Source organism: Aethalodelphis obliquidens, unplaced genomic scaffold (assembly GCF_003676395.1).
Source record: "Aethalodelphis obliquidens isolate GAN/ISIS:26980383/991018 unplaced genomic scaffold, ASM367639v1 scaffold10, whole genome shotgun sequence".
NCBI classification, from domain to species: Eukaryota; Metazoa; Chordata; class Mammalia; order Artiodactyla; family Delphinidae; genus Aethalodelphis; species Aethalodelphis obliquidens.
The window spans coordinates 19586195-19730373 of record NW_020837954.1 but is presented as its reverse complement, the minus strand read 5'-3'; the positions used below and the strand labels follow the sequence as shown (position 1 = coordinate 19730373).

Below are 144179 nucleotides of genomic sequence, written 5' to 3'. Positions count from 1 at the left end.
TCTCAGAATCTGGTAATCTGGTCATTTTGTGAATTTGGAGTCTGTAGTTCCCTGTGTGTGTATATATGTACGCATGTGTTAAATATAACATACATGGCTAAGAAAGTAAAGTAGATTTTACTTTCTTTGAGTTTAGATATTTGTTTCGTTAGCTTCTCTATAAGCTCAAATTTAAACTTTCTAAGTCAGAATTGTTTTTGAAATAAGTGATACGATTTATATTAAGTTCCACTTTGGGACTATAACTCTAGTTTATTTTGACCAAAAAAATTTGATATGTTGGAAATAACCCGTGCTAAAAATTCTTTTATTCTCATTTTATCATTTTATGTGTTTGTGATTTAAAGCTTTTACAATGGTAGAAGATTCTACTGAAATATTTATATACGTGGCTCTGGATTAAGGTGTGTGTGTGTGTGTGCGCGCACGCGCATGCGTGTGTATCGGCATGTGAGTGCATCTGTGTCTATTATGGAAATAGATGTGTGTGTGTGCCTTTGTCACGGAAACATCTATACTTTTGTATATTTTTAAAACATTTATAGCTATTATCTTGGTGTTGCAATATATAATATACAATTCTTATATAAGGAGATGGGCATATCTCTCTTTATGAGGAAAAATTTGGCAGAAAAAAATTTAGAGGTTTATTCTTTCTAGATGCTTTAATGGATGTCCAGTCCACTACTTAGATACTAAGTTATAACTAGAAAATGCTTTTTTTTCCCACAATAATTATTGGACATATAGTTAACTTGCCCTACCTTTAAGACAAGCATTTTTAAACAGGGAGCATTGACTCCTAGGAGTGCATGAATGGACTTCACAATGTGTGTGAGCCCACCAAAATTATACAGTCCTAACGTTATGTTTATGTGCATTTTTCCCTATTGTGAAAATTCTATCATTTAAAATTCCATTCTCCAAAGGCTCTGTGACACTCAAAAGGGTTAATAATCATAGTTATAAGATGTATTAATTATGCATCATAAAACATAATTGAATAGAATATCTATAAATTGGGAATCTAGGGATTTCAGGATATTCAGTAACATGGTGTTGTGTTTTCATATGTGATTTGACCTATCAGAGCACAGTTCAATTTTTATTGTGTTGCACAGATTGGGTAGTTGAAACAGACTATATTAGGCACATAAAGGTTTTTTTTTGTTTTGTTTTTTTAAAGAGTGAAGATGTTGCAGAAAAAATAATCATAGCGATTTTTTGATTGTTCAACTCAAGGTTAATTTAGATAATTGCCTATGGTCTAATCTTGAGTTTATTTGTCATTTATTTATTTGTTTGCTTGTTTATTTATTTATTTCAGTAAGTGAGGGAGCCAGGATGAAAAGAAATTATGTAAAAGAAATTAATAGTTTTATCATTTGTTTGGCTAACTAGCTTATAGTTAATCTTATACATTTGAACCTGTAATATGCAGGGTACTTTGTATAGTGAGGAATTGAGGGTATATGGAGATGTGTAAGAGGTGGCTCAAATTTTCCAAAAGCTCACCATCTAGAATGAAAATTAAGTTTATAAGACCAGCCACAATCTAAGGCAATGTACCTTCTGGCATGAGTAATTCAAAAGCAAGACTATATCACGTCTATCCACACTATCACAATTAGGAATAGTTTCTACTTACAGCAGAAATTTGACATGGGACTGTATTTGAAAATGTAGGTTTTATTATTATTCGTGTATGGTGAGGTTAACAGATCAGGAGACGACTGACATTGAAAGGATAGTTTGTTACAGTTCCCAAGAGGAGGGGGCACACCGCACAACTTGGGGTCCCATTGGGAAGTACTAGGGTTGGTCAGGAGGCAGAGGGAGGTGAGGGAAAAACACAGGCCAGAACCTTTATTGTGGTTTTCTAGAGAAGGAACTGGAGAGGCAGGGTAAGCAAGTTTAGGACTGGTGAGTTGAAATAATTTCTGTGGGCTCTGGGGTGTAGGGGCTGCCCCTTCTTCCCTGATACCTGGCCTTGGTGTGATTACAGAAAGAAGATAGTGGCCCAGAGTGTAAGACCCCAAGAAAGAGGTTGGGCTAGATGGCTTCTAAATTGATTAGTTTGCATAAGAATGGCATGCTCCTGGGTCAGTTGTTTGCTCTTTCTGGGAATTAGCTAGCAGTGGGAGGGGCAGTCTTTCCAAGATTAGCAAGGCCCCAGATGTCAAAACATCAGAAAATACAGAATATAATATGCTAACACATATATATGGAATTTAAGAAAAAAAAATGTCATGAAAAACCTAGGGGTGAAACAGGAATAAAGACACAGACTTACTAGGGAATGGACTTGAGGCTATGGGGAGGGGGAAGGGTAAACGGTGACAAAGCGATAAAGAGGCATGGACATATATACACTACCAAACGTAAGGTAGATAGCTAGTGGGAAGCAGCCGCATAGCACAGGGAGATCAGCTCGGTGCTTTGTGACCGCCTGGAGGGGTGGGATAGGGAGGGTGGGAGGGAGGGAGACGCAAGCGGGAAGAGATATGGGAACATATGTATATATATAACTGATTCATTTTGTTGTGAAGCTGAAACTAACATACCATTGTAAAGCAATTATACTCCAATAAAGATGTTTAAAAAAAAAAAAAAAAAAAAGGAATGACTGATATAGGCTGTTAACAGATATAAGGCTCTTGAGGCTATTCACTTCCCCATACTATTTTAAAACAACAACAAAGTAGTGGACCTATTTACTAAATGCCAAATAGTGAGAAATTCAGTCCTTTCAGTGGTCCAGAAATTGGTTAGTTTGTAATAAGATTAGTTCCTAAAATATTTCCAGTATGAATTGATACTATATTCATAATATTAATAAAATTATCTGAGGGAAACTTCCGTTAATCCTGGTATTTCCTATTCCTCCCCCAAGCCCCCAATATTATTTCAGGAAAGTTACCAAAAGGATGAAAATATTGTTGAACTCTTAATATGTAGCAATCCTGTCCAACTGAAATATAATGCTAGCCACACATGTCATTTAAAAAATTTTAGTAAAACTGAAAATAGAGTTACCGTATGATCTAGTAATCCTACCCCTGGGCATTATCCAGAAAAGATGAAAACTCTAATTTGAAAAGATACATACACCCCAATGTTCATAGCAGCACTATTTACAATAGTCCAAGACATGGACGCAACTTATGTGTCCATCGACAGATGAATGGATAAAGGAGATGTGGTATATATACACAGTGGAATATTACTCAGCCATAAAAAAGAATGAGATAATGCCATTTGGAACAACATGGATGGACCTAGAGATTATCATACTAAGTGAAGTAAGTCAGACAAAGACAAATATTACATGATATTACATATGTGGAATCTAAAAAAAATAATACAAATGAACTTATTTACGAAGCAGAAACAGACTCACAGACATAGAAAACAAACACGATTACCGAAGGGAAAGGGGGGAAGGGTAAATTAGGAGTATGGGACTAACAGATACACACTGCCATATATAAAGTAGCTGAACAACAAGGATTTACCATATAGCACAGGGAACTATGTTCAATATCTTGTAGTAATCTATAATGGAGAAAAAAATAGAAAAAAAAGTATATATAAAACCAAATCACTTTGCTGTACACCTGAAATTAACACAGTATTGTAAAGCAACTATACTTCAATTAAAAAAAGATTATTTTGCAAAAAAAAAATTTAGTAGCCACATAAATATAAAAAGGTAAAATTAATTTAAATATATTATTTATATGCATGTTTAATATATAAAGTAATATATTTTATTTAATCCCATATATCCAAAATATCATTTCAGAATGTAACCAATATAAAAATTATTTATGAGATTTTTTTCTTCTTTTTAATGCTGTATGTTTGAAATCTGGTGTGTATTCTATATTTATAGCATATTTAATTTGGATGTTAAATTTTCATTGAAATACTTGATCTGTATTTAAGTTTCATAAAATTTACAGTTGATTGAGTAGATTTACATATCCAAAATTGTTCCAGATGCACTTAGAAGTTTTCTAATAATTGAACTGGGTATCAGTTTTAAACATTTAAATTAAGTAATAGTAAATAGAATTTAAAATTCAGTTCTTCAGCGGTACTATCTGCATTTGGTCAGTGGTTACTGCATTGGACAGTTGAGGTCTAGAGTAATGATTATCAAACTGTGCATTAGAATCACCCATGAATTATGTAAAAAACACAGTTTGCTGGACTCCACCTGAAACCTACTGAATCAGAATCTACAGGGCATTATATGATCAACAGAATAGTTTGAGGGTCACTGGAAACACCACCCATCCATGTGTCTAGAAACAGAGGAAGGAAGAAAGTTCTTTATGAGAAAGAAGTCTATAAATTCTTACCTAGGGCTTCCCTGGTGGCGCAGTGGTTGAGAGTCCGCCTGCTGATTCAGGGGACATGGGTTCGTGCCCCGGTCTGGGAGGATCCCACATGCCACAGAGCGGCTGGGCCCGTGAGCCATGGCCGCTGAGCCTGCGTGTCCGGAGCCTGTGCTCCGCAACGGGAGAGGCCACAACAGTGAGAGGCCCACGTACTGCAAAAAAAAAAAAAAAACAAAAAAAAACTTAACTAATTGGGTGACCCTTATTCTACAACCTTACCTCCTACCAATCCCTTCCTAATGTGCTCTTTTCCAGCCACACTGGCCTCTTTGTAACTTTTCCTCTCATGACTTTGAATTCAGTTTCTCTAGAATTATCTTCTCTTCCACAAAAAGCTTGGCTCACACAGATATCCTCTTCTCAGAGAGGCATTTCCTGAGCACATGAAACAACGTATTTCCCACCATACTTTGTCTCCTCACCTTTTTACTTGTCAGTTTCAATAACTAACATTTCATATGTTTCTCTATTTATTAGTTATCTCCCCCTTACTAGAATGTAAATCCAATGGGAAATGGGTCTTTGTTTACTGCTTTATCACCATCATCTAGAAAAGTACTTGGCACTCAGTAAATCGTGTTAAAGAGATAAATATAAAATCTCATTCAGTCTGGAAGACTGGAACCTAACCACTAAATTTGTACAGCTCAGATAAGGTCAATGCAAAGTCAGCTCCAGTGTCTACAATAACCAAGTGCCCCTGACTGATTTAGAGCAGTGAATTTCTGACCAAACTGACTTTTAGACCATATCTTGGGGTGCGTGTTGGACATATATGGACAGTAACAGGCACTAGAGAAATAGGATACCATGGACACTGAATAGACTTTCACATTATGTAGTTGAGAGGATCAGAATGCTCAATGATATTTGATATCTATTCTCAAAGTAAGAAAATAGTTAATAGCAATTGTGGGACTTCCAGCAAACAAGATGGCATAGACCCATTTTCCTCTGCTCTTCTCTGATAAGCATAACTATAACTCTGGTAATGGTGCAAGAGACAATGCAAGGATAACTCTGAAAGGTGTTCAGAAGAGGTGAGCTGGTTTAGGACACCAGGATGTGAGGCACAACACAGCGGCAGGGTGTCTTGAGTCCCCCTGCCCAACAGAGAATGGTGTTCAGGTCCAGCATTTTCAGATGCAAATGGCAACAGAAGGCAGCCTAGGTATGCTGCCCTCCCCCCCCATCCCCAGGTGGAATGGGAGTACCTCTGACAATATCAGGGGAGCAGGACATTGCCCACAAGGGGATCAACTGTGAGCCCCACCAGAGATAAGCATCCCGGGGAGATACTTCTTCCTCATGGGCCTGAGACTCTTCTTTTTGCAGAGAGTTACTGAGGGGGCAGGCAGATTGGGCGGGGGAGTTCAGCTATAGCAGGCAGCCTGGTTCGGGGAAGCCTCTCTGTCTCCCTGGGGACTCTTCTTCCCCACTCAGAGAGTCAGGGCAACCAGGAGCCACTGATAGGGGGGATCCTACCACAGTCTTCTCCCACTGAGAGAAATCCGTGGCATTCCTGAGGAAACACATTCAATTTCCTCAGGTGGGGCCAGGTGGGATCAGTGGGAACCCTAGGGGCACTAGATAGACCAAACTAGCCAGAGTAACACTTCTAAGCCTTTGAAAGTTAGACTGCCATTGGAAGCGGAGCCCACAGATGTAAGTTAAGACCCATGGGCTACACCGAAACAGAGTGACTGCTTGCTAAATAAAAGATTCAAATAGGACCCAGAGGCTCCTAACATAGCAGACAATATGTCCAGGATACAATATAAAGTCACAACTTGAATGAGAGAAAACAATCAATCCACTGATGTCAACACCAAGGTGAATCAGATATTGGAATTATCTGACAAGGGTTTTAAAGCAGCCGTTGTGAAAATGCTTTGACAATCAATTACAAATTCTCTCAAGACAAATGAAAAATTAGAAAATCTCAGCCAACACTTAAATTTATAAAAAAGAACAAAAGGGAAATTATAGAACCGAATGACACCATAATTGAAATTATAAAAACCCACTGGATGGACTCAATAATTAATTAAGCATAGATAATTGTTAGAGGATTATACATTCATTTTAAAAATAGTTACTGAGAATTTACAAAGTGTAAACAAGTCAGACATGTGACCTGTATAGACTGTCAGTGAAATAGAGGAGTTGGGTGTTAAATAAATCACGCAGAAATAATTATAATTGTGACAAGTGCTATGAAGGAAATGCCACAGATAAGAAGTACAGACAAATCATTCTCAAGGGTATGGAATTTGAAGGAAAGATGAGGAGAGCAGAAGACAATTCATGAGGAGAAAGACTCATTGAAGGGAGTTCGCTGAGTTTCCTGCAGTGCAGGGTTCCTTATGATTTGGTCAGCTCATGTTTGCCTCAGGAGTCTCTGTTGCCAGCTTTCTTGATAAAGCATAGACGATCTGAAATCCTTATGCTTCCTCTGAAAATTAGGATTGTGATGAGGTGAGTGAAGGACGACTTGTAGGTTTCGGGTGTGGATGATGGGGTAAATATGGCAACATTATTAGGACTGGTTGTAGAGGAAGTGGAACAGGTTTAGAACTGGACAAAAATGAGGTCACTTTTGCATACACTGAGCTGGAGATGCCTGGTTATCTGCTGCATCCTATTGGCAGATGGATTTGTGGTTTGGAGCTCAGCAGAGATCAGAGTTAGTGATACGGATTTGCCAGTCTTTAGCATGGATGGAGGTTAATGCAAGGAAGGAATGAGGTCATGGGAAGAGAATATGTAGGACGAGAAAAGAGGGTCTAAGACATAAATGTAGGGATTGGGAGAAGAAGAGAGCATGCAAAGATGAATACAGAGAAAATAGAGAAGAGTAATAGAAGCCAGATAATGTTAACGAAGGAAGGAAATGTTAATGTCAAATGCTGCATAAATGTCAAGGAGGTAGGAGGACAAAAACAATTTGCAACAAGAACACTCAGTGCCCTTGGCAGGAGCAGCTTCAATAATTTTTAAATGGAGAAAATGGAAACAGCACATATAGACTCTGTTTCTGGAAATTTGGCAGAGGGAGAGAAAGAAAGACAAAGGGAGGAGGTCAAGGTAAAGATTTCTTTTTTGATTTTGGTATGAGAACAGCAATTTGAATGTTTGTAGCCTCAGTAGAAGGGGCAAACCAAAGGGAAAAAGTTGGGACCCAAATAAGAAAGGGAGTGGCAGATGAGGCAAGGTCCTTGAAGTGGTGCTGGGAGCTGGATGATGGAGCAAAGGACATTATCCTTCATGGGACAGGGGGAGGGAGGGATTCCTTTTCCAATGAGGGAAGGATCATTTATAAAAGGGCAGAAATTGAAGTGTTATTACTTAATCCACTTTAATTTCCTTGTCATGTGGAAACAATGTGCCCTGCTAAAAATAAAAGGAGAAGTCATGGGTGGTGAAAGTTTGGAAAAAATATTAGAAATATTAAGAGGAACAAGGACAAGAAAATTGGAGGTTTTCTGGGAAACATTGACTTACCAGTTGAGGTTAGAGGCACGTGTGTGATAGAGTCATTTGACTGTTTCTTCAGCAGGTAATTTTTGATCGTGACTATCAGCTGATCAATTTTGGAATGAGAGTTTAAGGAAGTGCTGGCCTTTTACCAAAGTCTTCACAAATGAAGTCGAATATTTTGTAGCGTTGTTACTGTCAATGTTTATGTCGTGGCACACTTTGTCAGTTTACTAAATATATCACTAATTAGTTGATTAAAAACATGTTTTTCTTTTATTTATTATTCTGTAGGCACTTATCCGTTGCCTACGACGTGCACAGTACTGTATCAGTCCCAGCGGGAAAGCCTAGAAAAGTCACAATTCCTGCCTGCCATAAATTATCCATTTATTTGAAAGGAAATGATAAATAGCGCAACAATCAGGGAAGATAAGTAAAAATGAAAAGACAACTATTATTTTTGTTAAGGTCTACTACATATCAGACATTGGACTTGAGTGTTTTATAGATGTTATCTCAGAGGCAATATCAGGTAATGATTAAGATTGTGGCCTCTGGAACCAGATTCTAAGTGCCTGATACATGATGGTGATTATTATCATCTAATTGATTTAACAGTAAATGCAGGGAGTAGACATTATTATTCCCATTGTATAAACAAGGAAAACGAAATTAAAGGGGTTAGATAATCTTGCACAAGATCACACAACTGAGGTAGATTAAGATTCCAATTTCTGATTGTGTAGCCTGCATTTGTTTCTGTGGACTCTGCAGCCGCTCACCTAATGTATAATGTTGTACAAATTGCATTTTCCCTAGAAATTATGCTTGCAAAGTGGGGGGTATGCTCAGCATGTGGTGACATTAATCACAGAAAATGGACTGATGAAAATGAGTCTTATGGAGGGCATTAATTAGAGAAACAGAGTTAGAAAGACTTTCTGGAAAGAGGAAATAATATAAGTGAAGCAATAGACATGGGAATGAATTTTTTTTTCTTTTTTTAAAGGCTGGGAAATGATAGGGAGGTAATTCTACTGGAGTTGGCCTCCATGCATTGTGAGATGAGAGGGTGAGTAACTATATGACTCATTTTCTAGAAATGATTTGATTTGTAGCTTTTGTTACTTACCTGTCCTTTTGACATTATCGCATTTTAAGAAAAATTGGAAATAATCATTTCTATTCTTTTCAATTTAGGCCAATCCAGTGGGGGCCTATGCAGTTATGTGGCCTTTCTTTTCCTGCGAATCACTAACACTGAACAGAATACTTGTGCACAGCAAAATTTGTACATTAATACTTTTTTATGGATTGCCACATAAATACCAGCTATATTTCATCTGAATGGTTTTTGTTTCTAGGGTTTCCTAACTGGTTTCTTCATTTCCATCTTGGCCCCTCTGTAGTAAAGGCTTTTCCCACAGTCATGGTGATCCTTGGAAAATCTAAGTCCAATTATGTTACTGCTCAAAATTTCTAATGACTTTTCTATTTTCTCACAATAAAATCCAATGTTCTTACTCTCACCTATACAGTCCTGTAGATCTTGTCTCGCGCTGGCAACCTCTCTGATGTATCTGCTGTGTTTCTTTCTCTATCCACATTGCCTTGTCCATCATTTCCTTCAACTCTCTGCTCAAATGCCATCTAATCATTGGGGTCTTTCCTGACCACTTTCTCCAAAATTGTCCTGTTCTTTTCACCTCTCCCCACATCTGCCCCAGCAACCTTTATTCTTCTTTACCTTAATTTTTTTCATATCACTCGTCACCACCTGACATAGTACATATTTATATGTTTATTGTCTGTCTCTTCCCACCTGATATAAGCCCCATGAGAATGGGAACTTTGTTTTGTTCATTGTTCTTGGTATAATAGCAAGAGCATTGGCATGTAGTAAGTTCTAAACAAATACTTATTGAAGAAATGGAAATGAGTGAATAAAACTATTTTTACTAATGCTAATATATTTAACATTTTAAATTTGTTTTTTCTTTTTTTTTTTTTTTGCGGTACGCGGGCCTCTCACTGTTGTGGCCTCTCCCGTTGCAGAGCACAGGCTCCGGACTAGCAGGCTCAGCGGCCATGGCTCACGGGCCCAGCCGCTCCGCGGCACGTGGGATCCTCCCGGACTGGGGCACGAACCCGTTTCCCCTGCATCGGCAGGCGGACTGTCAACCACTGCGCCACCAGGGAAGCCCAACATTTTAATTTTATATTGGGGAGAATAGTACCTCTAATATGGGAGCTATGCTGTGCTAAAGTATTTCACAAAATAATTGACCAAAACTTGTCATGCAGTGCCAGAACCCATGCTTATTTTCCTTATCCAAATAAGAGCTATTTTCATTATCCAAATACTATTCAGCACAGTGAAAGCATTTCCTAAAACAGACATGAATACCTTTTTTAAAAATTGAAAGTCATTAATGTACAGTGGATGGGGTTAACAATCCAGGGATTTGACTTGTTGTGAACAAATCAACAACAACAACAAAATTTGCATTTTTCTTTTGGTGAAGTGGTGACATTTTTGTGGAAAATCTGGGAGGGGTTATGAATGACAAATCTAACATGAAAATGAATTGTACTTCAAGCCTCTGCTTGAGAGAGTGTAAGAAAGGCTAGAGTGGTTTATCTATTTTTGAGATACAGTAGGAGACAGAGAGAGTTATTAATTCCTCCTCAACCATCAACACACTTCATGAGCTTGGATAGGTTCCCACACAAGCAATCAAACTCTGCCATTCCCCTTTGGGAATGAGCCAGACTGTCTTTCCTTTTTCAGTAAGGAGTCAGGAATTGCTCTTTTGTCATCATAGTGATCTCTCAGGATAGAACAGGATGACTATAGAACCACCTGAGGCCAAATCAACATCCAAGTTTGTGTCTATCTGGGTGTCCTCAATCTAATCAGTTCAACCTGTTTGTCCATCTGCTAAGGTCGAATGAAAACTGGCAAACAAGAGAGTATTGTACTATTCAACCTCAAGTTTGTATCATTTGATGTCTTCATGTTCTACTTCTTTAATTTACAGATGCCTAGTAGCCTGGTCAAGGCTGAGAAAAATACAATAGTGTGCTAACTGTAAATTATCAAAGACAACCAGACCAGCTAGCCCTCTAGAGGTTGGTGTTGAAGAGATTGGCAAAGTGGCAAATCAGTAAACAGTACAGGCTTGTGGGTTATCATTGGCTTTTATGTGTGCCCCCAGATTTCTTGTTCTGACATGACAGTCTTTAATAACGATTTTATTACTAGTGAAGCTTTCAAATGACGATCAAGTAGATTATAGTAGAAATTATATGTGCATATGTTTGGTTGTCTACTAGACAAAAACATTGTTAGAAGTTCTTTCCTGACACCCAGGTTCTCATAAAAACATGCAAACAGTGTGCTGCCTTAAGAGACTACAATTACAGTAGTGATATACCTTTTTATATTTATGTTCTGAGAGATATCTCCCTGATGGTGGAATATATAACAAATTCTAGCAAACATCCAGTTTGAGAATGGGAGAGGAATTTCTGGCCCAGCACTGTTGGTCAACACATAGAATTCACTATGTTAAATGGTGTCAGACATATTGCCTCCAATGCTTGCCAACTTTTTTTCACTCAATAATGCCAGCATTTCCACTTCATCATGCAAACAAACAACCCAAGCCTGAAATACTCTTCTGCAGATGCTAATGACAGCAATCTCAGAGGGAGCGTAGTTCTTGTTTTGGTACTGTTGTACCTCAGACCATCATGTAGCATTCTGCCAATAACAGGTTTCAAATTAAAAGTATTCAGCTGTCTCAATGACTACAATAGAATTGTTGGTGGCTGGCCTCTCCGTGTCACCCCTAGGGTATCCAAAGTCACCAGAACACTGTATACTTGGAGAGGAACCCTGCCTGTTTCCATCTATTTCCTCATCCCATGTCATCCTCTTTTTTCTGTGGAGCTCGAAAGGCTTTCTTCCCAATAAGGTGAAACTATTATCTTGGTTAGTCATTCACTCACAGGTATTTACATTTTCTGGGGCTCCCTTTGTCCGTGGCACAGTTCCTGCATCTTTGGCATCATTGGCCATTATAACTCAGCCAGGAGACTTGCTACTGCTATCAGAGGAAATGTCTGCCGCCCCTTGAGTGACTCAGTTAAACTTGTTCTCTGCCTTTAGAAGCTTTTACTCTGGGACAAGCAACATGGGCATGTCACATGGGTGTGGGTGTGTAGTGGTAGGTATATCATTGTTTTAATTTGCAGTTATCTGATGATTAATGATGATAGCATCTTTTCATGTGCTTATTTTCTATCTGTATATCTTCTTTGGTGAGATACCTATTCAGATCTTTTGCTCATTTAAAAAAATTGGGATGTTCGGTTTTTTTATGCTTGAGTTTTAACTGCTTTTTGTATATTTTGGAGAGCAGTGCTTTATCAGAATATGCATTTTGAGAAATTTTCTCTAAATTTGTGGCTTGTCTTTTGATACTATTAACAATGTATTTTGGAAAGCAGAGGTTATTAATTTTAATAGAGTATAACATCAATTTTTCTTTAAAGTTCATGGATGATGCTTTTGAAGTTGTATCCATAATCTCATTACTAAACTCAGGCTTCTCTAGAGTTTCTTCTTTTTCCTTCTAGACATTTTGTAGTATTGAATTTTTTTTAACATCTTTATTGGAGTATAATTGCTTTACAATGGTGTGTTAGTTTCTGCTTTATAACAAAGTGAATCAGCTATACATATACATATGTCCCCATATCTCCTTCCTCTTGCGTCTCCCTCCCACTCTCCCTATCCCACCCCTCTAGATGGTCACAAAGCACTGAGGTAATCTCCCTGTGCTAGTGGCTGCTTCTCACTAGCTATCTATTTTACATTTGGTAGTGTATATATGTCCATGCCACTCTCTCACTTTGTCCCAGGTTAACCTTCCCCCTCCCTGTGTCCTCAAGTCCATTCTCTACCTCTGCATCTTTATTCCTGTCCTACCCCTAGGTTCTTCAGAACCATTTTTTTTTTTAGATTCCATATATATGTGTTAGCATACGGTATTTATTTTTTCTCTTTCCGACTTACTTCATTCTGTATGACATTCTCTAGGTACATCCACCTCACTACAAGTAACTCAATTTCATTTCTTTTTATGGCTGACTAATACTCCATTGTATATATGTGCCACATCTTCTTTATCCATTCATCTGTCGATGGACACTTCGGTTGCTTCCATGTCCTGGTTATTGTAAATAGAGCTGCAATGAAAATTTTGGTACATGACTATTTTTGAATTATGGTTTTCTCAGGGTATATGCCCAGTAGTGGGATTGCTGGGTTGTATGGTAGTTCTATTTTTAGTTTTTTAAGGAACCTCCATACTGTTCTCCATAGTGGCTGTATCAATTTACATTCCCACCAACAGTGCAAGAGGGTTCCCTTTTCTCCACACCCTCTCCAGCATTTATTGTTTGTAGATTTTGTGATGATGGCCATTCTGACTGGTGTGAGGTGATACCTCATTGTAGTTTTGATTTGAAATTCTCTGATGATTAGTGATGTTGAGCATCCTTTCATTGTTTGTTGGCAATCTATATATCTTCTTTGGAGAAATGTCTATTTAGGTCTTCTGCCCATTTTTGGATTGGGTTGTTTGTTTTTTTGATATTGAGCTTCATGAGCTGCTTGTAAATTTTGGAGATTAATCCTTTGTCAGTTGCTTCATTTGCAAATATTTTCGCCCATTCTAAGGGTTGTCTTTTCATCTTGTTTATGATTTCCTTTGCTGTGCAAAAGCTTTTAAGTTTCATTAGGTCCCATTTGTTTATTTTTGTTTTTATTTCCATTTCTCTAGTAGGTGGGTCAAAAAGGATCTTGCTGTGATTTATGGCATAGAGTGTTCTGCCTGTATTTTCCTCTAAGAGTTTTATAGATGTCTGGCCTTACATTTAGGTCTTTAATACATTTTGAGGTTATTTTTGTTATGGTGTTGGGGAGTGTTCTAATTTCATTCTTTTACATGTAGCTGTCCAGTTTTCCCAGCACCACCTATTGAAGAGGCTGTCTTTTCTCCATTGTATATTCTTGCCTCCTTTGTCCAAAATAAGGTGACCATACGTGCGTGGGTTTAACTCTGGGCTTTGTATCCTGTTCCACTGATGTATATTTCTGTTTTTGTGCCAGTACCATACTGTCTTGATTACTGTAGCTTTGTAGTATAGTCTGAAGTCTGGGAGCCTGATTCTTCCAGCTCCGTTTTCCTTTCTCAGGATTGCTTTGGCTATTCAGGGTATTTTGTGTTTCTATACAAATTGTGAAATTTTTTGTTCTAGTTCTGTGAAAAATGCCATTGGTAGCTTGATAGAGACTGCATTGAAGCTGTGGATTGTTGTGGGTAGTATAGTCATTTTCACAGTGTTGATTCTTCCAATCCAAGAACATGGTATATCTCTCTATCTGTTTGTATCATCTTTAATTTCTCTCATCAGTGTCTTATACTTTTCTGCTTATAGGTCTTTTGTCTCCTTAGGTAGGTTTATTCCTAGGTATTTTATTCTTTTTGTTGCAATGGTAAATGGGTATGTTTCCTTAATTTTTCTTTCAGATATTTCATCATTAGTGTATACGAATGCAGGAGATTTCTGTTCATTAATTTTGTATCCTGTTACTTTACCAAATTCATTGATTGGCTCTAGTAGTTTTCTGGTAGCATCTTTAGGATTCTCTATGTATAGTGTCATTTCATCTACAAACAGTGACAGCTTTACTTCTTCTTTTCCAATTTGGATTCCTTTTATTTCTTCTTCTTCTCTGATTGCTGTGGCTAAAATTTCCAAAACTATGTTGACTAATAGGTGTGAGAGTGGACAACCTTGTCTTGTTTCTGGTTTTAGAGAAGATGGTTTCAGTTTTTCACCACTGAGAACGATGTTGACTGTGGGTTTGTCATATATGGCCTTTATTATGTTGAGATAAGTTCCCTCTATGCCTACTTTCTGGAGGGTTTTTATCATAAGTGGGTGTTGAATCTTTTCAAAAGCTTTTCCTGCATCTATTGAAATGATCATATGGTTTTTCTCCTTCATTTTGTTAATATGGTGTATCACATTGATTGATTTGTGTGTATTGAAGAATCCTTTCATTCCTGTGATAAATCCCACTTGATCTGGGTGTATGATCCTTTTAATGTGCTGTTGGATTCTTTTTGCTAGTATTTTGTTGAGGATTTTTGCATCTATGTTTATCAGTGATATTGGCCTGTAGTTTTCTTTCTTTGTGACATCTTTGTCTGGTTTTTGTATCAGGGTGATGGTGGCCTCATGGAATGAGTTTGGGAGTGTTCCTCCCTCTGCTGTATTTTGGAAGAATTTGAGAAGGATAGGTGTTAGCTCTTCTCTAAATGTTTGCTAGAATTTGCCTTTGAACCCATCTGGTCCTGGGATTTTGTTTGTTGGAAGAGTTGTGTTTTTTTTTTTTGCGGTACATGGGCCTCTCACTGTTGTGGCCTCTCTTGTTGCGGAGCACAGGCTCCGGACGTGCAGGCTCAGTGGCCATGGCTCACGGGCCTAGCTGCTCTGCGGCATGTGGGATCCTCCTGGACCGGGGCATGAACCTGTGTCCCCTGCATCAGCAGGCAGACTCTCAACCACTGTGCCCCCAGGGAAGCCCTGTTGGAAGATTTTTAGTCACAGTTTCCATTTCAGTGCTTGTGATTGGTCTGTTTATATTTTCTATTTCTTCCTGCTTTCATCTTGGAAAGTTGTGCTTTTATAAGAATTTGTCCATTTCTTCCAGGTTGTCCATTTTATTGGCATATAGTTGCTTGTAGTAATCTCTCATGATCCTTTGTATTTCTGCAGTGTCAGTTGTTACTTCTCCTTTTTCATTTCTAATTCTATTGATTTGAGTCTTCTCCTTTTTTTTCTTGATGAGTCTGGCTAATGCTTTGTCAATTTTGTTTATCTTCTCAAATAACCAGCTTTTAGTTTTATTGATTATTCTATTGTTTCCTTCATTTCTTTGTCATTTATTTCTGATCTGATCTCTATGATTTCTTTCCTTCTGCTAACTTTGGGGATGTTTTGTTCTTCTTTCTCTAACTGCTTTAGGTGTAAAGTTAGGTTGTTTATTTGAGATGTTTCTTGTGTCTTGATGTAGGATTGTATTGCTATAATCTTCCCTCTTAGAACTGCTTTTGCTGCATCCCATAGGTTTTGTGTCATTGTGTTTTCATTGTCATTTGTTTCTAGGTATTTTTTGATTTCCTCCTTGATTTCTTCATTGATCTCTTGGTTAGTAAGTATTGTATTGTTTAGCTTCCATGTGTTTGTATTTTTTTACAGGTTTCTTTCCTGTTATTGATATCTAGTCTCATACCATTGTGGTCAGAAAAGATACTTGATACAATTTCAATTTTCTTAAATTTACCAAGGCTTGATTGGTGACCCAGGATATGATCTATCCTGGAGAATGTTCCATGAGCACTTGAGAAGAAAGTGGATTCTATTGTTTTTGGATGGAATGTCCTATAAATATCTATTAAGTCCATCTTGTTTAATGTGTCATTTAAAGCTTGTGTTTCTTTATTTATTTTCATTTTGGATGATATGTCCTTTTGTGAAAATGGGGTGTTAAAGTCCCCTGCTATGATTGTGTTACTGTTGATTTCCCCTTTATGGCTGTTGGCATTTGTCTTATGTATTGAGGTGCTCCTATGTTGGGTGCATAAATATTTACAATTGTTATATCTTCTTCTTGGATTGATTCTTTGATCATTATTTAGTGTCCTTCTTTGTCCCTTGTAACAGTCTTTATTTTAAAGTCAATTTTGTCTGATATGAGAATTACTACTCCAGCTTTCTTTTGATTTCCATTTGCATGGAATATCTTTTTCCATCCCCTCACTTTCAGTCTGTATGTTTCCCTAGGTCTGACCTGGTTCTCTTGTAGACAGCATATATATGGGTCTTGTTTTTGTATCCATTCAGCCAGTCTATGTCTTTTGGTGGGAACATTAAATCCATTTACGTTTAAGGTAATTATTGATATGTATGTTCCTATTACCATTATCTTAATTGTTTTGGGTTTGTTGTTGTAGGTGTTTTCCTTCTCTTATATTTGTAGTATTGAATTTAATATTTAAATCTATGACCCATTTGGAGTTAATTTTTGTGAAAATGATAACTTGTATATCTATGTTTAGACATTTATTGCATATGGATATCCAATTTTTCCAGCACCGTTTGTTGAAAAGACCATCCTTTCTATATTGTATTGTCTTTGGTCCTTTGTTAAAGATCAGTTGACTATATTTGCATGTGTCTGTTTCTGGCTTTCTATTTTGTTTCACTGATCTATTTGTGTTTTCTTTTGCCAATGTCATGCTGTCTTGATATAGTGAGTCTTGAAGTTAGGTACTATATGTCTTCCAGTTTTAGTCTTCTTAGTATTGTGCTAACTACTTCACCTTTCCATATAAAAACCTTAAGATTAGATTGCTGATAGTCACAAAATAACTTGCTGGGAATTTGTGTGAGGATAGTGTTGAATCTATAGATCAAGTTGGGAATAAATGACATCTGAACACTGTTGAGTCTTCCTGTATGAACGTCAAATATCTCTTCATTTATTTAGCTCTTCTTTGATTTCTTTTATCAGAGTTTTGTAGTTTTCCTAAGGTAGAACTTATAATATTTTGTTAGATTTTTACATGATTTTCCTGATGCTAATATAAATGGTATTATGTTTTTAATTTAAAATTTCAATTGTTTATTGCAGCTATGTAGGAATCAATTGGCTTTTTTTAAACTTTGTATCCTGAAACCTTGCTATTGTCACTTATATGTTCCAGGAGATTTTGGTATAGATAGTCATACCATCTGTGAGCTAAATCCATTTTTTTTCCTTCCGTTTCAGTATGTATACCCTTTCTTATTGCACTAGATAAGACTTTCAGTTGCTGTCTCTTGTTTCCTATTTTAGGGAGAAAACATTCAGTTTCTTTCCATTAAGTATAATGTTAGCTGTACATTTTTGTGAATGTTCTTATCAAGTTGAGGAAGGTCCCCTCTATTCCTAATTTGCTGAGAATTTTTTATCATGAATGGATTTTATTAAATATGTTTTCTTCTTTAGCCTGTTAATGTGGTGGATTATATTAGTTGATTTTCAAATGTTGAACCAGGCGTGAATACCTGTAATAAATCCTTTTTGGTCATGGTGCATAGGTCTTTTTATACATTATTGGACTCAGTTTATTAATATTTTATTGAGGATTTTTGTCAATAGGCAAATATCTTTGATTCCCTTTCCTATGTGAATGATATCTTGGCTGAATATTTGATTTTTGAGTGGTAGTCTTTGCCCCTTTGGAGAGTAGGGGTAAGAGATGGCAGGTTGTCAGGCCCCTTTGAAACCACTCAGTTCCCAGTTCTCCTTAGCTACAAAGTCTAGAGTTCTTCTAAACTTTGAGGTAGGAAGGGTGGGAAAGAAACAGTCCATTTTTACAGGGGTAAATTTCCCCAGCCAAGCTTTCACCATTAGTGCAGAGCTTTGATATTTTTCTTAAGAGCCTCTACTTTTGGTCCTCAGGCTGTCATCAAAAACAATGCACAAGAGAGTTGAGTAAGGACTTCTCTCTCTCTCATTCTCTCTCCCTCTCTTAGGAGAGCCTAAAGCCTGAATCCTTATTCATACCCTCTAGTCTCCCTCTGCCTGCTAAATCTAACAGCTGCAAAACACAAAACTAAGGAAAATTATTTGGCAATTAGCTTCCAGTGAAAGGGAAAGAGAGCAAGACTCATGGTTAGAGCAATAACTTCCCAGAATCCCTGTGTCACATTGAAATCTATGTAGCTCGTCTTTTTCCACTTCCCAACATATAATACATTTCATTTCATGCCTTTTAAATGAAATGGTAAAATGCATCAGACGAGCCATCATTTTTGGTGTCAGCTATACACAAACTTTACACTTACAAAAGTATTTTACATATGGTAGGGGATTCAATTTAAGCCTGAACTTTACTGACATGGACGCTACAGACAGAACTGAAGCAATTTCACGCAGCTTAGTTAGCAGCAGAGACCTTGGCAGAAGTGCGTGGAAGTGAGCTGTCATTGAAGTGGACAAGTGGAAAAGGAGGAAAATGACAGAGTCATTGTGATGACAGACAGGACGAGTTCAGTATTACAGGTGAGACCACTCTCAATATCTCCAAAATAATTCAAGGATTTTTACACGGAACTGGAGATCTTATGGGGATGGTGATTCAATAGCAAAGCCAGGGAAATCCAGTCATTACTCTTAACATGACCCCTTTTAAACACCCAAGTGTGGCTTAGGCAACTCAGGTCACACAGTAGAAGAATGTAGAGAGGAATTCACTTAACAATTGTATTTAACCAGAAAGTAGGTCTACTGTATCTTTTGACATAGGTCTTTTGTCTTTGTTCTAGTATCTTTTCTGTGTGTGATTTAAAGAGGAAAATTAATTAACACATTTTAATAAACATCTCATTATTTTCTTGAAGAATATGACTTTATAAATTTTGCAGGATCACTTGATCAAGGGAAAAGAATCTTTAGATGGTCAACAACTGCCCGTGTTCATTTATAAGGAGGCACAAGCTTTTTCTCTGTTACTGCTACTGTCTTCCTGACATATCCAGCAGACCTTGACAAGTACAGCACATAAGGCTTATCTCTGTAGTGATAGGAGTAGTGCTCTGCTCCTGACTAAGAAACCTTTATAAGCAAGGCTTCAGTTCCACAAAAAAGAGCTGAGACAATCTTACAGCTTGTTCAAAACGTAACTCAGTGTCCTTGCTTCATTTCACTTGGTTTCTGGAAGCAGCCCTGAACCACTTGTTGCTCCAAGTCATCTCTTCAATTCATCCATCAGTATGGGGTACCATTCTTTTATGGAACACCAGATTGCTTAGGGACCAAGATAGAAGAATTTGAAATCTGGGTCTTTCGTGCTTGGAAAGGAGTTTTTGTGCTTTTCCTACCCATAAACTCTCAACTTATATTCATTTAGAGTGTTTTAGTTTCTTATATACAAAAAATGGATTTTCCACAGTTGATGAGGAAAGTGAAGAGGAGTGTGAATTTTTGCTGAGCTTAGAGCTAACCTGCTTGAGTGACTAGGAGCATCTTAGAAACACACACTGTCAGTTTAAGAATGTGATGTAATCTTCAGGGGAATAGAGTATTATTTGGTCCAGGAAAGATGGGATTTGTTTCATTTGATTTGGTAGATGGTATTATATCTGACAGACAGTAGAGTTGGGAAAAATATAGTTTCTTCTCTTCTCTTTTGACTTGCATAAAGAAAGGATTAAAATAACAATAAAATAATAAATTTTAAATAATATCCTTTTCTTCAGTTATGTAGAAATAGAACTGAGAATGTGAGCTTCATTTGACATTTGACAACTGAGTTGGAAAATCATTATAACTTTACTAAGATTGATGCAAAGCAGTGTTTCTCAATGTGTTCCGATCAGCATCACCTGGGAAATTGTTAGAAATGCAAATTCTCAGGCTTCACCCCAGATCTACTCAATCAGAAACTCTGGGGTAGATGCCCAACATTCTGTATTTTAATAAGTTCTCCAGATGGTTATGGTGCATCGCTTACTCCCTCAGCCCCCTTGAAGTCTTTGTTCAAATGTCATTTCTCAGTGAGGCTTCCACGTCCACTTTATTATATATTGGAACAGCCCAGCCCCTGCCCTTGGCATTCCTTATTTTTCTTACCTTGTTCTGCCCTTGTTTAAATCCATGCATCTGATCACCTTCTAATATAATATCTAATTTATCTATTATGTTTATTGTTTGTGATCTGTCTTCCCTCATCAGAAGGCAAGCCCCTCGAAAGCAGGGGTTTTGTCTGTTTCATTCACTGTTTTGTCCCAAACACTTAGAATAGTGCATGGCATGTAAATAGGTGCTCGATAAACATTTATTGAATGGGTTATTTTGTGAAGTCAGAATTCATAACAAATCCATGTCTCTCCCAAAGCTCTGAAATATTTCACACCAGGAGAGCTGGGATTCCATAGTGACAAGCTCCCCAAGCATTTCCTCCTGCGCTCTTCTCCTCCCATCTCCCCATATGCCCCCTGACACATCCCCACAGCGTCCTACACCTGAGTCATGCTCAGTTGGGTATGCATGTGTCCCCACGCACACACACACACACACATACACACACACACTCCTCCACCATATGCTATAGCACCAGCACCCCAACCTCTAAATGGTCACTAGAGACCATAACCCTTTCAGGAAAAAAGGTAGATGGTTCACCCCATTCCACAACCCCCTTTAAATTAGTTCTAGTCTCCATTTCTGGTTCTTAATGCCTTTGCTGCTGATTTATTGCTAGGAGCCTGGAAGAAGGTGTTATCGTTCTATTTCACACATGATATGCTAATGAAATGTGTATTTTAAGGATCAGTTTTAGAGATAATGCTGTATCTAATTAATTACTGTTTTAGAGGTAGACCCTAAGTGCTAAAATACTCTGCTTTTCTGGAAGGGTAGATTGGAGTCAAATCTTTTGTGTTGAAAGGGGAAATGCATTCATTTTGTTAATGGAGAACATACATAGTGAATCAAGGTGTAATATTGTAACAGTGGAGATGAGGTTAAACATAGGAGATGTTTTATGCCAGTGTCACATTCTCAGTGAAACCTAATCCGACCACTGTAGGTGAGGTAGCAAGTGCTTTCTTCCCTGTTCTGTCCATTCTTCCTCCCCCTTATCATCTCTGCTTTTTTTCTCTTCCAGAACAAGTAATATAACATTACTTCTATTATATTATACTTTTCTCATTTATTATTTTTGATATTTATTGTCTCTTCTCCCTCCCCACCAAAGAATGTAAGCTTCTCAAGGGATGGTATATTTTTTACTCTCTTGATCAATGCATTGATATTAGTGATAATGAGATAAGGATAACTAAAACTGTGCCTGACTCATAGTAGGTACCCAATAAATACTTGTGAATGAATAGAATATACAGTGTTCATATTCTTGCCACTATAAGAGTGAAGAGTTGTGGGAATATAACCAAATGGAGAAGATAATTCACTTAAGGTTGATGTAGAGAAGCACTTATGCTGTTTGCCCAAGTTATGGGGTTTCCTTATCATACTAATGATTTTTTTTTGGCTGCACCTCGCGGCAAGCTCAATCTTAGTTCCCCGACCAGGGATCGAACCCGTGCCCCCTGCAGTGGAAGCGCAGATTCTTAACCACTGGACCACCAGGGAAGTCCCACTAATGATGTTATAATGAACCACATTACAGGCAAGTAATGTAATTGTAATTAAGAGTGTAGAAACAAGTGTTCCAGCGGGCTCATACACTGGAGGATAGTTAAAGGGGGAGGTTTGGGAGGATCTTTTTTTTTTTTTTTTTTTGTGGTACGCGGGCCTCTCACTGTTGTGGCCTCTCCCATTGCGGAGCACAGGCTCCGGACGCGCAGGCTCAGCGGCCGTGGCTCACGGACCCAGCCGCTCCACGGCATGTAGGATCTTCCCGGACTGGGGCACGAACCCGTGTCCCCTGCATTGACAGGCGGACTCTCAACCACTACACCACCAGGGAAGCCCCATTTTCTTCTTCTTAAATTCCCATCACCTCTACGTGTACCTGAAAGTTACACTCCTGTCCCATCAGTAACCCTGATAAGGAACATCTTTTTTTCCCAAGTTATCATTTCTTTTGCTAAAGAGAGTGCTAATTGTTGAAAGGACACGTTTAACTTCAGTCATCACATTTGCAGCCTGAGACTAGCTTATGTTCAGGAGAAGTTGCTTCAGTAACTAAAGATAACACTGTTAAAGATAGACAGTGTTTAACACTTAAAATTCACCGTGGTAGATTCTGAAAAAATTAAATGAACAGCGAGCCACCATTTTTTTGAAACTGTTTTATGTTTTATCCCTGGGCTTTTCCTGATCATAGCCCAGAAACAAGAAACATAACCATTTTCCCTAAGCTGTGGCTGTTCATCTCAGCTGTCATTGTCCCCCACTCTGGTAAACAAGAATGCACGTGAAAGGAGCCATGTTGGCTTCTGTTCTTTGTGAGACTCTAGACACAACTTAGCATCTGGCAGATGGAAAAAAAAATAGTGGGTGTGTGCTTTACTAATTATAGATTTCTAAAACAATAGCTATATCAGGAAAACACGTGTTAAAAAAAAGAACAGCAAAGCATAGCTATCCACAAGTTCCTTCAGAGAATCATTCTCACGTTTTAGCTGTTATACTTGAGTGCTTGCTAAAAAAAATCATTTTTAGCAGAAGAAAAGAAAACTGCATCCATAAACATGTCTGTGTGTGTGCCCATGTGAATGAGTGAGGTGAGAGGGGAAGAGGGAGGAGACAGGGAGAAGGAGGCAGGCAGAGAAGTAGAGGAGAGAGACTTTGATGGATGTCCTTTCCAGGAAGTTTGGTTTAAACTTGTTTTCTGGAAAGCAGAAGCCCACCTAGGGGCAGCAAAGGTTTAGGACTCAGATCTTGAGTGACAATTTCAAAGTCAGAAGGGGACACTCCAGTTTTCTTTGCTGAAAGAGTAGAAGTGGGAAGCTTGCGCATGGGTTCAACTGTTCGCTTTGGATATCTATTTGCTTTGGATATCTATGTCTCCTAGAACTTAGGAAATGGCTGGATGAGGAATATATACGGAGATGAAAGAGATGTCCAGAATTTTATAGCACTTTTGTAAAATATAAGGGGTTTTCTGTTTCCATATAACATTGAACTTGATCCATATTAATAAGTTGTCTGAATCTTCAAGGAAGATACTTGAGGATATAAACAGGAAAATCCATTTCACAGTTGCATATTTTTCTGGTCGAAGCTAACTCAGTGTTAAGTAAAGCAAATTAACAGTGTAAAATATAGCTATTTTCCAGAAATTTATATTTTAAAATGTGATGTCATTAATGTTATTTATTCTTTTAATTCTTCTGTGGTATAATTTTAGGGCTTGATACGTTTCATTAAAATATAACAGCGACCATCAGTGGACAGTAGACATTGTATCTAGTTAATGGCTCTGGCAAATTTAACCTTTGGGGGTAAGGGAAAGGAGGTCATTAACAAAATTTGTAACAATTACTGTTATAGACAAAGGCCTCTGAGCACAGGGTGTGGGAGTGGTCTGCTCTAGGGGGCAAACAACAGTGATGTGACTTATCTGTAGAATTTAAAAACAATTATCAAATTAAGTGAAAGTCAGTCTCCTGTTTATTATCACCAAAACACTTGGACAACTCTAAATGTCAGTTAATTTAACAGGCCAATTTTCCTAAATAATAGAATCAGTCAAGTGGTGCATGAGGACTGCACTCATAATCAATATACCCAATTGCTTTCCTAAAACACTTTGAATGTTAAACTGCATCAACCTCCCCTTTGCCCCACCATACTTTTTTTCTACTAAGCCAGGTAGAAGAAAATCTGATCAGTTCATAAATTAATTTCTTTCAGATAACTCTGTTCTAGAATTTTTTCTATCCTCTGTAAAGCCTTGTAGCAGCACTTGTGAACGGAAATCAAGGTTCAGATTTTCACTCTCAGAAAGAAAAGTCACTCATACATCTTTGATTTTATTAGATCCTTGTCAGATGTGGTCTTGAATCAAAAGCAGGCATTATAAAGAAAATACAATATGCTGCAATTCTTCTCCAGAATTAGGTTGGGTAGTTAGAGATTGTACTGGTCAACCACCAATGAGAAAAAGGAAGTATGTGTATCTTGCACATAAGGGTAAGTATGACCTTATCAAATGTTAAGGACATTTGGGGATATTTAGCATCCTTAGAATTATGATGGTCAGAGATTTTTCCAGTAGACATTTTTCACAGCCCTGACTGTAAGAATAGTGATAGATATCTAGGAGATATCTAAGTGGAGAGTTTTGAGGACACGCAAGTGTGTGTGTATGTGTGTGAACGCACGCATGTGTATAGAGATACACAATTGATTAAGCATGAAATAATGAGAATATATGAGAAGCAAGTTCCATGGAGTATAATAAACTCTGAGTTAGCTTCAGGTCTGTGCTAATAACCTGGGAGCCCAGGCCCAAGGAATAGGATGTGAAAGAAGGGCCCCAGTATTCAGAACAGGGAATGTAGGGTGAAATCCATCCAGAACGCCAGGACCTGGTGGAGTTCCACCTTGACAAAAGGAAGACAGGATTCCTGCTAGTGTGGAAGGGGGCCAGGACTCAGACCACTGTCACACTGGTCTCTTCCAGCATAAAAAAAACAGTTCAGAGATCAAATACATATGGACATTTTTTTACCGTTTTGTTAACTAAATATCTTTTCGATTTCCCATAAATTTCTTTTCCATGCTTTTGAAACATTGGGTCTTATTGCCTTTCCCCTCAGAATAGAAATGTAATTCCTAATTTCTAATGATCATAAAGGCCACAGGTGGGAACTCCAACTTTCTACCAATAAACACAGATTTGGCTCAGTCTGCACTCATTTTTAGAAATTTGTTTCTTCCTGTTAGAATAAAATATATCTAGGAATCTCCTAAAATAATCTTCCCAGTTTTGCTCTAGATCTCATCTCCTCCCTCCTCAGGGAGATTAATGTACTGATCATTTCCTCTTTCCTGTGTCTTCAATTTCTCCCTACCTCCTTCTTTCCAAAAGAATTTAAACAGCCTGAAGTCTCTTACATCATAGAAACACAACATAGCTAACTCTGCTTTCCTTACCGCCAAATACTCTTAGCCTGCTGTAATACAGCTTTTGTGTCCACTAAGTTACTAAAATTGTTTTCACCAAGATCACCAAATACATCTTCATTGTTATTTCTAGTGGATACTTTTCAACTCTTTCTAAACCGAACCACTGTCGTTCACTCTCTCCTTTAAATACTCCTTGTTCCGTCTTCTAGATTATACATTGTCCTGGTTTTTCACAGATTTTTCTCATAGCCACTAAACATCTGCTTTGCAGGGTCTTCTATCAGGAATTCCAGCCCCTCCTCCTTTCTTTGCCTTCTTACCTGCACTCCTCCCTTTATCCTCAACACACCTACTCTTCTGAAAATCAGTTTTGTTCTTACATACTCCAAGAAGTTTTTCCTGAATTTTGAAATATGCATTCTGTCCAAGTTTATATGTTTTCATAGCACATTTTCCTGAAGTAGTGCTCACCACTGTAGTGTTGTAATCACCTATATACACACTTGTGTTCCTCATGTTCTTGCTTATCAAATTATGGCTCACAAACCCTCAGCATCAGCATCGCCTGAGAACTCCTTAGAAATGCAGAATCTTAGGTCCCACCGCAGACCTACTAAATCAGAATCCGCGGTTTAATGACATCCCAGGGTGATTCGTATCCACATTAAAATTGGGAATCTTGGTGTGGTCATATTAGGCACTTGATAAATATTTGTTCAATGAAATGGAAAAATCCCTGTCTACCCAAGAAATCTGTACAGAAGAAAGCAAATGGGGGGACTTCCCTGGCCATCCAGTGGTTAAGACTTCGCCTTCCAATGTAGGGAGTGCAGGTTTGATCCCTGGTCGCGCAGCTAAGATCCCGCATGCCTCGGGGCCATAAAACCAAAACATAAAACAGAAACAATATTGTAACAAATTCAATAAAGACTTTAAAAATGCTCCACATCAAAAAAAAAATCTTTAAAAAAAAAGAGAAAGTAAATGGGATGGATTGCCTTAAGGCTAGAATGATGTATTTAAGATGCAGCTTAAAGGTACCGCTGAATTGAGAAGGCTCTTTTGCTCAGGTGTAGAAGACAATTGCACACAGCTGCTCTGTTTCTATTTAATGAAAAGATGCGGGGGTGGGGGTGTGTGAGTGAGTGTGTGCCGGAGAGAGAGACAGAAAGAGACAAAAAGAAACAGAAAGAAGAGAGAAAGTAAATACAGTTTAGCTAGAGAGCTTTGGAAATCTCCATGGGTTAAACTTCCATTGATCGCAGAGCCCCATGGTGCAGCTCATAAGTGATTGGGTAACTCCTGTCTCAAGTGAAGCTCATGGAAGAAGCAGAATTCAGAAGCTCCTCCTAAGGCAACACCAGGTCTGCTGATTTTTTTTATTCCATTTAAAAATCATAAGAACAGAGGTTTTGTATTTGGTAAACGTTTGCTGCTACCTACTCTTTTAACTTGCAACATGTTCCACAGCCTAATGATAATTCAAAGGGGTCAAACTAGGCCCCGAGGGGAAAATTCAGCCTGTAACCCATTATTGAATAGCCAAAAAGCTAAGAATGGTTTTCACATTTTAAAAGGTTTTTAAGAAAACAAAGAATGTGTAACAGAGACCATAAGTGGCTCTCAAATCCTAAAATATTTACTCTCTCAGTCTTTACAGAAAATATGTACTTGTCCTAACTCAAAAATTTACACCAACGTCCATAACAGCGTCAGAAGAACCATTTTAGGGCAAAATCGTGCAATGTGGAAACTGTTCAGTAACAGGAAAAGATTTTAAGTCACCACATGCCATTGCTCTGGTGTGAACGTGTACACACACACACACACACTCTCTCTCTCTCTCTCTCTCTCTCTCTCTCTCTCTCTAATTTATTATCTACCAGAAACTCCTGAATGTGCTTTTTGGCATGATCATTATCACAGAAAATAAGGAAAATAGAACTTTCCTTAACAATTCCTTGCTTCTGTTTAATGGGTAGTAAAATCTATTTGGTTTGAAAAATAGATTTCACTTAAAGTTTTAGAAAGAAATCATTGTTATGCCAGAATAAAATAACTTTTCAATAAATAAGAGCAGTCATTTCACAATCTTGCCATTTTTTTGGTGTAGGTTAGTTTAAAACAATGGGTTCTGGCTTCACTTCATCTGGAACAAAGTGGTAGCTGTGCTTAGGAAAATACTTTATTCCTACCAAGAGAGTAGATTCCTATTACGATCTGATAATCTGATGTAAACATAGTGGCAGTTTGAGCAAAAGATCCCAAGATTTGACTTTGAGTACATTCAAATTATAGGGTGGAAAGGCCTCTTTATAGCCCTGTTTGGGGTATGTAAAGAACTTTGTTTTAAAAGTTCTCAATAGTTTGATCGTGGGGTACGTGCGCATATGTGTGTAATTTTTGACACATGACCTATTTGATTAATGAAGTGAAAAATACTTTTCTCAAAAGGTTAGTTATTTTATGCTATTTTTATCTTTCTGTTTAGTCTGGAAACTGTGGCCTTATATACATGTAAAATTATCTCTCATCGCATTTGGTAGGTAATTTTTTGGAAGCACCTATCGGTATTCATAATTTCTTTGGCCTTCACAAACTAGATAATTCAACATTAAGTAACAGTGATGTTCAGGGGACTTTCTGGAATAAATCCCTTGTATATGATCATATGCAAATTATGGAGGGAGGGAATACTCATGAACAATTGAAATTATCCCCTAATTTAAATTTCCCAGATATTTTGTCTTTATTTCAACTTCAATGCTGTGTGCTTATGCATGAAAAAATAACTTTATAAAGTACATGTATCTGTGAATTATTTGAAAAGAGTTTTAATTGCTGGGGTTTCTATGATTAGACTGCAATTGAGTTTATCCCCTTTCTGGTTTATACAACAACATATAATGTGACACAGAGGTGCTTTTTAAAATTTAAGGAATCATTAATGATGTTAAAAGTTTGATCTTGCCTGTAGGATAGAATAGTCTTGTAAAAAAAAAAATTTTTTTTTAATTAGCCTGTGTAACATTCCAGGCTAATTTATTCTATATTAGGTAGCATCCCCAAAGTTAAGATTACTAAGTACTTTTACCGTATCCATTTTAGAGAGGAGCATTGACTTCACATCAGGTATTAATGGTTTTTACATAACATACAAAATGGTCAACTACATTTCTTATTTTTTGTATGTTATCAACACTTAAGTTGTAATGACTTAAATTATACAGTATCTGTTGTATGACTAAAATATGCACAATACTGTGCAAAACCTGAAAGGTAAAGAAAATGAGCGGGTCATGTCTTCAAGGTAAATTTCATGAGGCCAGGATAATGTCATATTCGTCTTTATTGAGTCAAATCATAATACACAGTCTATACATAGAGAATACTCATTTGATATTGTACATGTTGAATATGAGTGAATTTGTAATGAGTATAATGGGGAGTGGATCTAAGAAAAATGCACAGTTAACCATGATACAATAGAAGCATGAGACTGTAAGTACCTTAGAAAGGTTCAAAATGACGTGAGGGTTTCAAGGAGACAGTAATCATATCAGGTTACAATTGGAGAGAAGAAATCTAGGACGGCTGCATGTCAAAGGAATTTTTGAGATGGCACTGGAGTATAGAATAGTGAGAAATGGGTTAAGGAGCTGTCCAGACAGAGAGAACTCACATGAAAAAGGCACAGATGTGGGAACACACGGCAAGTGTTAGGGGACTGGTAACTGCTTTGGATGGGTTGTAATGTGAGGTACAGATAGGGAGGGCATGGGGAGATTGGGATTTAACATGCTGCTCTAGAATAAGAGAAAAAGGAGTAATTTATATCATCTATCCTTCTGTAGGATTGCCAAAAGTCTCTGCAACCAAGTATTTAAACAAATCTCCTCAAACAAGTTGACAGTGAAAATTATGTAGCAGCTTTAGGTAAATTGTTCCAGTTTTTAAAAGGCAAGGTTATCAGGTGCTTTAAGTTAAGCCCAAATTTGCTTCAGAGGTAGAAGACATAACTTTGATAATCCTTTTAGCAAACACATTGTAAAATTCTCTCTTGTATAAGTTTTACCTTTTGTGAATGGAATAAGCTTAGGTATTCTTACATGCTCTTAAAGTTAAAATTATTTTACTAATTGTTTGCTTTCTTCTTAAACCATCAAAATACTGGGCAATAAATTTGGTTCTAAGAAATCATGTATTTAGTATACATTTAAATCTTGGTTCGTCATATTTATTTATTCTTTGTTTTTCATATATCATTTGAAAAATTATTTCCTGACCGTACTTTTATAGGGAGTATTGGAGAATATTTCTTGAACACTTGCATTTCCAATATATGGCAATGCTGTCTTATGGCCATTTGAAATTGTAACACAATCATAATGAAAGGAAGCAGATGTTCATTGCCGAGGAGGAACTCTATGTGATGCTACTTCCAAAATATACATCTTCCATATCAAAAAGATATTTTTCATTTCTGCCTTTCTCTATGTGCATTGGAATTTCCTATGTATATTATTCACTGCAGGAAATATAATGTGAGAGGGAATATCATAATAAGATTTAAGTGTCATACCAACGGAATAGTTTTGGGAAATTAACTCAGGAGATTTGAACAGCTGCTGATTTCCTCTTTTTATTATTTCTAGGAAGTGAAATTTATAAACTAGATTTTCCCAAGATGGTTTACAGGTAGCTATTATACTAGGAAAAAATAATAAGGTGCAGGAATCCAGGGAGAAGAAAATACTTGTGTCTAAAAAATATGTTTAAAAATTACTTCGAGTGAAATATTGCCTTCACATCTTAATGAACTTTATTAAGAGATATTTTGATATAATGTAACTTTATTAAGAGACATTATTTTTCTAAAACTCACTTGAATAGGAATAGTTTCCTAGAAAGTCCATGGCATTTATCTGGAGTCAGTGTCTGGTCTTTTTGATTCTCATTTAATGAGGCAAGGTTGAGGATCTTCTCAGGACCGTCTCCTGGAGGCTTGCATGTGGATTTCTGTGCATCACAATACTTGGGCAAAAAGCTACAATAATGTAGTAATCCTAAAAACATTGATTGTAAGTCAAGATTAAAAATTTTCTCATATTTGATTCTCCAATCAAAGGTCAGTTGGTCTGACCTTAGCCTAGCAGAGATAATAATTAAATAATGATAATACCTTAGATTTAGACTAATATTTACAGGTAACATAATTTACATTAATAGTGTAAGAACAAAAAGTAACAAGTCACAGAAAATAAAAATAATTCCTTGATATTACAGATAACAATATTATAGGTAACAATTCTTTTATTTGAATTTGTGAATTAAGAAGAGAGTGATTAAGTCCCTTAATCTCAGTGAGACTCAGTTTTTTCACCTATAAAACAGACTCTAGTAACCATTCTCTCTTGCTCGAGTTTACACAGCTAATGAGTATGAGAGCTAGGACTCTAACCCAGGACTCTTGAATCCCAAATGATAACAGTTTCTCTTTAGTAAAATGTCAGTTATCCTAGGAAATGACCTTATATGATCTATTCAAAGACTGTTGACTCCAAACCTTCACTTTTCTTTTATTTTCTCATATATTTGAGCTAATTGCATGACAGAAAACATTTGAAAACTAAAACATTCAGTTAGGAATTCAGATGTTTTTGTCTCTGTGATATTCACCACATGGTAGATGTAGAAACGCAGAATCAAGAAAGTTCTGAACTAACAATTTCGAGAATATATGATCCAATATCCTCCTTCTACTGAAGACAACACTGGATTGATGGCTCTCTTTACAAAACACAGCAGGGCTCTCCATGAACCCAATAAAAAATAGAAATGATATTATAGTAATGATATTTTTGGAGGAAATGGTTTTGCTCTTTTGGATTTTTCATTTAAATAGTCCTTTTTATATTTGGAGACCATTTGTGCAAACCAGAAGGCATGTAATTCCAGGGAGTTAACAATCTTGAAGGAAATTACCATTTGAATTCTTTGGCTTATTTTTATTACCAGATCGGTTTAAGAAATTTAATAGACATGACAATGCTGATGTTATGGCCCAACAGGAAACAAGAATATGCTATAGAAGCCAGACAGTAAAAAAATAATTGACCTTATTCTTTGTAATGTATGAGTTCTCCACGATCTGCTGGGACTAAAGCACCATTGCCTTAGCTCATGGGCTATGCCACAGCCTGAGTCACTGCTCACAAAGAACTAAGAAATGTTGTGAAATGAGATCAACAGAGCCTGGACTCCAGGCCACTAAAAGAATGTGGGGGGTTTCATTTTGTCATATTAAAGTTTTTCCCTTTAATTTACTATATTTCATTGAATCTAAGATGCTACAATGATGCATATTACAGTTTAATGGTGTTAGCTGAAACCTAGATTGCATTCTCTCAACTTAAATCTGTATTATTCTGAGCTGAGTGAATTCTCTCCGTAATAATAAAATAAAAATAATCTAGGACAGCAAAATTATTTTTCCAGTTTCTGTCAGTTTATCAATCCTCAAAATATAATTGAGCACCTATTGCTGCTTGGGAAAATGACAACCTGGAGCCTGCCCTCAGAGAGCTTACAGTTATATGTGCATTTGTAATACAAAGTGATAAGAGCAATAAATAGTCAAATAGAGAAGAAATTACATCACCTGTAAGAGCATAGGTAGGGCATGTGGGCCAATAGCAGGGCTTAGGGGATCAGTAAAGGGATAGTTTCAATAATCAATTTTTTATGACATTTAAACTTGTATGACTAGCAACACTTCTGTTTCTCTCTTCTTTGAATACATTTGTTAAAGTTTATAACATTCTCAATATACAATAATTATTAATAATTGCTAATGATAACGATGCAACATATACTCTTGCTATTATATAATGAATGGTTTCCTGCCTCTTTAGTTGGCATCAGCAGTCAAGAATCCTCTCTTTAAGAATAATATTTACTAGTATTTCAGGTTGAATAATATGAAATTGTTGTTTCTATAGGTTAAAAACAGCTGAATATTGGCAATTTTATGTGACTCAACCTATTCATCTTGCTAAATGGAAGAAATTTCCAACGTGACTCTTTCATGCTATCATTTTTTGCCTCCTTTTTTGTTGTTGTTGCCTAGATCTTACGAGAAGTTGAAAATCAATAATTTTCAGTTTTAATGAATCTATCCCTCTTACCAAATATCAGAATTTATATACAAATTTTTTTTTACATGTGATTGGGAACCAGAGGAAAGAGATTTTGAACTGAAGTAGTAGAATTCTTTTCTTAACTTAATCACCTCAAAGACAATTCCTAAATTCCCAAGATGACATAAGATACTACCAGATTCCATAAATGAACAGTAATCTTGCCCAAGTTAAGTAATTGTTCTTGGACAAGAAAAACAGTTGACTTGTTTGACATACAGTCAAAAGGAAGGTTCATACCCTCTTCTGAAAGTGGCCAGCTCCCATCTTAACACTAAGCTCTTTAATGCCATCTTCTTTTATTGAGTTCCACTTGGTACTGAGACATGCATCAGTAAGAAGCACCTCTACATACTCAGCTAGAATGTTCAGAAACTTTCTTTAAGAGATGGGATAATGGAAGTACTATACATATGGATCATTAGCGATTTGACTCTTAGAATCACTTCTACTCCAGTTTCTACTGTAAATTGCACAATCAATAATCAAGCAGTCTTCTGCTGGAAAGAAATGAAACAAATGATTATTTAAAAATTAAAAAAAAGTTTGAATCTTTGAGAGTTGTTTTGCCTTTTGAGAGTGGTTTAGAAAACCACTAGGTCTTCTGAAGCTAAAGTAGAACGATGAGTATTTTCTAAAAAGTGAAGAAAATAGAAATTTACAAAATATATATATTTTATTTCTATCAATTTAGCAAAAATTAAAAATGTCATTATAGTCTATGAATTTCCGTGTGTGATAAGATTTCTTTCATTTCTCCCTGGTGGGAATGTAAATTGCTACCATATTTTACAAAGGGCCATAAGATAATTAGGTATAACATCATGTAAAAAGTCAAGGTATAAAATTATATAGAAAGCCTCAATTATGAAAAAATAGGAAAATAAAAAATTTCAAGAAGGAAATACATCAAAATATAAATAGTGATTATTCTTGGGAAGTAGCATAATGGGTTATTGACTGGAAAAATAAAAAACCTCACAATGTGAGAGCTGTGAATTTCAGTTTTATTTGGGGACTTACCGAGGACTAGACTATAGTCCAGGATACAGCCTCTCAGATAGCTTCTGAGGAACTGCTCCAAAGAGGCAGGTGAGGAGCCAGTATGTATTTGAATTTCTTTTCTTTTTTGGTCTGGGAAATACATGTAGTCAAACACACATCTTGGTAAAAGGATACTGTTAGTCATGAGGATCAGATATCTCAGTTAATGATTTCAGTGTTTATCTAAGTATGGGAAGATGCAAGAATCTGGGGCCATTGAAATTCTTCCTTAGATAGGCATTTTAACTATGTAGGGGCTCATATATCCAAAACACAGAATGCTTTATCCTGAACTCCTTTCAGGGTGTACTTGTACATCAGCTATTTCAGTGGCTAATGACTTGATTCTTGTAGAACTGAACGGTGGGCAACCTTCTTTTGTTTACAGGGTGTAGATGAGGAAAAATAATTTTCCCTCTATCCCTCTACGTTCTTGTCTGAGACCTCCTGTAATAAAATGATAGATTAACATGGGAAAAACAAACAGAAGTTTAATAACATGTATACCTCCTGTATATAAAGGAGACACCCAGGAAAACTGAGTAACTCCCTGAAGTGGCCCAAACTACCACCTTAAATACCATCTTCAGGCAAAAGTAAAAGAAAGATGTTGGGGGTAGGGAGAGGCCAGTTATGGGAAATTACCAGAAAAAGCAAAGTGAAAAAGAGTATGATTATTATAACAGATTTAAGTGTCTTCTCCACTAATAAGAGTTTCTAGATATTATTCATCCTCCTCCTCCTGGTACAGAGAGGGAGACACCCTTACAAATGGGGATTTCCCTTATAACTATAAATTTCTCTGTAAAAGGGTAAGCTCCTACTACATTTTCAGAGCTTCTCCTATTCTGCTATTTCTTAAAAATAACAAGCTAAAGATAATCCTTATGCCAAAGAGGCATATTTTGGGGTAGTAAATTCTGCTCCCCATTCATGGATAAGCTTATACTGTTTCATATTTTCTTTGAATATATATTTAAAATAGGTTTTTTTACATTTTCCAAGTGCTAAGCATGCATAAGTTTTATATTTAAAAAAATGTCCAAACGTTTTATTTTTTAAAAATGAAGTAATGGTGATTCCAATAAATGATACTTTTAGCAATAATGACATGAAGGACAGAGACTACAACATAATACTAAATATTCCCTAGAGCTACATATTGGCTCAGGTATGCTAAATTTTAAATAATTTTAAATAAATTCATATTTATGGCTAAATTAAAAAAGTTCAATTTAATTTTTAGAATTCTCAAACAGAACAGGTGTAAAGTTCAGGGAATTGCACTATCCAGTTATTATCTCACTGTGGAAAATCTCCCTTTTCCTTTCCTCTCTCTTCCTGCTCTTTCCTTACCTTACATATTTGATGAGCACTGACTATGTGGGTGGCACTGTGTTAGGTGCAGAGGATATAAAAAGATTAAACAGCTCCTGTCTTTAAGGAGTTTTCAATTAAGGGTATAAACATTCTTGAAAATTTAACTTCATTTGAAGAAAGTAAACTCAAAGAGATTTAAAAGGAGAAAAGTCTTTGTGACAGCACACATTCAAGTTTAATTATTAAGAATCCCAGAAGCAAGATATACAACTGTATTCTTTGTCTAATGTGCTTAAGAGTGACTTTACAATCTATTAGCTCAACTACGAGAGCTGTCAAGTTGCTGGAATGAAACAGGTAGCCTTGTTTCTTCCTGAATTATAGAGACAGCAAGTGGGAGTGGAAGACCACAGGGGACAGATCTTTGAAACTGTCTCTGATGTCACATTAACAACCACTTTCCTTTTCCTTCTGAAGTGAAAATAAAGCTAAAGGGGTAAAAAAGGGGGAAATAATAGAAACATTTTTATAGTTGCTCTATATAGCACAAGTCAATAATTTCAGGAAGATATTTGAAGAATTTCTTTGTCTTGTGGTTATTTATCTTTTCCAAGTCAAAAGAGTTTAGCAACATGACAACATAATGAACAGTTCGAAAACACTCATAGGTGACCATTTTGCAATCAAAACATACTTTATAAATCCCTATTATTATTCCCCCTTGCTCTTTTTTTTTTTTTTAATTTTCTGTCTTATTCCGTTTAAAGGATTTCCTTACTCAACAACACGTCCTTTCAGTAGCTCATGTCTATAAAATCAACTGCCAATGCTAATTGCAGAGGCATTGTACATAGACATTGAGGGGAGACCTCAGGGATAACATCTCTATCTTAAGTTTTGTAGAACCTAAGACTGCTTTTATCTTTTAATTCTCTCTGCAGCAGCTGCATTTATCTTTCAGGAACAGATTTGAAATGTGAGGAAAATGCTAACAAATTTGCCAGTATGTAACCTTTCCTTTCCAATATCATTAAGGATTAGGATGAGTGACTCATTTCTTTATATTATCCATATGCAATTGTGGTCATTACTGACCCCTTAATTATAGCTATTAGATGCCATAAAATTTCAAAACACTTTGCAACCTTCCTATTATTTGCAAACCAAGTCTTTTATTTCAGGGGTGCCAATATTACTGCTCCAATGTTCAAGCATATTTCCTTAATAGTTAAATTTTGTATCCTTCTACTCATGGAGGAAGATAATATTAATGAGGAATATCTCAAATGATCTCCCCACTGCCATGATCCCCACAAAATATTCATTTTAATGAATAATAAATGTAAAGAAATGGACATTTTAAAAATAAATGCCTAGAAGTCAAAGTCTGCTTTAGTTACAGACAAAATCATTGATATGCCTGATTGAAAATTACCGTTTTTTAATTCATTTGGATAAGGGTTATGTTGTCAAACTCAAATTCATGTGCCCAATGCACAGTGAGGCCAAACAAACTGAAACATTGGAGTGTGGAGCAGACAAAGGTTTATTGCAAGGGTCAAGCAAGTAGTATGGGTGGCTCATGCTCAAAAGACCCTGATAAATTTCAGGGAAGGGTTTTTAAAGGCTAGGTGAGGGAGAGAGTCACAGGGTGTGTGATCATCTGGTGCACAATGCTCTGGTTGGTTGATGGCGAGGTAACAGGGTGGTGTCACAAGAGTTAACATCAATGCTTAGGCTCCAGCCAGTCTGAAGGCTATGTGTTCATGGTCATCATGCAGTTAATTGCTACCATTGGGTGGGAGTTTTAGTATCTGCAAAACAACTCAGGAATGTGTATCAGACACTGTTATATATGTCCTTCAGGGAGGAACTAAAGATTCTGTGACTCTGCTATATGGCTGATCTATTGTTTAAATTGTTACCAGTTCTCCTGGCTCAACTGCTATTTTTTGTTACTACATTTCTTCTGTCATTAATTCTTGAGCCAGCTTTTTTGACTCAGGTGAGGCCTGGGAGACTAAAGTTTTTCTACAGTCATGAGGCAGGCAGAGGACATGGGGAGGTAGGGTCTGTCATGGGAAGACCCCATAGGGTCCTACTCAGTTACAGTAATAATAATAATAATAATGGCAGCTAACATTCAATTTGTACTTACTATGTGACAGCCATTGTGCTGCCTTACTTGGAATATTTCATTCATTCACACAATAATTGTAATATCTACATTTTATAGATGAGGTTAAACACAGGTGGAAACTGACATAACTAGGATTCGAACCATTGTCTTCTAGAACCTGCTGCTCCCTCCTCCATACTCACATTAATCACTATAATATAATTTGTTCTTTGTTTACCTTTCTATCCAGGTGCCTCTGAAGAAGAATGTAAACTAATTGGGGATGCTTAGAGCTATATTTTGCATGATAATGATTTTCTTTCTATCCTTCAAATTGCCACTTTATTTTCTATCCATAAGGTCTATGCATTTTTATGTAATTGTTTTTTTTTTCTGAGAACATGGTTGCTTATCTCTGTATTCCCTGTTCATAGCACAGTTAGCTCCTGGCAAACAGAAGACACTTAGTAAATATTTACTGAATGAGTAGATCTGCATATAATTTTTATTTAAAAAATTGATCAATCTATGCATGTAATTTTGCTAAAACTTATTATCCAATAACGGTTTCAGAACACCAATAAGGAACATCATTCTAAGTCAGTAAGTCCACTTTTGATGCACTAAGTAACTTTGACTAATTTTTTAAGAAATAGCACTACTAGGTCAAAGGGTTTAAACATTTTCAAGTTTTGGTAGATATTGGCAAAATTCCAAAAAGCTACACCAATTTACATTCTCATCAAAGAAGTAGAGGTAGAAAAAAAGCATGATTAGATAAAACATGACTTGATTTACTGCTACAATAGATTACTACAATATTCTGAGCAAGCCACCTGAACTATGTGTAAGAGTTTCTTGATAAGATCCTGGATGGAGATTTCATTGCCTCTTGTAATTACAATTCAAGAGTAGTCACAAGATGTATAAAAAGCATTCAAAATTCAAAAATAAGAAAAGAAACCACCCAATTCAAAAGTAGACAAAATATTTGAATAGACTTTTTACCACAGAAGATATGAGGATGGTAAACAAGCACATGAAAAGATGCTCAACATAATATGTCATTAGGAAAACAAAAATTAAAATTACAGTACCAGTACACATGTTAAAATTAAAAGTACAGTACCAGTACACATGTTACAATAGTTAAAACAAGACAAAACAAAACAACAAAAAGCTGACATTAGCCATTCCTGGTGAGGATGTGAAACAGTTGGAATGATTGTTCATTGTTGATGCAAAATGGTACAACTACTTTGGAAAACAATTGAGCAGTTTATTATAAAGTTAAATGTATTTGTGCCATATGATTCAGCAGTCTCACTACTAGGTATTTACCCAAGAGACACAAAAGTTTATGTGTACATCAAAACGTATAGTGCATGTTTATAGCAGCTTTATTTATAAGTGCCCAAAACAGAGACAATCAGTATCCTTCACCATGTGAGTGGATGAACCAACTATGGTATATCCATACAATGAATCATTAATCAAATGGAATAAACTATTGATACAAACCAATAACATAGATAAATGTCAAATGAATCATGCTAAGTGAAAGAAGTCAGACACAAAAGGCTATTGTATAATTCATTCTCTTTCTTCTCTCTCTCCCTGTATAAAGATATGAGATAAAGTTATTTTTAAGGCAGGATAAGAAAATTTTTGAATATAAAATTCTCTCTGCCCATTTGGGCCACTATCTCTCTTTAGTGTGCATTGTGCATCTCCATTATACATTAACTAGACCTCCTTAGAAGACACAGGAATGCCTGCTCAACTGAAAAGAGCAGTTCTGGTGCCAGCAAGGTAACTCCTTAAGAGATAACATTCCTTTCTAAATCCTGTAAGGGGTCACGATGACCCACTACTCACCTTGTATGTGCAGATCTGGACTATGTAAACTGTCAATCTGTTACTTTGATGTGTGACCCTTTGTTTTGAAAACCGTATAACTGTGCTTTGACCTCTAACCAGTGGAACAATCCTCAGGGCTTTCTGAAAGACTGCCAGGTTATAACCCTCAGGTTGGCTCGAATAAAATTCCCTACTTCTTTCTTAGACTGACTATTAATTAATTTTTCATCGGCAGTATAAACATTCTGGAAAAGGCAAAACTATAAGCACAGAAAAGAAATCAGTAGGTAGCAGGTTCTAGGGATTGGGAGTGTGTGAGATGTTGACCACAAAGGGGCAACATGGGAAAATTTTCTTTGATAGAATTGTTCTGTTTCTCGATTGTGGTGGTTGTTCTAAGACTTTATGCATTCATTAAAACTCATAGACTTCTACACCAAAAAAGAGCAAATTTATTGTATGTAAATTAAAAGACATAAAAATTCAAATGAATAAAAAATAGAGGAATTACAGAAGCTCACTTTGACACCTGCAAGGCATTGAGAAGGCATTGTGTAGCCTGGTGTGTGCGGGTGTCTGTGAGTGTGTGTATTTTTGTTGTTGTTGTTGTTATTATTATTATCACTACCATTGCCTTGTAGTACCCAGATTTAGTTAGGTAACAAGAGATGATTAGGCTTGTTTTCTTCTCTATCGTTTCCAATTTGGACCCAGAGAGAAAATTATTGCTAGATTTGCATTTTGTTGCTGTGAGAGTTTGTCTTGATTTACCCCTCTCATTTTATAAAGAGATGCTCATTTAGATTGATCAAGGGGGCTGATATAAAATCATCCAACTTACTTTGGAATCAGAATCTGAAACAGATCTAGCTTATTTGTTTATATTCCTATTTAATCAATTTCCCCGTTTTAGCAAGGTTATATACTAATATAACTCCTCATGTATTAATGTTGCTCGTAGCTTCAGTCTTTGGAAATCTTGGGTATTTTGTATTGCTGTCATATACTTTTGGAAGTTAAAATTGTCCTTCGGTTAAGTAAAGACAAGATTACCTAACTGAAGCATTAATAAAATTGCAACTAGAAATTCATTTAAGTTCCTCTGAAGAAAATACACTTTTAAATTAAGGTCATATAATTACCATTTTACTCGCCTTAAATTAAACTAGATCAATCCATGTACAAAAAACATTAGAAGTAAAACCATGAATCACTCTTTACTTTAGATGTTTCTTACTTAGATTTTGATTTTTGATTTAACTTTATATTTTGAAGTGTTATAATATTACACATTTAGATTGTGGAGTTTTGTCAAAGTTGGCTGAAAGGTATACCAAAATCAGATTTTTTAGAAGGTGAATGTCTGCGCATCATATAAAAGGATTAGAATCCTGTTTTTGTGTTCAAATTGAGAAAACATTCTTGAGATATAGACTCAGATCAGGTGTTATCACAGCTGGACAATCTACTTCCCTGGGCATTTATTAAAAGTAAAATACTGTGGAGAGGGCAAACCTCCATAAAGGAGTAGAAAAATGGGAAGAAGCTTAGTCAGTGTCATTAATGTTTATGATAATACTAAGGTGACAGTGAAGGAAGAGAGGTGAGAATAGCATCACCCAAAGTGATATTTTTTCCCCTTAGAAAATGTTTTCCCTGTAGAAACTTTTTAGTAATTATTATTCCATTACAATTTTGCTTTTTGCCTTTATTTCCAATTAAAAGGATAAAATGTAATCATATAGCTTTTTAAAAAAATGAACAATCTGAACAAGTTTTAAGCTATGGCATTGAGTCAGTTACTAAATCTAAAGTATTATTGAAAAATAAAGGGATTTATCCCTCAAATTATACTTATTGCAATTATAGTTATTCCAACAGCAGAGGTTATTTTACTTAATATTAGTGAGTTTTAACTTTATTAGACAAAGTAGCTTTAGCTATGCTGAGGGGAAAAAAAAAATCAAACTCTTACCTCAGTGGCTTTAAATAACAAAGGTGTACTTCCTGCTAAGGCTATAGCAAGTTGCAGTTTGAGCTGCTGTCCTGCACAGCTCCTTTCCAGGTAGGGGCTAAGAGGCCCAAACCCTTCCATCTTGCAACTTTGTTATCTTGGAGTCTATTCCAACAGCATGGAAGGAGAACACAGAGCACAGAAAAGGCGCACCTGATCTTTACTTCCTCAGGCTACAAGTGATGCAACCCAGCTGCTCACATTCTGTCAGAATTGTCCATATTATGGTCTCTAGATGCAGGGAGGCTGGGAAGTGAAGCTTAGCTGTGCTTGTGAGAATATGAAATAATTGGATGAATAAATAGCATTTTCTCTGCCACATATTAAAAAAAAATGTTCATGGCATTTTCTAGTTTCTATTAACATAAACAGATCCATTTACTTTGAAAAATGAAGTAAATAAAGTGGCTTGATTTTTTTGGATGCCCAACCACCATTTTGTAAGAATAGTTTCAGAGCTAAAATTTGGTCAAAGAATTTCAGACACCTTTGTTTTAGATCCAGTACCTTTTTACCACGGATAATTTAGGAGCTGAGTCATGCACTTGATTCGGAAGGAAGAAATGAGTTCTGATTAACAGTATCTCTGAGGTAGTTAATTATTAACATATATATCATATATATCTATATATCTATATTATATCTGAAAAGAAAATAAATCCTGAAAAACAATGTGCTTCTATGAAAGAGATGTGAATGTTGGATTTCTATGAAGCCATAGGATATCTTTATTTGTATTAAATCTATTTATTATTTTGTTTATTTATCCTCTAATTCATTCATGGACTCAGTAGAAAGTTATTGAGTCTCTAAACATAGGCCAGACACCCTGCAGAGCATAAGGATAAAGATGAAAATAAACATGTTTCCTCCCTTTAAAGAGGTTCTGATCTAGTTGGGGAGAGTTATTTCTCACTACTTAAAAACAAAAACAAAACATAAACTATAGAGTCAAGCAAGCACTTTTGAAATAGAAAGAATTTGTTCTGCAAGGGAGGAAAATTTGCCACCCTAAAATATATCTCTTTAGCATATTAATAGTTTTTAGCTGGTTACATTCTGAGAAGTGGCACTCTGAAAGGCTCTGAACACCAAGTAGGAGTTGCCCCTTTGTAAGAAACATTTACATTTGTAAGGGAAATTCCCATTTGTAAGGGTGTCTCCCTCTTTGTCCTGGAAGAAGAAGATGACCAAGTCTGTTAAAAGTCTTATCAATGGAGAAGGCAAGACTTAAATCTGCATCACAGTCACCCAGTTGCCAATACTGGTAACCTCCCAAAGCTGACTCTCCCCACCCTAGCATCATCTTTAGGTGAGGAAAGTATTTAAGGTAAGGACTTTGGCCATTTTTGTGATTTACTCAGTTTTCCTGGATTTCTTAGGTATATATGTTATTAAACTTTGTTTGGTTTTCTCCTGTTAATCTGTCCTATGTCAAGTTAATTCTTAGACCAGCCAGAAGAACCTAGAAGAGTAGAGGAAAACTTTTTCCTCCCTGACAGTTCAAAGTGCCACTGGGGACAGAGATGAGGGTGCTACTAACTCTGCTTGGGAAAGAAATCAGATTATATTCTTACTGAGGGATGGGCCTATGTTTAAGATTGTTGTATATTTTCTATAAAAGTTTTGGAAAGCTGTCACTGAATTTGTTTAGAACTGAGTAGGATGATGTGTCCTCACAGTATATTTGAATGAATAGTTCACCAACTTCAAAGACCATTTTGGGAATAAACAGATTTTTCTTTCTGGCTTTGGATATATGCTCCTAAATTGTAATTAGGCATACATGACTAGGTAAATATAGATTTATATAATCTAATTGGGGTATTATTTATTTTCAAAAAATATTTTATTTAAAAAATCTTTGAGATAAAACATGGATATATTTCCATTAAGAATAGAGCAATATGGCAGCACTTATGTAAAATCTCATATTTTTCAAAGTCAGTATTCCTTCAGAGAATATGAATCATGAACATGAACATGAACTTGCTGTTCTTTTGAATTTAATAGCATCACATAACTTTTCTACAAAAAGTTTGACATTAAAAATCATGTTAGTAATGGTACTTATGATGCCGAAAACTCAGCCTCTGTGCACTGGTGCTGAATTGAATATTGAAGACAGAGTTTTGGGTGAAGTAGAAAAGAATAGCTTTATTGTTTTGCCAGGCAAAGGGGGACACAGCAGGCTCCTGCCTCAAAAATTGTGTGTTCCAATGAGGGAGGAGTTTTATGGCAATGGTTCAAGGGTGGGGTTGCTGATAAGATTAGGGTGTGTGTAGGACCTGCACTCCTTTAATCTGGCCTCAGGTGGTCTTCTCTGGAATGAAGAATGCTGACATCATCCATTTGTTGGGGGTTTTAGTTCTGCAAAGAGCTCAGAGATATTGTTATGTGTATCCCTTGAGGTGGAACCAGGATGATGTCCCAAGCCTGCACTATTGTTTTTTTGGCTACTCCTCCCTTGTCTCTGCATCCCCTCCCTTCCTTGTAGCAACTGTTCAAATCTGCCCTTTGGGACTTAGGGAAGGTCATAGAGGCTGGAGTCTTTTCCCTAAAGATAAGGAACAGGGGACACAGAAAGGCTTCCATGCCCAGGAGCCCCAAAGGGTCCTACTCGGTTTCACTTACAAAGGATAAAAAGTTACGTTAAATTATATTGTCATTAGTTGAAAAACACTATTTCTGCATTTTTGCCCTTGCAGTTGTCTTCTCGTATACTCTCTTTCTGCCCCCCTAAATTGTATATGTGTTATTTCTCAGAATTAAAAGTTTTCTTAATATCATTATATTTTATAGATATTATCAAAATTCTTGCAGTCAGGATAGGCATATTTAGGTCAGGTTATGGGGCAAATGGCATAAGACATATTGAGAAAACAGTGGTTCTGGGAAATGACAGACCTAAAGGGTATGACATGTTGTTGGCTTAAACAATAGAGTGACGAATACCTATTAATATGTGTTCTGAGGGCATATGAAAAGTGAGGTGACAGAATATGTTATAGTTTGAATTGGACAGGGCAGGTAAGATACAGAGGTCCAGGAGTAATAGAAGTTAGCATTATAGCATTAAGCTGAATGAGAATAAAAGACATTACATGGTGAGAATAGTTAGATTTTGTTCATTTACTTGTGTGTGTGTGTGTGTGTGTGTGTGTGTGTGTGTGTGTGTGTGTATACGTGCACGTATGTGAATGTGTTGAGTGGGTGTGAATTTATTTCCTGACTTTATCAAAAAAGGATTCAAATCAATTATAAAACACACATGCTAAGACCTCTGCTTCTGGTCAAGATGGATTAACAGGGACAGAGTAGGATGCCTGAAACAAACGCAAGACAGGATAAAATGATGTAACCAAAAGCTGGTTCTTTGAGAAGACTAATAATATTGATAAACATCTAACTAGATTAACCAAGAAAAAAGAGAGAAAACACAAATTAGGAATAAAGAGAGATGACATCACTACAGATTCAGTAGATATATTTAGGGAATATTATAAATAACTCTATGCCAATATATTTGACTACTGAGAGAAAATAGATTCCTTGAATAACATAAACTATTAAAGGCTCACTCAAGAAAAACTAGATAATCTTAAAAGCCTTATATCTATTAAAGAATTGAATTTGCATTTCTTAACACAAAGAAAACACCAGGAAATTTTACCAGACATTGGGAGAAATAATATTAATTCTACATAAACTCCCCTAGAAAACTGAAGAGGACTGAATACTACCCAATTCATTTGATGACACCAACATTTAAAAAAAACAAAAAAACAAAAAAGAATAAAACAACTACACAATATCCTTTAAGAATATAGATGAAAAATGAATCCTTAATAAAATGTTAGCAAACCAAATCCAATAATACATAAGTTGAATATATCATAAACAAGTGGATTTTATCTGAGAGGGAAAGGTTGTTTGCACATTTGATAACTAACCAACATTCAGAAAAAAAATACACGATCATCCCAATAGACACACAGAAATGCAATTGACAAAATCCAAACTCCATTGCTGATAAAACTGCCAGCAAACTGGGAATTGAAAGAAACTTACTTAAACTTGATAAAGACATCTACAAAACTCCTGTTGCTATAGTCATTTTCACAATATTGATTCTTTTAATCCAAGAACATGGTATATCTCTCCATCTGTTTGTGTCATTTTTTATTTCTTTCATCAGTGTCTTATGGTTTTCTGAGTGCAGGTCTTTTACCTCCTTATTCCTAGGTATTTTATTCTTTTTTTGCAATGGTAAATGGCATTGTTACCTTACTTTCTCTTTCTGATCTTCCCTTGTTAGTGTATAGGAATGCAAGAGACTTCTGTGCATTAATTTTGTATCCTGCAACTTTACCAAATTCATAGATTAGCTCTAGTAGTTTTCTGTGGCATCTTTAGGATTTTCTATGTATAGTGTCATGTCATCTGCTAACAGTGACAGTTTTACTTCTTCTTTTCCAATTTGGATTCCTTTTATTTCTTTTTCTTCTCTGATTGCTGTGGTTAGGACTTCCAAGACTATGTTGAATAAGAGGTACAAGAGTGGACATCCTTTCTTGTTCCTGATCTTACTGGAAATGCTTTCAGTTTTACACCATTGAGAATGATGTTTGCTGTGGGTTTGTCATATATGGCCTTTATTATGTTGAAGTAGGTTCTCTCTGTGCCCACTTTCTGGAGAATTTTTATCATAAATGGGTGTTGAATTTTGTCAAAAGCTTTTTCTGCATCTATTGTGATGATCATATGGTTTTTATCCTTCAATTTGTTAATATGATGTATCACATTGATTGATTTGCATATAGTGAAGAATCCTTGCATCCCTGGGATGTCCCACTTGATCGTGGTGTATGATCATTTTAATGTGTTGTTGGATTCTGTTTGCTAGTATTTTATTGAGGATTTTTGCATCTATGTTTATCAGTGATATTGGCCTGTAATATTCTTTTTCTGTGATATCTTTGTCTGGTTTTGATATCAGCGTGATGGTGGCCTTGTAGAATGAACTTGGGAGTGTTCCTTCTGCAATTTTTTGGAAGAGTTTGAGGAGGATGGGTGTTAGTATTTCTCTAACTGTTTGATAGAATTTGCCTGTGAAGCCATCCAATCCTGGACTTTTGCTTGTTGGAAGATTTTTAATTGCAGTTTCAACTTTATTACTTGTGATTGGTCTGTTCATATTTTCTGTTTCTTCCTGGTTCAGTCTGGGAGGCTTGTACCTTTCTAAGAATTTCTCCATTTCTTCTAGGTTGTCCATTTTATTGGCATATAGTTGCCTGTAGTAGTCTCTTATGGTCCTCTGTATTTCTGCGGTGTCAGTTGTAATTTCTCCTTTTTCATTTCTAATTTTATTGATTTGAATCCTCTCCTTTTTTTTCTTGGTGAGTCTGGCTAAAAGGTTTATTAATTTTATTTATCTTCTCAAAGAACCAGCTTTTAGTTTTATTGATTATTGCTATTGTTTTTTTCATTTCTATTTCATTTATTTCTGCTCTGATTTTTATGATTTCTTTCCTTCTAGTAACTTTGGGTTTTGTTTGTTCTTCTTTCTCTAGTTGCTTTAGGTGTAAAGTTAGGTTGTTTATTTGAGATTTTTCTTGTTTCTTGAGGTAGGATTGAATTGGTATAAACTTCCCTCATAGGACTGCTTTTGCTGCATCCCATAGGTTTTGGGTCATTGTGTTTTTGTTATCATATATTTGTTTGTATTTTTTGTTTTCCTCTTTGATTTCTTCAGTGATCTCTTGCTTATTTAGTAGCATATTGTTTAGCCTCCCTGTGTATGTGTTTTTTATACAGTTTCTTTTCCTGTTATTTATTTCTAATCTCATAGTGTTGTGGTCAGAAGAGATGCTTGATACTATTTCAGTTTTTTAAAATTTACCAAGGTTTGATTGGTGACCCAAGATGTGATCTATCCTGGAGAATGTTCCATGTGCACTTGAGAAGAAAGTGTATTCTGCTGTTTTCGGGTGGAATGTCCTATAAATATCAATTAAGTCTGTCTGGTCTAGTGTCATTTAAAACTTGTGTTTCCTTATTTATTTTCTGTCTGGATGACCTGTCCATTGGTGTAAGTGGGGTGTTAACGTTCCCCACTCTTATTGTGTTACTGTCGATTTCTCCTTTTATGGCTGTTAGCATTTGCGTTATGGATTGAGGTGCTCCTATTTTGGGTGCATAAATATTTACAATTGTTATGTTTTCTTATTGGATTGATCCCTTGATCCTTATGTAATGTCCTTCCTTGTCTCTTGTAACAGTCTTGCCATCCCTATCAAATACCAATGGCATTTTTCACAGAATTAGGACAAAAAAAATTTACAATTTATATGGAAACACAAAAGACCCTGAATAGCCAAAGAAATCTTGAGAAAGAAAAACAGAGCTGGAGGAATCAGGCTCCCAGACTTCAGACTATACTACAAAGCTACAGTAATCAAGACAATATGGTCCTGGCACAAAACCAGAAATATAGATTAATGGAACAGGATAGAAAGACAATAGATTATCCCACATACCTATGGTTACCTAATCTATGACAAAGGAGGCAAAAATATACAGGGAGAAAAGACAGCCTCTTCAGTAAGTGTTGCTGGGAAAAATGGACAGTTACATGTAAAACAATGAAATTAGAACACTTCCTGTCACCATATACTAAAATAAACTCAAAATGGAATAAAGACCTAAATGTAAGCCTAGACACTATAAAAATCTTAGAGGAAAACGTAGGCAGAACAATCTTTGACATAAATCACAGTAAGATCTTTTTTTGACCCACTTCCTAGAGTAATGAAAATAAAAACAAAAATAAATGGTACCTAATTAAACTTAAAAGCTTTTTCATAGCAAAGAAAAACATAAACAAGATGAAAAGACAACCCCCAGAATGGGAGAAAATATTTGCAAATGAAGGAACTGACAAGAGATTAATCTCTAAAAATATACAAACAGCTCATGCAGATCAATATCCAAAAAACAAACAGCCCAATCAAAAAATGGGCAGAAGACCTAAATAGACATTTCTCCAAAGAAGATATACAGATTGCCAACAAACACATGAAAGGATGTTCAACATCACTAATCATTAGAGCAAGGCAACTCAAAACTACAATGAGGTATCACCTCACACCAGTCAGAATAGCCATCATCAAAAAATCTACAAACAATAAATGCTGAAGAGGGTGTGGAGAAAAGGGAACCTCTGGCACTGTTGGTGGGAATGTAAATTGATACAGCCACTTTGTTGAAAAGTATGGAGATTCCTTAAAAAATTGAAAATAGAATTACCTTATGACCCAGCAATCCCTGTACTGGGCATATACCCTGAGAAGACCATAATTCAAAAGACACATGCACCCCAATGTTCATTGCAGCACTATTTACAATAGCCAGAACATGGAAGCAACCTAAATGTCCACCAACAGAGGAATGGATAAAGAAGATGTGGTTCATATATACAATGGAATATTACTCAGCCATTAAAAGGAATGAAATTGGGTCATTTGTAGAGATGTGGTTGGACCTAGAGTCTGTCATACAGAATGAATTAAGTCAGAAAGAGAAAAACAAATATTGTATATTAATGCATATATGTGGAATCTAGAAAAATTGGTACAGATGAACCTATTTGCAGGGCAGGAATAGATACACTGATGCAGAGGACAGACAAGTGGACACGGCGGGGGGTGTGTGTGTGAAGGGGGATGTGGGATGAACTGAGAGATTAGCATTGACATATATACACTATATGTTTAAAACAGATAGCTAGTGGGTACCTGCTGTATAGGGCAGGGAGCTCAGCTCAGTGCTCTGTGGTGACCTAGATGGGTGGGATAGGGTGTTGGTTGGGAGTTCCAAGATGGAGGGGATATATGTATACATATAGCTGATTCATCTTTTTGTACAGCAGAAACTAACAGAACATTGTAAAGCAACTATACCCCAATTAAAATAAAAAATCCCACTGCTAACATAATACATCATGATGAAAGAAGGAATGCTTTTCCCCTATGATCAGGAGAGAATGCATTCCCCTATGACAAAAATCAAGGATGTCTTTCACTATGTCTATTCAGCTTTATATTAAAGCTAGTAAATAAGTTTATCAGGCATGTAGAAACAAGATCAATACATAAGAATAATTGTATTTTGAAATTACTAGCAATAAATATTCACACATTGAAATGAAAAACTATGCCACTTATAGGATCAAAGTTATTAAATACTTAGAGGTAAATCTAATAATATGTAAGATATATACATTAAAATTATAAAATGTTACAGAAAGAAATTAAAGAAAGCCTAAATAAATGGAGAGATATACCACACTCATGGTCTGAAAGATCAATACTGTGATCAGCAAATTTACAATCAAAATCCTAGCAGGATATTTGTTTTGGTAAAAATTACTAAGTTGACTTTAAAATTCATATAGAAATGCTACGGAATGGTTATCACAAAATTGGGTTTGCCTCTTTGTGGGGGTCGAGCCAAAAGATGCAGCCAAATGAAAGATCAAGAGAAGGAAGGAATTATTACTTGCAGCAAGTAAGGAGAGCACCAGGGATCTTTCCCAAAGCAACATCTCTCTGAACAGCAAAGTTGGGGAAGTTTTAAGCTAAGGGTACATGTATATTCACGAAGGGACTCATATTCAGTGTCTAAGCTTTAGTTGATTGAAGTCAGGAGGGTCAGAAAAGGTCAACATCCTCCTCCCTTAATTTCCAGTTGATCTGGTGGTTGAGCACTTCATGCTAATCTTTAACATTGAAATAGAACTGGGAGTCTTTACAACTGATATATTATCTTTACTATTGTTACTGTTGTTGCCTGATAACAGTCCTTTGTTCCTACATTCTTTTGTTCCCTTAATGTTATTAATTGCTGGGACCTGTTCAAGGACAAGCATTGTGACCAGGCTTAGATCACAAAATGTCTTAGGCCAAAAATATCTTCTCTTATGTCAAGAAAGCTATGCTTGGTTCTCTTTCTCTGAGGACCCTCTACCCTATCTGTGTACAGAACTACATGTAGCCCCCAAATTTAAAGATGCTTAACAAAGAAAAAAAAATGAATGGCTAATACTACCTGATATCGAGGTTTATTATAAAGCTACAATAATCAAGACAGAGTGGTATTGGCATCAAGCTAAACAAATAAAGCAACGGAATAGGAGGAGTCCAGAAATAGACTCATACATATGAAAAACATATTTGACAAAAACACAAAGGCAATTAACTGGAGAAAGGGTCATTGCTTTCAAGAAATAGACTGGGATAATAGGATACCTATATGTCAAAAACAAAACAAAGCAAAGAACATGAACTCTGATCTTTAGCTTGCATTGTATAAAATATTAGCACAAAATGGATTATAGACCTAAATATAAAACGTAAAACCATAAGACTTCTAAGAAAATAAGTCAGTTTGGCTAGAGGATTTGGATTTTTTTTTTTTTTTCATTCTGCAACTCCATGTGTTCTTCTGAAGTGCCTGCATGTAGTGAAAACACACTCCTTTTCGCTAGAGAAGGTAATAACAAAGAACCTAAAAACACTGGAGACAAACTTGTTCTAAATTATAGTCTTGATTAGGACACTCTATATTTACATTCAAATGTAATCTCTAAGGGGGAGCATTCATTTTGATAGTGCCTAAGATAGAACCTTGCAAAAAATTGGCAATTAATGGGTACATTTCTTGGATAAGGTGAAAAATTCTATAAACGGTGTCAAAGAAAAATTGTACTGGACAGAGTTAAGCAGGAAAGAAAGACATTATTCGAGGCTATTGCAACAAGGTAGAGAGATTAAACCGAATTCTGGGGAACAAAAGGCCAGAGGATTTTTAAGCCCTGGGGCAAGCTGATGGAAAAGTACTGGAAGACTTCAGAGGAGGTTGGTCAATGTGTTAGGCCATCTGTGTTTGCTAATTGTGGAAGATAGGCTTCTATCCTCCCACAAAGACTGGGAGATAGTGTCCCTATCTTTCTTGATGATTACATTTCAAAGGAATGGCTCCCAGGTCCCTGAGAAAGACATTCTTGAATTGTAAAATGGACCAAAGGCTAGGAGAAAATTTATATCTCAAAGGGACAGAGAAATAATTTATGATTGAAAGCTTTCTAAAGTACTTGATCTAAGAAAAGGGAGGTCAGACGTTTATAGTCTTAAAAAAAAAACCTGTTTACAATTTAGTCAAACTGAGGGGAACTTTAAAGGCCTCAGGCCATCTTGGTCAAGAGATTACTGGGAATATCACTCAGAAGTCTAGCCTACTTAACCTTTGCTGTTTTTGACAATTGTAGATTTAACTACTCAAAAGAGGATGAAACTGATTAACATAAATCCATCATCGTGATGGAAAGCAATAACTTAGAGGACGGGTATATGGTATCTTTTTATATTAAAATACATGCAATTTTACTTATTTTAAGGACCTGAAATACTGCAGCATAATGCAATGTAATAGTTCTACTTGAGGCTCATTACTGTGATTTATGATGATTTGGGTTTTGTAATAATGATTCTTTTTTCTGACAGCTAAATGGATTCTAATTTTTTATCCTTTTAATATATCTGACTTTATTCAACACAGTTGGCTTTACTATGAATATATTCAAAAATTATAAAATATTTTATTTTGTGGATTTTTTAATGTATAAAATTAGAAATTATGTGTTAATCTCAAAAATTTATGCCACATTTTGCTAAATTATGTTGAAATAATATATTCTTAAATATATTTAAGAGTAACTTAAAGTTTTGTTCATTCTTCTAACATAGGGTAGAAGAATAAAAAGTACATACTGCATGTTACTTTCTTTTTTTAATTAATTTTTATTGGAGTATAGGTGCTTTACAATGTTGTGTTAGTTTCTACTGTACAGCAAAATGAATCAGCTATGCATAAACATGTATCCCCTCTTTTTTGGGTTTCCTTCCCATTTAGGTCACCACAGTGCATTAAGTAGAGTTCCCTGTGCTATACATTATGTTCTCATTAGTTGTCTAATAGTACTAATAGTGTATATGTGTTAATCCCAATCTCCCAGTTCCTCCCACCCCCCTCCCCTTTCTCCCTTGGTATCCATACATTTGTTCTCTCCATCTGTGTCTCTATTTCTGCTTTGAAAATAAGATCATCTATACCACTTTTCTAGATTCCACATATATGCGTTAATATACAATATTTGTTTTTCTCTTTCTGACTTATTTCACTCTATATGACACTCTCTAGGTACATCCATGTCTCTAAAAATGACCCAGTTTTGTTCCTTTCAGTGACTGAGTAAAGTGCATGTTACTTTCAAGAAAAACATTCATTTTTTGAAATATTTGCATTAATTAGGTATTGACAAAAAAAATGCACAGCCTAAAAGTTGAGAATTATGTTTTATTTGGCAGACATACTGAGGACTTAAGCTGGGGAGATAGGCTCTCAGATAGCCCTGAGGGACTATTCTGAAGAGGTAAGGGAGGAGCAAGAATATACAGAAGTTTTTGCCAAAAAAACAAACAAACAAACAAAAACCAGGTAGTTAGAACATGAAAAGATTACTATTAATTAAAGAAACACCAGAAGTCTTGTGTTCATGAATTTAGTGCTTTTCTATGTATGGGAAGATGCAAGAGAGTCTGAGCTCATTGAAATCCTTCCTTTGATAGGCACCTTAATTATCTAGGTCCAGTATTCTGCTTTCTCCAACCTGAATCCCCTCAGGGTGTGGGCCCTGCTGCAGTGGCCAGTGGCTCGATGGCTGCAAAGTCTATTGTTTTTGATATCACAGGCAACATTCTTTGTCCACAGAGGTGAATTTAAGAATTAAGTGATACCATCAATTATAGGAAATGCTGATTATGTACAACTTTTGTTGTATTATATACAACTTTGTTGTAACTATGGAGGTTACAGTACTTGTGGTAAAAGTGATTTAGAAGGAAACAGAGTGACCCAAGGCAGTCAAACCCAGGCGATCACCTGAATAAGTGAGAATTATTCCCAAACCCTGTAAAAGACTGGAGAAAAATTTACTAAAGAGGTTGGTGATGGGATAAACATTTATCATTTCCTGAGCTGAAATTTCTGCAAGAGTTCATAGGATCAGTTTGGAATCCTCCACAAGGAAAAAGAAGCTATTATAATGAATTTAAGGATCAAGGCGTAACACAATTATTACTTCTTTCATATTCACTTTGCCACAAATTGCAGACAGAAACACAGAGCCTGTGAGCAGCGAGGTCCAGGAACAGTTTCAGCCTCCCCACTGCCATTGCTCAGAGCCAGCAGGACTCCTCTCCATTCACCACCATCCACTTCTGGCACAAGCTTCCAGTCACGGATGAAAACATGCTGGTGCAGAGGCCAAACTGAGCAAGCAAGCTGAGTGATATGTTGACATGGCAGCCTGCATGAAGTCTGTAACTGAGCAAGAAGCCAAATTAATCTTCTCTCAATAGCTTATGAAAATGTTCTGGAGCCCATAGATCATCTTGGAGGGTTATCTCAAGTACTGAGAAAATGATGGAAGGTTCCAATGGCTTGAGAATACAGAGAGAAAATTGAAAGTGATCTCCGAGATATCTGAAAATGATTTACTGTCTCTTTTGGAAAAAATTCTTCATCCCCAGTGTTTCACAAACCCAGAGCAAAGTCTTCTACTTGAAAATGAAAGGAGACTACTACTGTTACTTGGTCAGTTTACTGCTGGTGATGACAAGAAAGGATTATGGGTCAGTCACAGCAAGCCTACCAAGAAGCTTTCCAAGTCAGAAACAGAAAATGCAACCAAAAACATCCTATCGTATTGGGTCTGGGCTGTAAGTTCTCTGTGTTCTATTGTGCGATTCTAAACTTCCTGGAAAAAGCCTGCTCTCTTGCAAAGAGACCTCTTTTCCCCTCCAGTTTTATTTAAATATAATTCACATATAACACTATATGTGTTAAGGTGTACAACATAAAGCTTTAAAAAATGTATATGTTGTAAAATAATTATCACAGTAAGTTGAGCTGACATCCATCACCTCACATAATTATAATTTTTTTTTCCTTGTGATAAGAACTTTAAGATTTACTGTCTTAGCAACTTTTAAATACACAGTACTGTTAACTATAGTCATCGTGTTGTACATTATACCCCAGAACTTATTTATCTTACAACTGGAAGTTTATACCATTTGACCGTCTTCACCCAGTTATGCCCCCGCCCCCAGCAACCACAATTCTGACTCTGTTTCTATGAGTTTATTTTAGATTTCACATATAAGTGAGGTCATATGATATTTTTCTTTCTCAGTCTGACTTATTTCAGTTAGCATAATGCTCTCAAGGTCCATCCATGTTTTTGCAAATGGTAGAATATCCTTCTTTTTAATGGCTAAATAGTATTCCATTGTATGTGTATAGTACATTTTCTTTACATATTTATCTGTCAATAGACTTAAGATTGTTAAGTCAGCTTTTGATGAAGCCATTGCTGAACTTGATATGTTAAGTAAAGAATCACACAAAGACAGCATGCTAACAATGCAGTGACTGAGAGGCAGCTTGACATTGTGAACGTTGGATGCCCAAGTGCACAAGGCTGAAGCAGGAGAAGGAGGGGAAAATTAACCAGCCTCCCAACTTTTGTCTATCTCATTCTGAAATTTACACATTTGTTATCCATACTTTCCCACAAATAGATTTTTTTATGACAAATATATGTTAATTTTATTTGAATTTCTATTTTTTCCCATAAGATTTTTATGATTAATGATAGGGGAATAGAGTCAGTTAACATTTAGAAATTTACCTGCTTTTTCCCTTTTCTTTCTTTTTCTTTTTTTAAAATTTTACATTCAGACTTGCTTTGTTTTTTCATTTATTCAGCTCTTGTTTTAACAAGATATTTTATCTTGCTAAAATAAATTTTGTTGTTTCTTCATATAGGTTTTGAACTTTTGTTACCTTTTCCTAGCTATTTTATCATTTGGCTATTGCCAATTAGATTTTTTTTTAATTGAGATGTAATTGACATATGACATTAGTTTCAAGGTGTAAAGCATAGTGATTTGATATGTATATATATTGTAAGATAATTACCACAGTGTCTAGTTGACATTCATCACCACATATAATTTTTTTTTCCTGTGATGAATAAGTTTTAAGGTCTACTCTCTCAGTAACTTTGAAATATACAATACAGGCATATCTCAGAGATATTGTGGGTTCAGTTCCAGACCACAGCAGTAAAGTGAACATTACAATAAAGTGGGTCACATAAATTTTTTGGTTTCCCAGGGCATATAAAAGTTATGTTTATATGATACTGTAGTCTATTAAGTGTGCAATAACATTATGTCTAAAAAAATAATGTACATACCTTAATTAAAACATACTTTATTGCTGAAAATGCTAACCATTATCTGACAATGCAGGATTGCAACAAACCTGCATTTTTGTAAAAAATGTAATATCTGTGAAGTGCAATAAATTCAAGTGCAATAGAACAAGGTATGCTTATACCATATTATTAACTATAGTTGCCATGCTATATATTATATCCCATGACTTATTTATTTTATAACTGGAAGTTTGTACCTTTTGGTGCCCTTCATCCATTTCACCTGTCCCCCACCCCCTGTTTCCCCTTTGGAAACCACCAACCTGTTCTCTGTATTTATGCATTCATTTTTGTTGTTGTTTTTTGTTTTTTAGATTCTACGTATAAGTGAGATTGTATGGTATATCTTTCTCTGACTTATTTCACTTAGCATAATGCCCTCAGGTTCCATCCAGGTTGTTGCAAATGGCAAGATTTCCTTCTTTTTTATAGCTAAATAATATTCCATTGTATATATACATACCATATTTTCTTTGTCCATTCATCCATTGATGGACACTTAGTTTGTTTCCATGTCTTGACTATTGTAAATAATGCTGCAGTGAACGTGGGGGAGCAGATAACTTTTCAAGTTAGTGTTTTGTTTCCTTTGGATAAATATCCAGAAATGGAATTTCTAGATCATATGGTAGTTCTATTTTTAATTTTTTGAGGGAACGCCATACTGTTTTCCCTAATAGCTGCACCAATTTACATTCCCACTAACAGAGCACAGGGATTCCCTTTTCTTTATATCCTCATGAACACTTGTTATTTCTTACCTTTTTGATAATAACCATTTTTTTGTGTGTATGTGTATGTTGGCTGCTTTATTTAAGGGCCGGTGACTGACAGCTATCCCCAACCCAGCCCCTCCCTCCTCTACAAAAGTGGCCAAACCTGAAAACAGGCCGCTCTGCCAGGGGGCCTGTGGGGCTGTGGCTTGAATCCCAGGCCACAGGCCTTGGAAGGCAGGGAAGGAGGATGGGCAGTCAGTCCAGTTCAAATGGACAAATGCTGGTGAGGTGGGGGAAGATGCTAGAGAGTCCTGAGGCAGCCTCTGCTGGGCTTGCCCTCACCTAGGATGTCAGGACACTGGTCCCTGGAGGAGCCAAGACCCCAAAGCCAGGGGGCCAGGTGCCAGAGGAGGGAGCAAGTCAAAGGCTTTTGGAGCCAAGGGAGGCAGTTCAGGACCCTGGAGCCCAGCAACCCTTCAACACTACCCCATGCTCACGAGGACACTGCCAGAGTCACACCTGCAGCCACACCCACACTCACACCCACACCCACATCCATGCCAATTCCACATACACACAGGGCTGCAAAGGCCCTGGACCCACACCCTGGACCCTGGAATGTCTCTGGATTGGTACCCAGCAGGTGAGGCTGCCAAGGGGGTGGGTCCTCTGCATTGCTAGTGATTGGCTGCCTCGCAGGCCTCTATCCAATCGCTGTACATGTCCACTGGTTCTGACAGATAAGTGATGGGCGTCTGGAATTATTCTAGGCACATGGTACAAGAGATGACTCCAGTGTTGTGGGCCTGGTCCATTTTCATGTCACAAGACTTCTCGTGGTTGCAGAAGGGGCAGGTGAACTGGGCATCTAGGGAGACTGTCATCTTCTTCTTGGGGGGTGGCTTCTGTTTTGACTTTCTGCGCACCACGTCTGCAGGAGGGCAAACCTGCACTTGCCGACCCTCGTTGCAACAGCCTCGTTCACCCGGGAGACAGTGACTTCCAGCTCCCGGCAGAAGCCGATAACAACCATTTTGACAGGTGTGAGGTGATACCTCATTTTGGTTTTAATTTGCATTTCCCTAATGATTAGTGATGTCGATCACAATTTCATGTATCTGTTGGCCATCTGTATGTCTTCTTTCGAAAAATGTCTATTCAGATTCCCTGCCCATTTCTTAATCAGATTATTTGTCTTTTTTGCTATTGAGTTGTATGAATTCTTTATATATTTTGGATATTAACCCTTTATTGGTTATGTGATTTGCAAATATTTTTTTTTCCATTCCATTGTTTGCCTTTTCATTTTGTTGGTGTTTTCCTTTGCTATGCAGATGCCTTTTAGTTTGATGTAGTACCACTTGTTTATTCCTGCTTTTGGTATCAAATCAAAAAAATTGTCACCAAGACCTATGTCAAGGAGCTTAAAGCCTGTTTTCTTATAGGAGTTTTATGATTCCAGATCTTATATTCAATTCTTTAATCCATTTTGAGTTGATTCTTATGTATGGCCTAAAATAGTGGTCCAGTTTCATTCTTTTGCATGTGGCTGTCCAGTTTTCCAAACACCATTTATTGAAGAGACTGTCCTTTCCCTATTACCTATTTTTGGTTCCCTTGCCATAAATTAATTGACTGTATATGTGTTGGTTTATTTCTGGGCTTTCTACTCTGTTCCATGGATTTATGTGTCTGTTTTTATGCCAGTACCATACTGTTTTGAGTAATATAGCTCTGTCATGTAGTTTGAAATTGCAGCACATAATGCCTTTAGCTTTGTTCTTTCTCAAGGTTGCTTTGGCTATTTGAGGTCTTTTGTGGTTCCATAAAAATTTTCAGATTGTTTCTTCTATTTTTGTGAAAAATGCCATTGGAATTTTCATAAAGATTGCATTGAATCTGTAAATTACTTTGTGTAGTATGGGCATTTTAACAATATTAATTCCTATAGTCCTTGAGCATTGAATAGCTTTCCATTTTTTTGTGTTGTCCTCAATTTCTTTCATCAATGTCTTATAGTTTTTCGAGTATAAGTCTTTTACCTCCTTGGTTAAATTTACTTCTAGGAATTTTATTCTTTTTGATGCAGTTGTAAATGGGATTGTTTTCTTAATTTCTCTTTCTGATAACTTGTTATTAGTGTAGAGAAATGCAACTGATCTTGTATATTGATTTTGCATCCTGCAACTTTACTGAATTTATTTATTAGTTCTCAAGAGTTTTTTGGTGGAGTCTTTTGGGTTTTCTATATATAATATCATGTCATCTGCAAATAGTTACAGTTTTTTTTTTTTTTTAAAGAAGATGTTGGGAGTAGGAGTTTATTAATTAATTTATTTTTGCTGTGTTGGGTTTTCGTTTCTGTGTGAGGGCTTTCTCTAGTTGTGGCAAGCGGGGGCCACTCTTCATCGCGGTGCATGGGCCTCTCACTATCGCAGCCTCTCTTGTTGTGGAGCACAGGCGCCAGACGCACAGGCTCAGTAGTTGTGGCTCATGGGCCTGGTTGCTCCGCGGCATGTGGGATCCTCCCAGACCAGGGCTCGAACCCGTGTCCCCTGCATTAGCAGGCAGATTCTCAACCACTGTGCCACCAGGGAAGCCCCAAATAGTTACAGTTTTACTTCTTCCTTTCTAATTTGGATGTCTTGTACTTCTTTTTCTTGTTTGAATATTGTGTCTAGGGCTTCCAATACTGTGTTGAATAAGAATAGTGAGAGTGGGCATCTTTGTCTTGTTCCTAATCTTAGAGGAAAAGCTTTGATGTTAGCTGTGGGCTTGTCATATATGGCTTTTATTACGTTGAAGTATGTTCCTTCTATAACCACTTTGTTGAGAGTTATTTTCATCTTGAGGTGATCAATATGGAGATGTGAAATTTTTATACATAGTACTTTTGCTATGTTGTGGCTTTGCAAGGACTTGTGTTAAAACTGCTTCTATGTCTAAGGAAAGAAAACTGCCTGCCTATTGGTTTGTCCTGGTGCGGGATAGGAGATAAAATCGGTTCCTATCAAAGATTTGGTTGTTGTGGGTATTTTAAGATTTGGAGAAATTATAGGACTATAGTAAAAATAGATTCCCAATGGATATTATTACCAAACATGTTTGTTTTGCCTGATGCACAGCAAGCCAAAAGGCTGAGACACTGAGGTTTGTAGCAAAGAGAGAGTTAATTGGTAAGGCATCCAAGTGAGGAGATGGGAGAGCAAGCCTCAAATCTGCCTCCCCTAAGGTAAGGGGGTTGTTGTATTTGTGTATAAAGAATAAAGCAGGGTGGTCTGAGTCACGGGGAGTGTGGGGAGCTTGGGGAAATGTGATTGGAAAAAAGTGCAATAATCATTGTTCTGCACAGGCGTAACTCAGCTACAGGCCTCTGCACATTCAAAAGGTCACTGAGTGGACACTCCTGCACATCTAGCTGGAGGGTCAGTGGGCCTATTCAGTCTTAACCAGCTCAGCTGGAACTTGACACAGCTGACTCTCAGCTCAGCTTGTGCTAGACATAGGTGACTGCACATTCCTGGAAAATAACTCGGGCAAACATCTTATTGTTTGGGCTATGTGCAGCTTGGAGGACATATAAGTCTTAAAATGACCTTAATTGGTAAGGGCAGATGAAATGGATTTAACCCAAGATATCATTACATTTTGAACCATGTATATCTGTGGAGTACAAAATCTCGTCATGCATACCTTTGACTACAGCTGCAGAAGTGTTCCTTTAGACAAAGTTGTGATCCAATTTTGTCTGGAGAAGGGCAGAAATTATTCATATTCCATTGTTTGTAAAGTTACCTGTTGTTTTCTTTCATTAGTTTGGTAACACTCATTTTATTTGCATTTAAATATTTTAAGCAACCTAAGCACAAATGTACAAGTAAAGATGTGTTAAAATGAATTTCTTGATATCCATTATTTCATGGATATCAAGCAGAAAAGTAGAACAAAAGCCCCCAAAAAGCAAAAAATGATTTTTGCTTTTGTGATTTCTTTGAAACTTATCTAACATGCATGTTCTGTAAAAACAGTGAACAGTGGAATAACTTGATATGGTGGCTAGATTTATTTAATATTTTATGAAATCTTTATGAACAATCCAAGTATAATGGTTCAGAACATGTGTATTAAGTTGATGTAAGTGGAATAAAAGTTTTATGAATGAAAAAAAACTAGAAACATGAACTCCCAATTTTTCTTTTATTCCTCAGTTTAATATTAAGGAAGTACATTTTATGTTTTTTTGTGTCAACATTTATCTTAGAAGATGCTTTCATCGTTTTTCTCATGCTTTCAGGTTCTTTTGAAACATGACTGATTTTAATATATACTTTCCACCACTCTTTGCATTTGTTGTATTTATCGATTTACAATGCTTTATAAATTTTAGTTATTTGTTCTAACAAAAATAACTTTAGTATTGCTCATATAGGATCCAAAAATTGTCTTATTCGTTGGTGAGGAAATGAACATGTGAATATCCTAGAATATCTTTTTTGTTTGTTTTTTTGCGGTACGCGGGCCTCTCACTGCCGTGGCCTCTCCCGTTGCAGAGCACAGGCTCCGGACACGCAGGCTCAGCGGCCATGGCTCACGGGCCCAGCCGCTCCGCGGCATGTGGGATCTTCCCGGACCGGGGCACGAATCTGTGTCCCCTGCATCGGTAAGCGGACTCTCAGCCCCTGCGCCACCAGGGAAGCCCTAGGCATAAGTTTTTTAATTGCACTTTGCTTTATTGTGCTTCACAGATACTGCATTTTTGACAAATTGAAAGTTTGTGTCAATTCTGCATTGTCAGACAATAGTTAGCATTTTTTAGCAATAAAGTATTTTAAAATTAAGGTATGTACACTGCTTTTTTAGACAAATTACTATTGCACACTTACTAGACTACAGTATAGTGTAAACATAAGTTTTATATGCACTGGGAAACCAAAAAATTCATGTGACTTGCTTTATTCCAATATTAGCTTTATTGTGGTGGTCTGGAACTGAATTTGCAATGTCTCTGAAGTATGCCTGTATTTACTGACTGATTAACAACCTTAGCTTTTTATTTTATGAGATGTTGGAGGAAAATCTCTGAGTTGTATTTGAAGAATTTGATCTACTTTAAGAGAAAATTCATACCTTACAGTACATTTTAGTTGGTAGGTAAGATATAAATAAATATCAGAGGGTTTTAATAAATTAAAGGAAAGCTTTTACTATAGATTAATATTTGACCTTATAGTAGAAATAATTTTATAATGAAATACATATATATCTGTGAGAGGCTGAGTATACAAATGGAATATGGCCAGGCCATCACTAAAACATAGAACTCTGATCCACATCCTTACTAGCAACCAGGCAGGGAAGCCAAACCACAACCTCTGTAGCAATCAGCCCCCAAAGGCAAAACTTGATCAATAACTGCCAACTTCCCTAATTTTTGCCCTGCTTCTAACTTCAGACCAACCAGAGGAAATGAAACATGCTTCCCTAGCCAATCACATAGGGTGCCCTTCTTCTAAGTTAGCCTGTCTCCAGATTCCTCATGCTGACAGCTTCCATTCAGGGTATACCTGAAGCCTTTTCTTTTTTCCACTTTAAAGCTTTACACTTCCGTTACTGCCTTTAAATCCCTATGAAATGCAAGTGATGGTAATGGACTCTAGTTCTGAATAAAAAGCCTTTGCTTGTTCACATACAGGTGGTCTTCACTTATTTACACAACTGGAAATGTAAATGTATGGAATACTGAGAATTATAAAATCCAAACTATATCATCTAAGATTTTAAAATAACAATTTCAGGGTATAAATTACTTCGAGTTAAATAATCTCATGATGGTAAAAATTTGCTGACTCTCAGCTAGAAATTGAGAAGCAGTCAATTCTAATTTACACACTAGCCTTCCAACAATTTCTTGATTTTGAAATATGGATTTGCACATCCACACTTATAAAATTAACTGAGATCATCTGAAAGTTATTTTAATACATAATTTATAGTGGTCCTTTGATTCATTAACCCAGAATAATACCTGGTGATTTAAAGTTTTATCCAGAAAAGAATTTTGACTTTCAGTTAGTTGGTAAGGAATATCCAATATTTAGATAAGAAATTCAATTTTCTTTTCATAGAAGCCAAGATGATTAGAGTCAGAGAGCCAGAGGCACTATGCTGTTTCATTTCAACGTATAACTAAACCAATTCTGTTTTTAAGTATATATTTTACTTCAAGAAATTTCATCTGCCTTGAGATCCATAAACTCACACTATTGCATTCATATTTATTGCTTTTAAAGTAATTATTGTGCTAATACATTAAATTTGTTCTGTTAAATATAAGAAGACTTAACTTTATAAAAATCTCCCTGGAGTTTTCTCCTGGACTATTATTTAGTTATGTTCAAACACAAATTATAATAGCCAATAACATAAAAATGTTTCTGGAGGGCTTTTAAAGAAGAAAGAAAAATGAAAAAAACACCTGGTAATGTGTAGTTCAGTCAGGAAATCCAAGGCTTCACTAGTGGTTTTCAACCTTTCCTAGCCTTTGTAATAGTGATAAATACAAACACATATAGTGTTTATTATGTGCCAATTATTGTTCTAAGCACATTATAGGTATGAACTCACTAATCCTTATACCAATTCTAGGAGGTTAGTGTAATAATTCCTTAACACTTCCTTTAGATTTATAATTTTTGTGACCTAAATCAATGGCACTTATATTTTAGATATGAATGTAATTTAAAATTAAAAAGAATGGGAAAGAGTCACAGAGTGTTTTCACCAAGTAAAGTTATAAGAACTACCCACCACCAGCAACACAACCACTATCTACTGTCATCACTTTTTCATTGAAAACAAATATTTAACATCAAAACAGTGAGCCTAGGGTGCTTCCCTGGTGGTGCAGCCTGCGCTTCGCTTCCGGAGCCTGTGGTCTGCAACGCGAGAGGCCACAACAGTGAGAGGCCCGCGTATTGCAAAAAACACAAAACAAAACAAAAAACACAGTGAGCCTAAACTCAGAGTAAAGAGCACTCTTACTGAAAAAAAAAATGCTTTCTAGAAAGCTCATTTTATTCCTCATTTTTGTCAGATGTTTACATGGATCAATAAAAGCTTTATTGACAACCAAAGACAATCTGGTTTTACTTGAAAAATATATTAGAAATTTTAAAGGGTCTGACTAGTTGAAGCCAAAAACAGTCAATCCTTTGTGAATGATCCTAAAAACATTCAAATTTCCCAAGTTTTGTGTGAATAAATTATAAATTAATTGGCTGGTTGAATTCTTTTTACTTTATTTATTTATTTTTTTTGGTCTAATGACTGAGCAGTGTGAACAGTAATAGAAAAAAATAAAGCCACACAAAGAAATGAATGCTCATCCATGCTCATTTGTCTGTAAAATTGTGAAATAAATGTGTTTTGCATATTGAGCAGTCAGTTTATTTTCCTCATGCCTGCCATTAAGTTATATGGTTTCTTGATCTGTGAGTTAGCACTTGGTTTTCCAGGGTCCTCTACTTTGACTTTAATGTCACTACATCCTTGGGAATAGTAAGCATCACATTTGAAGCTCCAGGGATTTGGTGCCTGTCTGTAGAGCATACAAAGCATAACTCAGTGTTTTTTTTTTTCAAAGGTTTAGCTTTCAAGCTGTGTTAATTTGTTATTTGGTTGCCACACTGATTTTTTTTCTTTTATTAATTATATCTTCGGCTCTTTGGTTGGTCTATAATAGGGATATATTGATTATTCTTGTGGATGAGTAATTGAAGTATAATAGTTCCAAATTCTATATCCAGAAATCAGGAAATAGCTAATAACTTGAATCAGTGTCAAACTGTACATTATTGGTTGAATAGAGTTGGATGATAATTCAACTCTGCAAAGGGATAAATGATCACTTGAGAATAACATTAGTACTGGATTAATGTCTTATTGATTTCTGAGAAAGAATGGAAATGTGGTCATGTTTTCTGCTTTTAAAGAGGATATTTCTTTTGGAGAGGTTATTTTTATCACATTAACACCTTAATCAAAATAATCAGAAAGTGACATGATTATGTGACTATCAACTAGCAAACTGTTACTCAAAAATAACTGAAACAATATTGTGAGTGTGACTATGGAAATACCAATTAGGACAAGTGGATTTGGTTGGTGATTCATATATAGAGTTCATAGAGGAAAACATCCTAGTAAAAATAGTTTTATACCACATAGCAATATGTTTGATCTCAGATATTTCATTTTATTTGAAAAATTAGTTTAAAATAATTTGTAATAAAACATACTGTAATGGGCTGAATTGTGCCCCCCCCAACAAAAAAAAGATATGTCCTAACGCTAATGCCCAGTACCTGTGACTGTGAATTAATTTGGAGAAAGGATCTTCACAGATACAATTAAGTTGAGGGTCCCAAGATGAGAGCATCCTGAATAACCCAGGTGGACCCTAAGTCCAATGAAACATGTCTTTCTTAGAGACACAGGGGATAAAGCCATGTGAAAATGGAGGCAGAGATTGGAATGATGTGTCCACAAACCAAGAAATGCCAAGGAATCCTGCAGCAACCAGAAGCTAGGAGAAAATCATGGACAGATTCTCCCCCAGAACTTCAAGAGTCAGCCAATCCTACCAGCACTGATTTTGGGCTTCTGGCCTCTAGAACTGTGAGAGGATATTTTTTGTTTTTTTAAGCCATCAAAATTGCTGTAATTGGTTGCAGCAGCTCTAATAAACCAATACATACACTTATGCAGAGACTAAAATGTCAGAAAATTGAAAAACTAAAATAGGAAAGTAGTTATATCATATTGATTCAACAAGAGCTAAGTAGAGAATTAACTCTGAGTCATCCCAACTTTTATCTCATATCTATATTAACAAGCTTAAATAAAATTAATTGAATTTGCAACAACTCATGATTTCATGTTACATTCCAAAATCATTAAAGATAGAGGAGTAATACAAATGAATGCAGTGAAGTCCAAATTTATAAGCAGAAACTGATTAAAAATGAAAATTAATTTGGAATTCAACCATTTAAAATATCTAGGGAAAATACTTCCTGAAACAAATATTTAGGGGGAAAGTCATTTGGGAAACCTTTAAATGCTTAAGCAGAACATGAAAAATATTAACCAAATGTGATATTAATTGCTATGAGGTTAAATAGCTAACAGCAGAACAACCATCTTTATGCACAAAGTCTTTCTAGTTTTCAGTCAATTATTGTTTGTATAATTAGTAAGCAATTTCATCATCTATGTTATAGTTATTTAAAATCAAGTCAAAAATAATTCCATTATAGTTTGGGGAGATGTTCTTATGCCTTAAGTTAGGCTGACTCATAAAAAAAATGCTCCAAAATTTATCTATTTAGACTTAACCAAATATGTTTTTAAATGAACAACTAACTGACATAATTTAGATCATAATCCTCTTAAAAATATTTTAGAAAAGGGTTACGTTGTATTTAAAAAAACTCTATCCAAATTATATAGAATCTGGATGGTTACTGTCATTGCCAAGTATTATCAAAATAATTGTATTCATATAAATGCCCGAATTTTAAATCCTTCATAAGCTTCACAGAACATAGAGTTCTCACTAAACAAACAAAATATGGCATCAAGCCAAGGAAATGAAGAGAATTGAAATCTCACTTTGGATAAATGTGTAGTTAATTACTGTTGACTGATTAATTCAACCCTTTTATTTCTATTCTAAGCTTTTCTTATTTGATATTAGAATATATAACAAATGGAGTTTCAAGAATATATTTTGAAAGACACTGTGTCAAAGTAAAGGTTATCTCCTGATGAGATTTTTAATTAATTAAATTTCAATAGAAGTTTAATATGAAAAAAAGTTACTGTAAATATGTTTGGTAATGCTACAATTTGTTCTGATGTGCTACTGAGTAAAATAAGTTTGTAAGGCGATATGAAAATATGTTTTAATAACTGAAGTTTTCTTCATCACCTTGTATTAAGCATATTCTGTAAAAGTTTTTAAGTTTTATAAATTTTTATTGCAGATGAAAGTAGGTATTTAGAAAGGGTATTGGAGAGATATGTTTTAATGGTTTATCAGTTTTAGATTTGATTCCTTGTCCTACAACCTACAATACTGAATAAGCTAATCAATGTAATCACATACTAAATGAAGCAGATTAGGTACTCAATAAATGCTATTTATTATTTATTTTTTAAAATTTATTTTATTGAAGTATAGTTGATTTGCGATGTATTAGTTTCTGCTATACAGCAAAGTGATTCAGTTTTATGTATATATATATATTCTACATTCGTTTTCATTACAGTTTATTACAGGATATTGAATATAGTTCCCCATGCTATACAGTAGGACCTTGTTGTTTATCCATTCTATATATAATAGCTTGCATCTGCTAATCCCCAAATCCCAATCCATCCCTTCCCCACTCCCCCTCCCCTTTGGCAACTGCAAGTCTGTCTTCTATGTTTGTGTATCTGTTTCTGTTTCATAGATAAGTTCACTTGTGTCATATTTTAGATTTCACATATAAGTGATATCATATGGTATTTGTCTTTCTCTTTTTGATTTACTTCACTTAGTGTGATAATCTCTAGGTCCATCCATGTTGTGCAAATGACATTATTTCATTCTTTTTCAATGGCTTAGTAGTATTCCATTGTATACATGTAGCACATCTTCTTTACCCGTTAATCTTTCAATGGACATTTAGGTTTTTTCCATGTCTTGGCTATTGAGAATAGTGCTGCCATGAGCATAAGGGTGCATGTATCTTTTTGAATTATAGTTTTGTATGATTATATGCCCAGGAGTTGGATTGCAGGATCATATGGAACTCCATTTTTAATTTTTGTGAAGAACCTCCATACTGTTCTCCATAGTGGCTGACCAATTTACATTCCCACCAACAGTGTAGGAAGGTTCCCTTTTCTCCACACCCTCTGCAGCATTTATTATTTATAGACCTTTTAATGATGGTCATTCTGACTGGTGTGAAGTGATACCTTATTGAAGTAGTTTTGATTTGAATAAATGCTATTTCATTTTTTCTTTATTCATCTTTCCTAGATGTTCTAAGTTTTTTGGAGTTGTACCCATTCTCTCCTTTTAATGTCTGAAAAAAATTGAAGATATTAGTGGATTTTAATAAACCTATTGATTATTAAAAATATATATCATATCTTTTTAACTTTATTTATTAAGTAGAAAATTGGCATGGATTAGAGTTCATGTGTTCTCTTAAGTAGTAGGATAAATAGCTGGGTATTTCTGATATTTTCCTGACTGATGTCAACATCAGGGTGGAGACATTTATAAATATCTTTGCCTTAACATTCCTGACCTCTTGAACTCCATTAACCTTCACCTTCATGCAATTTCAACAACCCAGTCCCATGAACACACATTGAATTTTGTTATCTTTTAGAATTGCTATTTTTCAAAATTTTTAGAAACATAGTGTTTTTTTGCCTACCACTTTCACTACTGTTGCCCCACTTAATGGAATCTTTGACCTCATGGAGACTCCTAAGTCCTTAATCACCTGACTACTTATTTATAATTATTTTTACTAATTTTAGGCCTTTCCTGCCTTCACTTTCTTCTCATATTAAAGCATATCATATGCTCAATATGAGGCAACGCTGTTTTTATTACAATCAGTAGAAAAACAGTTAAGTCTTTTTCAGGCAAAAACATTAATAACTACAGGAAAGGCAAGGTTTAGCTGGTGCTCATGGAGCACTGGAAATGGATGGTTTATTCAATAAATGGTTCTAAAACAATTGGCTAACCAGGTGGGAAAACAAACTAAAATATTAATTTAATTTATATTTTATTTTTTACATGGAAAAACAAATTTATAACTCTAAAAGGAATTACAGAAACATTTTAAAAAATAAAATCAGGGTAGAGAAGAATTTCTTAAAGGACAAAAAGGGAAATATTTCACAACCTTAAATTTTTTTATTTATATATATCTGTACCACAAGAAATATTATAAACTCAGTTCAAAGCAAGTTGTAGATTAAACATTTGTAATGCATACAAGTGATAAAAAGTTGATAACTAGAGTATGAAAATAATTTCTACAAATCAATAAGAGAAAACAAAAAGAATGGAAAATGGGCTAAAGAACATTGTTTCAGTCAGGGTTCAATAGGAGTCATATGGTACATTCAAAAGGGGCTTTGACGAGAATTCAATACAAGGACTGTTTACAAAGGTAAGGGCATGATTTTGTAAACCAACTACGAATAGACTAATTCTGTAGGGCCAGCAGAAGAAGAAAGAAAAATGAAGGGGGAAAGAGAGAAGTTATCAGAACACAAAAAGAATAAGAGGGTCACCTGACAGGAGCTGTAGCCCTTGGCAAAGGAACACAACCAACCCACGGCAGTCTGCAGGGGAAATGCCAATGGGACAAATATCCAATATCACTCCCTTCCTAATCTCTGAGATTTTTGCTAATGGCTCCGATGGGCAAAGCCACCTGGAAGCCAGAGGGCATGGAAGCCAGCACCTAACTTGCACAATTAAATCTCCAATTAAGGATGTCAAATCTAAGTTTCCAACAGCCTAAATTTTTGCCCAGATGGGTGATAAGAGGGATTCTGTTACAAATAGGTTTTAAATCAAAGGGACTGATTTGGGTGTATGTCGTTAATAGGGTGTCAGGTTGTTTGCCAATTAAAATATCCATGGCTGAGGATATTACAGAGTTCCAGAATTTGCCTATAGGCAGGCCCTCCAATTGGACCAGTTACTATGGGCGCTTTGCTCCAGTACTTAGTTTGTTTGGTGATGGGCAAGCCAGCAAGATCTCTGAGTGTTAGAGATTATATTAACCAAACTGAATGAAATGGAGAGAGAGAGAGAGAGAAGAGAGAATTTACCATAAGCTAGTTAGGTTGAGAAATGAAAGGCTATAGAGTGGTGAAAAAGAAAGACATTTTTTCTCATTGACATAGGACACATTTAAGATGTAATAGAGAATGTGTATCCCATATGTAAGCCTTATGAATTTGGTTCATGACACAGATATTGGCTATTCTGAAAAGCCTTACATTATACTCTATGTTTATAAGCCACATCCAGTCTTGCTGCAAATAATGGTGTCAAGCAACAGATAAATTAGTGAAACTCTTGGATGCACTGCTGATACCGTGTTGCCGTAGTATCACCATGATATGTGATCTAAGTTATTTTTTCCTACTCATCTACCATGGGATCTATCATATGCATTACACACAGTGTTTTGATGTCTGAGAATGTTTCTGAACTTATGGGACTTTGAATGACCTGAACCACTATCAACCCCTGTGATGAAGACTGAGTCTTGTGTGGAAGCACCCAGTTTCAGTAGGGAACAATAATAAAGTAGTACCTCATTGGCCAGGTAGTAGTAACTGCCATTGTTTAAAGAAAGCTGCATTATAGTGGAGGTAACCCTACGGCTTCTTAGTTACCTGATTGATATGCATGCCTGTGAACAGTGCACTTAAAACACTTGGAAGACACTTTAGCATCTTAGTGCAAAATCGTTCCATAAAATATTTTTTAAATTAAATCTTAACATGATACTCTATAGAGATTATTCCTGTGGCTGATTAATTATATAATCTGGGGGACAGAGGAGCACTTTCTTTGAATAGTGGTAAGCATGTAAAAATATTAGCTGTGCCTTAGACTTTTCTTTAATTGCTTAGAGTACTATCAGTTTGTGTGACACAGAGGGAAACAAAGCTAGAGATTTGCTTTAAAACAAACAACAAAAACAAATCTTATTCCTCCATGTAAAAAGCATAATACGAGCCAGAATTAGCATAAAACTTGCCAACTGCCCTAAGAAGAGAACTTCTCCAGACTATAGTAAAATCAGATTAGAGTAAGTCATTCCATCTGCAGGACTTGCTAAAGATATCAGTGGAGATTTCATCTGTTTTGAGAGAGAAAGGGTAGGCTTGTTTCACAGGGTTTCTTATGAGAACCTTATGAGTGTTCTTCAACCTCTGTTTAAAGTTGGAGGTACAATAAAAGAAGAAAAATTAATAATTATGCTACTTAGTGATATGCTAGTTAGTGTTGACATTAGTTAGTGACGATACTAGGGGGTAATATTATCTATTAGTAACCCCAATCTCCTCCATGCTATTACAGATATAGAGTGTTTCAATTATTGGACTTGTTACAGAATCTTAAGATTGGAAAGGGCCTTAAATGATCATCTAATCACACCAACAAGTTGGTGTTTGAATAATTTCTCTAAAATTCCTGATGGGCACGCCCAACCTTTGCTAGAATACCTACTATGAAAGGGCATTTATCTATTACCTTCCAAAATTGCCCACTCTCATCTATGAATAGGTTTGATTTTAGATGCTCTTTCTTGTGCGTATGTCTCCTTATGACTTCTATTTAGTGTTCTTGGTTTGATCTGTATGAACCATAATAAAAAATGTCAACTCTATCTTCCACAGGAAAGCCTGTCTATATTTAAGGTATCATGATTTTTGAGATTTCTTTTCATCTTGGGCTGAATCTTCTGTACCACATAAGAAGTGAAGCTTATGGGTAGGGCGTGCCTTTAAAAAGTTGTTTATCAGGTAGTATTTGTCTTTAATAACACCTTTCTAGAGCATTTACACTGGTACATCTTCTTCATCCCAATAAGTGCCATGTTCCACTTGAGGTACAGCCTTATTGCCACTTCTCATCAACATCTCCATCCATCCCAGCATTCACTGAGCAGTGGATGTTAACATCCTTTTGATACTAGTTCTCCTATCATCAATTATTATTATTTATTTTATAGCTGTGCTCGTGTTTCTATTTTATATTTAAAGGTCTTAAGAGTGGAGAAAAGCTATATTTTTATCTGTATCATCCTCAATAATCATCTTCATCTTTGCAATAGCTAACATTTATTACCTGCTTACTGTGTGACAGACCATTTTCTAAGTCTTTACATGTATTAACATTTCAAAATAACCTCATGAAGTAGGTACTAGTGTTACCCACATTTTACATATGAGAAAACTGAGGAATAAGAAGGTCAAGCAATTTTCTCAAGATTACATGCATCATAAGTGTTGGAACCATTATTCGAACCTGTGTGGTCTGGCTTCAGTGTTCAGCATCATAACCACTCTGTTACACTGTCTTCTACAATCTAAAACCTTCATTGGCTCTCAACAGACTTTCCTTGGATGAGTTCATCTGTGCCCCGGTGTTTAACTATCACTTAGATACCAGATCTATTATCTTTTGTGCTTCAGATCTTTATTTTGAACTGTAAAGTGTGCGACTCTATATGGAAGCACTATGTCCAACTTGATCTATCCTAAAATGTGTTCATTATTTTGCATTCAAAACCCTGCCTTCTCTTGTGTCCCCTCCTTTCATTAAATGGAGTCATCATATATCAGTTTGCCCAAGCTAGAGATCTAGGCTTCCTCATAGATTCCTCCTATTCTCATGCTCTACCACTTCCAATTAATCTCAGAGTCCTGTAAATTCTAGTTCTTCAATATCTGTCTGATCAGCCCTCTCCTCTCAATTTTTACTGTGATTACTTTTGTTCACAAGTTTTCACTTGGAGTATTGTAACTTTAGCCTCAGAAAAGTCCTCTACTCAAATGTTGCTCCCTTCTAGTGGATTTACCACAGCACAGCCAGGGAATTTCATGACATAAAACTGATACTGTCATGTATCTGTTTAAGATGCTTAAATGCCTCCACCTCCGCCTTTCAGAATAAAAGACAGATTCTAGCAAGTCAAAGAAACCCTTCATAATCTGGCTTTGTTCACCTTTCCAGTCTTACACGTTGTCATATATTCTTAAGCAACCTGCTATACACTGTCTCTGCCTAGGATGACCTGACCCTCATGGCCTGTCCTGGACCAGTTCCTGTCTATTTTCTGAAGATTAGTTCAAATGTCACCCTCCCTTGGAATTGTTCCCTACAGACATCTCCACTCCAATATCTGATTAATTTCCCTCATCGCTCTGTTATGTACATCTATGCTTTTTCTATGTGATTTCAGCAGCATAGTAATGGTTGATTTTTACATTTTCATTCCGTTTACCTCATAGCCTGTGAGTTCCTTGAGGGCAAGTATTACATTTGCTGTTGTTGTGGTCCTAGTATTTAGTGCCTGGGAAATAGCAGACCTACAACAAAACTTAGCTGGATGAAGGTCAATAATGCCTACCAGTCTATTAACAGAAATGAGAGGGCCTACGTCCAGGATGGGAAAAGGTTCATCCGTGTGCTAGTTCTCACTGTTTGAGGAGCTGCCTGGAGCATAGTGCTGACATGGATTCTAAGGCGACGTTTAGGCTCAGTGGAAGTGTATTAGAATTTATTACTGGTATTTATTATGGGGGATACGGAGAAGTGGCATTTGCCTATCTTGATACCGATCTAACAATATTTTTCATTAGGATTTGCCTTCAGGTAGGAAATACTCAAAGCCTATGAAGACATTAATATTCCCTGGAGTTAATTTTTAAAAATAATGACATCTTTGGGACTTGTTCCAAGGGCTGGAAACTTGCCTTTGTCCTTCAAATTATACCAATTCTTCCAAAACTAGGAAGCAGCATAGTATGGTATTTAATTCCCAGGGTTGGGACTTAACTTGAAGCTTGAAGCTCTATTTTGAGCTCATTAGCTTGAAGCTCTATTTTACTACTTATTACTTGCTTGACCTTGAGCAAGTAGCTTAAACCTTTCTGGCCTCAGTTTCCTCATCTAGAAAATGGGAGTAATAGTGCTAATATCTACTGTTATTATAATTCTACCAAACTCTACCAGAATAGTTCTAAACAAGTGTGTCCTATATAGAGATTTAAACCAAATACAGAGCATTACAGTTTAAATCTAATTACATGTGCCATTGGTAAGTATACTCAAGTTATATAGTGTAGGACTTCACCAGTGCCTTTATGTAATGCAGAGTGTAATTGATTCACAGTAGAGCTAAGTAATTCTAAGCAAGTCAGTTTATACTCTGAAATAGGCAAATGATGGTAAGTGTCACTACTGAGTTCCTTCTGAATGCTGGGCATTATTTAGGTCCTTTATACATCTACCGAAATATGTGTAAAAGTCTTAGAAGAGTGTTTGACACATTAATAAATGTGCTACTAATAGTATTATTTATAATCTTCACAAAAACTAAACAGAGAAGGTGAATTTATTTGATGTTGAGATATATGTTAAACTATTCACTATAGTTAGCAAAGGTAGAGTCAATCCTTGTATTTACTGAGCAATTCATATGTTACAGATACTGATTCTAACTTTAATAATCTCTAGATAATATCTTACCCCATGTAACCATTATGGGACCATGTGATAGTTCCAAACATTGGTCAATGACCACAGTAATAGTGCTCGGGTTAAGTTGAATATAATGACATGTTACTAAGAAGAGTTAATAATGCAAATGCTTTTCCAAGGAGGAACTTGGGGATACAAGCTTATTGTGGAAATCTCATCCTGTGGCCACTATCCTAATACTGGGTTATATAATATTATACTATTACTAATTTCTCACAAAGATCAGGATTTTAAGGGAGTGTGAAATTATTAGAAGGAATGTATTTCTTACCAAAGTAGATAAGATGATAATTTCTTGATTTTACCTGGAGAGGGGAAAAAGACAGCTTTAGGAAATCTGAACCTATCCTTTAAAGCCAAATTTCTACATAACTGAAAGTTACCCTTGAAAGGGTTTGGCCTTAAGAAAAGCTGAACATTTGATCATGCAGACACCAAGCCCGTGATGCCTCACAACGCAAGTGTTTAAACCAGGCTTCTCAAAACAATAATGAAGTGTGTTTAACAGCTCTTTCATTTCATTTTGGAGTTGTTAAAAGAATATTAAAGTCAAATCATGGAAATGAGATTCATCTGTATAAGTACATTTAAGTCGGGATTACATAGAGATGAGTTTTCTAAAAGTATCTCCACTTCTAAGCGTTTGAAGGTGGTTCTTAGTCACTTACCCCAAGTTAAACTTCATTGCATTGGGATCAGGCTTTTGTCCTTTATTTTTAATAACAAAAATCACACCCAGCAGTGTGACAGCTAAGGCAGCCCTGGAAATTAAGCATTTTGCTGAGGAGAAGGAAAACCTTGTAAGTAGCTTGGTTAAGGTTTTTTTTAAGCTTATTTTTTTTTGTAGCTTTTCGTGGTTTTAGGACTACTGGGCCATGCAGCTGAATGCGCTGCAGTGGCTAATTTAAAGTTCTAAGGGAGTTTAAAGCAGCATGCATTTTTCATCACAGATAGGTTAAAAGGTTTTTAAAGTATTCTACTTACTCATAGGCAGCTGGAATCCAGTAGGATTGCATATCTGCTACGACTTCAGCATATATCATTCCCAATTTGGCCCTTAAAGGAGAGCACTAGAAATTCTTTACACTTTTCCTACCTAGAAATAGACGGCAAATTTTGCGGCAACTTTAGCTGTGAACTCTTCATTTCAGGGCTCTGCATCTTTATTTTAATATGTATTGCTGTTCTTTATTTGTGTGCCCAAGAAATACTAAATTCATGGTGGCTGTGAATGATACAGATCATTGTAGCTCCCTCTAAACTGGGACTACTTATGTAAGAACTCGTGACCACAAATTACATTAGTGTAGTTTTCACTACTTTCAGTTCTCCATATAGGCCGCAGTAGATTGATTTTTACAAAAAAAAAAAAATGTACTTTTGGTGGTCTCGCTGCCATATATGAAAATGCATCCTATAAGTATATCATCTAGGCAGTGCACTGTATTGATATCAATACTGCCTCTTTATTCAAAATGAGAATGGTTTAACAAATGTAGGCATGTGTAAGAGGGAAAAAAAGATGTCACAACAGAGGGGTCCTTCATATAGCAGAGACGTTGCTGTCCCCTGACGTCTTATATAAATCCTGCAGCCTCAGACCTACGGTAGATATATAATGACATGTTATCAAAACCACACCATTGAGTTAAAATGGTCGATGTCAAACTAATTCTGCCTCACCAGGTATTTCTTCCCATTTATAATACCCTTTTTAAAATAAAAAAGGGTCCAACAATTCAGATGTGTATATAATAGGGATGATATACAATTGTACTTCAAGCTGACTGCAAGCAACCTGTCAAAAAAACAAAGCTAAATTCTGAGTAATAAAATCCATCACATGATTGATATCTTGCATTAAGTGTAAGTTGAAGAAAGCAATTTTGTTTATGGGGAAAGTCTTGGCTTGGCACGTTTTTCATGTCACATAAAGATGGAAATCTTACCTTATGGTTGTAGATTACAGTTATATTTCAGCTTCTGTCATTGTAAAAGGACACACATCTCTTTTAAAATAAGAACCATTTTCTTCTGATAAAAATGAGCTCATTTTAATATAGTTCTTTCTTCCAGTACATATCATGTTCTCCTTTGCTTTCATTCGCATGTTAACTCTTTTATGATATTGATTTTACTGTGGTTTAGTAAACGAATGCATCGTGTAAGAATTTTCAGAGTTTCCAATTGCTGTGTGTTTGTGGGCACTTCATGGCAGAAACAATGAGTTACAGATAAAGAATTTACCTAATATTTAAGAATACTGCGAATTGAAGAAAACTGGGTCAATGTGTTCTCATTTTTCTGTGTAGAAGAGAAATGAGTGGTAATATTGAAAACCTTGTATAATTTTGGAAATTTATCAATTCTGATTTCTTTGTATTTAATACTTTAAAATAAAGCTTTCTAAAAATGCACAGTATTTTATAGTTTACAAAATGCTAACACATATATCATTGATCTTCATCTGTCCTTTGAAATAAGAATTAATATTGTTATGATTTTTATCTTCTTGTTTTATATACCAGAAAACTAAGGCTCTATGAGGTTAAATAATCTGCGCAAAGCTGACCCTCTAGAATTTAGCAAACTCTAGTATTTTGATGTAGTAGAATTCTAAATGATTTAAGCTCACTTGACTTCTGACTAAAATATGGGTACACCAACTCTAGCATTGGTGTTAACCTACTTTGGCTAAATTAGAGCTAATCAAAAAAGTTTTAAATCAAAAGTTTTGTTTTTGTCTTTTTTTTTTAGAGGTATAAGAGAATGGGAATCGCTGTTGAAAGGGATGAGGAAGAGAATTCTTACTTCTGAAGTAGTAAATGTTTTCAATATATAGTTAATTAATGCTTAATAAATATTGAGGAAAATAGAAGTATCAATGCTACATCACACCTGTGTAAAATTTGTGAAAGCTGAGCTGTGTATTCTCTCTTTGGACTATCTTTGTATATCATGCAAAAGTTACTTTGTTAGGAGACGGAGATTAGCTAAATCTGGATTCACACCAGTATTATTCAGGTCTGCATTTCTCTTTCTGATAGTATCACAGCTGCATGTTCTTTTCTGCCTTTCTGATTCCCTATGGGGTAGGCTGGTTCTAACATAGTTCCCAATGATCAAATCCAGACTTCTGGTATTCACATTCTTGTGTAATGCCCTCCACTTCTGTGTGGGCTGCTCCTAGGGACTTGCTTCTAATAAATAGAATATGACAAAGTGACAGATGTCATTTCTGAGATAAGGCTGTAAAAGATTGACTTCTGTCTCTCCCTTTCTCTTGGTACTCCTCCCAGTTTGGCTGACTTCGATGAAGCCAGCTGCCATGTGAGCTGCCCAGTGGAGAGATCCATGTGGCAAAGGACTGAGATCCTCAGTCTACTAACCCACAGAGAACTAAATCCTACTCACAACCACCAAGTAAGCCTGGAAGCAGATTCCACACCAGTCGAACTTTGAGATTACTGCTGCTTTGGTAGACTCTTGGCTTGCAGCCTAGTGAGAGACCCTAAATTGGAGGACCCAGCTAATCTGGGTCCAGATTCTTGACCCGCAGAATATATGTGTATTGTTTTAAGCAGCTACACTTTGTTGTAATTTATTACCCTCCTAGATATTCTATGTCACATCATCTTATATTATTTCCGTGAAAACTCATCATTATTTGAAATTATCTTTATTTATTTGTTATTTATTCTCTCTCTTCCTCCAATTAAACTATAAATCTTATAAGACTTGGGACTTTGTCTATCTTGTTCATCTTTAGTTCCCCGCAGTGTCTAGAAGAGCACCTGGCACATAGTTACTGGTACTCTGTAATTATAGGTTGAATGAATGAATAAACAAATTTTACTTAGAGTTTTATTTCTAGGCCCTCATTTTTGCCTCCCTCTAAAATAGTGAAATAGCTTAAGACAAGAACATTTGATTTTTCTTTTTATCTGTACCTACAGAAGGATTATTTCTCAAATATTTTTTAACCTGCTGCTAATCTTCCTTCTAACAGCTGTCTCACTATTCTCCATGTCCAAAGGTCTTCAAGAACAATATTCTCATCATTTTTAATTTGCATAAAATTAGGTAAAAACAAAAAAATTGATTCTTTGATATACAGTACATTTTCAAATTTGCTTTTCTTTGGATTCTGAGCTTGTGTTCACTAGAATTTTGATGGAACAATATATTATCTGCAGTATTAAAATTGTTTCATTTTCCATGTGAAAGGTGTTGGCTTCCTGAGTAAAATTCATAAAAGTGAAAATAAATACCGTCTCTCTCTCTCCGTCTCTCTCTCTGTCTCCTTGTAGCTCTTTCGCTCTTCTTGTTTGTTTTTCCTAGAATATTGTTGGTTTCATAAAATAAATTTCTGGCTTTTGGACCAAATTCGGTCCTTGGCTTCATTTCATCCAGTTCTCAAAGCAATTTTGCTGTTGTCACTGCTGTAGAAACTTGTAAAATAAAGGACTTCCTTATTCTTTCATTTATTGTAAAACCTCTTAGGATTTAAAATTACAATAGTAAAATAGTTATAAACAGTAGTTCAAGGTTCAGAAAGTGTTGGTGGTTGTGTTCTAAAGTTGGACCAAAAATAAATATCACATGTATTGTTACCTATCTTTTGCCCATGGTTCCAGGAGCATGATAAGGGGTACATAACTAATCCCATGCTCCTCCCTGTTTAACGGTGATTTCTACTGATGATGATTTTAGCCTAAAAAACCAAAGTATTCAGCTGTCAGTGAGGTAAAAGCAATTAAAGTTTACAGTCATCAGTTGCCTAATATTATATTTAACTACTTTGAAATTTAAAGTAATTAAAAATTCCAGTCAATAAATTTAACACATGTAGTCCTGTGTTAGGTCAATGTGTGTTTGGCCAGTTAAGGGAGAGTGTAAGAGGGGAAGCAAGTTGGGAGAAGAAGACTGATAGAAAGACATAGTCCTAAAAGTCTTTTTAATCATTTTCAATAGACTAATGTCCTAATAGTCTTCTAGTGAGTTAGGAGTTGAAGAATTCACTTTACAGAGGAAAAAGACAAAGTATGGGAGAAAGTGATAAAACTTACAGGGTATCTATGATATGCTGGATACTAGATTAGCCACATCATGTACTTTATCTTATTAAACACTTACAAGAGTCTTACAAGGTACTTTCACCATCCCTAAGTGAATCCAACTCTCTGTCTTCCAACACAGTCAGAGCCGAAGTAAACGACACATGATCTTTCTATAACTTCAACCTCAACCAGGCCCTTAGCCAACTCTGAGTTATTTTACTTTCCTACTTACCCAAATAAGATTTCACACATTCTGTACTTTCTTTAAATCTCTCACTCTACCCTTTCCACAGCACTCTCAGTTAGTGATTTTGTATCTTCAGAGAGGAAATAGAAGCCATCAGACATTGCCTACTTCATTTTCCTCTCCCTCTCCCCTGCTACTAATTTACTGTCACCTATTCTCTCCTCCTTCTCCCCTGTTAACATGGGGGAATTATGTTTCTTTCCATGATGTGGATTAGATACTCTCTTGCCTTTTCAGAAACTAAGTTATTAAGTACTCCCTTTCTCTCCTTTATCTTTAATATATTCCTCTCATCTGAACCCTTCTTATTAGCAATTAAATATTCTACATGTGAGTATATTTTCAATTTTAAATGTAATATTTAAATGTGTTATACAAATTTTTATACATTGTATTATATGTTAATTTTATTAAATATGAGTCTATAGAAAAATTAATAACTATTTTCCTCTCTACTGAGGAAAATAATCATTCCCCTCCTCATATGAGCATACTGTTATTTTTTTAATCTAAAACCACCTTCTCTTTGCCCATTTCTACATCCAACTGTTACTCTATTTCTGTCCTCCTTCCAGAGTAAATCATTTGGAAAGAGTATTGTATACACGTGTTTCTAATTTTTTTTCTCTTCTTTTCTCTTATCAAGTTTCTTGTATCAAGATCACCAATAGACGTTATTAAATCCAGTAGTCACTTCTCAGTTGTGATATTTCTTAAAATTTTAGCAACATTTTCCATGGTTGATAATTCTTTTCCTTGAGCCACTTTCATCTTTTGGCTTCCAAGATGCTGTCCGGTTTTCCCACCAATTCTCTGGCTTTTCCTTCTCATTGCTCTTTACTGAGTCCTTCTCATCTTCTTGACTACTAACATGGGATTGCTCAAGGCTTACTACTTGGACTTCTGCTCTTCTCTATTTAATCTCGCTTCTTTGGAATTCTCATCAAGGTTCAGAACTTTAAATATAAGCTGCCAACTCCCAAATGAATACCTTCAGCACAGATCACTTCCCTGACTTCCAGCATCACATAGCCACCTGACTACTTGTTCCCTCAACTTAAATATGTAACATGCATCATAAACTGAACATGTCCCAAACTGAGCTCTCACAGTGTTCTCTAATGCAGTAAATGGCAAATTCACTGTTCTAATTTCTCAGGACAAAAATCTTAGAATCATCTTTAATGTCTCTTTTCCTCCTCACACTTGGTACCTTAGGCTCTTATCTAGGACACAAATTCTTATGCCTCCTGTGTCATTCTACCCTGATCAAAATCATAAAGTCTCTTAATTTGTCTCCCAACATCTACCTTCAATCTATGAAGTCAGAGTAAACATGGTGAAACCCAAGGTGGATCATGCTCAAAATCTTCCAAAAGTTTCCCATTCTAATCTGAATAAAAGTCCAAATCCTCATAGTAATCCACAGGACCCTACATTATTTGTTCTAATTTCAAATTACCTCTATTTCATCATCTCTAACTTCTACTTCAACCATAATAGCTCTTTAGCTCTTCAGCTCATCCTTAAACATGTCAGCATATTTGGAACTGAGACTTTTCCACCTGGTATTGCTTCAGCCTGCAATGGTCTTTCCCCAGATATGTTTACCTTACTACTTTGATCTTTTCCTTACAGAAGATATGCTTTATTTATTTTGTTTTTGTCTGTCTCCCCCAATAAAATATACGGCCCATGTATTGGCTAGAGTAACACTAGCTGTTGCAACAAATAAACCCCCCAATTTCAGTAGGTGAACATAATACAGTTTATTTTGGGCTCATACAGGTGTTCAAATATTTTTAAAGTGAGTAATTTGAGAGGGTGCTTTGCCCCACTTAGTCATTCAGTGACCCAGGCTTGCAAAAACCCTGTCATTTCTAATGTCATCATCTAAGGCCATTCTCAGGTCACTCCTGTTTCTTAAAGGCCATAGCACAGAAATGACCAACTTTATTTGCATTCCAATTTCAATGAAGATACCAAGTAAGATAGCCATATCTGGAGGAAAGCATGCAGGGAATGTAGCCCTTGATTGGGCAGCTACGCTCCTATGGTAACAAAGAGCCTGAATATTTGGTAAATGCCTAGCTGTCTATGCCACATTCCATAAGAGCAGTGATTTTTGATTATTTTATTTACTGCTATATGCCCAACACCTAGAAGAGTTAAATGAATAACTGAAATATAAGCAAATAAATAAAACAAATAAACAAACTATTTATGGATCTATAACCCCTGTCCTTTCCCTTCTCAGGATTATCAAAATGGCAGTCCAGACGTCCTGCTTCACTCTAACTTTCTAGTCACTCATCCTACTCCAATCTGAGTCCCAGCAAACCTGAACTTCCTCCTTGTAGATAGATTCACTAGAAAATGTGGCAGGATGATATTTTTGAGATATATATATATATATATATATATATATATATATATATATGTATATGTTTTACATAGCAGAAAAGCATACTTGGAAATATGTCTTTTGCATTTTAATCTAAACTATAGAGTAGACACAGTGTGACATGGAAATGGTTTCATTTCACTCTGGAAGGAGGTGACAAATTGTCCCTTTGTTGCAGTGAGAGTGTAATCTGGAGTGGGGGGCATCTCATCTTGGGTTTTCCAAGAACTGAGGCTGTGATAAGGGTTTAACATGTAACTTGTTTATTTGGAGAGGTAATCGTCAGGAACAGAAAGAGGAATTGGTGTGAGTGCGATAGAGAAGCTGACAAAGCCAAAGTAAGTGTATTATTGAAGTTCTTATTGTGAGCAATAGAGATTTTATTTTGCTGGAACCTCCTGAGAAATCCAGAGACTGCCTTCTAAGACTATCTTTCCAAGGATGGGAGACAGAAGCATTTTATTCATTAGCTCCCATCCCAAACTGGTTAAGATTTACTTCTGAGAGTGTTAACTTTCTTGTTCTTCTGAGCTATATATAACATTCAGGCTATCACAACACTAGAAAACGTCCTGGGGGAGAAAGCGTAAAATGTGACAGTGTGTCTTAGTAGTGGGATGCCAAAGGCATGATGGGACTTAAAGCCATTATGGAACTTTCTACTCCTGTTATGACTGAAGTGAGATGAGGCCTTAGGGATGTGCACTGGACACCAGAGCATCTCATATAAAGAGATTCTGAGGTGATATGACAGACATTTAAAATTAGTAAAGGACCTTACTAATTTTTGCCCTTCCCAGATTTTTGGACTAGAAGAAACTGGAGTTTGAAGTTGGATGATCATACTGTACAAATATTGTGCAAGTTAGGCATGGAAGGGACTGTGTATATCAGCAAGTGCATGCCATCCCAAGCAACAAAAATCAGGCAGGACAAGCTATACAATAGCTGGAGGACATTGAAGGTCTGAGGGCTATACACTTACTAGACCCTTGACATTAGACTGCCCCAAGCATGGATAAAGGAGAGGAGGGCACAGGGTGAGAACTGTGAATTTGACTGAGTACTTGACTAAAATAATGTTTGTAAAAGGGAATTCACTTCATACTTCCAAAGTTTATTCACCACCTCTGAAACAAAGAAGAATCAGGAGAAATAGGAGCTTATGAATAAGCTAAATTCTATTACGGAGAAATAAAGGTGTATTTACATTTTGATCACCTGAGTTATACTTTCAGAACTAAAATCTAGAACTCACTAGAATTCTTTTGTCTCCATCAGCATTAAACTAACTTGGCCACTGTTGCTTGCAACCAAGGAAGCCTAACTAATGCAAAAATTGCTTCCATAGAATGAATTAGCTGTCTATACAATTCTCCTGGAAATGGGACTTGGTATTCTGATACTATGAGATTCCACTTCACATTCTGGGAAGGGGAACTAATAGCCCGTGAAACAGAAAGGAACCATGAGAGTGAAGCTCTGGGATCCAAGCAGCTGTCACCATAGAATAATTTTAAGAAGAGTGTGAATTCCAGAATCACTGTATATGGTGAGTGCTTCTGACAACACTGGCTAACTTAAAGCCAATGAGAAGCTCAGATCACTAAATTGTCACCTTGTATCATGGAATGAAACCTATGAGCTTTCTGACTCTGCTGAAAGACATTTTTTCTTTTTATAGCAGAAATGCTGAAGTCACTAATGGATTATTGATTCTGAAGATTCAGTTGAATTTATAACCTCATCAGGTCTCTTGTATGAAAGTTAGGGAACTAATCAATAACTGATCAAGATTTGACTATGTGAAAAAAATATCTTCTTAAAGGATCCGGATATGGAGCTTGCCAATTTGGAAGTCATCTGAAACTCCCTAATGGCCTGCTATTCACTAGGAAAAAACCCTCCTCTGCTAACTGGAGGAAGTAACAGTTCCTTTTATGCCCATGCCGTTACTTATGAGTAGCCCGAATCCAAATTCTTCATTGCCAGGACACTGAAATGCAGAGTCAGAGGAGGGAATGAAAGGTACACAGAGACAATCTTGAAAATTTTGCCAATTTGATGAATCAAAATCTGAAAAAATTGAGGGAGTTAGTTTAGAGGGTAGATCAACTGAGGCAGGTGTACCCAAATTGTAATTATGCCTTATTTATTGAGATGGCTATCCTTTTCTGAGATTATAAATTTAATGGATTAGCCAGAGTTACAGCCGTGATTCTAATGATTTCTGGGCTGAATAGTAAAAACCTGAACTCAAAATTGGCCCATGCTAAAAGACATGAATTGGCCAGGAATCCCTGTGTATCCTTCTGAACAGAGGTTGCAATCTGGGAGACTGCAGCCTGGATCTGGCCTGTTGACATGCTTTGTTTATAGACCTCATAGTTTTGGCCCACACAGTGTTTTTAAAACAGTTAATTTAAATGCCAAGAAACCTACATAAAAACTTTGATTTCTACCCTCCTTTTAAAAGATCTGGCAACATTGAGCTCATATTCCTATGTGGCAACAATTTGCTGCCGTCTACTTAAGATGGGGCAGGTATACATTTTTCTATAGGTTCATCACTTTCTACAGCAACTCTCTTCCAGTTGACTGCACTAGTTTAAATTTGATTTTGTGATGCCTATTAATAAGGAAGGAATAAAAAGACTGTGAATAATAGAACTCTGATTAAATTTGCCCTATATCCTACCTGCCCACCCAGAGAGACCTGGAAAAATGGGTTGATGAAGAAGAATCTATTTAAAAAATATGTTTAATGACTCTCTAGGCCTGGAATACTGGTGAAAGTGTTATTGAACCAAACTTGGGTCCACTCACCCATGCACAATAAAGCCAATTTCCTGACACGGGTTGTGATGAAGGAAAGTGCAGCATTTATTGTAAGACACCAGGCAAGGAGTCTAGAGCAGCTAGTGCTCAAAAAACCAGAACTCTCCGGTAGGTTTCAGCAAAGCATTTTTAAAGGCAAAGTAAAGGAGGGGAGTCCCAGGGTATGTGAATAGCTCTTGCACAATTCTCTGATTGGTTGATGGTGAGGTAACAGGGCGGTTACCTTATCAATCCTTAGATGCTAGTACGTCTGGGGTCTACTGTGCTCATGGTCATCAAGTAGTTAATTTCTTCTGTTTGGTAGAGGTTTTAGCATCTGTAAAACAACTCAGGAAATATGCATCAGATACTACTATCTAGGTACTTCGGAATGGAACTAAAGCAGAGGATATGGGGGAAGGTTCTGTGCTGGGAATGCCACATAGGGTCCTGCTCCCTTAAAAAAGGGCCTGCAATTGAAAGGGGCTCAGATTTTAGCAAGAATGGGAATCTCACAGTGGCAGAGCCCAGGGTGTAGCAGTAAAGTAACGGAAGAAAAAACAGAATATACCTAAGAATATGACCTAATTCAGAAAAAGGGTATTTGCAGATGTATTTAGTTAAGATGAGGTCATATGGGAGTAGGGTAGACCCCTACGCCAGTATCACTAGCGTCCTCATAAAAAGGGGGAATTTGGACACAGACACATACACAAAGAGACATCATGTGAAGATGAAGTCAAAGATTGGGGTGTTGCAGCAGAAGCCAAAAAACACCAATGATTGCCAGCAAACCACCAGAAGCTAGAAAGGAGACATGGAACAGATTCTCCTTCATAGCCCTCAGAGGGAACCAACCATGCCGAAACCTTGATCCCTAACTTCTAGCCCCCAGAACCATGAGACAATACATTTCTGTTGTTTAAGCCACTCAGTTTGTGGTACTTTCATTTCAGCCTTAGAAAACTAGTACAGTTCTAATACTTGGTGAGAACAAGATCTTCAGCTTTTCCTTCCATTTGTTATCCAATATTCTTTGAATTATTTCCTTTTTTAAGGGGAGGAGGCTTAAGATAAAATCTGTTTTGTCTTCTTTTTATTTTTTTTTTCAAAGACAGTAACACACACACATACATATATCCCATAATGCTATGAATAGGTCACTGTGGACCTATTCAGTATCACTACCCCTTACTCATACTTACAATCCCAGCTAAATCAAAGAAAGGGGGGAAGAGAAATCATCACACACACACTAGCTTAGCACTCTGTGTTTTTCTTCTCTAGAAAGATTTTAATTTTAATGAAAAACAATTATATAAATATATCAATGTATATCTCCCCACTTGACTGAGATCTGTTACAGCAAGCAAGAATTGTGTTTTATGTCTACTTACTAGTATCTGGAATACGGTAGGCACTCAAATATTTGGGAATGAATTAAATATTGTTTGTCTTATTCTTAAAGTCAATAATAGTCACTAAGTATAATTAACAATGAAAAATCTCTAATAATTAATTAAACTAAAAAGTTTAGTATTTGTGTTAGAGTTCTTAAAATATCTGCCATTATTGCTTTTGTGCTAGAATGTAATAGTTTGTTCAGAATTAATTTTAAAAAGGTTATTTCTCCTCTGGTCCTCTATTCCTTTCATGTGTGACTGTGACTATGCAATAATATAGAATATATTTACATATTATCAAGTTGAGTTGTCTGGAATTAAATGGAAGCTCCTTTTAGTGATTTAAAAGTAGAAAATAGCATTAATTATAACTGAGATGAAAAAGCTATAAACCATTTGTTTCCTGATTGGAGATCACTCAAATTTAAATTGATTTATCCATCTGATAACTTACTGTAAAGGAAATTGTCAAGATTACCCTTGCCTTGTCAAAACCATGTCAATGGAGAGTTGAACATAATTGAAGGAATCATTTTCAAATATAATATTAAATGCTAGTAAAAAATGTTCAAATGCTGGTTTCACACCAAAGGAAAAAAAAACCCCAGCAACAAACTTATAAAACAGCTCTCTTTTATAATGATATTTCTACATATGTATTTATCCAAGTGTCCACCTGACACCACCACTTCAATGTGTAATAGACATTCCAAATTTACATGTCTAAATAGAACTCTTGATTTCCCCTGCCTTTCAAAGTTGTTCTTATCTTTTCTGTTTGTTTGTTTCACAATTTACCCAGTGTCTCAAGACAAAAATCTAGAAGTCAACCTTGTTACCATGCTTTCCTTGATCTTCACATCCAAACCAATAGCAAATCCTATTGATTTTAGTTTCAAAATGTGTATTTAATATGAATACTACTCTTGATCTCTTTTGCCACAACCTAAGCCTATACTATTATTTCGTCAGGCCACATCAATAGCCCCCTAAGTGGTCTTCTGCTTGTACTCTTTCCCTCTTAAAATCCATTCTTCACACAAGAAATCATCTCACCATTAATGGCTTCCCATCATATTTAGATTAAAATATAAACCAATTACTGCAGTCTTTGTATCAGTTGGGTCCTTGCTGAAATAGTTAAGAATGCTAAGGTTTTGGGGGAGAAACATTTTTGAAAGAAAAAGGGACAGAGCAGGATTTGGTAGAGATAGCAATGAAAGGCAATGCAGATCTAAAATGTCTCTGCATGCCAAACAGCTTTCTGTGGAGCAACAATTGTTCCCTAAATGAGTCCTGCAATGGGTGGACATGGCTATGGCCAGGCCTTGTACTAGATTCTTGCTCAGTCACTGGCTGAGACCACCCCAAGAAAATAATGCCATTAGCTTAAGAGGTGAAGTGGATCTGAGGGTGCCTGCTGACAGCTTGAAACTGTCAGTTAACCACATTCCTTTGCAACTGGGCAGGGAGTCATCTCTCTATCTCTATCTCTCTTTTTTTTTTAAATTTTTATTGGAGTATAGCTGACCTACAATGCTGTGTTAGTTTCAGGTTTACAGCAAGGGGTTAGTTTAGGTTTTAATTTTTATTGGAGTATAGCTGATCTACAATGCTGTGTTAGTTTCAGGTTTCTACAGTTATACATATACATACATCCACTCTTTTTTAGATTCTTTTCCCAAATAAGCCATTTCAGAGTACTGAGTAGAATTCCCTGTGCTATGCAATAGGTTCTTATTAGTTATCTATTTTATATGTAGTAGTGTGTATATGTCAATCCCAATCTTATCCCAAACTTATCCCTCCCCCTCTTTACCCCCTGGTAACCATAAGTTTGTTTTCTACATCTGTGACTCTGTTTGTGTTTTGTAGATAAGTTCATTTGTACCCTTTTTTTAGATTCCACATATAAGCTATATCATAAGATATTTGTCTCCTATAGATGAATTTAGCTAGTGAGTTTCTGTTCCTGCTTTGTCTTAAGGCCCTAGGTGCTTTGGGTCCTCATTCAAATCTTGAAACTCATCTCATGGCACCCTACTTTGCAGTCATTGCCTTCTAATTTTCTTGTACACACGAAACCCTTTCCTGCCTCACAATCTTTGAACATTCCATTTCCTCTGGAGTATTTCTGATATGTATTAAGTTACTTAATTCTAACAACAAGCCTATCAGGTGGGTATGATGATTATTACCATTTTACACACTAGGAAACCGGCACAAAGAGGTTAAGTAACTTCCCCAGGGTTCCTCACCTAGGATATTACAGAGCAAGGCTTCTAACCCAAGAGTCTGTCTCCAGAAGCCTTGCTGTTAATGATTATGCTTCACTGTCTTTACAAATATTACAAATATTCTTATGGCTCAGGTTTCAGCTCAATGATTACTTTCTCAAGGAAGCATCCACTGACAACCCTAACTTTAGTAATACCCACCCCGGTTCCTATCTGTAATTCCTACTATATTTTTCTAGACTTAACACAATATAAAATTATCTTTTTGTTGTTGTCTTTCATATTTAGTTTGTCTCACCATATGAGTATGTACACTCCTTGAGGTCTGGAACCATGTCTGTCTTCAATTCATTGTGTTCTCCTTAGTACCCATAAAAGAGCCCTGACCATCAGAGAAGCTCTTTAATTTTTTTTTTTATGAATGAATTACCAAAGCTTTCATTCTCTAGAAAAAGGAATATTAGGCTGTATTCATCTTGGAAATGAATTTAGCCATTATTTTGAATAAGTAGATATTGAAATCTATTATATTTCCTTTTTCCTCTTCCCTAAGAAGGGTTTCATGTTAATTCATCTCTGAAAAACATCATATTAAAAGGGAAACCTAGAAAATATTTGGGCTGTTGAAGGTAATATACGTATCTCTCTGTTTCTTTTTCTAATTATCTATCATCTATCACCTCTCTCTCTCTCTTCTCTCTCACTTACCTATTTACAGACACATGCACACACACACACACACACACACACACACACACACACAGCCTACAAAGGAGCTGCTTCACTAAAATAGAAAAATCTTGGTCAGTGAGCATTAACATAACTTGAGGTGCTTTACTGGAGATTCATAACTTCTTATCCATTTCTCAATAAGCCAGTTTGCATTGTAGGAGTCTCTGATTGAGAGTGGTGCCAGGTCCATGAGAAAGGACCATGTACCGTGGTCCAGAGGTATACACACCATTGATATTCCCTCAAGCTTATCCCAAAGGGCCTGTGGCTTTTAGCCACATTGGAAAAAAGAAAAAACAGACATTTCAGGGATTATTAGATTAGATTAAATTAGATCTGAACTAACACTAATCTTTATTGGAAATAAATTCTGTGTGGTTCACCAGCCAGAATGGTGACCTATAGATCAGATGGTGACCTATAGATCAGACCAAATCCAGCCCACATTGGGTTTAATGCTGTCACAGAACCATCCTCAGAATGTATAATAATAATTGATATACTAAGTAATTGGAAGAACTCCAAAATTAGTTACATGATTCATGGAGTGAAGGCCATTAAGTTAGGAAATGTCAAATAAGCCCTAGGATTTCCCTTCTATTTTTCTCCCACCCCTCAAACCCCAAGATAGTGAATTAATACTGAATCCTTGGGGAAACTGAGAGTTTAAATGCACCAACAAAGACTTGAAAAGTGCAGGTTTAACTTTTTTGTTGGGTGAAAAACTAGGTAGGTCTTAGAGAATGATTGTGGATTATTACAGATGGAGATACCAGATACAGCTGTAGTTCCAAATTTGAATTCTTTATTGGAGGAAATAAAAATATTCCCTGCACCTAATATACAGTTATTACAAATCTTTTCCCCCAACCTTATCAGTAAAATAATCAGAAACATGGTAGAGACAGCAGATTATCTTTACTGATTTCCCATAAAGCTATGCCAATTCTCCTGCTCTCTATCATATCTTTTTCCTTTAAACTTTCTAGAGTATTCATACCCATGTTAGTGTCTTAAATAAAATGTGTGTGTTCTTTCCTTACTATAGTTATCTTCAGTAGAACATTGATATTCATCTGAACATCTTTAAATGACGCATGTCTTCTAAAATTTTATATTTCTTAAATAATTAGGAATAGTTATATCTAGTTGAGGTGTTACTAATTAAAATATTAATTGTAATTTTAAAACACATAATTCAGATTATTAGGAGTCTTGACAATTTTTTACCATCCCATTAATTGAAGGGCTCAAAAAATTTAGAGAAGATAAATTTTATGGTACAAACTGTAATTATAATATCCTTAGTATTTCTCCCTGTGCAGTTCATGCCCTTTAACCCTAGGACCCTAAGGTAGATCAGTTCCTAGGCTGTATGTATACTCTGTTGTCTCTGGAGATGTAACTCATCAATTCTGGTGCCTCCACCTTTTTCTAGATATCATGGTACAGTTTTCTTTAATTTTTAACTAAATAGGATACTGCACAATGGGGTTGCAAGCGAGGAAGATATTCCATGTTTCTGTTTTTAAAAAACAAAAATTAAAAAAATATTATACCGAAGAGAATTTTGGGAAAATGTAGTAGCAGTGGCAGCGTATGTTTTGGATCTTCCCAAATCCTGTTGCATAAAAACAGAGCAACCAGAAAGCAAAACCAAAAATCCATGGATAATATTTTCAACCAAACTACATATCTCTTCAGTTCCCAAAATGAGTTGGAAGAAAGTACCAATAGCTACCAGACATGCCTGTTATCAACATGTGTGCAAGGAAAAGCAGAGGGAGTTACCCTTTTGATGGGAGAAAGTTGTTTTGTTTTGTCTCTTGTCTTTTTGTGTCTCATTTCATCTTTTCCTAGGCTGGGCTTTCGTATGTGTGTGCAATTAGGGAGCAGAGAGCTGAGAGCTGTAATGGAGTAGGAGGTAGTTCAACATCTGCTTAACCAGTGGTGTGCTTTCAAGTCTGATGGTGGCTGAGGCCCACCCCTTGGGTTTAGATGGATAGAGCCCAGGGCACCAATACTAGATTAAATTGGGGGCTTTAATTCCTACAACACAAGCCCTGTTGGCCCAGGGGCATCCAAGCCTTAGGGAGCTGCAGGGAAAAATGAAAACAGAATTGTCCTGGGTCTGGTCTGAGGCTGGCTGCCCCCAGGCATGCATCTGTGTGGTGTGCAGTTCTGGGAGTCTGGTACCTCTGCCCAGAGCAGGAAAACTCCAACATAGTCAACTTGAAAGTGAAGTGGGAAAACATTAGGACAGCAGCTGCAACTGGGGGTGGGTGTTAACACTCTTTAAAGTGAGTGTAAGGGATTTGTGTTCAGATCCATAGGGTATGGAGCAGTATAGCCCCAGGAACTTTCTAAACTGATGTTCTAGGGCTCTTTTTCAAGGTAGGTCTCTACCATGAGGGGAAAATACTGACATCGGGATGTAAATTGACAGAGACAGGAGTAAAAAAGGAAATATAATTAGAGGATAGGGCAAAGGCATCAGAGAATCTCAGAAAACAAGGTGCCATGTTTTTAACACTATACAAAAGCAAGAGAAGAGAGGGCTTTTTTTTTTTTTTTGCGGTATGCGGGCCTCTCACTGTTGTGGCCTCTCCCATCGTGGAGCACAGGCTCCGGACGCGTAGGCTCAGCGGCCATGGCTCACGGGCCTAGCTGCTCCGCGGCATGTGGGATCTTCCCGGACCGGGGCACGAACCCGTGTCCCGTGCCTCGGCGGGCGGACTATCAACCACTGCACCACCAGGGAAGCCTGAGAGGGCTTTTTGACATTAGAAAATACCTGAATAAAAGTCTACTAAGAGTGAAGAAAAATGAAATTTACACAAAAATGAAATACATAAAAATGATCAAATCTCAGATACAGTTGCCATAGGAAAAATGAGTATAAGGAGAAAAGAATATTCCTACAGAGATTAAAGTCTGTCAGTAAGGTTTGTTCAAAATGCAGATCAAAACTGTAATATATTATCTTAAAATAAGCCAAAAGACATTAAGAAAATGATTAAAAACTTTAAAGAACAACATAAATCTGAATTAGAAAGGCTCAGAAAGGGAAAAAGAATTCAAGTAAAATTAGAAACAAAAGAAAAAACATTTTAGAAATGAAGACTAAACTAGAAGAAATATAAAAAGAAACAAATATTGAAGACAGGCATGGTAGGTGAATAGTGTCCTTGCTTCTCTCCCCTCATTGTCCCCCTCCCCCAAAGGTATCAGGTCTTAATCCCTGGAACCTATAAATGTTACCTTATATGGAAACAGGGTCTTTGCAAATGTGATTAAGTTAAGGGTCTTGAGAAATCAGGAGATTATCCAGGATTATCAGGGTAAATCCTAAATTCAACCACATGTCTCCTAAGAGGGATAGAAGGGAAGATTTGATGATACATAAAAAAGAAGGCAATGTGGTGAAGATGAAGGTAGAGATTAGAGTGATGTGGACACAAGCCAAGGAATGCTGGCAGCCATTAGAAGTTGAAAGGGTCAAGGAAAGGATTCTCCCACAGAGCATCTAGAGGGATGGTGGGTGGCCCTGCTAATACCTTGATTTTGATCCAGTGATACAGATTTTGGACTTCTGGTCTTCAAAATTGTGAGAGAATAAATTTCTGCAGTTTTAAGGTACTAAGTTTGTGGTAATATGTTACAGCAGCCATATGAAACTAATATAACATACAACTAACACCACATGTGGAAAATAGGAGTCTAAAAAAGAAACTCAAAGCAAGGAGAATATAGCAAATACTAAAAACTATAATTCAAGAGAACCTTACTGAAATAAAAAAAAAATGAAAGTACATATTGAAAGTATTAAAAGAACACACCATATATCTGATAGTATTAACCTAAAATGACTAACACAAAGATATATTTCAGTAAATTTACTGGACTTTTAAGAAAAGGAAAAGAAATCATTTGGGCATCCACCCACAAAAGGTACATGTAACTTAGGGGAAAAATAAAATGGAATCATCATCAGTCTTTCTGATAAAAATTTTTTGTGCCAAAGAAAATATAGTAATATATTTGAGATATTTAGGGAAAGCATATGTGAGCCAAGGATTTTTAGCCAGAAAAGCTGCCCTTCAGATAAAAAGGAAACACACACATTGTTATCATTATTCAAGAAATCATGGAGTATTATTTCCATAAGTTATTTCTAAGGAATCTACTACAAAATTAATTTCAGAGTATCAAAATTAATTGAGATATTGATATAAGACTGGAGATAATCATGTATGGTTTTTGGTAAAACTAAGATTAAATGAGAATATGAAGAGAAGGATATTATAATATGCAATATATAGTGGATATATGATTCAACAATATAAACATAATATAATCATAAAAATGGAGAAAGTGTGGAAATGATATATGCAAAAAAAGTAACTGCCTCTATTATTTTATAATCAGTGGTTGTCCTGTTAATATTCTTATTTCTGAAACATTTGTATTTTTAATATGGGATAAAAAAATAATTATGAGATAACCTAATTTCATCATCTGTGTTCTTGAGAACCATAATCCTCAGTATGGAAGAAAGGAGATAGAGTAATGTAGATGAATTTAGGCAAGAACCCTGTAGTACTGTTTTTGAATTGGAAATATTATTAGCTCATAAGGTATTTTATCTATCAATATCTATCTATATTTATCTATATCCCATTCTGTCCACTGAAAAGAAAACAATGACCAAATCAGCAGGAATGAGCATGCTTTGTACAGATTGCCAAACTGAAATATTACTTCTCATTAAAAAGAGCCAGGGCTTCTTGGATAGATGGCTGATTTTAGAGTAAGAAATGTAATAGATGAACCTGGAACATGTTGACATATAACTATCAAACATACTATGGTCATATCAAAAAGACTTAGGAACTGTTTTAAAGAATTTTTCACTAGGTGTAGATTTCGCAATTTGAGGTTAAAAAAAGATAAGCGTAAGACTGGATTTAAACTCATAAACTTTTTCATCCATGAGTTTATAATATTTTTAAAAAACCCTAATTTTTTTACATTTTGAAAACTAGAGAGAACCAATTCTTTATCTTGAAAACAGGTTAAATAAAAGTAAGAACTGAGCATTTACATAAGAACCATTCCATTATATAACCACATAGAAGTGTCTTATTATAAAATTATTGCAGATAATACATGAAAAAAATGATAGAATTAGAATATCACCTTTTTACAACCTCACTGAATTGATGGATGCAGTCCTGAGCATCAACCTATGCTAGCATCAGAAAGGAAGCGACCTGATATAATATGCATCCTGATGACAGAAACCCCTTTTCCTTGTCAAAGGGATAGAATCTGAGTTTGGTCAAGCATCTTAATCCAGATGCCAATTTGCAGGAAATTCAGAGAATAGGTCGAACTGCACTGTGGGTATACAATTAGCAAAACAAATACTGTGGAAAATCTACCTGTCAAATGGCCCACGTTCTTCAACATATAAACTAACAAAATAATGAAATAGAGGAGAGACAATTGTTGCCTTAGGCTTTCCTTTCACACCATCATCCCATCTCTTTACTGTCATATTTGATTAAATGTTTAACTGGATATAAAATCCTAGGTTGACAATAATTTTCCTTCAGTATTTTGAAGATATTGATCCATTGTCTTTTATCTTGCCATGTGACTATTGAAAAGACAGAAGCCATTCTGATTCCTGTTCATTTGCTTTTGAGTCTTTTAACTTCCCTCTCTGAAAGTCTTTTGGATATTTACTTTGTTTTCAATATTCTTAAATTTCACAGTGATGAATTTCAGTGTGACTTACTTATTCCTTATGTTGGAAATTCTGTGGAATTTTTAACTTGAAAAATCATATCCTTCAGTTCCATAAAACATTTAAATATAATATTTGATGTTTTCTTCTGAGAAAATCCTATTACTTTAATGTGGAAGTTCCTGGATCAATCAAGACATTAGCAAGTTAAGTCCAGTGATATATAAAACAAATGTATCATGACTAGATGGGGTTTATTCTAGGAAGGCATGTTGGTATAAATTTGATTAATTTGCCACATTAACAATGCAAGAAGAAAGCCATGGGATGGTCTAAATAGATACAGGAAAGGCATTTAATAATTTCAATATCCATGCATGATAAAAATCTTTCAGCAAGCTAGAAAAACAAGGCAATTCCACAAACTAATATATCCCCAAACTTGCTGGTGACCTCAGACCCCTAGTTCCTCTGCATCCACAGATTCAACCAACAAAAGACTGTGTAGTACAGTAGTATTTAATATTGAAAAACGTTTGCATATAAGTTGACTGGTGCAGTTCAAACCCACACTTTTCTGAGTCAAATGTATAAAACATTGAATACTTTAGAGTTTTGGAAAAAGACAAGTTATGTAGACCCACTCCATTCCCAATTCTTGTTCCTTTCTCATATTCTAGACACAGATTAGCTTTCTCCTAAGATTTATCCAATTTGGGAGAAATTTCTCCAATTCTCTTAGGAAGCCTAAGAGTGCTTCCTCACATTGGTTCAAACTTCCAAAAGTTTCTGTTTCTTGTCAATTATTTTCTTTTTTCCTGTGTTGGTTTTATTTATCCTTATGGATTTTTTCCCTCCCTGTACTTAAAAATAATCTTTTTTCTGTTGTTGTAATGGGGTTTCAGGTGAGGCTCCAATGTGCCATGATTAGTGGAAAATCCAATAAGCAGTCTTTTAACTTTGTTTATGGTATCTTTTGTAGTAGATAAGTTTAAAATTTTTGAGGTTTAAAATGTCAGTCTTTTCATACAGATCATTGAAGTTTTTGTGTTTGCTTAGAAAGTTCATTTCCAACTCAATATAATTAAAATATTTGGAGTCTAATGCTTTACTAATTACTTTAATGTTTAACCCTTTAATCAATTTGATGTGTGTGTGTGTGTGTGTGTGTGTGTGTGTGTGTAGGGATAAATAGAATGGGTCAGGGGTCTGATATGATTTTTGCATGGATAGCAGATTGCCCAGTGTAATTTCTTAAATGATCTATTCTTTCCTCACTAGTGTCAATGCCACTTTTATTTAGACTAAAGTTCTATACATGTGATTTTATATGACACCTATATTGTGCTCCCTTTATATCTTCATCAATTCCAGTGCCAGTTCATACTGTTTCATTTACGATTTTTTTAAACATTTTTTTTTGGAGTATAATTACTTTACAATGGTGTGTTAGTTTCTGCTTTATAACAAAGTGAATCAGCTATACATATACGTATATCCCCATATTTCCTCCCTCTTGCGTCTCCCTCCCGTCCTCCCTATCCCACCCCTCTAGGTGGTCACAAAGCACTGAGCTGATCTCCCTGTGCTGTGTGCCTGCTTCCCACTAGCTATCTATTTTACATTTGGTAGTGTATATATGTCCATGCCACTCTCTCACTTAGTCCCAGTTTACCCTTTCCCCTCCCTGTGTTCTCAAGTCCATTCTCTACCTCTGCGTCTTTATTCCTGTCCTGCCCCTAGGTTCTTCAGAAACATTATTTTTTTTAGATTCCATATATATTTGTTAGCATATGGTGTTTGTTTTTCTCTTTCTGACTTACTTCACTCAGTATGACAGACTCTAGGTCCATTCACCTCATTACAAATAACTCAATTTCATTTCTTTTTATGGCTGAGTAATATTCCATTGTATATACGTGCCACATCTTCTTTATCCATTCATCTGTCGATGCGCACTTAGGTTGCTTCCTGGCTATTGTAGATGGAGCTGCAATGAACATTGTGGTACATGACTTTTTTTGAATTATGGTTTTCTCAAGGTATATGCCCAGTAGTGGGATTGCTGGGTTGTATGGTACTTCTATTTTTAGTTTTTTAAGGAACCTTCATGCTGTTCTCCATAGTGGCTGTACCAATTTACATTCCCACCAACAGTGGAAGAAGGTTCCCTTTTCTCCACCCCCTCTCCAGCATTTATTGTTTGTAGATTTTTTGATGATGGCCATTCTGACTAGTGTGAGGTGATACCTCATTGTAGTTTTGATTTGCATTTGTCTAATGATTAGTGATGTTGAGCATCCTTTCATGTGTTTGTTGGCGATCTGTATATCTTCTTTGGAGAAATATCTATTTAGGTCTTCTGCCCTTTCTTGGATTGGGTTGTTTCTGTTTTTGATATTGAGCTGCATGTGTTGCTTGTAAATTTTGGAGATTAATCCTTTGTCAATTTCTTCATTTGCAAATATTTTCTCCCATTCTGAGGGTTGTCTTTTCGTCTTGTTTCTGTTTTCCTTTGCTGTACAAAAGCTTTTAAGTTTAATTAGGTCCTATTTGTTTATTTTTGTTTTTATCTTCATTCCTCTAGGAGGTAGGTGAAAAAGGATCTTGCTGTGATTAATGTCATAGAATGTTCTGCCTATGTTTTCCTCTATGAGTTTTATAGAGGTCTGATCTTACATTAAGGTCGTTAATCCATTTTAAGTTTATTTTTGTGTATGGTGTTGGGGAGTGTTCTAATTTCATTCTTTTACATTTAGCTGTCTGGTTTTCACAGCATCATTTATTGAAGAGGCTATCTTTTCTCCATTGTATATTGTTTCCTCCTTTATCAAAAATAAGGTGACCATATGTGTGTGGGTTTATCTCTGGGCTTTGTATTCTGTTTCATTGATCTATATTTCCATTTTTGTGCCAGTACCATACTGTCTTGATTACTGTAGCTTTGTAGTATAGTCAAAAGTCTGGGAGCCTGATTCCTCCAACTCCATTCTTCTTTCTCGAGATTGTTTTGGCTATTCGGGGTCTTTTGTGTTTCCATATGAATTGTGAAATTTTTTGTTCTAGTTCTGTGAAAAATGCCATTGGTAGTTTGATAGGGATTGCACTGAATTTGTAGATTGCTTTGGGTAGTATAGTCATTTTCACAATGTTGATTCTTCCAATCCAAGAACATGGTGTACCTCTCCATCTGTTTGTATCATCTTTAATTTCTTTCATCAGTGTCTTATACTTTTCTGCATACAGGTCTTTTGTCTCTTTGGTAGGTTTATTCCCAGGTATTTTATTCTTTTTGTTGCAGTGGTAAATGGGAGTGTTTCCTTAATTTTTCTTTCAGGTTTTTCATCATTAGTGTATATGAATGCCAGAGATTTCTGTGCATTAATTTTGTATCCTGCAACTTTACCAAATTCATTGATTAGCTCTAGTAGTTTTCTGGTAGCATCATTTGGATTCTCTATGTATAGTATCCTGTCATCTGCAAACAGTGACAGCTTTACTACTTCTTTTCCAATTTGGATTCCTTTTATTTCTTTTTCTTTTCTGATTGCTGTGGCTAAAACTTCCAAAACTATGTTGACTAATAGTGATGAGAGTGGACAGCCTTTTCTTGTTCCTGATCTTAGAGAAGATGGTTTCAGTTTTTCACCATTGAGAACGATGTTGGCTGTGGGTTTGTCATATACAGCCTTTATTATGTTGAGGTAAGTTCCCTCTATGTCTACTTTCTGGAGGGTTTTTATCATAAATCGGTTTTGAATTTTGTCGAAAGCTGTTTCTACATCTATTGAGATGATCATATGATTTTTCTCCTTCAATTTGTTAATATGGTTTATCACATTGATTGATTTGCGTATATTGAAGAATCCTTGCATTCCTGGGATAAACCCCACTTGATCTGGGTGTATGATCCTTTTAATGTGTTGTTGGATTCTGTTTGCTAGTATTTTGTTGAGGATATTTGCATCTATGCTCACCAGTGATATTGGCCTGTAGTTTTCTTTCTTTGTGACATCTTTGTCTGGTTTTGGTATCACGGTGATGGTGGCCTCGTAGAATGAGTATGGGAGTATTCCTCCCTCTGCTATATTTTGGAAGAGTTTGAGAAGGATTGGTATTAGCTCTTCTCTGAATGTTTGATAAAATTCACCTCTGAAGCCATCTGGCCCTGGGCTTTTGTTTGTTGGAAGATTTTTAATCACAGTGTCAATTTCAGTGCTTGTGATTGGTCTGTTTGTATATTCTATTTCTTCCTTGTTCAGTCTCAGAAGGTTGTGTTTTTCTAAGACTTTTTCCATTTCTTCCAGGTTGTCCATTTTATTGGCATAGAGTTGCTTTTAGTAATCTCTCATGATCCTTTGAATTTCTGCAGTGTCAGTTGTTATTTCTCCTTTTTCATTTCTAATTCTATTGATTTGAGTCTTCTCCCTTTTTTTCTTGATGAGTCTGGCTAATGGTTTATCAATTTTGTTTTTCTTCTCAGAGAACAAGCTTTTAGTTTTATTGATCTTTGCTATTGTTTCCTTCATTTGTTTTTCATTTATTACTGCTCTGATCTTTATGATTTCTTTCCTTCTGCTAACTTCGGGGTTTTTTTGTTCTTCTTTCTCTACTTGCTTTAGGTGTAAGTTTTGGTTGTTTATTTGAGATGTTTGTTGTTTCTTGAGGTAGGATTGTATTGCTATAAACTTCCCTCTTAGAACTGCTTTTGCTGCATCCCATAGGTTTTGGGTCATCGTGTTTTCATTGTCTTTTGTTTCTATGTATTTTTGGATTTCCTCTTTGATTTCTTCAGTGATCTCTTGGTTATTTAGTGGCATATAATTTAGCTTCCATGTGTTTGTATTTTTTACAGTTTTTTTTCCTGTAATTTATATCTAGTCTCATAGCGTTGTGGTCAGAAAGGATACTTGATATGATTTCAATTTTCCTAAATTTACCAAGACTTGATTTGTCACCCAGGATATGATCTATACTGGAAAGTATTCCATGCGCTTTTGAGGTGAAAGTGTATTCTGTTGTTTTTGGATAGAATGTCTTATAAATATCAGTTAAATCCATCTTGTTTAATGTCTCATTTAAAGGGTGTGTTTACCTGTTTATTTTCATTTTGGATGATCTGCCCATTAGCGAAAGTGAGGTGTTAAAGTTCTGTACTATTATTGTGTTACTGTCGATTTCTCCTTTTATGACTGTTAGCATTTGCCTTATGTTTTGTGGTGCTCCTATGTTGGTTGCATAAATATTTACAATTGTTATATCTTCTTGGATTGATCCCTTGATCATTATCTAGTGTCCTTCTTCGTCTCTTGTAATAGTCTTTAAAGTCTGTTTTTTTCTGATATGAAAATTACTACTACAGCTTTCTTTTGATTTCTATTTGCTTGGAATATCTTTTTCCATTCCCTCACTTGCAGTCTGTATATGTCACTAATTCTGAACTGGGTCTCTTGTAGACAGCATATATACGGGTCTTGTTTATGTATCCATTGAGCCAGTCTATGTCTTTTTGTTGGAGCATTTAATCCATGTAGTTATTGATATGTATTTTCCTATTACCATTTTCTAAATTGTTTTGGGTTTGTTATTGTAGGTCTTTTCCTTCTCTTGTGTTTCCTGCCTAGAGAAGCTCCTTTAGCATTTGTTGTAAAGCTGGTTTGGTGGTGCTGAATTCTCTTAGTTTTTGCTTGTCTGTAAAGGTTTTGATTTCTGCATCAAATCTGAATGAGACCCTTGGTGGGTAAAGTAATCTTCATTGTAGGTTTTCCCCTTTCATCACTTTGAATTTGTCCTGCCACTCCCTTCTGGCTTGCAGAGTTTCTGCTGAAAGATCAGCTGTTAACGTCATGAGGATTCCCTTGTATGTTATTTGTTGCTTTTCCCTTGCTGCTTTTAATATTTTTTCTCTGTATTTAATTTTTGATAGCTTGATTAATGTGGGTCTTGGCATGTTTCCCTATGGATTTATCCTGTATGGGACTCTCTGTGCTTCCTGGACTTTATTGACTATTTCCTTTCCCATATTAGGGAAGTTTTCAACTATAATCACTTCAAATGTTTTCTCAGTTCCTTTTTCTCTTCTTCTTCTGAGACCTCTATAATTCAAATGTTGGTGAATTTATTGTGGACCCAGAGGTCTCTGAAACTGTCCTCAATTCTTTTCATTCTTTTTTCTTTATTCTGCTCTGCTGGAGTTATTTCCACTATTTTATCTTCCAGGTCACTTATCCGTTCTTCTGCCTCAGTTATTCTGCTATTGATCCCATCTAGAGTATTTTTAATTTCATTTATTGTGTTGTTCATTATTGCTTGTTTCATCTTTAGTTCTTCTAGGTCCTTGTTAAATGTTTCTTGCATTTTCTCCATTCTATTTCCAAGATTTTGGATCATCTTTACTATCATTACACTGAATTCTTTTTCAGGTACACTGCCTATTTCCTCTTCATTTATTTGTTCTGTTGGGTTTTTACCTTGCTCCTTTATCTGCTGTGTGTTTCTTTGTCTTCTCATTTTGCTTAACTTACTGTGTTTGGGGTCTCCTTTCTGCAGGCTGCAGATTCTTGGTTCCCGTTGTTTTTGGTGTCTTCCCACAGTGAAGGCTGGTTTTTGGTGTCTTCCCACAGTGAAGGTAGGTTCAGTGTGTTGTGTAGGCTTCCTGTGGAGGGGACTGGTGCCTGTGTTCTGGTAAATGAGACTGAATCTTGTCTTCTGGTGGCAGGACCATGTCTGGTGGTGTGTTTTGGGGTGTCTGTGACCTTATTATGATTCTAGGCAGCCTCTCTGCTAATGGGTGGGGTTGTGTTCCTGTCTTGCTAGTTGTTTGGCATAGGGTATCCTGCACTGTAGTTTCCTGGTCATTGAATGTAACTGGTTCTTAGCATTGAGATGGAGATCTTTGGGAGAGCTTTCACCATTTGATATTATGTGGAGCCAGGAGGTCTCTGGTAACCAATGTCCTGAACTTGGCTCTCCCACCTCAGAAGCACAGGCTTGACACAGAGTACCCAAGACCCTGTCAGCCACACAGCCCAGAAGAAAAGGTAAAGAAAAAAAGAAAGAAAGAAAGAAAATAAACTAAAGTTATTAAAGTGAAAAATTTTAAGATTATTAAAAATAAAAAAAAATTGAAAAGTAATTTAAAAAAAGAAAGAAGGAAAGAAAGAGAGTAACCAAACCAAAAAGAAAATCCACCAATGATAACAAGTGCTTAAAAACTATACTAAGAAATAAAAGAACAAAAAAATAACCAGACAGAACCCTAGGACAAATGGTAAAACAAAGCTGTACAGAGAAAATCACACAAAGTCCATCACCTCAATTTTGGGATGATTCGTTGTCTATTCAGGTATTCCACAGATGCAGGGTACATCAGTGGAGTTTTAATCCACTGCTCCTGTGGCTGCTGGGAGAAATTTCCCTTTCTCTTCTTTGTTCGCACAGCTCCTGGGGTTTAGCTTTGGATTTGGCCCCGCCTCTGCATGTAGGTCGCCTGAGGGCATCTGTTCTTTGCTCAGACAGGATGGGGTTAAAGTAGCAACTAATTAGGGGCTCTGGCTCACTCAGGCGGGGGGAGGGAGGGGTACGGAATGCAGGGCGAGCCTGTGGTGGCAGAGGCCGGCTTGACGTTGCAACAGTCTGAGGGCGCCGTGTGTTCTCCCGATGAAGTTGTCCCTGGGTCACAGGACCCTGGCAGTAGTGGGCTGCACAGCCTCCCAGGAGGGGAGGTGTGGACAGTGACCTGTGTTTGCACACAGGCTTCTTGGTGGCTGCAGAAGCAGCCTTAGCGTTTCATGTCTGTTTTTGGGGTCCGTGCTGATAGCCGCGGCTCATGCCCTTCTCTGGAGTTTGTTTAGGCAGTGCTCTGAATCCCCTCTCCTCGCGCACCCTGAAACAGTGGTCTCTCGCCTCTTAGGTACTTCCAGACTGCTTTCCCAGACTCCCTCCCGGCTTGCTGTGGTGCACTAGTCCCCTTCAGGCTGTGTTCATGCAGCCAACCCCAGTCCTCTCCCTGGGATCTGAACTCTGAAGCTGGAGCCTCAGCTCCCAGCCCCCACCCGCCCCAGCAGGTGAGCAGACAAGCCTCTCAGGCTGATGAGTGCTGGTCAGCACTGACCCTCTGTGCGGGAATCTCTCCTCTTTGCCCTCTGCACCGCTATTGCTGTGCTCTCCTCCGTGGCTCCAAAGCTTCCCGCCCCCCCCAGCCCCCCCCCCCCCCCGTCTCTGCCCCTGAAGGGGGGGCTAGTGTGTGGAAACTTTTCCTCCTTCACAGCTCCCTCCCAGAGGTGCAGGTCCTGTCCCTATTCTTTTGTCTCCCCTTTTTCTTTTTTCTTTTGCCCTACCCAGGTACGTGGGCAGTTTCTTGCCTTTACAGAAGTCTGAGGTCTTCTGCCAGCGTCCAGTAGGTGTTCTTTAGGAGTTGTTCCACATGTAGATGTATTTCTGATGTCTTTGTGGGGAGGAAGGTAATCTCCACGTCTTACACCTCCACCATCTTGAAGGTCTCTCTCATTTACAATTACTACATATTTTATTTTAATAGCTGATGAGGCAATGTTTTCTTGACTGTATTTGCTAATTTTTTTTCCATATGCACTTTACAATTAGATTTTAATGTTCCATAAGTATTCTGTTGAGATCTTATTTGAGAATACTTTGAATTTCTAGATGTATTGTGAGATAGTTAATTTTCATTCTCAGTCTGGTCAGTTTAAGACTATCAGCTCTCTGAAGGTTGTGATCATGTGTGTTTGGTTCATGACTTAATCCTCATTGCCTAACCTGGTGTAGGGACCCAATGATATATTTATATGTAATACACTATGTGTAATAAATAAATAAATAAATTTTAAAACTGTGTAACCTTTCTTTACAACTGATATACTATTCACTGCAATAAAAATGAGATATCATTAGCTAGCACCAGGCCCACTGAGGCAAAAATATCTCCCATCATTAAAGCATTATCTCACTGAATTCGGAAAATCTCAGGTAAGCAAGAAAAAATAACTTGCTTTGTGTATGTTTATGAACATACATTTATGGTGATTTGTGCACAACATAATAAAAAAGCATGTTTGGTTTTATTTAAGAATTACTGCTAATTACATGGTTTGGACTAATGCCAGTAATAGTAATAAAAGTATTTAAAATGTTAGCTGTATGCTGCTTTGTGACTTTAACATTTAAGTAATTGGGCTTTAAAAAGAATCTGTTATAAATTTGACTTTGTTAACTTTGTTAAGGCAAATATCTGTCATATATTTCATATTATTACTTAGGTAGGGTTGTGTGTTTGTTTAAAAATTTTAGCCTTGGCTCTTAAAATGAATATTCCTTTATTTCACCCAAAACACTAGAGGATACTTTTTCTTTCTCCTCATTTCACTTTGTTGACAGATTGCTGTATGTACTCCAATCTTACTATAGATTTTTCTGTATTCTCTGTACATCTATCTCTCTAAGAGTTGGGAACACAGAACTACCTGGCTTTGGCATTGTGCCTCTGGCTGCTGACTATAAAAACAAAAATACCTCATGTGGTACTTTTGACAGGGCCCTGATTTAACAAATGGAGGATTCTAAGTTTACAATTCATTCAGACTCTCATTATGTAAGACAGGGACCCTAAAGCTGCAAAGATAATAAAATAAAAAAATTAGAAACCTTTAGGGACAGATGAATTGCCTTCCTTATGTTATCTGAATTGCTGTCTGTTAATCTTTGGGAGACGTTTATTAACTTCATATATTTTCGAAGTGAAAGGGATGTTGGTACATTTCCCTTTTCTGATCTAGATGTTGCACATGAAGTAAATGCTTTGATAAAAAGCCATGAGGGAGAGTATGTTTTACTATAGTGTCAATTCTCTGATGTAAATATTATTTGAATTTATTGATATGTTAAGCTCCTAGCTCTTGGGTTCATATCAGATCAATGCAGGGAGGTATTGAGAGGCTGACCTATGTAAATTTCTTTCTGTTGTATTGTTTGACAGCATGCCAACTTAAATCTTTTCCACTATTTATTTTAAATTTTGAAAATATTTTTGTTCATGTATTTTAGGCTGCAAAAGAACTTAAACAGTACTTTGCTCTTTAGCAGCTATTTGCACACACATTAAGGACAATGAAATAAAAGTAAAGCAAAATCCTTTCCAACTGATTAAGAAACAATTTAATAGAGCTGTTTCAAATATATGTTACATTAGGTTTTTAAAAATATTATGAGTTTCTTTAAACTAACTTGAGATTATTATGTTTTTTAAATGAATGTTTTTCACTAGTCATAATTGTTAAAATTTACTAGGTTACTAAGTCTTCTTAGAAAATGTAAACCCTTGTTTAGAGCTGCATAATATTTCATATTGTGATTGTATAGTGGTTTATTTAGTCATTCTCTTATGGACTGAATTGTATCCTCCCATAATTCTTATGTTAAAGCCCTAATGCCCAATGTGACTGTGTTTTGAGATAGAGCCTTTAAGGAGGGATTTAAGGTTAAATGAGGTTATAAGGGTGGAGGTCCTAATTCAGTAGGACTAGCGAGCTTATAAGACAAGGAAGAGTTGCCAGAGCTCATTCTCTCTCTCTCTCCACAGAGGAAAGACCACGTGAGGACCCAAAAATGGAGGCACCATGAAGGGTAAGGAGAGAAGCCTCACCGAAAATCAACCCTGGTTGTGCCTTGATCTCAGACGTTCAGCCTCCAGAACCATGAGTATAAAATTTCTGTTGTTTTAGTCACCCAGTCTGTGATATTTTGTTATGGCAGCACAAGCAGAATAATATCCTGTTAGTGAACATTTACTATTACATTTTGTTTTATTTGTTTTACTATTACTATTTTGCTATTATATATTACTATTATATTTTACTAATATATTTACTATTATATTTTATAATATAGTGACTAAATAGTAATTTTATATTTTTTACTACAATGTTTTACTATTATATTGATGCAATGGGAATTCTTGTTATAAATATTTATGTATATCTAGTAAAATTTTTTCTAGTAAAATTTAATGTGTGGCAATGCTGAGCCAAAAGCTATACATTTTGGATCAAAGCTAGGGGAAATTTTTATCAAAATTTTTTGTCCAAATATGTTTTATACAAGTTTATATGGCCATCAGTTGCATATGAGAGCTCCTTTCATCACAGGCTTGCCCAAACTGCATTTTAACAAAAAAAATGTTTCCTGAAGTAAAATGTAAAGAGCTTTTTTTCTCCTTTGAATATATATTTCTTTGATTATTTTTGAATTTGATATTCTTTACATATTTATGCGTTAATTTTTATTTCTTCTATACTGGATTGCCATTCATGTTCTTTGCCCATTTTTCTGGGTGAGTATCCTTTGGATACTAAGGATAAAACTGATGAAGCTATGCTCAAAAAAGAGGTCTCCCGTTTTCATTTCTTAGTAGAGAACTGATGTACAGCATAAGGAAAAAAATAACTACCTATGTTGCATCTCCAATAGACATTTAAAATATTCATTTATTCACCTATCATTTGATGAATATTGAATGTCTTCTATGTGCCTGGCAATTCTCTATGCCCTAGTATTAGAGAACTGAGAAAAATACTCTTTACTTTCTGAAATTTATGTTCTCATGAAGAAGTGACAGGAAGAAAGCAATGTGTTGGATGGTGTTAAGAGCATAGAACAGAGTAAAGGTTATAAGAAGGGCTGGGAATGGTGAGGGTAGTTGCTATTTTACAAAGGTGTGTCAGGGATGGTCTCTAACAAAGTGACTTTTAAGATCTGAAGAAAGTTCAAGAGTGAGCCAAGTAGCTGTCTGGAGGAAAAGCTTTCCCTGAAGTGGGAATTGCAAATGCAGAGGTCTTGAAGCCAATGTGTCCTTGTATGATATCAGTTTTTAAAAATTGTATATTGTTGTTAATGTTGGAGAGGGGAAATTTCCTGTTCTTGAGTTCTTGTGGCTGGACTGATAATAAATTGACATAAGGCAGATTAATAGGAGAAAAAGAAAAAAAAAATTTGTGCACATGGAAGTCTCATAGGAATGGGACCTAAGAAGTGGCCAAAGCTGGCACCTTTTATACTTTTCCACAAAGACAATGAATTTGTGAGGAATTGACAGGACAAAGAAACTTAGGTTTGGGTGCTTAATTAGTACAGAATCTAAACAGAATTTGGACTTGGAGTACTAAATTAAAGAAGTAACAAAATTTGTTTATATAGTCTTCTCAGTCCAAATTCCCTAACTCTGGTGATAAGGGTGTCCTTCCACTCCAAATACAGAGAGTGCACCTTTCACGTGAGAGATTCATTTCCTGCTTTCAGGGAGACAGAGAGGAGGATCAAAGTGTCCCTCTTGCATTAGCTGGTTCTTAAGTAAGTTTAATTCAAAATAATCAATATGCCACTGAGGGAGAAAAGACAGTCTTTTCGGCAAGTGGTGTTGGGAAAGCTGGACAGTGCATGTAAGTCAATGAAGTTAGAACACACATTCACACCAAACACAAAAATAAACTCAAAATGGTTTAAAGACTTAAGTATAAGACATGACACCATAAAACTCCTAGAAGAGAACATAGGCAAAACATTCTCTGACATAAATTGTACCAATGTTTTCTTACGTCTCCTAAGGCAATAGAAATAAAACAAAAAATAAACAAATGAGACCTAATCAAGCTTATAAGCTTTTGCACAACAAAGGAAACTATAAATAAAATGAAAAGACAACCTACAGACTGGGAGAAAATATTTGCAAATGATGAGACTGACAGGGCTTAACTTCCAAAATATACAAACAGCTCATACAACTCAATAACAAAAAAACAAACAACCCAATAAAAAATGGGCAAAAGACCTAAATAGACATTTCTTCAAAGAAGACATACATATGACCAGCAGGCACATGTAAAGATGCTCAAAATCGCTAGTTATTAGAGAAATGCAAATCAAAACTACAGTGTGGTACCACCTCACACTGGTTCAAATGGCCATCATTTAAAAAGTCTACAGATAACAAATGCTGGAGAGGGTGTGGAGAAAAGGGAACCCTTCTACACTGTTTGTGGGAATGTAAATTGGTGCAGCCACTATGGAGAACATTATGGGAGTTCCTTAAAAAAGTAAAAATAGAGTTACCATATGATACAGTGATCTCACTCCTAGGCATATATCTGGAGAAAATGATAATTCAAAAAGATACATGCACCCCAATGTTCATAAGAGTACTATTTACAATAGCCAAGACATGGAAACAACCTAAGTGTCCATTGACAGATGAATGGATAAAGAAGATATGGTATATATATATACAGTGGAATATTACTCAATCATAAAAAAGAATGAAATAATGCCATTTGAAGCAACATGGATGGACCTAGAGATTATCATACTAAATGAAGTAAGTCAGAGAAAGACAAATACCATACAATATCACTTACATGTGGAATCTAAAATATGACACAAATAGACTTATTTACAATACAGAAACAGAGTATTTTCATAGGCATAGAAAATAAACTTACGGTTACAAAAGGGGAAAGTGGGTGTGAGAGGGATAAATTAGGAGTTTGGGATTAGCAGACACAAACTACTATATATAAAATAAACAACAAGGTCCTATTATGTAGCACAGGAAACTATATTCAGTATGCTGTGATAAACCATAATGGAAAAGAATATGAAAAAGAATGTATAACTGAATCATTTTGCTGTACACCAGAAACTAACACAACATTGTAAATCAACTATACTTCAATTTAAAAAAATGCCATTGAGGCATATTTTAGGGTGGCCTGCCCTTGGCCCCAACACTCTTATTGTATTTTTAAGAGCCTTCATTCTCTATGAATTTAGTATTAAATAGATGATTCCTCATTTAAGTACTAAAGATAGTTAGGATTAGACTTACTAGTATGTATTCTCTCTGGTTAATTGTTCAACCATTATTTTTGAACTGGGCCATTTCTCAGGTACTTAGGCACATCACTGAACTAACAGGTACAACATTCAATACTTTTTGATTAGGACTATATGTTATTGCTGTGTTGAAATGATGGTGGAAACTATTGCTTGAGTTCGTATAATACTTGAGATATATATGGCAGCATTTCTAAGCATGGGTTCCATGGAATGCTATTTGAGAAATTTTAATATCTTTCCAAGAAAATATTCTTTGTCAAATAGATTTTGGAAATGCTACATATCCTTCCCTTTTCTGAAGAGCTTTCCACTAATGAATTGCAAATGCAAGGGCCTTGAAGACTCTGTGCTTGTATTAGCTTACTAACAGCTGTGTAAAATCCAAAAGAACCACATGTTTCTGATGAATATTTATTGACATGATATGGGAAAACATCTTGTGAAACACTAGCTTTAATTATTAGATAAGTACATTGAACTTCATTTTTTTCCTCCTGGAAACCAGATGAGTATTATATCAGAAGATAAACTACCTTCCCAAACCATAGTTTATTATTATAAAATTATCTTTTTTTTAGTAGTTCTGAATTAAACCCAGTTATAAAATAATTTGGAGTAATATAACATCAAGACCCTGTATTTAAGAAGATACTTTATTAGACTGTCTTTCGTGACCCAAAATCTCTGATTCCATCTGAAGATAAGCCACCAATGGAAAATCCTTACTTTGTGTAGGCAGATACACCCTCTTGAGTGGCTTCACTTCTAACAGCCCAGCTCATTGGAAAGGGGAGGAGAAAAAGGTAATACCTCTTTCCTGGACCAGGAGGTTAGATGTCCTTTCTGATGGAAAATATTCAGAAGGCCCAATCTGGTCTGTCTTATTACAGAAGTTAATAACTTGGAACTAAAGCATTCACATACTAAAGCCTTGACCACCTATCGTCTTGTGCATATGATTGTTATTTCACTAGATACCTAGTAATAACCTCATGTTTTAAAAGGCAACTCTAAATATAAAGGTGTCATTATTCAATGCAACAATATATTTATCAAATATTTTTACTATTCATAAAATATTTTGATTAGTTTTGGTTTAGATACATCTATGATTTTTTTTTTCAGAAAGTATATGTAAGGAGTATACTTTCTATACTTCCACAAGTACTTATGTGCCTGAGAGTTTCATTCATTTACTTTCAAATGAGAATAGTAGCTTGGATGGGTTGATTTTTGAATTGAAAGGTTTTCTCTTTGAAGCTCAAATTTAGGATTTTTCCTTAATTTTGAAATTAGAATAAAAAAGGAATATATTTAGTGTGCTTCCTTTTCATTAATAATGCTTGGTACCAGGAAATGTCTTTTCTTTTTTTTTTTTTTTTGATACGCGGGCCTCTCACTTTTGTGGCCTCTCCCGTTGCGGAGCACAGGCTCCGGACGCGCAGGCTCAGCGGCCATGGCTCACGGGCCCAGCCGCTCGGCGGCATGTGGGGTCTTCCCGGACCGGGGCACGAACCCGTGTACCTGCATCGGCAGGTGGACTCTCAACCACTGCGCCACCAGGAAGCCCAGGAAATGTCTTTTCATCTGAAAAACTGAAGTTCTTCAGGGCATTAAAAATTTATTGTATTATTTCTTTATTTTTTGCATATTTTCACCTCATTTTAAAAAATCCTTTTTTAGTATTGGTATAACTATATCTTTTGGATACAGTTTTCTGTATCAGTTATCTATTAAATTATAGCAAACCACTTCAAAACTTATTTTTATGAGTTTAGTTTTATTAAGATACCACAAAAAGGTTTTAATTTTGTTAGTATGTTCATTCAGTTTAGCTAAACACAGCTGAATTCATTGTTAAAAAAGAAAACATGTGATTTGCCATTATAAATACTTTTTTGTTATGCCATACAGTTTAATTTGTTGTCTTTTTTATCTATCTTTAGAATCAACCCTAACTTGGCTAGCATTTTCACCTTTTGTTGTTGTACATAAGCTAAGTTAGCTCTCAGGAATCACCTTAGGATTGTCATCAATATTCCCTGGTCACGTCTTGATTCTTGCTGCATTGGTGACCAGTTGTGTGGACACTGACATTGCCTTCCAGTGGGCTTGTGTTTATCAACACTGTGATTATATGGTTTGTCCTGCTACCTATGAAACTATTTTCAAACTAGGGCGAAGTATAAAGAACTTGAATAGAAAAAGCTACCAGTAGCTTACTTACATAGTGAGCTTCAATGAAACCTGTTGCTTTCCTTTCAGAGTTACTTAAATAAAAGTAACCATTATGAGACATTGTATATGGTAGGAGCTCAATAGATATTTCCTTCCCTCTCCACTTCCTCCTTGTGTTTTTCCTAATCCACTCTTTTGCTAGACTGTGCAGATCATCTCATTATTAAGGGGTACATTTACTAAGTGAGTATGAGAATGGTCCTCATATAAAGAAAAGAGTGTCTTTTTCACATATATGTAGGAGAGTTGAAGGAAATAAGACTAGACTGAATATCCAAAGCCATTTCTTTTAGATATATATGTATATTTACTGTGTGTGGATATTTACAAACCTTTTACACTAGCATGTATTTATAGTTTGTAGAGCAGGGCTGATATTGCAAATAGATGAATAGTTGATTACTACTCAGTGTGATTTGGGGGCAGTGATTTCTTTCAAGTATCTTTACTGGTTTGTACTATAAGGAGTATAGCCTTGAACTGTCTTCTCTTGTATTTTTCATGCCGAGCCTGGCTGACTCTTCATTGAGTTTAGTCTTGGGGGGGTCTTCATATTTCCCCCCAAATGATCTTTTTAAAATTTTGTTGATAATCTTAAAAATTATATAAACATATTCTGAATCACCTGAGGCAGAAAGAGTCAGAGCAAATATGTGACTTAAAGTTGTTTATCATTCTGTTCTGAAAAATAAGTTTTTGATATAGAATGCTATTTTATCAGTAGGTAAAAAATTTTGACTTAAACCAGACATTATGATATATAATAATTCAATCAATCATGTATTTATTCAGTCATTCAACACTAACCAGTGAGTGCTCAGGAGTAATAAAGGCAAGCATTTCTCTTATGGTCTAGTAGGCAGACATTAAACAAATGATTATTACATATTTAATTATATCTGCCCTCGTGTATTTATAGAAATTCAAGCTCATTGAAATTCACTAACAGATATTAATATTTCAGAAGACAGTTACATGATAAATGCTCATTATGCAATTGTAATTAAGAGCTGAATTAATACATTTATCTGTATTTCCTTCTGGGGTATTCATACTTTGTCTTAAAATGATAAAACAAGTTGCACGTTTACTTTTGTTTGGTTGAGTATAAGTTTTGCTTATATTCAGCTGCAATTGTACTGAACTTTTGAGGCTGTAAGCTTCTGAATAGGTGTGCGTGCTGCTTCACAGCTGTATATAGTAATTGGTAATGTAAGGCAAGACCTTAGATGAAAGTGATCATGGTAATGTTTTATTTCTCTAAAGAAATGTGAATGCTAAGGAATGTAATCAATTTAGAAGATGATGTTTTAGTTGGAAAATTGATGACTACACTATAATAAATTGTTAAAAGGAGATATGAATAATCTTGCCATAATGGAAGCATAGATAAAAATATTCCTTTTTTATGGATAAAAATAATTTTACCCCATAATATATATTTTTAAATATCCATAGGAAATGAACCATTTAAATAGAAGATAGGAGAAACTTAGATAATGGTGTTTTCCAGTTGTAAGCATGTATATCAGTGGGCAAAATGGGTTGCTTCAATAAAAATATTTATATCACGTCATCACCATTCATAGTCAATGTGTATGTGACTTCAAAAATTACAAAAAAACCCTTTATATATATATATATATTTTTTTTTTTGCCAGAATGATGTCAAATTATCAGCTTGACATTTTAAATAACTAAATCAACAGGGTTTTTGAATGGATCCAGTAAACTGCTCTTACAGATTCAGATATATACAAACCAGGTTTAAGATGATATTTCTAAGAGGGGTGGGATGGGGAGGGTGGAAGGAAGATGCAAGAGGGAGGGGATATGGAGATAGAAATATACATATAGCTGATTCACTTTGTTACACAGCAGAAACTAACACAACAATGTAAAGCAATTATACTCCAATAAAGATGTTAAAAAATATTTAACACCCACCCCCAAAAATGATATCTTTAGGGATTAGTGAATGTCTCTCTTCCACCCTAGCAGTTTTAATATAGAAAATTTTCCCAAAGAGTGGGTCTAATTCTACCTCCTGCATGTGTCTGGAGGCTAGCAGTACATCCTTCAGGAACTGCAGGAAACCTACTTGCTTTCTTCTGAAATGATTCCCTTGACACACATTCAAATAGGACTTGAGAAAATAATCTCCAACATTAGTGGAGGTCAATTATTTAACCACTGCTAAGACAATTACATCATATTCTTCAAGAGAGTTGCAAGAAGCTGCAGTTGAAAGAAGTGTGTGGTTTGTGTGTGTGAGAGAGAGAGAGAGAGACAGAGACAGAGAGACAGAGAGAGAGATTCTGCTGCTGCTGATATTTTGCTGTTTATCTTTGGTAATAAAAGAGTAAATCTTATTGCTGAGCTGCTTGCCACGTGGTGTCTACTTTAGGTGCTCCCTTCCGTACTCCTTGCCATGACCCTTCTCCAATTATGGGTCAGGAAAAAGAACTGCTTCCTGTCATTGTTTAAAATGGATTCAGCCACAGAAATTCTGTCTGAAAGTTTACTCTATTCCCTCATTGGGAAAGCAGATTTTAAAGCACAATATTTTTTAAAACGGAGTTTTTAATGTTAAAACAAAGGGAAACACAACTTTGGAAATGTTGTGGTCCTAATGAATTATTATTCCTTAAGGGGGAAAGGTTTTCAAAATGAGTTTTATATTTTTAAGAGGAAATTATGTTTTTTCCTCTAGTGTATTTATAAAATAAATGAATAAACCCAAAGGGCTTCATTTTGATTGTTGTTCTGCTATTAACGTTGCAGCTTTTGTTGTACATTTTTAGCAAGTTTCCTAAAAAAAATTTTTGGAAAATTTGGTTATTTACGTAAGGCTTAACATATCATGCTTTTCTAACAGAATATTTAACTTTTTGCCAAATGCACACTTCACAAATTACTAATTTGTCTTCAGTTAAGTACAAGTAATAAGTTTGGGGTAGCATATCTGTTACATAGCTTCTAGAGCTGGAGACAAGTTTAACTGTTAATGTATGTCTCTCTTTCCTTCATTTCACAGTATAATTGCCCTCCATGGTGGATTATTTTCTATAGAAACCTGTCAAAAGAATTGTTTCCCTTTTCTCGCATGCCACAATGTTTTTTCTTGGCAATGAATTTTTAACTTATTTTCGTTTTTTATTGTGAGGTATTTATTACATATGAAAGTAATACTATATACTAAAACAAATAATAAAGTGATTACTACCGTAAACTATTCAGGTTATGAAACCAAACATCACCAATATCATTAAAGCTACTCCTCCTCATTCTGTAATCTCATTACTCCCCACCAGAGGTAAGTGTTTCATGAAACACTGTCACTTGGCTTAGGGCCTTTTCACTTGATTTTGTCTTACCCTTTCTTTTTCTAAATCTTTGCTGGTTTCTTCTCCATTTCCAGCTGTTGTATCTTTACTGGCATAAACAAGCATAGCCACTAGTACCTTATATGAAACTGTTTCTCTAGCAAATACTTATTCATCCATCTATATCGTTAAAGAAAATCAAAATCATTTTACTCTCATATGACAGTGACAAAAGTATATATTTCTTGACTCAGGGCCCCATCAACTCTGTTGCTTTCTATCATAATATAATCTGGGAATAACTTGATAGTGATGACATCCCAGAGAATATCTGATGATGTTATGCTAAGTAGACCTTTCTTTGGTTATCCTCTTACTGCATAACAAATTACCCATTACGTAGCAGCTTAAAACAATCATTTAAATTTTGTTCACAGCTTTGGAGATAAGGAATTTGGGAAGGGCTAGAACACATGATGGTTGCATTCATATTTTGGTTGGGGATTTAGTCATTTGAAAGCCTGTCTAGGCTGGACATCCAAGATGGTTCATTCACATGGCTGGCCTTGATATTGGCTATCAGCTGGGAACTCAGCTGGAGCTATAGACCAAACACCTCACATGACTTTTTCATGTGACCTGGACTTCTTACAGCATGGCTACTGGGTTTTGAGAGGGAGTGTCCAAGAGGCAGTGACAAAGAATGAACATTTCAAAGGTTCAAGGCGGTGAGTCTCCAAGTCTTTTGACTTAGCCCTGCAAGTCCTGTGGCATTACGTCTATTGCCAGTCAGTCACTAAGGCCAGCCAGATTCAAGGGGAAGGGAATTCAATTTTACATATCGAGGAATGTCAAAGCATTTGTAGTTGTCTTTATCCCACCACAGACCTGGTGAGTTTAAAGAACTAAGGACCTTATTTGCCTTAATAAGAAACATGAATTCTAGAGGGTAGATTTTATATCTTTTTTTTTTAATTTTTAAAAAATTTATTTATTTTTGGCTGTGTTGGGTCTTCGTTTCTGTGCGAGGGCTTTCTCTATTTGCGGCAAGCGGGGGCCACTCTTCATCGCGGTGCGCGGGCCTCTCACTATTGCGGCCTCTGTTGTTGCTGAGCATGGGCTCCAGACGCGCAGGCTCAGTAGTTGTGCCTCACGGGCCTAGTTGCTCCGCGGCATGTGGGATCTTCCCAGACCAGGGCTCGAACCCGTGTCCCCTGCATTGGCAGGCAGATTCTCAACCACTGCGCCACCAGGGAAGCCCCTAGATTTTATATCTTATTAAAGCTCAGGGGCCTGTCACATGGGTGAAATTTCTAATGTTCATTTATTTGGGTCATGTTAAGACATCCCTTCTAAAGTGAGAAAAAATTATTGCACTTTACCTTGTCTGCTATAAAGCCAGAGACACAGTAGTGGTCTCATAAGATCTGGAAGACAACATATAACAACTCGTGGTGAGCTGCACTGACCCAAGTTCTAGATCTACCATACAGCTCCTAGCCTAAAGTGAGAATAGAGCAAGATCACCTGTAGCACAAGTCCCCCTGCTATTTGGGTCTAGGACCTAGTATTGGGAGGATCTATGGCAGACAGAGATGTATCTGTCAAGTGACTTAGAGAAAGCACAATACAACCTCTAAGGTTTTTAGAGAAAGGCCATGCCCTTCTTCACTGACAAGTATTCTCCATGGGCCATGGAAGACAACTCAACAGCTGACCATGGTACTCTAAGCCTGGACTGCCTGAACTGGTTATTACGTGATTTAATGAAATATGTAATTGGAGGGGCACAATAGAATTAGATTGTGAAATGGAAATAATATGTATAAGGCTGAGGCTAAGTAGATATTAATAAACACAAGGCATTAGTAAACAATATAAGCTGCTGGCTCAGAATCCAATCATAACTGCTTCTAAAACCTCTCCCTCGACTCCTGTTTCTTTTCTACCTACCTGCCTGTTGTTACTATATATAAAAAAATAACTTTTACTTTATAACAAACTAACTTTTAAAAATAATATTAAAATAAATTCAATCTTATTAATTCTAATCATTTCTCTCAACAGTTATGCAGACATATACATAATAATGACAGTTTCTTAAAGTACTTTTCAAAACCATATTATTTGTTTCTTTTACTTTCTTATGGTACTAATATTTAAGTTAGATTTAACCAAAGTGGTATTAGTAAGTATGTAATATAATCTATTTCTTCTGATATCAATAGAGCTATGCAAGTTTCCATGTTTTCCTTTTGTGTCTAATTTGTATTGTACATCTTTAAAAATCCTTTTTTTCTTATAATACAATTTTTGGATGCAAAGTTCTATGTGTGTTCATTAAGTCAAAGTTATTAATGATAATGTTTTAGTATTCTATATCTTTACTCATTTTTATCTGCTTGATATCGCTGATAAAATATTTATTTGAAAATTTATAAAATTTTATACTATAAAATTTGAATGTACATGCCCTGTTTTATCAAATTCTCTTGAACATGGACAGGACCAGTGAATATGATGGGCTAATACTCCTGTGATTAAGTTACTAATCAGTTAACTTTGAATTAATCAAAGAGGAGATTGTTCTGTGTGGGCCTGATTTAATCAGATGAGCCCTTTAAAAGAAGTCGAAGCATCAGAGAGATGCTATTCTGATGATCTTGATGGTACAGTTTATGACTTCTACAACTGCAGGGAAATGACTCCTGCCAATAACCACATCAGTTTGGAAGAGGGCTCTGAGCCTCAGATGAGACCCTTGCTCCAGCTGTCACTTAGGTTTCAGTCTTATGAGACCTGGAGCAGATAATCCACTTGAGCCCTCACTGTACTTCTGACATACAGGAACTGTGAAGTAATGAATTTGAATTATTTTAAATTGCTAAGTTTGTGGTAATATTTTATGTAGCAATAGAAATGTAAAACAGCCCCCCAGTTTTTTAAACATATTTATGAAGTCTCATATCTTTATCTCTTATCATGTTGTCTACTGTACCACTAGCCTAAAAAGGTAATCATTCTAATATATTTATTTTCTATCCTTTTATTATATGTGTATTCTTGAAAAATACATGCTATTTTTATAGGTATGTATTTTTATTTTATAAGCTGTTATGTTATAGGTCTCATTTTTATCTTCTAACTTTTACACAGCCATGCTTCTAGGAACTATTTAAATTCCATTTACATTTAGCCTATTGCTTCTTATAGCCTTTCAGTATTCCATGGTTTGCATCCACCATGTTTTTATGTCCATTCCCCAGGAATTGTCCTCCAGATTGCCTCCAGTTTCCCACCATGATAAGCAATGCTGTAGTGGTCTTCCCTTTTGGACCTGGGGGCAATTTCTCTAGGATATATGCTCAGGAAAAGGAATGCTACTTCTTAGAGTATTTATATATGTAATCTGACTGAGTACTGTCAGATTGCTCTCCATAATAGTTGCACATTCTAAATTACCATCTGTACAACATGAACATTCCCATATTCCCATGATCTATCCAACAATTTATGCTACCTAGCATTTTAATACTTGTTAATATTATGGGTATGAAGTTATATCACATTGTTTTAATTTGGTTTTCTTTTTTAAAAATGAGTTTAAGCATTTCTTCATATCTTTATTAGTTATTCATGTTATTTCTTCTGTGATTGTAGTTTTAATTTTTGAAGTTAATCAATATTTATGTTTTCTCCTTCACAGAAGAGTTATTTATCATGCATTCACATCATGTTGGTGTTTATCTTACTCTTCCAGCATGCTGATATTATCTGTAACTTTGGGACTGGGTGGTTGTGAATGCTTTTACTTTTTCCATTATTATTTTTTTTAAGTATGCCTATGAGAATTAATCATGAATATGTTGACATTTACAAGAAAAGCATACGTCTCTTTTTAGTGCTGGCCTTATTTATTATTCTCATAGAACCTCCAATTTCCACACAGATTTTTGCTCACCCAGGTGTCCAAAGTTGATTTTATTTTTTAAATTCACTGTGAATAGTTAGTGCAATGAATTAATGGCCTTATGAAATACCAGGAAGAATACTCCCATGTCAGAACAGAGTTTACCAAACATGGGGGCACAGTTTTTTTTGTGTGTGTAGGAATATAGGATTTTACATGAAGAGATACCAAAAGGGGAAATGTAATAGACTGAAAATATCACTGATTCCTGTATGTCATTGACCTTAGAATAATACTAATGAGAAAATGTTAAATGTTCTTACAAATATAAAAATTTCACTTGCTTTTATGTATCATTATACACTGTTTACCACCTAGTGCCAATTTAACGAAAAGGCAAAAAGAAATAATAATATTCATAGCTAACCTTTATGTATTTTTGCTCCTTTACTTTATTCAGTGCTTTACTTGCAATATCTCATATAATCCTCAGAAAACTCCTGAGATTTATACTCCTTTTATCACTGTTTTATGTATGAGAATCTGGAGGCTTATTGTAATCAAGGGGTCAAAATCTTAAGTGTTTTACTGTGTAAGTTCTATTATGCTAAGCTGCCTCATCTTAAATTAATGTTCTTGTCATAATGTAAAATATGTAGGGCTGGTTTGAATCTGAGTATGGCTTCTTAGAGAGTATGTGTGTGAATGATGCTGATATCTTAGCACTGTTGCTGACACTAGTTCTTTGCTAAGCAGGCTCAAAGTTGGGGTGGCAGTACATGTAGAACTCAATAATATCCAATCAAAATGCATTTTTAAGATTTAGTGGTTCTTTGTCTTTTCAGTATTGGTAGCTCTTATTTCCTTCAACCCTTTGACTTTTGGGCAGAGCTATACTTAATATTATAAGGAAAATAGCACTAAAAAAGCAAGTATGCTGTACTATTTTTAGTTCCTGGAGAAACAAAACGCTGACATGGTAAAAAAAAAAAAAGGCTATATACACATTATTGCTGTTATAACACAGTTTCAAGATTACTAGATGAGAGTGGTCATTAAGGCATTGCTTAGAGATTTCTGCTTATGTGACATTAAACATTTGTGTTTTAAGTAATGTTGTGGTTCTGAGTACAAAGAAACCTGAATACTGGAAAACGTATGGTTATTGATATATATATATATATATATCAGACATATATTGAAGTTCTATTTATAAGTACTTAAACTTGAGATCCTCTATTCGACTCTTCTTGGCTATGGTTTTCTACCCTAAGGAAAAAAAAAGAAGCTTAAGTCGTATCATGTTATAGGTCAGACAGTCAATATGATAGACTAAGAAGTTGGGTCAGTAATATCCAAATCCTTCTCCTTCTGACCGAGTTTTGAGAGCAAAAACAAACAAGAAATATGCCCCCACATTCAAAAGGGGGAGCATTAGGAAGAGAGGAGAGACACTATAAAAGTCCAAAGCCCAGAGCATGGACTAGTGCTGCTAGAGATAAAATTACATTCATCTTGCCTGGTATTCACACTTTAGTTTTAATTGAGACAGCAAAAGAGGGATGCATGAAGCTGTAGTATGTCCAGAGGAGCCATGGAAAACATGTAAGTGCATTGATTCTGAGTGGGAGACCTGTGTAAATCTTCCAGTCAGGGGGAGGCATGAAATATTGGGAAGTTTTTGATACTTAACATTACTTCTACTTTCCCCTTCTGTTCATGTGCTTTCTAAATAGGCTTATTTTCCTTTCAAGTGCCTGCTGTTAAGAAGTGCTTATTTGGTTTGAACTATGTGGGTGGGCTAGGACAAAGTGGACCAGATTGAAAGAAAATTATTGAAGTTAACCCAGAGAAACCATTCTGAGGCGGTTGGAAAAATTTCAGTTGCTCGCCATATGATATACTCCTTTTTGCTTTTAATCCAGATGTTTTGGATACTTGTTGACCTAGGATGCATTTATAAACATTCTGCTTTTACTCAGTGGCCCTCTTATCACAAATAATTATGTATACTTAGTATTTGAAATTAGCTTTAGGCAGTTTTGTCACAATGTAGCAGCAGTCATCTACTTTCTCTGCCAAAAATTTATACACAGCTGGCCTTCCCTATCAGACTGCCAACTTTCAATGCTTAGATAATAGTATAAATAAATGGCCATGGCAAACAAAATATGGATGCCTTCTAGATGAATGTTAAAATAATCATTGTGGTTTGATGATTCTTTTGTTTAAGAAAGCGGCCACCATCACACTGATACCAAAACCAGATAAAGATATGACAAAAAAGGAAAATTACAGACCAATATCACTGATGAATATAGATGCAAAAATCCTCAACACAATACTAGCAGACTGACTCTAGCAATACATTAAAAGGATCTTACACCATGATCAAGTGGGATTTATTCCAGGAATGCAAGGATTTTTCAATATCTGTAAATCAATCAATGTGATACACCACATTAACAAACTGAAGAATAAAACCCATATGATCACCTCAATAGATGCAGAAAAATCTTTTGATAAAATTCAACAACGATCTACGATAAAAACTCTCCAGAAAGTGGGCATAGGGGGAACATACCTCAACATAATAAAGGCTGTATATGACAAATCCACAGCCAACTCAATGGTGAAAAGCTGAAGGCATTTCTTCTAAGATCAGGAACAAGACACGGATGCCCACTCTTGTCAATTTTATTCAACATAGTTTTGGAAGTCCTAGTCACAGCAATCAGAGAAGAAAAAGAAATAAAAGGAATCAAAACTGGAAAAGAAGTAAAACTGTCACTGTTTGCAGATTACATAATGCTATACATAGAAAATACTAAAGACCCTACCAGAAAACTACTAGAGCTCATCATGAATTTGGTAAAGTTGCTGGATACAAAATTAATATATAGAAATCTGTTGCATTTCTAGACACTAACAACAAAATATCAAAAAGAGAAATTAAGAAAACAATCCCAATTACCATTGCATCAAATACTTAGGAATAAACCTACCTAAGGAGGCAAAAGACTTATACCTGTACTCTGAAAACTATAAGACATTGATGAAAGAAATTGAAGATGAGACAAACAGATGGAAAGACATACCATGTTCTTGGACTGGAAGAATCAATATTGTTAAAATGAACATACTATCCAAGGCAAGCTACAGATTCAATGCAATCCCTATCAAATTACCAATGGCATTTTTCAAAAAAAATTACCATTTGTATGGAAACACAAAAGACTCTGAATAGCCAAAGCAATCTTTAGAAAGAAGAATGGAGCTGGAACAATCAGGCTCCCTGACTTCAGACTATACTACAAAGCTACAGTAATCAAGACAGTATGGTACTGGCACAAAAATAGAAACATAGATCAATGGAACAGGATAGAAAGCCCAGAGATAAACCCATCTACTTACAGTCAGTTAATCTATGACAAAGGAGGCAAGAATATACAATGGATAAAAGACAGTCTCTTCAATAAGTGGTGCTGGGAAAACTAAACAGCTACATGTAAAAGATTGAAATTAGAACATTCTCTAACACCATATACAAAAAATAAACTCAAAATGGATTAAAGACCTAAATGTAACACCAGATACTATAAAACTGCTAGAGGAAAACATAGGCAGAACACTCTTTGACATAAATCACAGCAATATTTTTTGAATCTGTCTCCTGGCGTAATGGAAATAAAAACAAAAATAAACTAATGGGACCTAATTAAACTCAAAAGCTTTTGCACAGCAAAGGAAACCATAAACAAAATGCAAAGGCAACCTACAGACTGGGAGAAAATATTTGCAAGTGATGCAACTGACAAGGGATTAATTTCCAAAATATACAAACAGCTCATATAGCTTAAAATCGAAAAGAAAAACAACCCAATAAAAAATGGGCAGTATATCTAAATAGACATTTCTCCAAAGAAGACATACAAATGGCCAATAGGCACATGAAAAGATGCTCAATATCGTTACTAATTAGAGAAATGCAAATCAAACTACAATGAGGTATCACCTCACACTGGTCAGAATGGCCATCATCTGAAATGTCTACCAATAATGAAAGCTGGAGAGAGTGTGGAAGAAAGGAACCCTTCTACGCTATTGGTGGGAATATAACTTGGTGCAGCCACTATGGAGAACAGTATGGAAGTTCCTTAAAAAAATAAAAATAGAGTTACCATATGATCCAGTGATCTCACTCCTGGGCATATATCTGGGGAAAACTATAATTGAAAAAGATACATGCACCCCAATGTTCATAACAGCTTTATTTACAATAGCCAAGACATGGAAGCAACTTAATTGTCCATCAACAGATGAATGGATACAGAAGATGTGGTATATATATATACAATTGAGTATTACTCAGTCAAAAAAAAATGAAATAATACCATTCGCAGCAACATGGATGGACCTAGAGATTATCACCTTAAGTGAAGTAAGTCAGATAGAGAAAGACAAATATCATGTGACATCAATTACATGTGAAATCTAAAAAAAAAAAAATGATTCAAATGAACTTATTTATAATACAGACCCACAGACATAGAAAAACTTATGGATACCAAAGAGGATAGTGAGGAGGTGGGGGATGGAGAGATAAATTAGGAGTTTGGGATTAACATATACACACTACTATATATAAACTAGTTAAACAGCAAGGACCTACTGTATAGCACAGGGAACTATATTCACTATCTTGTAATAAACTGTAATGGAAAAGAATCTGAATGTGTATATATTTATATATATACACATATATATGTGTGTGTATATATATATATATATATATACATACATATATATACATGTATATATATGTGTGTGTGTAACTGAATCACTTTGCTGTATACCTGATACTTACACAACATTGTAAATTAACTATACTTCAATAAGAAAAAGTTTTAAAAAAAAGAAGCACTTTGATGGATTTTTTTCCCACCTCAACCACAGCTCCTAGTCCAGATAAAAGAGGGTAAATCAAAGGTTGACCACAATTGTTTTGCATAATCAAAAAAGAAGAATTTGAGTTTCTCCCTAGAGGGATATGATGATGACGAGAAATGTAGGGATGGAAGAAAGAGGAAAGTATAAGACCTAGCAAGCAGGTAATATTAGCCTGGTAGGATATGTCAGTTGATAAATTTCTTGGTAGTGAAAGTCTCATATGGAAAACATTTTTTGCTTAGTGGGATTTTTTTGGAAACAAAAGAAGAAAATAGTGTTTATTATGTGACAAAGAGTTGTAGAAACAGGACGTCATCAAAGGAATCAAGACCAACAATAGAGCGAGGTGAACACAAAGAAACATAGAACACATACATAAGTCTAAGATGAGAGGTGTTTGAGAGTTCAAGAGGGCTTTAAAATTCCAAAATCCACCTACATTTTTATGTACATATGTATGTATCTTTTAGTGAGCTTGTGACTCCAGGGATCAGGAGATTATGTAAACCTTCAGACTGATGACATCCTGAAACTATTAGATGAAAGATTAATTTCCTTATTTTTATAGAAAGAATCATTTTATGGACCTCGAAAACTTGCTTTGCCTACTCATCACTGCCTTAAGATGAGAAACCAAAATGAGAAAGATAGGTCCTATTTCCAAGTGGTTTTAACAAAAGAGCTAATGGTAGACAAGGTTATAGCTGAAATGAGCTCATTAGATGAATTCTTTTTAGTAATACACTTTGCATACCAATTAATAAAAAATAATTAACCTTTCAATATATCAGGATATTTTCCAGATTTTAAAATATGGACTCCATTTGTTTTTATCCTTGTGTATTTTAAGACCCATGGTAATAGAAAAGAGTCATCCTGAGACCTCCAAGACTAAAGATGGATATTAGGACTGGGTTTAAATAGATTTCTGTGGTTCCTTAGGTCTTTTTTTAACCTCTTCTCCTTGCCCTTTCAAAAGAGCTTCACCACAGATTGAACAATTTTAGACTGAAATTGGGGAAACATTATGTTCATGGAGGTGGAAAACTCATATTATTTCAAAAGAATGGAAGATGATAGAAGGTTACTTTGAACCTCAAAATTTCTCTTCTTGGCAAATGGGCTATAAAATGACTTTCTCAAAATGAGCCCAATATAGCACAGTCCTAAGTTTCAATGACTTCTTCTAGATTTTTGAGGTTAAGAAGAATGGAAAAGTGGGTTCTCTGTGATTATCACCTATAGAGATTCCATGCCTGTGATCCAAAAATAATATGAGGATGTCAGCATGTTTGCTTTTAATCTTGGCAGTGTGCCAAGAAAAAATGTGCGATAAAAATCAGTTACAGCAAACATACTAAGTTGCTTTTTATTTTGTTTCTGGTCTGTTATTCACTTTTTCATCACAGTTAGAATTGAAACAAGCTAATCTATTTCTCATCAGGAAAACTTATACTGTGTTTAGAAGAAAAGAAAATCAATAGTAATAGTTTTAAAAGCACTCTAGTTGGTTTGGAATTCTTTTTAGTAAGTTTTTAAAATTGACATGAGCTTAGTTGATTTTACACAATAGCTGAGTAAGGAGCTGCCTGGAGTGACATAGAGGGGGAGCTTCTGAATGGATCTCATATACTACCCTATATAAAAGTTGGAAATCTCAGTAGGAACTCAGTTCTTTAAATTAAGCTATTTTTGTCTATTTAAATGTCCTATAGCCACAATTTCTTATAACCCACTTTTGTTTAATTACTTCAACTACATTCTTCACTGAACTCAGAGGATGCCCATTCCTTGTTATATTTTCTTTTTATCTATTATTAGCATCTTTATTCCTCACTTTCTCCCTCAGTTTTAAATACCATTTTCATCACTTTAATAGTTTTCTCACTGATATCCTCTGAGATCTTGTATCATGATTCCATTGCACTAGCTTAGAAAACACCAACCCTAGATGCATTTTAGTTTTTCTGGGTAGTTCTTAGACATCTAAACACTCCTCAGAAGTGCGGCAGATTTTTAAATCATTGTCTCCAAATTCATTTGGTCTCTCAATGTGTCCCGAAAGTTTTCTATGTATTATCTAAGCACATCTCTATTTTTTTTTTTTTACTATCTTAGTACTTCTCAACTTTCCTCAAACTGGGATCTCTTCCCATCTTGCCTTTTCACAGCCTCAGCTATCCTCATCTCTTCACTGAAAAAAAATCCCTCAACTCCTGTTTCCCTGCTGTGAAATGATAGAAAAAATATGTGTTAATCTCTGCTTCGAAGTTCCTGGCACAGAGCTCCTAAAATCCTTGTAATTTCCTAAGTGATGAGAGCACTAAGAATATCTTTTGTTCTAATATTTGGTCTTTGACCCTGGTTGCTGACACAAAGCTCCTAAATCCCTTGAAATTTCCTGGGGGTATAGGAATATCTTTTGTTCTAAAGACGTGACTCTTTATGGGCTCCTAGGTAGCTTCAGGATGGGGGCTAATCACCAGAAAGAACAAACCATGATTAGAACTTTTAGCCCCACTCTGCATCCTCTGGGAAGGGAAGAGGGGCTGAAGATTGTGTTCATGATTGATCATGCCTGTGATGAAACCTCCATAAACATCCCAGAATTGTGGGGTTTGGAGAGTTTCCAGGTTGGTGAGCACATCTATGTGTTGGGAGGGTGGCACACCCTAACTCCACAGAAGCTTCTTTGCCTAGGACCTTTCCAGACCTCATCCCATGTATGTCTTCATCTGGATGTTCATTTGTATCCTTTATCATGTAATCAATTAGCACGTGTTTTCCTGAGTTCTGTGACATGTTCTAGCAAATGATTGAATTCAAGGAGAGGGTCTTAGCAACCTCTGATTTGTAGCCAAGTTGGATAGAAGTTTTGGGTAACCTGGGACCTACTAATTGTGGTGGATGTCTAGAGATGGGGGCAGGCTTGTGGGACTGAACCTTTAACCTGTATGGTCTGCACTAACTCTAGGCAGATAGTGTCAGAATTTCTTGGTATGGAAAACCTGTAGGTCTGGTGTTGTGAGTGTGGTAGTGTTGTGAGTGTGGTAGTAGTGTGATAGTTAAGGTAAATAGTGAGTTTTAATTTTTAACCCACTTATTTACTTACCTGCACCTGTACCCAGTGTTTCCTCTTGACCATCAATTATAAAGAAAAATGTGTTCCTTTACACTGAAAGAGAACTCTTCCATCTCTACTCTGAACTCCATCTCATCTCAATTTTTTAGGGAGCTCATTCTCTGGATTATTCCTTCTGTGTGTTCAATATGCTCTCCTTAACAGGACTTTCACATTAGATTAGTATTTTAACATACTCAGTTCTCTACTCTCTCAAAACAATAATTTTCTTCTCTCCCAAATTTCCTTAAAGTTGACAGTTTCTTTTCACCCTCAGGATTCTTTAAAGGGTACTCACTGTCTTTATTTCTTTCTCTGTCATTCCCTCTTTGCCTTCATTCCTTTCTAATTTTATTAGTCAGCTTTGCTGCAGTAAAAAATTACCCCCAAATCTCAGTAGATTATAAAAATAAACACTTATTTTTACAAGTCAGCTACTGGTGGTTTGCTGTTTTGGCTCTTCTCCCTGTGTCTTATTCTGGGACCCATTCTGAAGGAGAAGCCCTTTGGCAGTTGCTGTTTTCATGGCAGAAAGCAAAAAGTAAGAGCTGGTGAAAACATTTGCTGCCCCTTTAGCTGTTATTTGGAGCTGGTTAAGCTCTAATCCACAAACTTTTATGATATTTGGACACATTCACCTTCTGTATAATTGGTATAAACTAAGAGATGCAGAAAACCATTTCCCTGGAGCATAAGTCAAGTTAGTAACGAGAACAAAAATTTAGGGGTACAGTTTGTGTTGTCAGTGCTGAGCAACAGATCCCAAGAGATGGAAGTGTGCTTTAACACATTTATTTTTTGTGTGTTCCTGATATGTGAAGCCCAGAGTGGGACTCTTTCGTCTGAGCCTAAAGGTGGTTTTCACTTGGATGTTCCATATTAACATTTAATGAATGAATTTTTGGTTTCAGATCAGATCCTTCTCTTGCGCTATGAGGGCAGAGATCATGTTCTTTTTATTCAGCATTAATCCTAATGCTCCAATTTGCCTCATACTGTTACTGATCCTTTTTCTAAACCAGAAATGAGGAGATAAGCCTCAGTTCAAAGCTCAGAATCTTCCCACTCTCACAATATAAAAATCCCAAAATCTTGTTTAGCCACAGCTTGTGCTCCTTTCTCCTTCCATCCCCTATGCTATCCATTTTGGCAGTTTGAACTAGTAAAATGTGGACTCTTGCCTCTGCTGTTTTTTCCAACATGTGTCTATCACTAACTTATTTACACATCAGCCTCCTATTCATCAACTAGGTCTCCACTTAGACATTACCTTCTCTATTGAACCTATGTGATTGTCACACACAGATTTTTGTATGCCTTTCTTTGTGTTTCTACTGCAATCCTATTACATAATTATGACAATGAATACATTTAATTATGCTGTCTTATATAATTTGTGGCACATGGCCTGAGTAATATATATATACATAAGGGTAATATATGTATATTACATATATTGCATATTATACATTGTATACAATTATCCATTTATTATACAATTGTATACATTGTATACAATTATATATATTACATATATGGATCTATATCCATATATATGTATATGTATATAACATATGTTTCATATGTTAAGTATCTATATATGGAAAATAGGGGAGCAATACACATTTACTAAATAAATAAAGTGTTCTTGTCAAACACATTTTTCCTAAACATTAAGAGATAATCTTTGTTAACTTTGAAATTTTTCTGAAGTAGCCAATCATGGTCCAAAATAAGGAATTCTGCTTTTTTAATGTATCTTTCCTGGCAAAGTAATTAGTTTCAAGTGGGAAAACTGATATATAAAGCATACAGATGCCTGAAAATTTCAGATTCTTCTCCAACTATTCAAAGTTACTAGAGATATATTCCTAGGCTATGTCTGACTCTGCCATTTATTTCTATGTGAATTACCTGATCTGCTGAACAATTTAGGAGGATTGGTGAGTCTTAGCAAAATGTTTATAATATGTTGCTTTTATTCATTTATAGTACTTTGGTTTCCCAACAAGTTTTATCTGAAACATTGCATTTATCTCTTAAACTGTTTCCTTACCTCCAATCTCCCCACTTTCCCAAATACAGTCTTCAGGATGATATTTTAAAAATACAAATCTAGTCCTTTTACTCTTTAGTTAAAAACAATCAATAATTTTCTATTTCTTATATTCATTATAGACACCTCCATATCCTTCACTCTTTACCCCCATTCAATCATCAAGTTTTATAGATTCAGCTTCTGTATCATCTATCATACCTAGCCTTTCTTTTATATCCCTAGAGCTACTGATAATTAAAGCATCTATCATATTGTATGTGAATTACTAGAATAGTTTCAAAAGTAGTCTCTCTTCTTTGGGTTTTGTATTTCTCTTAACAAATTCTCTGCTGCCAGATTGAGTTTTTTGGAAATTAAAATCAGATCGTATTAGACACAGGCTAAACTCCATCATAATATTAGCACACAAAAGCTCTGCTTTCATCTTCTGATTTTTCTTTTTTTATGCTAATAACGCTGGTCTTTCCATATGGAAAACCCTTTTGTACTATCCTTCTGTAAAACAATTTCAACACTGAGTTCGATCAACCTTGTCTGTAAAGTCTTTGCTGTACATTTTACTACCTCCCTAGCAGAGAACCCACCATTCCATTCCATTCTTGGTGCCCCTTTTTTATTTTGTTAATAAATATCTTTCATTTCTTTCTTTCTTTTGCCAATCTGATGGTTGTGATATGCCATCAAATTGGTAAAAATATAATTTGCATTTTTAGGATGATTAATGTGGTTGAACAATTATCTTTATATTTATGTAATTTGTATTGTCATTTCTACCAATATTTTTCATGTTATGTCTTCATTTTTCTTTTAGGTTGTTTGCTTTTCTCTTATTTATTAAAAAAAATTTCATATATTCTAGTTACAAATATTTACTTCGATAGTATATATGGCAAGTATTTTCTCCAAGTTGCTGTTTTGTCCTTTCACTGTCTTTCTATAATTTTTAATTGACAACAGTAATTTTTAACCCAGTAAAAATCTTCTCTGCTCTCATTATACTTTAAATTTGTTCAAGTATTATGATTTTAAGATCATAAAGATATTGTTATATATTGTCTTCTAAAAGTTTTGTATTTTTGTTTTCCACATTTAATTCTTTAATTCACTTGGGCCTGGTTTTTGAACTTGGTGTGATATAAGGAAATCCTTTTTTTCTCTTAAGGATAGTAAATATCCTCACTCTTTTAATGAAAAGTCAATCTTTTCTCCATTAATCTACAATGGAATAAATCAAGTGTCCAGCTATGTATGGATCTATTTCTGCACTATTTGATTCCATAATAAATTTTGATATCTAGTAGTACAGCTTCTTATTATTTTCTCCTTTAAAAATATGTTTTGGCTATTATTGCAATTTTACAGTTAATTGTGAATTTTAAAATCAGATTCACAATTGCACAATAAAATGCTTTTGTGTGAAATTGGTTAAATTATAGATCAACTTGACATCTTTACAAAATTGAGTCCTCTATTCTACAGGAATAGAAATTTCCATTTATTCATGCCAGCTGTAATGTATTTCAGCATACTTTTATGGTTTTTCCACAGAATATTTATATTTACAGTTTTTAGATTTAAGTACTTTTTTTTTTTTTTTATGGTATGCGGGCCTCTCACTGTTGTGGCCTCTCCCGTTGCAGAGCACAGGCTCCGGACGCGCAGGCTCAGCGGCCATGGCTCACGGGCCCAGCCGCTCCGCGGCATGTGGGATCCTCCCAGACCGGGGCACAAACCCGTGTCCCCTGCGTCGGCAGGTGGACTCTCAACCACTGCGCCACCAGGGAAGCCCAGATTTAAGTAGTTTTAAATTTGATTATATATGTTGATATGTGTAGAGAGAAATACTTTGATTATATTAAAAATCTTTTATTTTTATTGTGAAAAATGCCATACAACCGAAATTATGGAAGTATAAATCTCTTAAAGAATAATTTGAAATGAAGTATTCCTACTGTAGCCACCACAATAAGAAAGAGAATGTGGCCTGTCCCTTAAAAAACTCCCTTTGTTTCCCTTCCTGATCATAGGCTTTCTCTCCCTCCAGAGGTAATCACTATTCTGAACTATGTGATAATTATTCTCTTGCTTTTCCTTATAGTTCATTATCTATGTAAGTATCTCTAAACTACGTAAAATAATTTGGAAATTACATAAAGGGTCATATTACATGTATAATTCTTTGACTTTCTTCTTTCACTATAAGTTACGCTATTGAGATTTATCCATGTCAAACCAGATTATTCTATTGCAGGAAAATACCATAATTTATATGACAGTTCTACTGTTAAGAGACATTTGGACTGTTTCCAGTTTTTGACTATTGTTAACAATTGTGTTATATACATTCCTGTGAATGCTTCATGATTTAGCCATGTACTGAGTATCTCTGGATCCAAGGACTAGAATACTGTGTTGCAAGATATGTAAAGAATTACTGTACCAGATAATACCAAACCATTTTTTTAAAATAGATCATTACTGGAGTATAATTGCTTCACAATACTGTGTTAGTTTCTGTTGTACACCAAAGTGAATCAGCCATATGTATACATATGTCCTCATATCCCCTCCCTCTTGAGCCTCCCTCTCACCCTCCCTATCCCACCCCTCTAGTTCATCACAAAGCACTGAGCCGATCTCCCTGTGCTATGCTGCTGCTTCCCACTAGCTAACTATTTTACATTCGGTAGTGTATATATGTTGATGCTATTCTCACTTCGCCCCAGCTTCCCCCTCCCATCCCACGTCCTCAAGTCCATTCTCTATGTCTACATCTTTATTCCTGCCCTGCAACTAGGTTCATCAGTACCATTTTTTTTTTTTAGATTCCATATATATGCATTAGCATATGGTATTTGTTTTTCTCTTTCTGGCTTACTTCACTCTGTATGACAGACTCTAGGTCCATCCACCTCACTACAAATAACTCAATTTCATTTCTTTTTATGGATGAGTAATATTCCATTGTACATATGTGCCACATCTTCTTTATCCATTCATCTGTCAGTGGACATTTAGGTTGCTTCCATGTCCTGGCTATTGTAAATAGTGCTGCAATGAACATTGTGGTATATGTCTCTTCTTGAATTATGTTTTTTTCAGAGTATATGCCCAGTAGTGGGATTGCTGGGTCATATGGTAGTTCTATTTTTAGTTTTTTAAGGAGCCTCCATACTGTTTTCCATAGTGACTGTATCAATTTACATTCCCACCAACAGTGCAGGAGGGTTCCCTTTTCACTACACCCTTTCCAGCATTTATTGTTTCTAGATTTTTTTTTTTTGCGCTATGCGGGCCTCTCACTGTTGTGGGCTCTCCCGTTGCAGAGCACAGGCTCCGGACGTGCAGGCTCAGCGGCCATGGCCCACGGACCCAGCTGCTCCGTGGCATGTGGGATCTTCCTGGACCAGGGCACGAACCCGCGTCCCCTGCATTGGCAGGCGGACTCTCAACCACTGCGCCACCAGGGAAGCCCTGTTTCTAGATTTTTTGATAATGGCCATTCTGACCTGCGTGAGGTGATACCTCATTGTAGTTTTGATTTACATTTCTCTAATAATTAGTGATGTTGAGCATCTTTTATGTGCCTCTTGGCCATCTGTATGTCTTCTGTGGAGAAATGCCTATTTAGGTCTTCACCCCAATTTTTAATTGGATTGTTTGTTTTTTTGATATTGAACTCCATGAGCTGTTTGTATATTTTGTAGATTAATCCTTTGTCTGTTGTTTCATTTGCAAATATTTTCTCCCATTCTGAGGGTTGTCTTTTCAACAAGGAAAATTTTTTTTTGTCTTAATCAAAGTGAGGAAATAAATTAGGGACATAGTTAATTGGCTTCTTCCATTTTGAATCTTGGGGAATCTTTCTCTTCTTTCATAAGCTGCAGACATTCTGCTCTCTTTCTGTATCTCTCTGTCTCTGTTTTTGTCTCTATCCCTCTCTCCTAAGTCCCATTTTCCAGCTTATTTTGTTTCTTACTTTTTCTCCTTCTATTCCTTCTCCTCTCTCTTCTTTCTCCTTTTTCCTTCCTTGATTTCTTTCCTTTCCTCCTCATCTTTTCCCCTCTTCCATTATTCACACATTCAACCCTTCTTTGTGGTATTCAGATTTATGTTTTTAATATCATTTCATGAGCGTGCCATTATTCCTTAATTTTTGCCTCAGGATTTTTTTCATTATCTCCAGTTTGCTGTCCTGCTTTTTGTCTCTCATCCTTTAGTCAGTGCTGGCATTTGCTTAATGGGCAAAGGACTTGAGTAGACATTTCTTCAAAGAAGACATACAAATGGCCACCAGATATACAAAAAATGCTCAATATCACTAAGCATCAGGGAAATACAAATGAAAATCACAATGAGATATCACCTCACCTGTTAGGATGGCTTTTATCAAAAACGAAAATAATGAAAGATAACAAGTGTTCGTGAAGATATGGAGAAATTGGAATCCTTGTATATTATTGGTATGAATGCCAAATGGTGTAGACACTATTGAAAGCAGTATGAAAATTCCTCAAAAATTTAAAACTAGAACTATCATATGATCCACGTCTCGGTATATATCCAAAATAATTAAAATCAGATTTTGAAGACATATCTGCACTTCCATGTTCATTGCAGCATTATTCACAATAGTGAAGAGGTGGAAACAACCTAAATGTCTATTGATAGATGAATAGATAAAGAAAATGTAGTAAGTACATACAATGGAATATTATACAACTTTAAAATAGAAGGAAATCCTGCCATGTGCAACAACATGGATGAACCTGTAGCGTATTATGCTAAGAGTAATAAGTCAGTCACAGAAGGACAAATACTATGTGATTCCACTTATATGAGGTATCTAAAATAGTCACACTCATAGAAACAGAGAGTAGAATAATGGTTGCCAGAGGCTGGGGCAAATTGCTGTTTAATGGGAGCGCAGTTTCATGTATGCAAGATGAATAAATTTTAGAGATCTTCTGTACTACATTACATCTATAGTTAACAAAACTGTATTGTACACTTAATGATGTATTAATAGGATAGATCTCATGTTAGGTATTCTTACCACAACAAAACAAAACAAAACAACACAAAGGAACAGGAGGAAATTTTGGGAAGTGAAAGATATATTTACTACCTTGATTGACATGGATATATACATGTCAATACTCATCAAATTATACTTATATGTACATTTTTTGTGTACATACACATGTATGTATATTTATGCAATGCCTTGTATATCACTTATACTTCAATAAAGCTGTTAAAAAACTAGCATGGGTAGTTTTATCTTGGGTCCTATTCCATTTATCCAAATTATTTCCTTAGTACTTAGGAGGGACATCTGGATAGTAAATATTTATATTAAACTAATGTCCATCAAGAGGTCTGAGGGAAGAAACTGAGATTCTGGGCAGTCCCAGATTTGGAACTTGATCCCTGCTCAGTTTTTCTTTGTATTCCCTGATACCCTGGTAACCCGTATTCTTTAGCCACAGTTCTTCTCATTCATATCTCTACTCCAGGTACGTAGTGTGCTTCTATTCAATGCTTATTTACAGCTCTGTCCTCTCCAGTTCTGGAGGTGTATGCTCTGTCACACCTCTTGAAAGTTCTCTCTTACTTCTGAGTGAAATGAAAAGAAGAGCACTGCCTTCTTTGGGTTTTTGTTTGGGAAGGTCACTTGAATTTTCCTATTAGCAGAGCCTTCTCTGCCTTTTTTAGTTCTTAGTAAGAAAAATAACTATAGGTACACTGGGCCCATCTTTCTCAGGGCCTAATAAAGTTCCAGAATTCAACTCTACTTTATCATCCACAATAGAGTAATTCCCTACCCCACTTATTTGTGGATCCCCATTCTTTTAAATAAACAGTGCTAGAGCAAACCACTCAGAGTGGTTTCAAGTTTCCATCTCTTTATCTGGTTCGTGAAAAAGTGTATTAAATGTGAATGACTGTCATTCTTTCCTTGGCTTGCTGTAGTTTCTAGATTTCACTTCCCTAAATAAGGGAGTATATAATAGAGATGGCCAGAATTCCTTCTACCTAGATTTCCAGTGAATCTTTGGATTGTCTTTGATTTATAACTGTGTATTCTATACCTGGACGAAGTCTCTCAATATTTGTGATATGAGGTAATAACATTACCTAGGGTTCAGCTTTGGGTTTCCATATTCTTTTTCCACCTGTTCATTCTCTTCTCTGTTCACTCAGGGTTGATTTTAGAGGCCTAAAACATGTTTAGAGGCCTAAAACATGCTTAGAGGTCTAAAACATGATTTTAGACTTATTAGAGGCATGCATTTAAAACTGCTGCCTTTACCAGAATTCCTGTCAATATACTTAAAAAAAATCACTATTATTTTTTGGAACAACTAAATGTTATTTATAAATAATTAAAAATTCCAGAAACAAGGAAAACATTGAGGCCATTCATAAATTTATCCTATTATTTATCCTTTATTTCTAACATTTCTAGCTAAGTCTCTCTTTATGCATTGATTACAATCACTATGAATATGTTCACTGAGATTGGTTCCCTGATGTGAAATTCAGTATAATACTACTGATGGTTCTACCTGTGGTAAGAACAGAAGATAATGTATTCATTTTCCAATTGTTAGTGCCTGTTTCAGATTTTCCTATGGTAAACATTATTCGTTTTCAGCGTGTCCTTTTCCCCACAACCAGAAAAGGGCCAGCTCAACTCTGATGGCTACATTCCACATTTTTCTGTGTACTTCCTTAGCATATTCAGAGAAAAATCAAAGTCACTATCTCAAATATCCTTTTATTCAGCAGTAAAGTTACTCTCTAAAACTCAGGTATATGCTCAGAGAACAATCTATAACTTCTGTAAGCCATCTGGGATCCATCTAAAACATTCTATAGCAGAAAGTAAGGTATAAATATTACTGATGTTCTGTAGTGTCGATTGTGGATTTGTAAACGTAAGAGAAAATTCAGATCTGTATGAGGGTATTGACTATAACTGTGGATCCTTATGTAAGGAAGGGAAAATTCCATTGATTTACTTGTATAATAAAAGTTGGGAAGTATAAGAATTATATTTTCAAATCTCCAACATGATTCAATTTTATATGTCCTTTCATGACATTATGATGCTACTGTAAGCTTAATGTATGTGTTTCTAGTCTCCACAGGATAGTTTCATACACATATTTTATTTCTTTAAAATCATTCAATTGAACTGAAAGTAGTGCACAGTATTTTCTGAAATGACTATTATATGTGTGTACATAAGGCTTAGCTATATGGTAATAAACTAAATTTTAAAATCTTTATACATAATTTTTTAATTGTAGAAGAGGTAGGAAAGATGTAAAAAGATGCTATTTAGCTAAAAAAATTTTGAAACCCAATCATTCAGCAATTTGATGTATTTACTTTCACATACTTTTGCATTTATACATTTAAGCTGTATTACATTATTTGCAATATTTTTTTGGCCTACTTACTTAGCTTTATAATATATTATAAAAATTCTGTATATGTATTATATGTATATATATATACTATAATTGCTGCAAGTTCAAATATTTGATTATAGTATTATTTACCTAATAATCAGCCATTGTTAAACACATTTTTTCCCTTTTTTCTTATCACAATCTACACAGTGGTTAAATTCAGCATTATAGTTATTTTACATCTGTTGAGTGCCTACTACTTCTAGGGCATTAGATGAGGTATCACAGGTAATGATCAGATATTATTTTGGCCCTCAAATCACTTATAATCTAGTGGGGAAGCAGCCTTCAATCAAAAGATCACCCAAACAAATGTTAATTGGTGAATATCTCAAGTGTTTATAAAGAAAAAAATACCCAGGGCTTTAGGATCTCATAATTAGGGCATTTAACTAGGGAGGTTAGGAAAAAGGTTGTCAAGGATGAACTAAAATATGGAGGGGTCAGTTAGGTGAGTAAGGAATGGTAAACGCCCAGACTCTGTGGGAAGTAAGTGTGTGGGAGATAGAAAGACCTGAGAAGGTCAGTGTGGAAGTAGTAGTGAGAGCAAAGAGGGTTTTATGTGACCAGGTTGGAGGGAGATTGGAAGGGCAATAACTGCAGGGCCTTGTTGCCCACATTAATAGTTTTAATTTTTTCTAAGGCTAATGGGGTAGAAGGATATGAAATGGCCAGACTCCTATTATGAAAAAGATTGTGCTCCTTCAACATGGATGCATGTTTCACCAGTTGTGTGGTTAATGCTGAGGTACAAGAGAACACTGAAGTAACTAGGCATTGGTGGTAAAAATGGGAGAAAAATGAGAGATTTAAAATATACTTGGGGGATAAAATCTTTACTATTTAGCTCGGGGGATATCAAGGATGATTATAAAATATTTACACAACTGAATGGATGATGGCACCCCAATAGTTCAACATGAGTAAACAGTAATTATATAAGAGAGGAGGGAGAAGTCAAACAGTATCATACATTTGTCTCTGGGTATCATTCATTCAAAAGAATAGTGTTGGGAGACAATTACCCATAGGTCTCTCACATTTCTTCATGTTTGTCAAATGAGACACTGGCTACGCTTTGTTTCAGTCTATCTTTTCAAGGATATTTGTACAGTAAAGAGCATTGAAAAACATGGGTATCTCTGAAGCAAAGTACAGGTTTTTTTACAGCTTTGTAAAATAGTGATAGTGTCCCCTTCCAGGGAAAGGGCAAGCCTACATACTGACCACTATAAAATATTCAAGTTCCTGAAGCTCAGGGATCCTTTCCTGTAATGCAATCCATAATGTGTGCAGGTGTCATTTGGCCTCTTTATGTCACATTGTGGGAGCTGGGATACAGGGAAATAGCATAAGAATGTTGACATTCTGTCTACTATTATTGCTGTGATAATAAATCATTCTTCATCTCTGATTCCAGAGTGTTCCCTCAGCATCAGTAAACCTGTGACAGGCTAACTTGTATGGTAAAATATCAGACCCTTCACAGTCCATGACATTAGGTTCCATTTGACACATAAAAGCAAAGAGCTATATATTAATTTCAACTATAGTACAATTGCTTACCATTAAAAACAAATCAACTCTTCTTTTAGATTTGAGAATTTTAAACTATACATTTTGGTTCTTTCCTTCAGGCATTGATATGCTTATTAATGTAAATGTTCTTCAAATCTGTCTTCACATCATCCTATTCTAAGTTGTTCATAGCACAGACTATTTTTTTTTTTTTTTTTTGTGGTACGCGGGCCTCTCACTGTTGTGGCCTCTCCCGTTGCGGAGCACAGGCTCCGGACGCGCAGGCTCAGCGGCCACGGCTCACGGGCCCAGCCGCTCCGCGGCATGTGGTATCTTCCCGGACCGGGGCACGAACCCGTGTCTCCTGCATCGGCAGGCGGACTCTCAACCACTGTGCCACCAGGGAAGCCCCACAGACTATTCTTAATATTTATAACCTTAACATTTTTTGATAAATTTAAAACACACATGTATGTGTACATATATATAATTATAATAATTATTATTTAGAAACATTTTCCAGTTGATTGTTCTTTGGGAAATGTACATCATAAACTTTTTATGTTTCCCTTTTGTTCATTGTTATACCATTATAATATTCATATCCACATCTGCATATTTTGGAGGCATATATATTATGAAACAAAATCTTACTTTCTTGTTTTTCTTTGTTAGTCTCAACCAATGAGAAGATGCACCAAGCAGTCAGATTTAGAGGCATAAGTACTGGTTCCTAATTTTTATTCTAATATGACTGATTATCAATAAAATATGTATGGTATCTTTGATTAGATTTTAAAATTATAAAATTCAATATTCTGAACTTTAAAACTAGTCTTCCTTTTGATCTCGACCAGGTGTTTTAAATATTGTATGCTATATTTTAAAAGTTCAGAAATGTTATTTTGGAAGTTGCTTCCTGGTTGATCTGTGCCAGGCCCTTGTTAATAGGATTTTCATTTTACTGCTTTAAAAAGCTAGTCTTAAGCTTAGCAAATATTATTTTTCCATCACAAATTATAGTGGCATCTTATGTTGCCAACCAGAAAGGTGATCTGGTTCATGTTATTTGCTAGAATTATCAGTATTCTTTTTAGTTCATTGCTTTGAATATTTTTCAGTCTTATATTTACAATGTTTAACAGTATTCCAATCTAATCAATCAAAACATGCAATTTTATTAATGGTGTTTTGTTTAGGAAAACCATTAATATATTGAAAAATATATTTTTCAGAATATATTATTTTTAGAATATATATATTTTCAGGATCTGTCAGTACAAAGATTTTTCTAATCATTTTAATCAAACCAGAATTTTTAAGTAAAGATAGATTTTTTTCATCTTAATTTACAGAGGTTTATTCTAGTTACCTTTCAGGTACTCCAAATGCTGCATGGAGAAATGTTTAAAAGTCTTTTTTTTGGTACAGAAGGAACTCAATTCTGGTTTTCCCTTATCTTTGTGAGAAGAAAGAATAACATTTAATCTTTCTGTTTTTATTTCTTGGTTGTTACTGAACTTTAGTGAATGACTAGAGCTTTCATGAATTTGTAGTAGGAATAAGAAAGAAGGTTTACATATAAAATTTATTGCAATGTATTGTTTTTTCTTGCATGAGAAGTGATGTGAGAATACCAAGTGATATAACTATAATTCAAAATTTATTCTCTCAAAAGTGTAAAAGAGATATTTGGAAATACAACTTATGATGAGTGAAAATGCATTACTTATGTCCTTAGAAACATATATGAATGAACACCGGTCTTAAACCTGCAAACTTACTTTTAAGCATCAACTTATATATTAGGTTACTTGATGACTCCATCAAAAATAATAAAAGATTCAGACTGCGTCTACACTGATGACTTTCTTCAGACATATTGTTAACTCTCTATCCCATCTGTTGGCACATTGGAAAATTAATTTTCATCTCCTCTAATCATTTGAATAGAGATAGAAAAAAAAAGGTCTAAGTATTTTTTTCAGTGGAGCAAAGACACTGAGGAGAAAAATAGAACACAACATTAATTTGGGCCAGGACAAGTGGTAAAAGAGAATGGCATTTCAGGCACCTGCGTTCACAAGTTTTTCTGGTTTTAAAATACGTTCATATACTTCAATGTGGGAGGCAGATGGGAACATTCTGGTAGTGTTTTAGGTGTGGTGTGAAAGAGACTGCGCCTTAACCCCAGCATCTATCTTTTGTAAGAGAAAACTGGGCAATATGACCAGCTAGAAGAAAGTATTTCTAGTTTTCTTTGCTGGTAGGTATGTGCATATCTCTGACTTCTCACCTACATGATGAAAGGTTTAACGTTAGGTGGGACTTCAGGGAAGCCTCCATAAATGGAAGGGGCTCAAACCCATTTTTCCTCTTACTTCCTCCTATTGCCTGCCAGAAGCAAGGGTGTAATCACTAGAGATTTAGTAGATATCTTTTACAACGAGGTGACTTTGAAGATAGAAGCTAGGCTCTTAAGGATAGAACTGTGGAAAAGTAGGAGGCTGCATCCCCGATGACCCTGTAAAACTGTATTTAAGCTCTAAAAGGCTTTTTTACTGCTGGGAGAATTACCTTTCATCTTTTTTAAGCCACTGACTCTTAACTTGGCTGCAAATTGGAAATACTTGGAGAGTTTTAAATACTTGAGATGTCTGGATTCTATTCCAAGAGATACTGATTTAATTTATGTAGGATGCCGCCTGGGTACTGGGAATTTTCAAAGCTCCCCAAATGATTCTAACATGCAGCAAAGATTGATAACTACGAGTTTAAAATAGTTCTTTTTTTTCTTTGTGTGATAGAGGAGGCATTCTGTTTCAGCTGAAGACAATTACTAACTGATGCATCTGTGGTACACAGGATTTAGGTATTATTCTTTTGGTTTACCATAATCTATTTGGTAAGTTTGAATGAACCCACAGGGTGCAAAATACTATGTCAAATTTGCTAAAGCTAAGTTAGTTTCTGTCTACTACTACAGTTAGGAATCTTTGCATAGTTTAGCCTAAGTTACTTATAAATACAAAAATAACTATAAATGTATTTAAAGATTTATGAATATTGTATTAATATATCTGGCAAAATATTTCTATGGTAAAAGTGGGTAGCAAATAAAATCAAAGTATTTTTGGTGTTTGTTATAAGAAACATTATTGGTAATAAATAATAGGGAGTTTAAATTTAATAATTTGATTATTTTAACTGAATTTAAATAATGGGGAATTTAAATAAGAATTATGATCTTTTGAAAATATTAGCATTTTGAAAAATCATTAGGACAGAAACTCTCATAATAAAACCAAGTGCTTGTATTTTATGTTAATACTAGAACACTGCTTCATCATTGCCCCAATTTCCTTTTTCTGTAAAATTTTCATTTTGTTTTTGAAATTGTTAAGAATATGAGAGGATAGACTAGGTTCTCTGGATGAGACAGAGTCAAACAACTTTATAAAAGCTGAGTATGGACTAGTGGGCCATTTCAGAATCCTGAAAACTCCAGACAGGAGAGAGCCTGAATCTATTTACTTGTTAGCTTTTTCCTACTGATCTCTGCCAAGCACTCAAAAGAGACTGACAACAAAACAAGGAGACATGGAAAGGCACAAGTGAGCAAGACCTGCCAATGTTCAAGGTTTGAGCAGCAGTAGTCAGAGAAGCTCATCCACCTATCCCCCTCTGGACCCTGCATGAACACAAAGAGGTGATTGACCACCTTTGGGGGACATGCCCCAAACCCACCTATACCCCAGATGCTTCTCTGAAGTGAAACAAATGTAATCTGTCATTGGCAGGAGGGTGATGGTGGTGGCAAACAACTTGCTGGTGGCCTAGACCAGACTCCGACACAAGGCAAAAGCCTTGCACCAAAGAATAAGCAAGAGAAATCTACTGGCTGGGGAGGAGCAGGAATGTTGCATAGGCAGGCCAGGCCTACTTAAAGCTTATGGTGAGCAGGTGTACTGAGAAAAATTTTTTGGAGCTACAGGCCTCCCACAAAACAAAAGGTAGTAGCAGTCCACTGAGGAGGAATGAAACCTCTGACGCACCTAAATTAATTCTTGCAACAATGAAACACAAACTCCATTCAATTCCTGACTAAAATGACTCACCTGCCATCCTTGCCACCTGTCTCCCAGGATTCATCTCACAAATGTAGTGTTTCTATACATAATATTATTTACATCAGACTCTACTGTTATTTTATGACCAATGTTTGGTGCCTAATGAAAAATGATGAGAAACAACAAATTATTATCCAGAGAAAAATGCAGACCTGGAGCTGGCCTAGAATGAGATCCAGAAATGGCCCAGAATTTTTTAAAAAAATTAATAAATTTAGTTATTTACTTGACTTTCTAATAAGAAAGTCTCAAGTTTTTTATTTATAATGATTATATTTACAGGATTGTGATAGGTACTGAGATGTAAACGCAGAGTCCCATTGGCCCCAGGGAAATTGGGAAATTACTTGGTGTGAAACTTTTGTGCATTAAACAGTGATTAAGTGAAAGTTAGCACAGAGAATGCAGAGACCTACCTTCTCCACTTACCTCCTCAAGTTCCTTTCCTAATTTGGCTCAACAACTACATCCTCCAGGCAGAAAATCAGAAGATGCCACTCTTTTGTTTTCTGTATACTTCTTCCTTTAAGAGTATCCTATTATTTCATGCATGCTTGATCTCTTTTTTCCTCTATGATTATATCAGTTTTAAATATATATATATATAATCGTATATAATATTATATAACATATGTATATAACATATGTACATATAAAGTTTTCATTGATTCCTTTTATTGTCTTTGTTTTTCTATTTTCCTTTTTCCCCTTTGCTCTGATTTCTAATTTCCATGATAACATCATGTGGAATAATTTGATTTTCTATTTATATTTAACGATTAAGCAATACTGGCTGTTTAAAAAGAAATCTGAGACTTTTCAGCTGATGGGCTATTTTCATTGGGGGACATGATGCCAGTTATTTCTCCACTTTGGGGGGGGTATTATTTTATTTTAAGTGAGTTTTATGCAAGTACCTTGAATGTGTGTGTGAGTGGGTGTATATCAAGGTGGAGAATCCCCAATCTTAGAGAACCTGCCTTAAAATAGGAGGTTTAACTCATTCTCATTTTTAATGATTATTATGCTTTTGGATTTATTTCTGCAATCTCATTTTATGTTTTTCAATTGATTATTTTTTCTTTTTCTTTTGTTAGTATTTCCTTCCTACTCTTGGACTGTTTGAGATATTTTATTTCCCTCTAGCTGTATGCAGTTGCACATTCTATTACTGTGTTTATGTAGGTTACACTTAAAATTTTAAAAGACATATTTTAGCTTTTATATTTCTATCATTGTTCAGAGTTATTTTATATTTATATCCTGCTGTTAAATAATACAAAATCCTTCTTGCATTCTGCATCTTCCCTTTAAAATTATCTCTGATATTTCTTCCAGAGTTTTGTATATTTTTATGTTATAAATCAATAATTATGTTGAACCTAACTTCAATTGATGTATTTCTCAATGTTGTTTCTTATATTCTATATTTCTATTTTGATTTATCTTTTTAAAATTTTCTAATTTATTTGACTATGTATACTATACTGAAGATGGTAACATGTCTGAGGATATCACTTTCTAAATTTCTAATTATTTCCTTATATTTGAATGCTAATGGGGGCAGAAACTATAAGTAAATAAGTATAGTAACTTGTTCATCAACCCAAGGTCCCATTCTGCATATCTCCCTTTTCAGATATCCTTTCTCAGAGAAATCAGACCTTTAGCTTGTCAGCAAATCATGAATCATGGTATCAGCAACTCCTAATTTTTTTCCCTTCCTTCCTCTCCCTCTACCTTTCCTTCTTCCTTTCTTCCTTCTTCCCAATTATTTTCTTTATGATGGTTTGTGGAGAAGCAGTTACTTTAGGCTCTAGTCTGATTCTCTAGCCTCAAACTGATTCTTAAAATCTTTTCCAGAGAAATCTTTCAATTTTTCAGAACAGTAGTTCTCAATTGCCAGATCATAATACTTACCTGGAACAATAATTAAAATACATATTACAAGGAAGAAACTCCAGAAAAGGAACTTGAAAATGTGAAGTTGTAACAAATACCTGAATATTTTTATGTACTAGAAAGTAGTTTTTAGGATTTTAGCCTGAGAGTAAAAGCCACTGTTTCCAGTGATCTAATATATAGGTGGGGGTAGTGAGAGCTTCATTGGACCAGTTACTCTTAAGCAATTGTAATTACTTACACTGAAAATTACTCCAGGAGCCCTTTATAGTTAAGATAGTTGTTGATTGCTAGTTTCAAGTTTATCTGGGCTTTGAAAGGAAGGACTGCTTCTGGTTTTGGAGAAGGGCTGTTCTTTCCTCTGCTTTGAATGCTCCAACTGAGGTCAGTGCAACATTTTATGGAAAGAGTGCTGAGAACTGATGAGAAACAAAACCAGTGGTGTCCATGGCAGAGCTAAGAGCAGTGGAAAGTACACTTGAAGTGAAGATGAAGCTGTCAATTAGGAGAGCTCAGGGATGATCAAATGTCTCTATTCTCAAATAGTAGAGAGGAATTTGTCTTAGAAAAGACTAGAGGCTTTGAAAAATTGGATTACTGGTGCAAAATTTATTACCAATTTATTTCCTAAATAACTAGACACCATATTAGAAAATTTACTCTAGGAATAAAGAAAAAAATAGCAGAGGGAGCATTATTGAATGAGACAACTATCATGCCCCCTCCTCATCTACATCTATAATATCTAGATTAGTAGTCTAAGATTGATTAGTAAAGATAGGTTTCATTACTACTGAGTGAAGAGTAGTAGTACTTTCATTGCCTCTGAGTAGAGAAACAGCTAAAACTAATAACATAATATTATAAAATTAAGCAATAACAGTCTCTTTATTGATTTCCTGATTTAAGATTGAACACATCATCTTAACCTTGGATATTTCTTTACAATATGCTTGCACTTAAGTATTTGTTAGAAAGTAAGATGAAGCGAATATGTTACACTTCAGAGAGGCTGTATTTCTCTTATGAAACATGTAGGATAAACTAGGACCTAGTCTTTATAAAAATAAACTCTTTATTAAAACAATATCAATGTTACTCAACCTATGTAGGGACCAAAAACAATTAGTAGCTATTTTAAAATAATTTAAAAATATTTGTTTTAAACACCGTAGGGTAGTTTATTCTGGCTTTAGTTATCTCTCAGTACAGGTAGTTGTTTTCCTTTAATGTCAAATTTGCTTTGAAACTCAGCTTGTAACTTTCAAACAGTCAACAGTTCCAGCTCTAGGCCTGAGCTTAGCTAACCTTGCACATGGCTGG

At 35.7% G+C, this 144179-nt stretch overlaps 2 pseudogenes; one reads left to right on the top strand and one right to left on the bottom strand.

Annotated features, from left to right (window-relative positions):
• The first annotated feature begins 53527 nt into the window (after positions 1–53527).
• On the top strand, positions 53528–54802 carry LOC113623015 (14-3-3 protein zeta/delta-like; annotated as a pseudogene).
• A 2066-nt stretch (positions 54803–56868) lies between these two features.
• Positions 56869–140949, bottom strand: LOC113622975 (transcription elongation factor 1 homolog pseudogene; annotated as a pseudogene).
• Positions 140950–144179: the final 3230 nt, after the last annotated feature.